Below are 121896 nucleotides of genomic sequence, written 5' to 3'. Positions count from 1 at the left end.
CTGGACAAAAAGGACAAAACCATCAAGCCTGGCAAACCACCGTGTGTGTAAAACATTCACTCCGGTGACAGAAGAAAAACCTGGGGTTCTCGCTGGGACTCAGATGCAGCAGGGACCTTAACCTCAGCCTTGCAGGTGACTTAGTGGCTACCAAAAGGCAGATCACAAGGCTTTTTGGGATTACCCAACTTTGAAGGTATCTGATGATCCAAGCAAAATAACCCCCAAAGCCTTCAGCAGGACAGTGAGATATTATTGCACTGTGATTAGCACTCAGCGTGGGAAGCCTGATGTGAAGTTCCCAGTCCCCTCCAAGAGGAGTTACAAAAAGCATTATTTACTTAGTCACTTTTTTTTTTTTTTTTCCCCTCAGATTGAACAATCTCAGTTATGCTTTGAATTAGAATGAAAATGTATTTGGAAACCTTGCATATTTTTTTTAAGAAAATTGAATTCTTGCTTTACAATCCACACTATGCAACAGACTTGATTTAAAATCCCCTTGAAAATGTGACCAGGAGCCTGGTCTCATCAAGTTCAGGGACAAAACTTGCACTGATTTCCACAAGGCTGGGATTTCTTCTTTGGCTGATAACTGCTTACTGATACCATGTAGCCCTGTATCTCTGCCTGGCAGATCAAATGTGAGCTGTGGAACTGATCCAACCAGCCACCCTTATTCACCTCTTTAAGAGCTGTTTTCCAGAATCCATATTGAGCAGTGCCGAACCAGGTTTCTTTATCAAAAATACAGGTTTTCACAGGAGAAATATGTGCTGTCACAGTTCAGCAAATGTATTTAATGCTAGGGTCTCTGTAATGTAAATACCAGATTTATTTTCTCATAACTTTTCAGAGATGTTCAGATCAATGCCATTGTATGACTGACAAATTTATGGCTTCCCTAGACTGATATTCTGCTTCCTCCTAGAAGTTCACGAGCTACCATTAAAACCTGAAAGCGTTCCTTTTTGTTTGTCTTTCTCTCCCCATTAGCAAGTGGAATAATTAGGCAGTTTCCAGAACTTATTTCAGTACCTACGATGTGTGTCAGATAATGCCTGAGCGTTTGAAATGCACAAACGTCTGTCTTGACAGCTGATGGCCCTCCATATGCTGTCACTGGAGGAACAACTTCCCCAGAACATGCAATATAACCAATACGCAATATGCAAAGGTAATAACAGCTCTAGAAAATTAGGAGTTGTGGCAGTTGCAGAAATAATCTGCTGTCGGACGCAGAGATATTATTGTTTGGACCCAGAAAGGCAGAACTTTTGTATCCATCCAAAGCCTATAGTAGACACCAAGAAAAACAGGATGTGCTCAGAGACCGTGGCCTTCAGCCAGGGGTTGATGAGGTACTGGGGGACTGTGGGCTCTTCTTGAGGAGCCTGCCAAAAGTAGCTGAGAAAAGTGAGCCTATTGTCAGGAGGCATAAATTCACATCTCCACTCAAAAGCCTTTGGAGTGTGTGATCGGAAGAAAAATCTGGAAGCCCCTGGTTTGGGTGATTCAGAAGCGAGGATCAGAGTTCAGAATCGGCGGCAAGGGGTGTGAGAGGTGATCAGTTTACCCCTGTCAGTGGTTAGGAAAATGAATGATGGATTTGATCCTAAGGACATTCATTTTGGTCTTCTCACTGTAGCCTGCTGAAGACCATTGGCACATTTGGGCTTGCAGTGACCAAGTCCCTTCCAGCACTACAGGAAGATCTGTTTGCGCTGGGAGTTCAGGGTTAATCTTTTTGTCAGATTATCAACCCAGTCTATTAAATTTATGCAGCGAAACAGCGCTTTATTGCAATATCTATAGCAAGTGTTGCGAAGAAGTAGTCTATTATGTGTTTTCAGATGTTTCATTTATGCGTTTTCAGATGTTTCATTTATGTGTTTTCAGATGTTTCGCTAAACAATAACCATTTAAGGCAATATGGTTATTCTGTTTAGCAAGAGGTCCAAGATTTTCATTAAAACCGTGTTATCAGTTCTCTACAGAGAGACCAGTGATGTGTCCCTAGAACAAGAAATTGTTTTGCCTTCTTCATTAGAGCGGCTTTGTGTATCAGCAAGGCGGTGGTGATTCAAAGCAGAGGAGTTTTCTGAGGCTGGCTTTCTTGCCGAAGCTGGAGGTTTCACAAAGCTCCGATGCTGCATGGGGTTATGTTTATAAGCAACTTCCCCTCACGCTGCATGTCTCATCCCTGACATGTGAGAGAACACACGGGGATCCTGGGAATATCTGTTGTGCTCAACGAGAGCTCAGCTGTACCGATTCAGTTGCAATAGAATAATGCAGAAATAAATATAGAAAAAAGAAAAATAGAAGAATAAAGACGAGGTTGTGGTGGTGGTGATGGGGTGCAGCGGGAGGAAGCCTCCTGACTAATCACCATACATTGGTTACCTGTGGGGCCAGTCACAAGCAAGTTTCCAAAAGTTTCAGGACTCCTTGTATTGAAAAATGTGGCAGGCAAGAGAAGACAGACCTCAGTCTCTTCTCGTGGCTGCTGCTGCTGGGTTTGAGGCTGGACCTCGGGCTCCTGGGGTGTGCAGCACTCCCTGCAGCGTGGCAGAGCCCTCTGAGGGCTCACCGGGGGCCTGGCTCTTCTGCAAAAACAAACTCTTGGACCTGTTTTTCTCAGCTCCTGCCTGATGTTTTTCGGGCTGCAAGGGGAGCAGCAGCACCTCTGCTTTGCAGCGGCCGGGGCCTTACTGCTATGGATGCACACCAGGACGGCCCAGGTCTGCTTGATGCCTCACCCTTTGCGGTGCAAAATCCCGGTTTCCTCCAGTTCCCAGTGCCTCTGGGGGAAACGCGCTCCTTGCCTCTCACCCCTCTGAGAGGCAAGCGGAGCGAGCCAGACGCATCCCGGTCGCCACAGGCGCCAAGGCGTCCTGCCCAACTTCTGCCCCCCAAAAAACCCACCGGCGGTTTCGGCACAGGGCAGAGGAGACACCGCCGGGTGCGGGATGAATTCAGCTTCCACAGGCGAAGCGGGGATTGCGGGGCGAGCCCGCTTGTGCCCTGACAGACCTCATTTTCCCCCTCAGTTCCCCCTGAGCACCCCCAAACACACACAGACACAGTCACACACACACACACACCACACACTCACACTCCCCCCTTCAGCACCACGGCGCTGCCTCAGCGCCTCTCCCTCGCCCCCTGCCCTCTCCCCCCTTCCCCTCGGGGGTCCTCCCCCTCTCCCCTTCCCCTCCCCAGCCCCCCGGCTCTCCCCTCTCCCATTCGGTGCACGCAAGCCCCGCCTGCCTCCGCCGTGCCGAGCCCAGCCTCCCTCCCTTCCCCTCCCCTCCTCCTCTCCCCTCCTTCCTCCCCTCTCTCCCTCCCTCCCTCCTTCCCTTCCCTTCCCCTCCTTCCCCTCCCCTCCCCGCGGCCGCCACAGGCTGGCTGGGCGCTCCCGATGCAGGCCGGCGGCGAGGCAGAAGATGGCTGACTCGCCGGGCCACCCGCCCGCGACCCCCGCCCGCCCGCCGCGCTCCCCCCGGGCTTCCTCCTCCTCCTCCTCCTCCTCTTCTTCCTCCACCTCCTCCTCCTCCTCCTCCTCCTCCTCTTGCTGCCGCCGCCACTGAGAGCCGCCCCCCCCCCTCCCCTTCTTTTCCCTTTTACACCCCCCCCCCCCCCCCCCAAAGCCCCTCCCGGCCCCCCCAGAGCACCAGCAGCCATTTCATCTCCGGCACCAAGTAGGCGCAAAAAATGGCAGAAATGGAGAAAGAAGGGAGACCGCCCGAAAATAAAAGGAGCAGGAAGCCGGCGCACCCGGTCAAGCGGGAGATCAACGAGGAGATGAAGGTAAAGGTGACCGGGATGGGGAAGGGGGAAAAGGAAAAGGAAAAGGGGGGTGCCCGGCCCCCTGCACCCCCCCCCCCCACCTCTCTCTCTGCTCTCCGCCGTGCATGGAAATGGAATAAGAAAGGATCTCTTGTCATTTTTTTTATTTTTTTATTTTTTTTTATTTTTTTTTCCGTAGGATGCACTGAATGTGTCTCAACTCCGCCTCCTGGGCTGAAAACAGAGACGAATTCACAGGCTGCAAATCCTGTTCATTGACCAGCTTTGATTTATTTATTTAAAAAAAAAAAAAACAACAACTCTCCCTCATTGGGCTTTTAAGCTCCTTGGGTGCCAGGCATCACCCCCCCTTTTTTTTTTTTTTCCTCCCCCCCCCACCCCATAACCATCCCCTCAGGTAGCGGGGGAAGCCCCTAAAGTTAGGAAAGAAGGGGCCCTCCCTTAAACCCCGCGTTTCTCCCCCTTTTTCAGTAGCCAGCTGCAACTGTGTAATTAAATTGTCAAAGTGAAACGCTGCGGGCTGAGCCGCGCATCTCCCGTGCACTTGGGCACGGAGACCCCCGTCCTCCCCTCCTGCCTCCTCCCCACCCGGCGGAGGGGAGCTGGAAGGTGGCAGCCCTAGGGTCTGGTTTTTGGCAGCCCGTTTTGGGGTCCCAGGGCTGTCCTGTTCACGAGGAAGCGCTGCCAACCCAGCTGTGCTCAGCGGCAGCGCTTGAGGCGGCCGCTCCAGATGTTAGGATGGCTGCGATTGCACTAAACCACATTTCGGGGTTTCTTTTATCAGGAGGTCACTGCTCCAGGCTTAACCTGTCCTATTATTATTTTATTTATTTTTTTTTTTTGGCGCCTGTTTTCCCATGCCTGTGCCACCTCTGTGTTTGTTTTGCGTCGCTGATTCCCCAAAGTTGGGAAAGGTGCATTGCGAGACTTGAGGCGAACTTGTTGTTCAATGCGCGTGTGAAGTGATTAAAGCAGCCTTAGCCTGGCTCCGGGATGAGGCTGCTGTCATTTAATCCGAATATGTCACTTATTAAAAGACTGGTCGTAAGGGGAGGTCTGCCTGGAAAACACCACACGGTCGCGTAGTGTGTATACTATATAGGCGAGTGTATCGACATGCATGATGGCTAGTGAAAATATCGTTGCTTTCCGGAGCGCCCATCTCCCCCTGTAAAATGAAGCAGGAATGCACCATCCCCTCCCCTTCCCCTCCTCTGCACACCACTGGTGTCGGAGCGGTGTCCTTTGCTGCTGGAGGCAGGCAGCCTTGCTCGTGCTGCCCGTGCGCCCGTGCTGGAGATGTGGACGGGAGTAGGAGCGGTGCTGCGAACAAAACAAGGCGCCGCTGCCCTGCGTGGCCGTGGCAGCTCTTTGGAAACAAACCGGGCGAGTTTCAAGCCCCGAGGAGCCTTGTTGTGCTTTGCGAGATGTGTGGCACAGCCTATTTTTGGGGCTCGGCACGGGCGCCGGGGAGCGAGAGTCGGTGCTGTCGTGGTCCTGCGTGGTGGTGAGGGCTGCGGAGGGCTGCAGCACGGGGCACTGGCCCCTCGGAACATGGCTTAATGCGATCTATACGGATTGCAGCTTTTAAGTTTCATAGGTTCTAGGATTACAAATTAGCTAATTTTAATCAAAACATGTGAAATGTTATCCTGGCTGGATATAAAGGCTGACTGTGCTGGATCCTCTGGGTTTGTTTTGTTTACTTTGGCTGCAGGCACACTCAGCGGTTTGGGAGATAGTTGTTCTTCTACAGTATAACAGATGTTTGTCTGAAAGGGTGAGGAAGAAACAAAAACAACATTGTGTGAAGGAGAAAAATTACACAATTTTAAACTAATGCTTTGGTATTAAGCACTGGCGTTAGCCTTCGTGTAGAGAATTTCTCTTTTTTAATCATTGGTAGCTGCTTAAGGCTACAGACCTCAAGATTTCAACCGAGTTAGTAATTAAAGGCAGATAGAAACAGCCTTTTGAACCAGTCGGGTCTCTGGTGGAGGGCGAGACAGCCGATGGCAGACCCCCCTGCAAAACGCAGGCCACCTTACAGTGTAAACGCTGCTATTATGCTGGGAGACGGCATTTTTAGTAGGACACTTGGCTGCTCTAATCCTAGAAGGAAAGGGGGGTGAGGGGGACAGTCGTACAGATTTCTGGCTCGTCGAGAAAGTTAAAATCCTGCACTTTCTATTTCCTGACGAGTTAAGATGTCTGGTTGCTTGTGGTAAACCCGAGGAATACAATAATGTAACAAATTGGTGGCATTGTGCAAAATGTGTGCAGCAAAATGACACAGGGAACACAATGTGCCCTTGTGTAGGTTCGTATCTGTAATGTTCAAACAGCCTGGCTGTTTCCCTTCATCTGAACTGCTTTCATCTGGACCAGTGTAAAATAAGCTCTGGTAAGTAATCACGGCAGAGCAGAAAGAAAGGAATGTATACAGCAATAGACAGCCTAAGCTGTAAAAACTGTAACCTGAGTATCAGCAGCAGATCAGATATCAAGGCTTTAAGGTAGGGGAAATGAAAGAGATGAAGGGGAGGAAAAGACGAGAGAGGGAATGGAAAAGTCAGCCTGGAAAGTGAAGGAGAAGTAGGAGGGCCCCCTCAGGGAAATTTGGCTCAGGGATTAGGGAATTTTATCATGGTGTACAGTGACCTACTCAGGTTTCAGCCCACGTTGGATCGAATTGCCTCCCTTTGCTAGCAGAAAGAAAAAGGGCTGGTGTAGATGTGATTTTTTTTTTTTTCCCTTCGGGTAATAAAAAGGCCATTGGTACAAGTGTCTATTTTAAGTACAGCAAATGCGAGGCGCTATGAATGAGCAATAAAATTACCTCATCACGGAGACTTCCCTCAAGATTTGCTGTTCGATATAGTCGGATATTTACTCAAGAAGTATCGCACAGCCCAACTGCTCGCGCGTGGTCTATGCCAGCAGTGGTGCCACCGCTCGCTTGGGACGCGGCCGGGCGTTCGTGGTGCTCGCTGCTGCCTTGTGCAAGAGATTGAGTTACATTTTTGTTATCACTACCCGAATGTACACGATGGTTATAAGAAATTTTAATTTGATACATTGTTGTGTGCGAAAAGTACATGACTCTGCACAGTTTTCTGATATTACGTTTCAATGAAAAATATATTCGGGGGAACTGGTTTTGTTTCTTTGTGACCTTCAGTCACAGCCTTTCTTTTTTTTTCTCATGTATTTTTTATTTAGTCCCCAGTCCTTCTTGGGATTATGCTTTCCACTCCCCCTGCCCAGAGGCAGCCTTGCTCATCCCACACTTTGGAAGGAGAGCAGAGTAGCTCTGAAATTCGGTTGTGTCATTCCTCACGTGCTGGTGAATACCAGGACGCCCAATAGACCCAAAGCCAGCAGAATCGGGGAAGCTGGCCCTATTTCAAAACTAAGGTATTTTTTTTATGGTTTGATTGGTGAAAGTGCTCGTGGAGGCTTTCACATCCCTCCCTGAACCTATTCCCGTGTTTCACTGTGCTACCAGGCAGCAGTGCTGCTCGAGGGCAGCGGCCGGGTGCTCCGAAATCCCATGAAAAGAGCTGGGGTCGACTGGAGATGTCGCAGCAAGTGGGTTGTACGGGAAGTTCCCCTGAACAAACAAGACAGTGCCTCCACATGTTCAGAGTCTCTTGTCAGCTGAAAAGCCGTCATTTCCCAGGGCTGCTCCGTGCGCCCAAGGAGTTTACCATCTATAAATATTCTCAATAACGAATCCGGATCTAAAATTGGGCTCCATTCCTGATGCCTAGAAGCTTAAGGCAGCCCCATCTGTTACAGTTTAATAGTAAACTCATCAGAAGATATTTCAGTTTAGCGGTCTAATATTCCCCGTTTGGCGTTGAAAAGCACTACTGTCAGGATTAGGAAAGCGGTGGGACAGGCACGGCCGCGCCGCGCTTGCTGCGAGCCAGAGAGCTGCGGACGCTAAAGAGATTTCAAGGAAACTCCTCCCTTCTCTCCTGAAAAGCGAAAAAACGCGCTCGCGAAAAGTGGAAAAGCAGACGGGCTGTATCGGCTGTGGTGTTTTGGGATCCCGGGGCGGGTTTTTCTGCAGAGCCCTCTGTGGGGCGGCTGTGGAGGGGAGATGCGCTGCTGGCCTACCTGTGAGGGCTTCCCCGCCCACCTGGTAGGGCACAGGGAATTAAAACACCCCAAAAACTGTCTTGTTGTTAGCACAGGGGTCTAACCATACCGTTCAACATGGCGACAGCATAAGCACGCAAAAAAAATACCACAGAGTGGAGGTTGCCCCGTGAGCGCGGGCACATTTTTATTCCCTCCGCGCGGTGAGGGCGGGGAGCGGATCTGTGGGGCTCCGCACCTGGCGGGGCTGTGCGTGCAGGGAAATGGAAGGGAGCCACCGCGCTTCCTCCGAAATCTGAAATAAACATTCGGCAGTAAAACCTAGAAGAAAATGAGTCTGACAGACTCGTTCCTCTGTGTGCTTCCTGCCTCTGCCTTTGCCAGGCCTGGGGCTGCGAGGCCAGGCCTTGCCCCCTGTGGATAGGGTTCGTGGAGAAGGAGAGGCAAGGGCTGCAGGGTGGAAAGAGAAGCAAGGGTCAGCTTCAGAGCCTATTAATTAGTGAAAATTTGGGAAAATGATGCATTGCGACGTAAAAAAATCGAGCCGTAGGTGTACTGTTACGACGAAACGAATGGTAAAGCGGAAACGAGCGTGATTATATTTTTACTGCCTCACATATAAGTCAGCCTCGCGAAGGAGAGAAACCACAGCCTGGCAAGTCAGTGCACTCTTCTTCATCTTTCCCGTGAATAGGAAGCAAATTCAAGTCAAAATAAGGAGTATAATGGTCGGTTAGCTAGCCTGGCTCTTCCAAAGGGGAGGGCATTTCTGCACGTACAAGAATGGAGAGCTCATACAGCTAAAACATGCAAATTACACATTGTCCCACGGGAGGGATAAGTGGTTTGGGACCTGGTAGGGGGCAGAAAGCGCTGTCGGTGAGGAAAGGGGCTTGGCGTGTGACCTCCTGGCAGGGTATTGTGAGGCTCAGTGCTGTCATTTTCCTGGGAAACCTGTGAATCTGGGCTCCCGGGTTCCAGCCGAGCAGTGTGGTGGCTGAGCAGGCATTTGGGGATGATAGGTGAGATTTTTCCTGGGATGCTGGTTGTTCATGGCATTTCAGCCCTCTGGCAGGGATGTAGAGCTGTGTTGGCAGTCTCCGTCCTGCAAACCCTCCATGTCCTTTCGGGGAGTGGGTCTGAGTTTGGGCTAGCTTGGTGCCTTTGCTGTCCTGGTCCTGCAGAAGCTTAGAATCACAGCTCCAGGCACATCCTGCATCCTGTCACCCATGCTTGTCTTCACGTCTCGTTCGGCCTGGGTTTGGCAAGTCCATCGGCTCTCACTTGAGCTGGTTCCTCTGTAGCATGCTTCATCACTGCTTCTTTCAACTCTCCTGCTCCAATGTCAGGTCCCACATTCTTGCTTTCCTCAAGCGCCGTGGTTACAATCATCACCCTTCCTTTCACCAAGCCTTTGAAGCTTGTACATCTTTCAATGAGCTTCAGCTCTGCAGGTGCAGGTTGTGTGTTGATCGTCTTGCTCCCTTTCCTTCACTTCACCAACACCTCAGCCTCCCCCCCCCCTGCATTCATACAGAGAAAAATTGTCTCGCCTCATTGTTTGTATTTTGATTATTGCCATCACACCACAATGGTCTTTACACAGCCCCCTCGTTATCGTATCTTGAATCTGCATAGGCTGGGCCTACCAGTGAAAAGGAAAGAAGAGAGAAAGTATGGAAACAGTGAAATGATGGTGGTCAGCTTCAGGGCAGGAGCCTCAATGAGCACTTGACCTGTGCGACCATCATCTAGATGTCAGACATCACTGTGGATGGGTATTTTAATCCGGAGTCTGAAGGAAGGTGATACTTTAGCTCCGTGGATGCTCGTTTATGCATGGGAGTCAGTGTGGAAAAAAAAATCCCACATTTCTCAGCTTTGACCATCAGCTTGTTAAGGATGCGATCATCTTCCTGGTTCTGTATGTACAGAGTGCTCTGTAATGGAGCCCCGGTGTTAGCCACCGAGAGAATAGTATTAAGAGTGATAACCATCATTGTAATAGGTAAGACAAACTATGAAGGAGAGTGGCTTAACTTTTTTTTTTTTTTTTAATTCAAGCATCCTTGTGGAGAAATCACTGTGTGAGAAAGATACTTACTACTGTTACCGCTGATATGTGACCTCATTATACTCTCATTGAAGTTAATAGCAAAGACCCTGCTAATTTCTTTATTTTGTACGAGTCAAGTCTCTATTATGACTAATTTCAAAATCAAATGTATTTTTTCTCATTATGACTGTTCATTTCTGTGCATCACTCAACATGAACAGTAAAATGAGCCTTGAAAGGTTCTAAAGCTTTGTGCCACCGCAAGCCCAACAATCACTGTGACGAGGCTCTGAAGAGGGACAGCAGCTTGTTGCAGGAAAGAATAAACATACACAGCCTTGCTTACATATTCCTTGACAAGTAATTAAAAATTACTCATTGCCGGAGTTGATCAACAGTGCAAATAAAACACAAAGCATCCGCAGGAGGCAAATTTAGAGCTACTCAGTTAATTGGGCTGCATGGAGTCTAAGTCAGGCAGCCTTTTGTCAATTGGCCTACACCTTGCTGGATTAATCTCCAGGGCTGCGTCTCCATAGCTGAAACATGGCAGAGCAAGGGAAGGTGGCGGAGCTTTCCTTTGGGACTTCATGGATCCCTTCTGCTCATTTTGGGTGGGCTGCGCTGGCCAGCTTTCACTTGCTGTCTCCGGGTTGTTTCAGTGCTGGATTCCCATGGGGTTATTGCTTTAGGATTTTTAGCACTGAGAGAGGAGAAGTCATCTCAAAAACAAAAATAAATAAACAAGAAACCCTTTTGAAAAAAAATCATGAATATTTCTAGTGTTATTTAAAACACTCACAGACCAGCAGCATTGACGTGAGAATTTAAATGTATGTTTTAGAAATGGGGATAGGTATTAGCCACGTTACACTGCAGTGTGCTCTTTGTTGCAAACTGCTCTGGTCTTATAGTTCAGACGTAGCAGGCTGGCATACCTGTAATGCTGAAACTGGGTGCAGGTGTGGAGCGGTGCGATGTTTGCTGGCAATTTGGGGCTGCAGAATGGAGCCTTCCAGCAGGAGGTCAAGTGAAAGGGGAAAAACCAGGGAACTTGATGCTCTTTGGGGTTATTGTTTTGGATTTCCTTTTCTTGGAAGGTGCATTTGTAGCACGGTGGCACAGGTGATACTCCTGGTAGAGTATAAATTGTCCATGTGTATTGCTTGTAGCTGCTTTACAAGGGTGACAGCAACCCCTCTGCAATCCCGTGTGATGAACGAGCTGGCAGCAGCATGGCTCGGATGTTCCGGGGCAGGGTGCCTGCTGCAGCTTGGGATTCAGAAGCAATTCGGATCTGATTAATTTTATTTCTTTATTTAAAGGACTCGAGGATCGCTGTGTTTCTATCATTAGGCTCACTCCCACTCAAAACCTAAGCTGGTGCTGTTGGTAGAGAAGATGTAGCAACCTGCGGGTTTGGCACATGGCATGTATTTTGGACGGGTGTCGTGTTCTGCTTTTTTCTCTGCTGATAGCTGGGCTCACAGGAAGATTGCTAGTCAGGATCGTTATTCGGCTGTCAGGATTTTACGGTAAAATCAAGTTTGGAATTTGTTTTAAAGTAATAATAAAAACACAGAGAGACCGAACTGAAAGACTTTGTTTGTGGCTCTTTCGTTTCATTTTTCATTTGTCATGTTACTTTAAACTGACCTTTGCAGTGACGATAATTCATTAGCCAGTTTCCCCCAGGAGTTTCCTAAACCCATAAGCTGTGCCTCCGTGGTACCATCCAGTTTCACAAAGCTTCATTGCCTGGCTGCAGGGTTCTTGACTTACTCCACTAAATCTCCTGGTCCGGTAATGAGCATTTTCCGCAGAAATATTTTTGACACATGACCTGGAGGACATGTTTTTTAGTGAAGTTTGAGAGTTATGACAGTCGCGTTCCGTATTTTGCATTTCCACACAAACATAAAACGCAAGCACGCTGCTGCTTGGAAATTGTTTTGAAAATAAAGATGGCAAAGCAGAAAAAGGGTTTTCTTAAACAAACGTAAGAGATTTTTATGTGAGATGCTGTGGTAAAATGCCTTCATGGTAAAGAGTTTTTAAGTGCCTTTAATATACAGGGGTTTATAACTCTGAGGAAAAATGTCTTTGCTGTGATTTTATTTCACTTGCTTCACGTGCATCTCTCCAGGAACTGTAATTGTGTCGGTGACCTACTCCAGCTGAAAAGGCTGTAGCGCAGTGAGATTGATTAACTGCTGCCTGAAAAAATCGTCGTTTTCTGTTACTCATATCTTACATTTCTGCTGCAGTCTTAAATATTTTATGGTAACACAGACACATTTTTGTGACGAATGTATGGTGAAGCATTTCTGACATTGAATGCCAGAGCAGAAAGGCATAAATAACTCTCCTTTTCATTTTCTTTAAATTACAGATGTATGAGCCTTTGTCATAATTACATGTGCCAGTCTGAGATTTAAACGCATTACACTTTATACACTTGACTTGTGAAATGCACATTAGTCTTTGAGGAGGTGGGACAAACCTGACACTTCCTCGTGTAGCAAAGATACCGTTCGATTTATGTAGTCCTCCCTTCATTCCAGATGGTTATTGATTACATAAATAAGTAGGTGATTTTTCTCTTTCAGAACTTCGCAGAAAACACTATGAATGAGCTCCTTGGCTGGTATGGTTATGATAAGGTTGAACTGAAAGATGGAGAAGATATTGAATTCAGGAACTACTCTGCAGATGGGGAAAGCCGCCAGCACATTTCTGTTCTCAAAGGTAATGAGATTTAATGTTTCTGTGTCCACGCAAAGAAGGATTAATACCTCAACCTGTCTGAGTTGGCGGGGACTAGGAAGCATGCTCCGCTGCTTGCTTTGTGGTTGATTTAAATAAAAATACCTGAGAGTGCCTCCTAGTAAGAGGAAGCCAATAGGGTACAGGGAAAATCACTTAACAAAATTGCTGTTGGTAGGCACTTAGTAACACATCTTCACAAATAATACCTTTTGTGAGTCAGCTGAAAGTCAAGTTCCTACGGTACCAATAAACTGCTCACCACTGGAAAAAGAGAGAGTGTTTTCATAGCGGTGTGGATTTAAGGAAACCCTTTTGCTTTCAAAACAAAGGCTTTTGGCTCAAGGCTTTCTAAAATCCCAAAAGGTTTCGAGCTGGGATATTCACTACTCATGCAAGAAACATCCTGAACATTCATAAAAGGCTCCTTGGCGATGTTTGTAATATGCCGTGTTCTGCGAGTACTTTACAAGTTCTCAAAGGGTGGAGGTTTTTTTTTTTTTGGGATACTGCTGGATCTTCACATGATGTGATACGAAATTACTTGCCGTGCAAATGATGGGATTCAGCCTGGTTTCTGAGCAGTTCACTTGCTGCCTTCTGACTGCTCAGCCCCAGCAGGTAGGTAGGGTCAGCAGGAAAAGGGGTATAGGACATTGCTGGATCTTGGCTTTTCCAGCAAGGATTTCGCAGAGGTGGGGTAGAGAGAGAAAACTGCAGAAGCTTTTAGGCTCTGGTGGCAAGCAGCAGCGTTGTACTCACTGAGTGTTACAGTGAGGACTGATACCAGAGAGACCAGCTCTGAAGAAGAAATGGCTAGCAAAAAAGTGGAAAAACTAGAGGTAAGGTGAACCAATAACTGTGTTAAAAATGAAAGTTTGCAGCTTGTTAGTTGTGTAGCAGTGACATTAGTGATCAATATTTATATTTCACTGAGAATGCACTATCGTTAAGCCACCTTTGAAGAAGCTTATTCCTCTGTAGTAATGGCATTCATTTATTTATGTTTTCCTAAACAGATCTTCTATTGAATGCTTTGTGGCTCCAGTCTATGCCTAATGAAATCTGTAACGTACTTTTTTTTCTATAGGCACATGATACAAATCATATGTTTTATGTACCAAACAAAGATGTCGAATACCTGTGCCAGGTAGAGATTTTTGATGTATGCAGTCTGTGGGAGAGAAAAAAGTGTGTTTCTTTTTCTGAGTGATGGGAGGAGAGAGAATGATAACAGTTAAGTCCTGCCCTATAGCTACCTGAGGTGCATTAGAGAAATTCCTACAAATGCAAATCCAGAAGTGCTTTGGGATTAAAGAATTAGAATCGTGACTGTCATCATTGCATGCACACTTTGCTCTGATTTCAATATTTTGTTCCTCTATTTAAATCCTTTCCGCTACTTACTACTCATTGTATTATTGAGATGAGAAGTAGGAATTCTTTTATTTTTCAGTTTATGCTTCTTGCACTGGTGAAGCCCCAGCATTCTGAGTGTGATCAAGGTGAAAACAGTGCATGTAAAGGGCAGGAATATGGAATCATTGATTAAATAAGACAGGCTAGAGAGATATACAACAAAATAATCCCACTTTTTTTTTAATATAGTTGTTTTTAGTTTGACTTTGATTTAAAGAAAGGGAACATTTTTGAAGAATAGTTGAAAGTATTCATTTGTTAAAGGGGAAAGTAACTGTATTTTTTGTGCACCCTTCTTGTATTAGGGTAAGTAATGTAATGAACAGGTTGGTGAAAGTATCAAAGCATCTAAGAATTATATTTGTCATACTGTACAATGTGTTCTTTGTGTTTTACAGAAAATTCTTTGCCAAAACCAAAATTACCCGAGGACAGTGTTATTTCACCGTACAATATAAACACAAGCTACCCAGGGCTTGCCACAGGAAATGGACTTTCAGACTCACCAGCAGGGTCAAAGGATCACGGGAATGTACCTATTATTGTCCCATTAATTCCGCCACCTTTCATAAAGCCACCAGCAGGTAAATCCTCACGAACGTTTAAAAATGATGCCTGTCATTGACACGTGTCCTGAGATTGCTAGGATGTGACTTGTCTGTAAGAGTGCTTTAATAACCGCTCACAGGGAACTTTAAGACAGGGTGGGGGAGTGGCTTTCTTTGTGAATATTCCTTAAAATTCTGCAAATTCAATGTCAACAGGCTCTTCTGCTGCTTGGGACACCCCGCAAGGTGGATTATACTCCTGCAGCACTTGAGCAACATTTGCTTTTAAAAAAAATGATATTGTTTTGATGAATAAAGCCTTTTAAGTAAATTAATGAAAGGTGATTAAATTAAAAATAGGCTCCAGGAGGGAAACAGTGAAAGAGACAAAGCCATCAAATCAATATCGTGTCTTTATATCAGGTTAACAAGCTCATCCTGGGAAAACTGTCTCCTGATTCTCATTGAAATCCCTGACCATCGTCTCCCGAGGGTTTAATGCGATCTTGACTCTACCCAGGAGACCACAGTGAAATGTTTTACATTTTCATTAGATTTGTATCAGGAGTGATTTCATAACATGCCATTCCTCGGAGTTTATGTGAAAAATGATTTATTCCACTCCGCGTGCTGCTTACCATAATCCGTGCGAGTAACTCATAGAGCTCCGCTAGGGTGATGAATTGCGGTGTTATTGTTTGCTGTCCTACACGGTGCGGTAACGGGTGCGTGTAGGTAGCAGCAGGCTCGGTCCCGCTTCTGCAGAAGTCCCTGCATGTCACCTGGGTGCTCGTGGGTGACCAAGGTGACCCGTGGTGCCTCCTGAAGATGTGAGCCTGCAGCATGCAGGGCGGCAGCCTGATTATAGAGTCCCCACCAGCCTCGAGGATGCTCCTGCAGAGGTAGAGCAGCTCGTAGGGCCAGGCCCCAGGGGTAGGTGGTCGCCTCTGCCCTTCACTGCACTTACTGAAGGTAACCATAAAATGCTGGTCGGTCCAACAGACGGTTTGCCCGTCGATAGCGGTGTGACAGATAGAGTGGCCCCTCCCAAATTATTTGTATGCCATTGAGTTTTTTCTCCAAAGAAGTATCCTAATATGCCATGAGTAATTTTCAGATGTTACCCAATATGCGCTCCGTGCCAAAGACTTTTCATCTATTTTATACGGTATTTGCTAATTACCAAAGCTATTTGGGCCCATTCCTGCAGCCCTTACACAGCTAAAGATCTCGGGCCATATGGGCTGGATCCTCAGCTGTTGTTGATTTGGCCCTAAAGCTTTAATCAAGGGCTTGTGTCGTCCCAAGCTATTTTCTCCTCCAATCTGAGTCATGAATGAATCCAGAATGCTGAATTTGTGGGACATGAACACAAGGCTATAACATGCATTGTGCAAACTGCCACAGCGACTGGATTTTTATGACATCAAACAAGCAGGAGGAGATGGAACGATGAAGTAGAAAAACAAATTACTGCAACAGTAGTTAAGTGGGCACAGGGGAACCTTGGCCAACTCCACTGCCTTCTGTTCTTTGCCCATCCACCTACTGCGTGTGGTCCTGCGTTCAGATGTTCCCGTAAAGGTAGTACACAGACAGGGCTTTTCATGAAGTATTTTCCACCTTTAGGTTTTTACTTCATTAGTTCATAATGAAAATCAATGTTGTACTCTCTTAAAGGATATGAAATGCACGATCTCTGCCTCCTCTGACTTTTATCGCGTGATCAGTAATGAGCACTAGATTACCATGACTTCTGAGCAAATGAACATATTTATCTCACCTTTGGCTCAGAGAGCAAAGTTTGGGAGGGCTGGAGAGGGAGGAGAACCACAACCTCCGTGGGATTTGCAATAGGCACACGTAGTAATTGCTGTGTTTTATCTTCGGGCGTAGGAGCCCTAGTCATGATCACCCCAAAGAGCCCACAGTGAAGCGCAAGGCAAGAAGCAACGGGTCAACACAAGTAGAAAAGGGAGTACAAAGGAGCCACGAGAGCCAGCGTGCGAGGCAGTGGTCTTGGCGCCGCACTTTGACACCGTTTTGTGGGCACTGCATCAAAGCAGAGAACTTCAGAGTGATGCAAAGCCAGGCAAGGGTAACTGGGGGGATGTTTTCTCGGAGCCCCTCTCAAGCGTGGGGGCAACCTGGGGAGCAGCACAAAGGTACTTACTTGATAGACGGGCAGAACTTTTGGATGTTGAATAGGGAAAAAGTCAACAAAGTTTAATTCTAGCTCAAAAGAGTCTGCCCACAAATGGAAATGGTATCTAAATCATGAACCTGAAGGACATGATGCTGTGGTCTACTGTTACCACACAAAGAATACGGGAAAAAATATTAAGACTTTAATTCGTGCTATATTGATCTTGAACTGAAGGGTCAGAACCCATAACGAAGTGTCAGAGAAACAGGCTGAGGCAGTCATTTGGACAGCAGAGCAATGGTCTGGAGAGGATATGCAGATCCAAGAAACAGCCACAAGGAGTTATTAGCTGAGTAATTCTTGCAGGTAAGATTCTGTAGAGGTGAGAGGGAGAAAAGAAAGAACAGAGCACTAGGGATGCTCACAGGAGCCTGAAGGGAGCAATGAGACAGATACTCTGTAAGGTGCACAAATGGAGCAATTGTAGAGGTAGAAAAAGCACAGGGCAAAGACATATCTTTCCAAGGAGGCAGGTATAATTCCTAATATCAGAGAGCTACCAGCTCAAGAAGGAGGAGGAAGGAGTACTGGTCATGAACTACGTCTAGGAAGCAGTCACTGAAGATTTCAGTAGATTAGGTCTTACCTGAGTGTGCTGAAAAACTTCAAACAGCCTCCTATCTACACTTGCATTTTAAATGAAGAGGCTAAAACTATGAATAGTTAACAAAATAACCCTTTTCCCTCTCGTTCTTATTTTATGATTTTTTTGTTGTTGTTGTTTTGAAAACCAGATCGTTTTGAGCAGTGTGAATACAATTCATCTCCAAGCTGTTCTGCTTTCTGTGTTAGTCAAATGAGAAATTAGGGAAAATTTGCTTATACGGTACCAGAAAACATTAGGCTCCCACCTGACCAAATACAAATGGCTAATGGCTCTGACAGAGGTGCTCTCTCCTTGCCGTACCCTACGATTACACCCAAAAAAGGCTGAGGTAAACACCTGGGCCCTGTGTGGTGCACGGGCCATCTACAGGCCTGAGGGATCTTCAGGCTTCGTCTCAAGTACAGCCCGTTGCAACAAGCTTCTGCCTGGTGTTAGACAATTCTTACTTTCTGCAAAGCAACCTGAAGAAAGTATTGTTTTCAAATTAAAAAAAACAACAACAACAAAAAAAAAAACATAGGAATGGCGAGGAACAGAAATGCAATAGCCAGGAATGATGTGGAAATAACAAAACCACCACAGCTGGGCAGGGGGTGTGATTGCAGTGTTCAGTACCAACCGTCCCAGTGTTTGTTCTGCAGCCATAAGCAGCAGAGAGGAAATCTGGGAGGGCGCCAGTGACTCTGCCCTTCCACTCAGACAAGCGTGGGCATCTGTTGCTGCATGGGATGCAGGATGGCTGAGATCTAGGCTTCTCAGTTTTAGAAGAATGCAGAAGAAGAATGCAAAAAGTTCTTTAAAGGCAGGCAAGAGCATGCTCCCTCCTTCCCCCGGCACCTGCTGCAGGCTGCAGTGTCTCCGTTTCCCTGATCCTCTGGAACTGCTCTGGAGCAGCATGCTGTAAATTGCATCAATATTTAAATCGTGTTGGAGGGCTCTAAAAGCATAAAAGATTTTTAAATGGCAGTTAGCAGGGCAGTAAAGCTGGATCCCACAATTATCTGTCTGAATTCACCAAGGAATTGGTTCCACGACTGCATTACCAAGAAAGCTGATTCCAGGCAGAACCCAGTGGCAGTTTCCCTTAAATAAAGACCACATTATCAGGCCTAATTAAGCCTATATATTGAGGTGACTTTCATTTTACTGCTCTCTGGATCCCGCTTCTGTATTTTCCAAATCTTATTCCAGTTGCTGAACAGTTTTACAATTCCTTTAACTGCGGCTTTAGCGCTGTGATAAAGGCTGCCACAACAAACCTCAGTCACTGCTCTTCGAATACTTGCTTTGGTTTGGGTTTGAAAAATCATCTAATTTACGCCGCTCGTAGGGTTATTAGTGCTTGTGTTTTAAAATGCCAATGGTTGCCCATCAGCCTGCTTCTTCTAGCCCGTTGTTGATGTCTTTTGCTCTCTGTGGAGGGCCGAGTGTTTCCCTTGTGCTAAAGAGAAAATCACAAAGTCCACATATGCCCTTTAATAGCATATATTAGAAACGCACAGGGAGTTCCCCCTCCATTAGCTGAAATAGGTGCTTTTTTCTTTGCATGTTTAAAACCTGCCTAAACGCCAGCTTTTATTTGTGGTGGGCATTCAGCTCTTGCTGAGCTACGCTTGAGAATACGCCTCAACACAGGCATGGTAAACATAGGCAAGGCTCAGCTCCCCCAAATGAGTTTTTGAAAAGAGCTGGGACACTTGACTTTCTTGGCAGAGCACTGAACTTGAGGAGCCTGGTCTTTAAAAGGAAACGCGCTATGGACCCCATGAGGTATTGCCGTGGCTGTGGCAGCAAGAGGCTTTCTGTTGTAAGCCCTGTTTTTTAATCTTCGTCTCAGAATTACGTTTTCCAAGGTACTTTTTGTACCTTGAGTGTGTCACACGCCCCGTCTATTTAGGGGAGCAGTGCTTGACAAAGGGTTCTGCAGAAATATGGCATGAGTTTGGTTTGTTCACTTTTTAAGTTGAATCGGATAAAGTTTTGGATATAAGAAAAAGTATGGAAATGGTGCTTCTGCCTTGCTTGGGCACATCTGCCTCAGGAACTGCTTTTAGGTTACAAAATCTGAACACGTGCTTCTTGGTTGTCTTCAGTGGAAAGCCAGAGTGCCAACCAGGTAACTCAGGATTAACCAGTATGAAATCCTGACTGGTTCCAGTGGGAACCAGAAAGGCTTGCTGTTGATGCTGCAAATGTCAAGTTAAGATCTCATGTCTTTAGGTCTTTTATCAGCTTTTCATTAGAAAGCATGAATGAGAAGAGCTATAAAATGTAAAGATGTGTGCTGGTGGATTGGGCGTAGTTCCCAGCACGGGGCTGAGGGGCTGTTCTGGTGGATTCCTTCAGCTTCCTCCCCCCCTAAAAACCTGGGATCCAAACTGCCAGCGTGAGGGGGTGGGATGCATGAAAGAGGAAACACAGGGTTAAAAATAAATAGATAAACAAACAAATAAGTGAGCAGTAGTGGTGAGGCCTGGCTGCTGATAGCTGTGGTGGCAGGAAACTCACATGCCAGGAAGAGTCGGGCCGTGGGGAGACACGCAGGAGGATGGGCTGCCAGGATATCTTCTGTATCAGGTCACAGCCCCAGCCCCAGCCAAGGCACAGGTTCCTTTCCAAGGCATGGACTCGCCTAGTCTGGAGGATGTACCCTTTGAGATCGCTGTCCCTGACCCTGCGTCCTCATCGTCCTCCTCCTGCTCAACATCACCGCCGCAGTACTGCAGGTGGGCACCTCCAGGAGTAATTTTTTCTTCTTGCCAGAACATTCAAGCGTTTCCTGTTGAATTTCTTGCAAGGAAATGTGGAAAGTAAGATTCTGGAGCACCTGCCCAGGGATCACCGTAATCTTCAGGATTAGAGCTGTGACTGCATTTAGTTTTGTCTGGATTCATGAAGCCAAAGTTGCAAATGCCTATCAGTGAGTTCAAAACAGCATTAGCAGAATGTTGCAGCCTTCAAGTTAGTAAACTGATTGGGGTTTAACTCCAGAACTGTAGGGATTTTAGGATCATCCTGCTAAGCACTGTAGGCCACGCTGGTTTGCCTAGATAAAGGGGCAGAGCTATACATGATGGATTTGCTCTATTGTGCTCGCTGCCTTCCTTCCCTTCTCCCCATCTCTCCGAATTACGGTTCCGTATAAGATCGATTAATCTAAACTGCTGCTTGTTGGTCTTAGAGGAACAATTTTCTGTAGCTCCCTCACACTGGTTTGAAAGGAAAAAAAAACAACCAACAAACCAAACATTCTGCTTAATTAAGACCTAAAGAGGCGGTGCAAACTTTTGATGATTAATTGGAGCATGCTTTAGAGTGATGCATATTTAGTTATTATAATGTGATAATTTTATCTTGTTATACAAACTGCTCCCTTTGGGAACATGATTTAACACTGCAAACGCACCGTGTTTATTGCATTGTTCATTATGAAAAATGCACGAGCAAAAAGCCACAAGGAGATGTATCTGAACAGTATCTGTGCAGGGGGTGCAGGGAGTACTTCTTCCACCTGTAGTGACACAACCCGGGGGCAGAGAAAACACGGTACTGGAACTCCCACAATAGCTCTTCCTATGAGGAGTGGCTGCAAATTCAGGTCTTGTGCTACGTGTGGAAGGAATACGCCTTCCTATTGCCTGATGCGGCTGCAGGAAGCAGCCGTGGGGATGTTCTGCTGAAAACTCAACATCATTATTCAGTGTTGCTGTGACAGCTCCCCGTGGTCTTGCCTGTAGGAGTACCCGTGCTGCCTCTCACAGGTGGGACAAAGCTGAGATCGTGCTCAGCTTCATCAGCAGAGCTGCTCCAGTGAGAGTGGACATGGGCATGCGGTCAGGATGAACTCATGTTACTCAAGAGGATATATTGGAGATACTCAAGAATAAATGAGTATCAGAACCATACAGAACGGTTTGGTGGGAAGGGACCTTAAAGCCCACCCAGTTCCAACCCCCTGCCATGGGCTGGGACACCTCCCACCCAACCAGGTTGCCCAGGGCCTTGTCCAACCAAAAGACTTCAGAAGAAAGGTTCAGGATGCGGTCTTGAAAGTGATTTTTAAAGATTTGGACTGAGGAAACCAAGGTCTGTGAAAAAGTGAGAGGAATCTTATCTTGAATGGAAATTTTGCATTACTGCTTTCGGATTATTCCAGTTTGTGTTTAGGAAGACTGCAATTAACGCACCACCCTTTGGCTTTCCTTATTTCGCACAATCTTAATGGATTTTTTGAAAGTTATTGCTCCCCACTGCTGCGGATTGTAGTGATAGAAATACATGGGCTATTAATTTTCTGTTAATGTTGCTGGGCTTAATACATTGTTTTGAAACATCCTGCAAGTATTTGCACAGCTTCTGCTCAGATATATGTAAATATTGTCAAGAAGGAAAGCACACTATCGGGTCTGGACCTTTATTGTCCCCAGCTGTCATCCACATACCCTGCTGCCCAAGCCATGGTGCCTGGCTCTGCACCTATCCCTAGGTAGCTTCTCTTAAAGCTAAAAGAGAGGAGTTGGTTTTAGAGCAAAGTCTCCTTCTCCCAGGGCTGCACGGATCCGTAGGGAATTAGATATTGGATATTCTCCTTTTTCACCTGCTGAATTCTGAATTGCATTATGAGGAGATGCGGTTGCATCAAAAATTAAGTTGGCCAAACCCACACCTGAGAGGGCAGATGTGACTTAGATGTGATGTATCAGCGTGCCCTTCCAGGGAAAGCATGCTGGGACCCCCCAGCGTGCAGGTAATTCTCTTGTAGCGGCGTTCCTGAGCCTTATAAATGGAAGAGGCATCTACTTTTATTATTACTGTTACTGTTAAAGGGACAATATTGCGTGTGACTATTTTTTCATGACTCGGGGAGAAGGGAGTGGAAGAGAGAAATAACTGAAGTTCTTCATATTTAGGCAGACTCCCTCCCTTCTGCCCTTCCTCCTTTCAAAATGATTTTGATTAATATCGACGATGCCTTCTGGATATCAGCTCTCTCTTCCTGGAGGTGCAGACAGTGGCTGGTGGTAATTTGTGGACCATTTTCTGCTGGTTTATTGACTTGTGTGTCCGCCCATGGACCACAAGTTAAGCGATGCTGAGCAAGGCATCATCCCTCCCCTCTCTTCTCCGCGCTGGGGTCTGTCTGAAAGGAAGCCTTGGGCAGAAGGAGGTGGATGAGCCCTACCAGCCTGCAAAACAGCATGCAGAGAAGCGTGTGACGTGGCTTCTCCGTGTGTGCAGTCGCTGCTGGGATGCTGTGCGACTGGAACGGGATGGTTGTGTGGTCTTGCTGATGGTCCATGGGAGGCAGAGTTAATCCGTGACCGTGGGCAGGAGCTGAGTGGTGGCTGAGGGTTTTCCCCTCTTCAGTCACACGTGAAAACTCCTGAGAAATCCCAGTGGCAGAGCTCTGCTTCTCCTTAAAACTCCGCCCAAGCCAAGCCAACCTGCTTCGAAAAGAGGTGCTCCAGCACCTGCTTTGCTGGTGAACTCTCTTTCAGCTCTGTAATTTTCCTTTTTCATTAATGACAGCTATTCTCACCGGTAATGAAGGCTGTTAGAAAGGTATCACTGCTAGATCTTCTATTTTCCCGAGACAAAATCCTTCCTGTCAGTAGGAAATACAGGTTGCTGTTCCCTGAACTGGGAGGCAGCCAGCTCTTCCCCTTCGGCTCGCAGGCTCTCCTCTTGTCCCGGTGCATTCAAAGGGGCAAGCTTGGTGTGTAAAGAATTGCATGGTTATGGTGCAAAACCAGCTAAATTGGGACAACTTTGTAAATGCTTGGTACTACAAACGGCTGGGGATGAAAATGGTAAGAGCTGCTGGGCTGGGTCCCCCCAGACTGCTCCCCCCCGAGTTCTGGCCAAATTGGTTTGATTTCCCTCGATATTCGGTGTATTAAAGCGTTTATAATATTGAGAAATCCCACTAAAGAGTAAATGATGAAATGCGTTAAGCACAAACCTGTGCTACAACCTAGCCTTAAATACGGCTCTAAGGGTAGACGGTCTGATTAAAACTAAAAGGTCATTATTTTTTTTTTAACATTGTACAATTTTATTTGTGGCTGTAAATCATAACACAATTTGTGGAAGGAAAAAAGTTATTAAACGGGCAATATTTATTCCGTTAAGGTGAATAAAATGCGGCACGTAGCCCTGAGTTATGACAGCTGGGGAAAGGAGCCAAATCACTCTGCTAAAAATTAGTTTGCCAATAATTTTACAGAACGATGACAGTGTAGCTTCGAAAACAAATCCTTTATAGGGAAATGGGATGGCTGCATGACAGACTCTCTGAGCCATGAATTCTCCACAGCTCATGGACTAAGAACTGCTTTAACAATTAGTCTTCGGGGACTTTTTTTTTCCCAGCAGTTAGACAATGGCTGCTGCCTGTAACCAAAAGGTCGTGCTGTACAATAGAGTGGACATCGGGACCGAAGAGTTTGGGGTTTTGAGTCAGAACGATTCCTGCTAACTCACTGCAGTCGTCTGCCCAGGAGGCTTAACTATTCCCTGCCCCTGTCTGCGAAGCTGGCTGAGAATGATGACTGCCCAAGGATGTCGCTGGGACTTCAGTAACAAGTCCAGCTGTGCATCTCAGGAGGCGTACACGTCCCATTCATAACGCACATTTGAGAAGAGCTTGCTGGGGGGGGGCTGAATTAAAATTGGGTTGATGAGCACGAAGACAGGGAAGTAGCCTGGCAGTGCTGCGTCTCCCTTCTTGCTCAAGTCCGGGTTTTGGTGGCTGCTGTGTTCCAGTGAAAGCTCCCGTTTTACACACTTGTCATTGTTGCGAAACAGCGCTGGAGTGGGGCGCTTCATTTGCCTTCTCATTTAACAGAGGGCTCTTGTTAGAGACCTGCTTTGGTGCAGTGCTGTCCAGGCGTGTTTGGTCACCAGCTTGCTGAGCAGAATATCCAGAGGGCTGTAAGCAATGAGAGCAGAGCAGCAGGATTTACTAAGCCTCTGTTCCCGGTTGCTTATTCAATAAAGACTTGTGCACTCTTACACATGCTGAAAAGCTCTCGAGACTTCCCGAGCTTTTCAGCAATGCACCGTTTTGAAGCTAATAATCTTTTCCAGCCCTCCTAGAAGCTCTGCCAGGCTGTTAAGCCTGCCTGGCACAGGTCACCTGTGGAAGGAGCTGGAAGTCGCAGGCAGGCACATTTCCACTCCCAAACACTGAGAGGTTAGAAATAAGATGAGCCGGCGCCGGTTGTATCTAAGAGTAAGTGTGCAGATGTCTGAGGAAGGTGTTTGCATCTCATGTAAACATTGTTCTTATATTTTTGTTGTAGAAGATGATGTGTCAAATGTACAAATAATGTGTGCCTGGTGCCAGAAAGTTGGAATCAAGCGCTATTCCCTGAGTATGGGAAGTGAAGTGAAATGCTTCTGCAGCGAGAAGTGCTTTGCAGCTTGCCGAAGAGCATATTTCAAGAGAAACAAGGTAAGAGAAATAAGGAAAGATGTAACCTGCATAGACATAGCTTTAATTGGGCCCAGCCCGCGTCTCATTTAGCATCTAATAGAAGCTCTTTTCTTTTGTTTTCTCTGTTTCACCCAGTCCCTCCACTTTCCATCCGTATTGTCTCTTGCACTGTCAGCCCTTTACTAACCTTGTTTCTTTCAGTTTCCTTCAGCTTGATGCTTGGGCTTTGTGAGAGGCAGTTGAGTTTAGATAATAATAAAAACCTAGGAGTCCCGATTTGGCCTCAGGATGCTTGCTGCACACACCCCACTAAGAGGAGGCACCGTGCAGTAGAGCAGGGGGTGGCTGCGTGTGACTGTGTCAGCTTTACCAGGTAGTGGAAGTTGTGTCACAAATTTCCATGGCAGTGGGATCGTGGCCAGCAGGTAAATGCTTTTAAGGCCTAAGTCTGGATCCCATCGTGACAGTGGACATCTTCCCACCGAGACTAGTGAGCTGTAGTTGCGTTCTTTTAAATGTACTGCAGCTAATATGTGATCATAGCTGCAAAATTCAGACCTTACACAGTTTTTGGTTTGGGGTAAGTGATGTTAGAACATCCAAAGTAGCACGAAAACCCCTCCTACTCCATTTAAATTTAACTTTGTCTAAAATTAGAATGTAATCCTAATATCGAATGCCTACAAAATTGCTGTAATCGCTGAAGTACAGTGCCTGAAAATGCCCTCTAGGCCACTTCAGCAGCTGTTTTTCTGCAGCAGTATGTGCGATATGTCATGTAAAGAAAAATAATGAAGGAGCGCTCCAGCATTTTTTTTTTTAGTTGTTGAAAAAGTAGCTGTGTCCTTCTGGTATTTACTAGTGCAAGAGGAGTCTTTGGACAGCTTTTGTTGTCTCAGAAATATTTTTTCTTCATAAAACCTTTTACATCTTGGTTTTCTGATTGATAACTGTTTTCCCTCATGCTACAAAACATTCAAGGCCTTTCAAGTTGCAACAAAATTCAGGTCTCCAAGTCTGGTATTTTAAATATGTGCTGATAACAAATAAACACACGGAGATCCTAGATTCAAGATGCACTGTTAGAGCAAATTACCCTCCTTCATAAATTTGGGTCACATCCTCCTGCCAAAAAAAAAAAAAAGTGCCTGAAGAATTAGGTTGCAAAGATCAGTAGAGTGGAATTTCGGTGGCAGTCTTGGAGAATCAAGCTCATAATGTCTACTGGAGCAGACAGGCAAGTCAGAGTCACGTGGAGGCCTCTGCCAGGAGTGGTGTTTACATCTTCTGCCTGGAAGTGTAGAGGAGGGAAGTACAGGCTCCTAGGATGCTCCTCACTGCAGAACGAGTTCCCATGTACTGTGTGTGTATGTGCACGCTTGCACACTTAGTAAACCTTGAGAAAGGTTTAATACCAGCTGATGGTGGATGCTCCTTAATCTATAACTTAGATCCTGGTATGGAAGGTTTAGATCCCTTGCTAATTAAAAATAAATGTTAACATAATGCATAGGCATACTTCAATGTTGAAGTAGTATGATTCAGTAACAGTTTATGGCCATGAATTTAATCAGTCAGGTAATTTGAAAAAGTTCCCTTTTACCTAACTTAGGATTTATTACCCATGTGCTTTGTTGGATGTCTCCTTGCCCTTGTATTATGAGAAAGGATGACTCAGATCATCTTATTTCCCCCGGTTCCCTTTTCTATACCTCTATTAACTGCTGGAAGCTAACCAGTTCTGGATATTTTCCTCATCTTTTCACCCAGAAAACTCTGTACCATTTATTATTTAGTATGTAGCTAAATAAAAATAGATGTTCCTAATCTTTTCATATGAAATTATATCCCAGTGAAATGCCCTATCCTTCACTAAAGAGGTCGCAAATTAAGAAAATGTCATATGAGAGGGCTTGACAAAACACGACAAGATAACATAAAGTCAGTATCATGTTGGTTGCTTCATTGGCTCTGCTTCAAAATAAGGCAGTGAGTCAGATTTTCTCCCTCTTTGCACCTGTGGGATCGGTAATTGCACAGAATCCAACCCAGCTGGGGAAACCTGGAGCTGCCCGTTGCACGTGTATTCGTGGCATGAAATGATCAGTGGGCAGAATATGTAGGAAATGCTGTCCTTAAATTAGGACAGGTATGGGAGAGCTCAGCAGCCCCTCGTGCTTCTGATTTTGCACTTCACCTGTTGGTAACAGAGCAGCGTGTTGAGGAACAGGATCGCAGGAGCAAGGTTGGGATAGTTTCGGGTTTACCCCCTGACCTTTAATGTGTGAGTACTGGTGCAGCAGCCTACCTGTCTTCTCCACGAGCCTAATGCTTATTTATGTGTTTGAGGAGTTCCCCTGCTCCACACTTTCTCATTTTTCAAACAGAGGAGTACAACAGTCACGTTTCACCTGCCTTATGTGTGTTTTAAACAGCGGACCTCTGCAACAATATAGGCTTGTGTTACATTAAATATGGACAGCTGCTGCGTTTCAGGGAGCTGATAGGACTTTGTGGTCACTTGGTTTAAGGCTTGAATTTCCTAATGGATCAGGCTGAGCGGTCTTCCCTTTCTCCCTCAGATGAGAAGTGCTGCAATAAGCACTTGCTTAAAACAATGGGGCTGTTTAAACAGTAAAAATTAAGTCATTTCTGATGTCTTGAAACGCCACTAAGTAACGCTGCAAATTCCACAGCCCTGAGTGCCAGTAGCTGGGCTCAGAATTGGGATTTTTGTCGCCACCTTAATAACGAAATCCTCTCCCATAGGCAGGGCAAGTGTGCACCCCCAGAGATTCCCAGCTGGGAGCTGTGCATCCCTCCCTCCGTGCCACTCGAGCTCCAGGCACCGTCTGGGTGCGTGGTCAGGGCGGATGGGGGGCTTCGTGGCCCAGGCTGGGAGCTTCTAAGGAGAAAGATTTGAGTGATTGGAAGTTGCTTTTCTCGTAAGAAATGCAAATTTTGCCCCGAGTATCCTGCAGTCATGACCATTTAAAATTAGCCGTGTTAGCAACCGAGCCTCCCAAGAACGGAAATATATATATTTTGCAATTATAATGGCTCTCCCCACAGACCGTAATTTTATATAAATTACTAGAAATAAATGAAGAAAAAATTGATTTTTCTTACCCCTTTAGGCAGAGAGTGAATTGTTTAGACTGTATCTGATTTAGAAGAAGCTTCTGAGTACCACCTCCCTCCCTCCCCCCCTCAACAAAAGTAATCCAAACCTAACTTCTTGTTTCTGCTTGGTGTGGTGTGCGTAGTCAAATACAGATCCTGAACCAGTGCACGATGATAACCTGTTGTGCATAATAATACCAATTAAAAGGAAGAGTTGCAGGAGAGGGAGCATTTCATACCAATGTTTGTAATTGAACAGATTTAAGACCGGGAGCCGTTCTGACGCTCTCTCCCTAAGAGATTTAGGTTTATAGGCCAAATAATATAAAGTTAAGCACCAAAGAGGCACATCAGGGCAAAAAGCATCAGACCACCAAGTTTCAGAGTATTAAATTTAAAGGGAACTATTGGATTCGTAATTGGATCCAGTGAGTTTGAAGCCTGAAAAGATTAATTTTGAAATTAAGTTTATTGAATCAATGGGTCAGAAAACAAATTTATTGTGACCAAATGGCCAAACCTAGCACAAGGACTGAATTCGTAGAGGTTATAGGCTCTGTTCACAGATACAATAAAGAATAATTTACTTGATTTGACTAAGATCTCAGAGAAGAAGTGGCTGCGAGGTTGTCAGCCAGTATTTTATCTTTGACCTTGGCCCTGCTGTGCAGTGCCTTACCACCAGGAAAAAAAGGTGATAAATGTTTGTGCTTACAGCGCAATCAAGTTTCATTCCTACAAACAAACAGAAAGGCGTAAATCAACGAGGGAAAGCAAATTACTGTTTAGCAGCACGAAAACATAAACGGTGAGGGGTCCGTTCCCCTGTAGGGGATGGGGATTTGTGGCACCCAGCTTGCTGCCCGCCGAGCAGGCTTGGGAAAGGAGCCCTTAGTGCAGACCATCTGCCCAGGCAGCATCTGGCTTTGCCCTCCCTGCTTCCCAACAGAGCAAGAGGTGCTCCCATTGCAGGGATGAAGACCCGGGCAGGGTGTGCTTTATGCTCTTCTATCCCATTGGTGTGGCAAGGGTGCAGGTGAGCAATCAAATGGGGCTGTAGGGAGTCACAGGCATTTCTTTAGTCCTCTGCTCCTTATGTTTTCAAAGTATATTTCAAGACAATAAACTGCACGCAGTGTCGTAAAGGCTTAGTACTCTTGCCTGAATAATTTTTTGGTTAATTAATATATAACAACATGTGATTAGTATGGATATGAATATCCAAACACATGCTGAAAACTGGGAGTAAACAGAAGCTCTCATTCCCCCAAATTATTGCTGAGGATCGTCAGAGAAAGTTCTCTTGATTTCGAGCTTAATTACGCAGCCTAACAGCAAAGAAGAAATATTCAACAATCTCCCTGCTCTGTCAGTGAGTAATGGCCAAAAGTGTTGCTCTCGTCTCTTTCTTAGGCACCTGCAAGATTTAATTTGTTAAATGATGATTGTTCACAAAAATTTTGAAAATTGCTTAAAGCAACTTCATTCGAGTAATACCCCTGACGAAAAAAAAAAGAAAAAAAGAAAGAAAAGCTTAGCTGTTACATCTTCCTTTAGACTCCTTTTCGATAATAAGCTCTGAAACACATGGGGCTCTGAACGGAAAACCCATTGCTCCTGGAGATTTACCTTGCATTAATTAGGTGTTGAGAAAGGTCAGCGCGGAGCAGGTGTCCTACCTGGTTTGCATACAGGTCTCTTTTGGTTTTACAGAGCAGCAGAGGAAGGAAACGTAACGAAGAGTTGACCAAGTTGCTCGCTCTGATGTGGGCTTCTGTAGGATGCGTGCACGTGGCTTTCTTTTGCTCGTGTCTGGGTGTGCACGCCTGCAGGTGCCAATATGCAGAGCTGCCACAGAAGCCAGTTAATAAGGTTTCTTGCTAAGGCTTGAAGGTGGAAGGGGAAAAGGATGACAAGCATCTCCACGGCTGTGATTGCTGTGGTAGGATATAAATGAGTGCTGATGAATGAATGCAGATGAGACGCTGAGTCTGCAGAGGAAATAGTGTAAGCGTGGGGCACGGTTGCAAACTTCTTTGAGGAACTATACAGGGAAGGGGGAGAAAGGAAAATATCCTCCCTCGGAGGATGTTGTAAAGTATGCAAAAGGGGAGAAGGCCGCAGATGGTGACCCAAAAATCTGGAGCAGGCCCTGAGATAAGCAGCAAATCCCAAGCCGTGAAAGGGATGGGTGGTGGTAGTCAGAAGGAGGAGTGTGCAGCGTGCTCCAGCTGTTATCAGCTGGCCTTTTTGCTTACTGGATACCGAAACCAGAAGGCTCGTAAAATTCCTTCCCTGAACCAGAGGAAGGTTTTTCCATGGTATGAAGAGGCGAGGAAGTCCCAAATTAACCTGCTGAGAACATCAGTCAGCGTATCTCACTGCTCACCCACACCAAAGCAAAATGCACGAGCGCTGCTAACGACGAAATGCATCAGCACCTGCCTGATGCCACCCGTGCCTTAATGAAGGGATCTGGCAAACCAGCGTGCTTGTCAGTTTGCAAACTCGATGGACGTTTTACTGTCCATCTGCTGCCATTTAATACCATAAATCTGAATCAAATTCCCATTGTCCGAATGGCTAGCAGGTATCCAACACAATTAAAAGGCGTGTTCCCTTTTAATTTCAACCACCACGTCCCATTACATCGCTCGTGTCGCAGGCTGGCTACTTGGGCTGTAACGAGATGAATGTGCTCGTTAGGACCCGAGAATCTGCTGCCTCGTGGACAGCAGGCGTTGGGTTCGGATGAATCGCCCGGCTGACGCGAGGGCTCCTCGCACCAATTCTGGACAGCTCCGGCGATTGCCTCTCTCCTCGGTGCCAGAAGCAGGCCCTGTTTACGTGCAGATGTTACAACAAAATGCCGCTAATTGCGTTAGGGCTCGACTGGAAATGCTTTTAAGGTTTCCGTACGCAGTTCAGACTAATGGCGTGGGTTTAAACAGGGAGATGTTGTGGCACATGGACGCTGGAGACGTGAAAGGAGTTTCTCTCTATGGGATATGTCCTCAGAGTGGCTGAGGAAGAAAGATTGCTGGTAGCTATTTTTCTGGAGATTACCAAAGTGTTTTACTGGAGTCTTAAATCACTTGGATGAATTTTTGGAAGGGAAAGAGAGATGCTAGGGGAAAAACAGACATTTTGCTTTGTTAAAAAGTTTGGCAAGGTAGGCTTCGTGATTTGTGTCCAGAACATTTTTATATCACCAGGGGATTTTTGATTAAAGAGTTCAGATGCACAACAATGATGCATTCAGAAAATGAGCAGATCCGATACACTTGGGCTCTAACTTTACCTCTGAATCCCTTTGGCTCTGATGTGCGTGAGCGAGACAGTCATGCAATAAAACACCACTCTCCCCTGCACTTGGTCCACGCTGTGTTAGATTAGCCCAAGCTGCCTTGACCCCGTATAAATTTCTGCACCTTCCAGCTTTGTTTTTACACAATCCATACAGAATGAGCATCGAAAACGGTTCTCGTTCTGGAGAAAACTTAGGGTAGGTCTCCAAAGTGAATCTAGTTTGCACAGATTATATTTGATGCCACTTTTCCCTTTTGCTGATGAACACATCAATCATTAATACTAATAAGAGCTGGGCAAATAATGAAATGCATGTTAAATAATGTGTTTGTTCAAAAATATCATGACATTTGAATAAATGATTGGCTTAATGCATCTGTTCACTTCCCAGTCAGCTCATTAACGTCGGGAAATATTGAAAAAGTAGCTCGAGTAATTTTTCACTCTCTATATATTTTTATTTAAAAAGCAAAATTAAGCAAATATGGTTTTCCAAAAATGTGTTTGGATTAGGAACGCTGTTGTGAATGACACCCCGCTGATCATACTCCCAAAAAGGATGCACGGAGTATTGCAATTAGCCACACAGTTTAACTAGGTGCAATTCTGTTGTTCCTGGTCCTTTCTCAGGGGCACGTGTCACTGTCGCAATTCTCTCCAGCATTAGCTAGTGGCTAACCCAGGGGAATGGTGATGTGTTGTAAGCTGCTGGTCTGTGTTTAGTTACTCTTGTGCTCTTCTGAAGCGGCAACTTCCCTCTCCATCATGCATAGGGTCACATTCAAGGATGAAACTGTGTCAGACCAAAGGAATAAATCACACCGCACGTCTTTTGTCCCCTTCCAGGTAGGAAAGCTTCATCCCTTTAGCTTGGTTTGCAAACACTTGCTGGTTTATGGGAAGATGGAAGGAGCCCGTACACATGTTAACCTTGAATTTGGCCTCATGAATCTCCATGAGGCTAGGAGAGGCCAACTGGATATGATTTAGAAGCTGCCGGAGGAACAGGGAAATCTACTACCGGGAATTGTTAGTTAAAGTCAGCTTCTTGCCATATATCAAGTGGTGCTCGATGTGCAAGTGTTAAACTTGCTGGCGGAGCTAGGTGGCTTTTGCAGGGCAGAAGTCTGAAAATGTCAAATATCTTTCCTGTAGAAAATCATTTCTGCAATAGTAAGAGACTGTTTGCTGGCCAGCTAAGTGCAATTACAGGCTGCTCTCTGTCAAAAACCCAAGCATTTATAACTCACCCATTTGAATTTAAATTGGGCTGAAAGTAAACATATGTTGCAAGTTGCCAGCCTGGATGCAATTTTGTAGCTCGAGTAAATGTACTCATCTGTTTAATAATTTTTAGAAGCAGTCATAAAGTATCTGCTGGGTTTGGGGGTGGGAGGGTTTCGTGCCTCTATGCGGCTTCAGATGGTTTTGGTTTATTTCATCTCCTGCCTAAGGAGCTGACGGCCAGGCTCTGCCTTCGTTGTACATAGGGGTGCTTGGGTCGGTGGTCCTGGTGGAGCTGCTCGGGTGGTGGCCAGGTTTTGGAGTGTCCTGGGCAGGTGGGAACGTGGGGATGTGGCTCCATCTCTGATGAGAGCTGCTGGAACTACGTACCAGCAAAGGCTTGGGTGGGAAGGGACCTCACAGCCCATCCCCTGTGCCATGGGCAGCGACATCTCTCACCATATCACGTTGCTCAAAGCCCCGTCTAGCCTGACTTTGAAAGCTTCCAGTCTGATAATATAAGTATTAAAAGATTAATCTAGGGATTTAAAAAGAAAAATGACGTTTAGATGTTTGTGAGGAGATGGGTTTGAATAATTTCATGGCTTGGTGGGAGTGGTCAGCTTCAACTGGCTGTCATCAGTTGGTTGATTTTTATGCCTGCATTTGTAGGAACAATTTACAAATATCAGTGTTTTGGTAAGGCAACTCTTACTGAGTTTTGTCTAATGCATAGGCAGTAAAACAGCAGGTGACTGCGCTCCTACCTGCAGTGCCACCGTACGGTGACTTCATCCTGAGGAGAAGAAGGAAGAGGAACTCTGGAGAAGGCCCTGAAATAACGAGGAAAAGGGTTAACCGAGAGAAAGTTTTTAAAAAAGGAAAAAGCAGCATTGAATCACTCAGGAGGCTATTTAAGAACACCATATTAGATGCACAGATGGTACGTATACCTCTGAGCAAGGAGAAAGTAGAAAGGGGAGAGTAAATCTGGCATAGTTCTGTGAAGAAGTGCAGAAGCTTAAAGGGACACTGTCAACTGAAAAAATCACACTTCGACTGGAAAATTTGTTACCTACTACTGTTGCAAACAACACCTATGATTACTGTAGCTGAGAGATGAGACAAAAAAACCCGCTCTGCTTTTCCGTGCGCTTACTTTGGGCTTGGGCCAAATTCCATCGGCGTCAGTGGGTGACTTCCCATCGATTTTCCTGAGCTTTGGATCAGGCCCTGTGCATATTTGACTGTACATTGTGTACAGGCCCGTTCGGTATTTTGCGTGCGGTCTGCTTGCGCATTGTTTCTGTGGTTTTTCACACAGCAAGAGAGGAAAAAACATTTTTTTCCACATTGGAAGCGTGGCTGTTAAACTATGGAAACGCCAGTGGGGTCCCAGGCACGCTTGCACCAGAAATACCAAATGTGTGACTTTTTTAAGGAAAAGCTCCTCCCTCAAAGAATCTAAAAAAACGAGCAGGTCAGTTCTAACAGGGAATTTACTGGAAAGACGTATATACACATCTCTGTAGATGGGGTAGAAAAAATATCTCTATTAAAATAAAGCAAACAGCCCCTTCTAAGTCCCCAGGTCCCGTAGGCCACCCAGCAGTGACTCCAGCCCCTTCTGAAAGAGCAGAACAGCAGAAAAGTGAAATTAATTTTCTGTGTCCACCTTCCCCACAGAGGATGATGGGGAAATTCCTGCTCCAAGGACACTTTTCGCAGGAAATCAGAGTGTGGCCTTAGAAGAGAAATTGAAGTCTCTTAGGAGGAAGTTACGGAGCAACTTCAGCAACTCGAGTGCAGTAAATCACCAGGACCAGATGGTACTCATCCGAGTGTTCCTAAGGAAATAAAAGTGTGAAGCAGCAGAGATATTGACAAGGATCTGCAATATATCATTAAAAGCAGCAACTGTTCCTGAAAATTTGGAAGTCATTTGTCTGGTGTTTTTAAAAAAAAAAAAAAAAAAGAGAGAGAAAGAAAGAAAGAAGGAAAGAAGGAAAAGAAAGAAAAAAAAAAAAGAGAATAAAGATAAAAAAGAGATAAGAAGGTTACTTTCTTCCTGAGCATCGGAAATGAAGCTGAGAGTTCCTAAATAATACTTATTTTAGTGGTGGAAAGGCAGAATAAGGTAACTTTCAGCTAGGCATGACCTGGCAGGTTGTAACCCTGTAAAGAACATTGTAAGTAGAGAAAGATATTTCGGTGAACATAGCTATTTGGCCTCCGGATCACGTTTGCTGGATAAGGTTGTTTATTTCCAATGCACGATTTGATGTCGATGGGTAGTTTGATGCGAGCAATGAATGCGTTTTGGCACAGCAGCATACCTCGGTCCGCGTCTCCACACGAGGTTGGACATTTCAACACGAGGCTGATTGCATAAACCGAGTAGTGCCAACGCAAAAATTACTTTATACTGCCGAGGAATGCCTTTGTATGCGTGACAAAAGTTTTTAATTCACTTTGCCACGGAAACATTAATTGTTTCTAGGAAAAATGTTGACTTTTTCAACAAAATGCAGATACTTCAACACACGAAACCCGCTTAACCAAATCCCCACTGCCTGCAGTTAAACCATACGGGCAAGAAACGACATGGGCGTGCAGAGGTTTTGCCAACCAAACACAGCGAGTGTGTACACACACGCACGCTAACTAGCCGAGGGAGGGAAATCAGAAGTTGTAATGGATTTGGAATTTAGTAAAGCCCTCGAAAGAGCATCTCATGAAATCTTACCCTCGGATTAATTCAGCTTGCTTCGGATGCGAATGCCGTCAAGCGGCCTGAGAACAGGCTCAAAGAGTAAAGCAAAGGGTGGTGATAAAGAGCGGCATATCAGGTTGTATGGATGGAGAGGTACTGCAGGGCCATGCGTTAGGTTGGTTTTCATGTTTCATTAATGATCTCCAGGACAGAAGGAGCAGCGTGTTCGCTAGCTCTGCAGACGGTACAGAGCTTGGAGGAGCTGCGGATACCAAAATAATTATCTGGAGGAATTAGAAATAATGACAAAAAGCAACTAAATTGCTTTTGCTTGGACAAAAGCAAGTCAATGTATCTAGGGAAAAGCCACAAAATAAATATCTTGGTGGAATGAGTAAAGCTGGACAAGAGGCTGGAGCTGAGGCTAATTAAAGGTAATAAATTGGACCGTGCAGATGTAGAGGTGGTTAAGTGGCCATGGCCGGGATCAGCAGTGTTAGGGCTGTGGGGCTAGCCACGGGGCTGGGACACGTGGATGGAGCCAGGAGCAGCAGGGCTCGGAGGGCAGAGTTAAGGAACGTGCTGTCCAAGATGGTTTGGGGAGCGGGAAGGTGCTCAGCCTGCAGAGAAGGCTGGGAAGAGCTTCATCATGCAGCTGTGGCCCGAAATCAGCAGCTTTGCTGGGTACAAATACCAGTCGTGATTTTGGCCCAGGAACTGTAATAGCTCCATTTACCTTTTACTTGATATGGAGAATCTGTGGATTTGCTGTAGTGTCGCCGGAAAAAAAAAATATTATTCTTGTTAACATGAAAATATTTTGTCTCACTTGCAGTCATCCTCAAATCTCTCATTAAAATCGGTAATGCAGTTATCTGTGCCACCACGCTGTTCTTCTGAGATGGTCTGAAAATTCCCGTGTTTCCTGATATTTACTCCTGATGCAGATATAGAAAGTACAGGAGACTTTTTATAAACAGATGAAAGCAGCGTGCGAGGTTGTGTTCAGGCTGTCACAGGAAGGGCTATTTTTAGAGAGGTCACGTAGAAGTGACTTTAATTCACTGCATCTGTACGTTTCAGTGTAAAATGTGATGTGCAGCTACCTTTGTTATGCTGAGCTTTTCCAGCAGACAGTGGAACACGTGGCATGGTTCGTGAGGTGCTTCCTAAAAGTGATTTCCTAAAGGCAGCTCATGGCAACAGTGGATCCAATGGGGTTATTTTGAGCTTTTTGTGCCTTCAGCCTTGAACTGAGGTTTGGCTATCTCAGTACAGATTGCAGAACTGAATGTGAGGCAGTGATCGCCAGAGTCCCAACAAAGGAGGTGCTTTGGGTGTGCTGATGTCAGGGGCTATGATTTCACCAATGCCAGCGGGGTGATGACTGAATCCAAAGATGCAAGGCAGCGGTGATGTTTCAACAAGAAAAATGAGGAACTAGGTATTTGTCTGTGTGCTTCATGGTCTACAACTAGTACTTTTTACTGATAAAGCTGGGTAAGATACTTTAAATTTAACCTAATTTATATTAAATAACATAAGGCCCAGGTGTGCCACACTTACTCAGGCTGGATACTTCATTCTCCGGTCGCCCAAGGCAGTGAGGTAATGCGCGTCTTTCCTCCTTCCCCGTTCTGCCTTCTTTCCTTGCTTTATTAAACTGAACCTTCTGAGCCTTTAGAGTGCAGCTGCCAAACTTTTCACCTCCCCCTGGCTATGTCTTGCTGTATTTCCTTACCTATTTCTGCATTTTCACCAGCGAGGTTAGGGTAAGGTACGCTAAGGTTGGCTCTTCCACGTTGTGTTCCCTATTTGCTGCATGTCTTGTATTGTCTTATGGATGTTAATTATTTTTTTTTGTTGTTGAAAGGTGCCATTGAGATTCTCTCTGTTTCTTTTTTTGTCTGTATGCTTAACAGGGTTTAAGTTACCACCCCATTAAACAGTCATTTCTTACGTGTGGTTGTGATTGCTGGAATGCAGGCTGCTCTTATTAATCAGCTTTCCATGCGCGCTCTTCCATTAATCATGCGAGGAGATGAGAGTGTGTAAGTTTGGGTCCAGCAGGATGACAGCTTCTTACTCATGGTGGCACAAAACTCAACACAAGGACTGAGGGAATGGCTTTTTACAAGCCATTTCCATCTTTGCCAGTTTTGAGCCTCGCTCTGTGCCACCCTGCAGGGCTCCGCGCTGTCTGTGACCCGTGTGGACGCAGGGAGTTGGTGAATAAAACATGAGGGGCAGGAGCAGCCAGAGCAAGCAGGTTTGTGTGTCATTTCTGCCGGGGTTCAGCAATGGATTTACCCTCAAACACAGCCACTGGTTGATGGTTTTGCTTCCTGGGGCCTCGTGCCATGCACGCAGGGCCCCGGAGCTGCTCCCCCTTTGTTCCCGCATCGCGTGTGCCCTGCTGTGGCCGTGCGCCTCCACGTAGCCCCGCAGGAAACCTGCCTTCACGCACCAGGGGCAGGAGGTCTTGCGTGTTCTCCGCACATCAGCGCGTTCCCAGGGGAAGCGTGCCTGCGGAGGAGCGGGGAGGACGGTACAGCTGTAAGCAGCCTGCTCGCAGCTAATCAGAGCCCCAGCAGGAGCACCCTCCGAGCACAGCTGCACAATTCCCCGTGCTCTCTAGAAGGCACTGCACCCTACGTGCAGTTTCCAAGCTACATTTAACACAATTGCCCATCAGCACTTAGGAAGCAGTTACCACAGAAACCCAGCAGAGACCAATTAGTCACATGATTAAATTAATTAAAATAACCCAGGGTATCTGCCATCTTGCTTCTTTCTGCTACACGTAGCGCATGACCCAGGCAGGGCTGTAATTGGGTGGCATTATTGTGCCTTTTAATCCCAGAATCGTCCTCGTACCGTGGTAGAGGTGGTCTTTGATTTCTCCTTTTCCTTCACCCTGCCTAAATCCCTTCCCAGAGATCCGCGAAGATGCATTATGCCTCTTGTGTGGATCTGTGCCGTTGCACAAAAACATTCTCCAGCCCCCTCGATAAGCCAAGTAGTGTCGAATTTACCAAACATCAGAGTTAACAACAGCGAGATTTGTTATGTTTGGGCTAAGAGGATTTGGAAACATTTTCAATTGCGCAGTTAAGACTTTTGGAGGTCTTTAATGACAGCTCTGACAATACTTGCCAGAGAGAGCTCTGTAGTGTGCATTAGCACTTGACCTGAGGATTGTAAAGCGCTACGGAGAGGCTGTATGTTGTGTCTTCATTCCCCAAGTAATTCTGCTATTACAGGGGGGCGCGTTTAAGTGGAACAAGCTGTCGCTGTTGTAACGCTGCTTCCTGGGAAAGACAGGCAGCCCGCTTGTTTCCTCGGCCGTTCCTAAAGCCTAGAAGCTCAGAACCGTAGTCTGACGGGGTAAATCACTCCTTTGTCCTTGGTCCTTTGGCTGGCCCGATAATGGCATCCCCCAGACATCCGTGTCATCTAGGGTTTCCTTCTCTTACAGCCGTGTCATACTCCTGCATGCACGCAAATCATCTTTACCTGAAGCCCCATAAAACACGGGACGTTGCAATTTCCATCTTGGCAGAGGTTTCCTGCTGACTGCTCCAGTTACCTCGATCCATGGCACCGATGGGGGGAAAAAAATAAATAAAAAAAATAATAATACTATTTCTGGCCACAGAGTAGAGAGCAGCTTGCCTCTCCGGAGCAGATTCCATACAAACAGACTTGACAAAATAGCATGCATAAATTACATGCCTCTGATGCATTAATTCGTGCCTAACAGAGCAAGTGGCAACAACGCCACATTTGCAACGGCTGAGGATAAGATGGAAGAAAGAAAGTCTGTGGGTCTTGTGTATAAATAATCAGCAGTTACAAAAATCGTGAGTATTAGGGAAAAAAGCGAGCAGGCTTTGTGCGTGCTATGTTGCTAAAGAACCATGCACAAACACATTTGCTAGGCTCAGTTGGCTCTGACCAGCCCTTTGGGAAGGATGTGCGTGCCTGGCAGTGCTGAGGCACGGCTGCACCAACCTGAGGTAGGGGCTCGTCATGAAACGAGGCCACCAGAGTCATGGTGACCAACAAACATCGCATCCACACATAAATTGCCAGGTGTACGTGAAAGTAGTGCTCGAAGTGCTTCCATTTTCCCTGTGCTTGATGTGTAAATTGTCATACGCTCCTGCAGCGTGTGCAGTACCTGCTAGAAATAGCCCCTCGCGTAAGGTTTGGTAATGCTATTTTTGCAGTAAGTGACAATAAGGGCACCGAAAAAGAAATTCTCCGTGGGATCACCCAGTTTTACAAAGCAGTAGTCCCATGGCAATTGGCTGAATGATGCTTTTATGGAACTGAAGTAAACTATTGGGAAATCTGCTCTGAAGATTTTCAATGCAGTGGCCACATGCTGTTGCTTCCAGAATTAAAAAATGTTCCATAAATGCACTCATAAAAAGGAGCACGGGAAGGATGCTTTCTGTTTCATATTTAAAGTACTTCATCAACAAACCTGCCTACTAAGTCCTGAAAGCTTTTATTCCTTTATAACCCAGAAGAAAAGCTTCCTTTTTTTTTTTTTCAGACTAGAGAAATGAAAAGTTTTGTCTGCTCTTTCTTGTCATGGTACATAAAATAAAGGTGTCTGAGAGCAAAGGACAGACCCTTTGGTAACAGGCAAAGTGATGGCAAAATTTTAGGTAGATGTTGGAAGCTTCCAGTGTAAATAGGAGGGGAAGGGGGTTGCTTTGGTGTGTCCTTGGCATGGGTTTTGGGGTACGGGTGTCTAGTTTTTCCACAGGACAGGTCCCTTCAGCTGAGCAGTGTGAAGAATGGTGATGGAAATAAAGGGTCCCTCGCCCAGTTGTCTTGAGTTTTGTAAAGGAGAGAACAGTGACTAAAAGAGGTCAGTACCTACCCCTGTGCCCTGTTTGCCATGCGGGGAGTTGTGCCAGCCTTTCCCAAGGATGGAGCTGGAGCAGTCCCATGCTCAGGCCTCTCCTGTAGGGGTGCTTGGGGTGTTTGCAGTGACACTTGTGCAGTACGGTCACCGAGGTGCAGATTGGAGGTGGGGATTACAGAGAGAGAGGAGTGCCGGGGTGTGAAGAACATCACGTTTCAGTTGTGGAGGTCTCGGGCAGTGGGAGGTTTCCAAAGGACTTCAGCGGGATTCCAGGCTTCCTTCCTGAGAAGGTGAATAAATTAGATCTGCCCTCCTTGGAATATAAAAAGGGAGGGTGTAAAAGGAAGCTTGATGAAGTGCAAGCAATTCTAAAATAGCTATTGTGAATGAAGGTTAGAAATGCACAGCGTATTACGTGCCAGAGCAAATGAAAGCAAATCAAGACAGCAGAAGAAATGCAGTGGAATACTTGGTGCTAACGGCAGCGGCAGAAACGACGCGTAAGGAGCAAGGATTCGCAAGGATTTGATTTCTGTAGGTGTTGTGAGCACCTCATCAATCAGGATCTGTGATGGGGCTCAGCTTGACGGCCGTGCCTGGGGAAGGCAGGGCACCTCTGGCTCGCTCCTGGTCAGGCTGAAGGCAAGAGGGAGCCCAAGCCGAGTGGCAGGAAAGCAGTCAGTGTTTGGCTGACGTGATTTGAAGCAGTAGGAATGGATAAAGCATGTACTTCTGAATCATTTATGTGCGACATTTTTGAGTGGTGGAGGACATGTAGGAGAGTCTTCAGGCCTGGGTAAATAATCTGATGCAAGACATGGGGAGGAGCGCAGTGCCCGTGGGAAGAAACACAGTGCCCTCGCGGAGTCAGGGAGGAGGCAACGCAGGTGAGAGGACAATTCGGTGGGGTTCTGTTCTTCAAGAAGTCCCTCCTGCCAGTTCACAAAGCTGGGGGTCCCACAGCAGCCTGATATCCAGAATTTTGTCCATTCCTAATCTCTCCACTGCTTTGTATGCCCAAAATGGCTCTAACGTAGAAGCAGTTAGGGCAGAAATAACCTCCTGGAGGCCGTCCGGGCATTTCCCTACATTGCAGCAGGGCTTGCTTAATTTAATCCTAGTCTATGCTTATGGCAGTCTTAGACAAAGGCATATAATAAATAAATAACCTGAGAGACTGCAAGGAGGTACTCTCTCTTTTGATGTATTTCAAAAGCTTTCCTCCTGTCATTCCTGAAGTCCATACAGTTTATCAGAGTAAGGAGAAGCTCACAATGATATTTGTGTACAGTACGAACCGTGTAGGCAATAGAGCCGAATTCTGGTCATTCTCGTCAGTTTATCTCAAGCGATTTTAACAGATTAACTATTTTGGAGCAGCTGTACTCACAAGTGGATCATTGCTGTAGGCATGGACCTGCTGGTATGAAGGATGTTGCTGATATTCCTGATTAGAAAGGGTGTATGTCTCTCTGCCAGACATCCAACTCGGAGGGAGGGGAGCATTTCCCAGTGCGTGGGGATAAAAGAAGAGAGGTAGGGGTGATTCCAGATCAGGCAGATGCAGGTTGTCCTGACACCGAGGCAATTTGGATGGGACCCAGATTCCAAAACCATATCCTATATGGCTTGGGTCATCGTTCGGGATTGATGCGAGCTGGATGGGACTCATTTGGCTGTTGCTCGTTTCTCCAAAATTCCTTTGTCCGAAGGCTCAGCACTTTCTCCTTTCTCAGCAACATTTCCATTAGTCTCGATTTCCTCGGCCTGTCCTCTGCCTCCTACCACCAGCTTCTGCGTACTCACGGGGCTCTTCCCATGCGTGGTACCTGCTCTTTGGGTCTGCCCTCACGGGTCCTGCAGAACCCGCTGCTAACTGGGAACTCTGCAAGGAATCAGAAAAAAACCTTTATAAATTCCATATCCCTAAGAGCTCTCTGGGGTCTAAATCCTGACCCTTTCAAAAGCAAATCTCGGTTGGTTTCTTCAGCAGCAGGATTTTAGCCCAGGCATCCTTGTGGAGCAGATGCAGAGCCCCGGGTGCAGGTGGCTTTGCCTTGCCTTCTGTAGGACCAGGCGGTGATGCAGCAGGCCCGGTAAAGGAGCAGCTCTGCAGCTAGTGCCAGAGAAGATGCCGAGGACAGTAAGGAACAGTTGTCAGGAACTACCTGTGAGCTGGCTGCCTTCTCCGGAGAGCTCATTACCCTTCATCTTTCATTACCCCGGGTTATTTGCAGGTAGCACGTTCATTACCTTGGCCGTTCCCGCGTGCTCGTGCGTGGGTGCTGAGTTGGGCTCCTGGGGGCGCAGAGCCAGGCTTTTCTTCGCCTGTTTTCGTTTCACTGCAGCGAGCCGTGGGGCTGCAGCACGGGCACCTTAGGAGGAATTCACTCGGCACGGGAGACCGAGCGAAACGGGGAGTTTTGACTGGTCAAATGATGTGTCACGTTAAAGAGCCTTTTGTCTCCGTTCAGGCTTTCCGAAACAAGACAAATGATGATATTTTCCTGTTAATTTCTGTTAATTTCTTTCCTTAATGAGTTTCATTAAAATCAAAGCTTCCGGAAGACTGAGCCATGACAGCTGTCTAAAGACTGTTTCGTTTGCTATGGGCTGTTTGGGCTGAATGATTATTTCAGCTTTGTGAGGGTTATTTCTTTAAATAAGAACAATGATACTCTGTTTGCGAGGAGAAACGAGTGCTGCGAGGGATTCGGTATTGCCGCCTTGTAGCACTCAGGAATACCTGGGCAAAACACATCTCCCTCGGTCTGACACGTTTCTTAATGGTTTCGCTGACGGGTACAAAGGCAGCTCTTTCAGCTGGCGGGAGAGAGAGGGCTGAGGTTTTATTGGAGTAAATCAATTCTTCGAAAGAGAGAAGGGCTTCTTCTTTGCAATTGCCTTGCTGCGAATGCAACCCAGGAACGAAAAATCAAGTCTTTCCCTTCTGCCATACATCAAATATTGCTACAAGCTGCGTGCCCGATCCCTTGGTAGCAAAATGGCAAAATAACTCAATTCTTTTGCATTTCCCATACTGTAAAACCTGCATTTTGCAACTGTTGGAGTTAAAAAGACCCGGCTGACCCTTTTCTTTTGACACGGGAATTCGGAAGGCGAGGGGTGGGAAGATGGGATGCGTACAATAGCCCACTGCATCCGAGTCCGAACTGGACACTCACCACCTGTTTTGGCGAGCTGTTGCACTGAATTCCTCATCAGAGTTGCAGGAAACCCGGCTGGTTTGACAGAGCCCGTGTTCATGCCGTGGGGCTCAGATTTCAAGGCCCGAATGGCAGATTTTTTGTTTTGGGAAAGGGAGCATTTTCTGAGATTAAGGGACCCTCTCCGCTTCCTAAATCCCCGCTCCCTGTTTCTAACCCTGTACCCTTCTTGGGGCCGATTTTGTCACAGAGCTCCTGTGCGTTGGAGGACAGAGGCGAGCGACCTCTGCTTGAAATGAGGGTGCCCCAGAGATGGCACCTCCACAGCGGCTCTGCGTTGACCCAAACACATCTTGGCCCTTTCAGACGACTGGGGAGTGACTCGATGACTTCCCACCTCGGTTAGCATCAGCAGGGTAACAGCCAGGAAAGTCTGACACACAGGTTTTTATCGCCAGCGATAAAAGGGGCTCGGATGGGGTCAGGCGCTGCAGGTCTGTGAGCAGCGGGGAGCACCTGGAGGGAGCAGGAGGATGCCCCACGGCCCTGCCGAGCACCACGGTCATCAGCGCGGCTCTGGAAGGAGTGGAAATGTTTCCTTTTCGCTGGGATTTCCAGAAGCACGTGACGAAATTAAGCAACCAGTTTCCCCGAAGGAAAGCAAACAATGGGGTTTGTTTGCCTGACCCACGCCGCTTGCGCTGGGAGCCCGGGTGAGCTTGGGGGAGCGGGGTCGTGCTCGCCCTGGGCTCCAGCACTGGTTATAAATCCAGAACCCACATCGTAACTGCTCGCTGTAATGCCTTCATTACTGCTGGGACATGATGTTAATGGGAGATTTCTGCAAGAAATCATCCCCTCTTAAAACTTTCTGCTGGTGAAAAATGAATGTAAAAGATTTAGTTCTGGCCGCTGTGATTTTCTCCTCATGTTCATGTTTATGTGATCTTCCTTTTACTTCCTTTTTTTTTTTTTTTCCTTAAAAAAACAAACCAAAACAAGACGGCCACTTTTCAGTCTGCCCCTTGATAGGCACCCAGCGCTGAAAAAGCGTGCATTTATAAAAGTACACACACTGCCACTTTGCTAGTTTGGCCTAAGAACCCTGGATTTGGTCTCTGCTTGATCTCAAATGCTATCATTATAGAACCAGCCACATCCAAACACTTTCCCTAAGGGACGTGCTGTCCTTCCCATCAGCTGTTGGCTTGTTTTGCGCTGGGAGTTCAGGACCTGCCTCTCTGCCTTTGCTGTTTCACGAAGTTTCATGGCAGAGACTCGTTCCCAAACCAGGAGAGCTGTCTCAGATTTGCTTAGAGCACCCAGATTTGCTTAGAAAACCCTGAGGTGCAGGCTCTGCTCGGCTCCATGGCTAAAAGGAGCAGAAAAATTCCCTGCCTTTATGTCAGGGGCAGCCTATCTCTTGCATATCAGGCATGCAATAAAAGGTGTAGAGGAGCCGTGTGCTTTGTTATCACTGGAGGATCCCCTCAGAGGAGTGCTGAGGGTTTAGCCTCCTTCCAGAAGCAGTGGGTGTGTTTTCACATTGATCCGAAGTCCGTGCGTTCAGCCTGGGTGGGTGAACCCGAAACACAATTATTTTGAGTGTATGTTGTGCATGGATTTCTCGCTGTCTCTCCGTGATGTGAAAGCTCATAATTGAATGTAATCCATGAAAGATTTACCCTCCTGATCAGCTTTCTCGCAGGAAGTGATTTTAACTCATCAGATTCCAGCTGTTCCTTAAATCCACCCAGCCATCGAGCCCGTCCATTTTATTGTGAGTGTTGCACTTCTGTTCCCTGCTGAGCCCGAGACCTCGGGCCCCCTATTCTTCTGTTTTCCATACGAGTCAATCCACTGAATAACACAGGTCTTCCCTGGTGTGTGGGGAGATGAGCAAGGATGTGGAAAAAAATGGAAGCTGGTCTGATCTCGCTGATCCAACAAGGGTTGTTGAAAAAAAACCCTTTTCAGCTTTGTTCTTAAAATCCTTCTGCTTCCCGCAGTGACCCTTCTGCAGCAGCCAGCACTTAATGCCCAAGAGGGCTGAGAAAGGATTCAAAAAGAAAACAAAACCGCGTAGGCTTTTGTGAGCTCCCCAGGCGTTTGACCAGCCCCAGCTACATGTGGCAGCTCCACCCTCTCTCGAAGCAGCTCGGTTGTAGCTGTAGGATGTGGAGAGTTGCCTCGAGAGTTTCCAGTTGTTTCTCACAGACAGCGGAGCTGAAGCTAGAGGCTCACACCCAGCTACAGGTAGATGCTCACGGCAAGGCTTCGGTGTGTTTTCCTCCAAAACATCTGAAGGGAAATGCCATACTTTGGCACGGCCTCTAGGTTTTGCTTCTTTTCCATCACCACGCTCTCCTTTCCGTGGCTCTGTGCTGCATTACACCTGCTATCACCATGTGTGGCTGCCCCTAGCAAGAAACTGGGGACTCAGGGGGGTCTCCTGGAAACCACTGGGGCTGCTGATGGCTCTGAAGGACCTGTGTAGCGTAGCTATTAAAGCTGTAGCATCAAAGTTTGTTAACCGCATGTCCAAGGTTGGTATTTTCATTTTAAAACATACCCTAGTTTTAATAAAGAAAATGTTAAGGGTCCCGCTGAGTGTCTAGACAAAATCATTTCCTTAGGTCTGTAATTTCCCTTCCCGCTCCTGTGTTACAGGGAAAGTACCTGTGTAACTAGTAATGCTTCAGCAAGCTCCCACTCCAGTCGTGGTGTTTTCTAGGATGCTCCTTTGTCATTGTCTGAATTCCTCTGAGCAGCTCTGCATTCCTTAGTTGGGGAGGGAAAGTTTTAAACTTCTGCTGAAAGGCACCACGAGAGTGGTGACATTTCTGGCTAATTCGTGTGTCTCTGTGAGTATTGCCCAAGTTGCATTCCTTGATAACCATGCAGTCGAACCCAGAAATGCAGGAAAGGTAGAAGAAAGGAAAATTTGGAATCAGAATGAAATTGATCTCTCACAAATCGTACTCCTCATTATATTTGCAGGCTTATGTTCTGAGTTGTTGAGTTTCAAGAACACCAAACTCTTTCACAACACAAGTCAACGCCTGGAAAAATTGTTGTGGCGTGAACAGACACCCAGAAGGCCAGAGAAGCTGTGACCTCTTAGCTATCCAAGAGCTGTTTAATGAAAATCCTTTCCTAGAGCATGTCTAAGAAGCAAAGCTGCCCCATGTCGAGTGCCATCAGGAGGTTTGCGGGCGTGTGTTGCCCTTCCACCCCTTGGCCAACACGTAGTGTAACCAGGTGCACTGGCTGTGCATGTGAAACTCAACCCCTGTCCCTAAAAGCCTGGCACCACTTTCAGGAACTATTTATCTACCAGTTTCTGAAAGCAGAAACAATAAGCCCCAAGAGAAGCAGGAATGGCCCCAAACTCCAGCTGGAGTCAGCCTGGCAGCCCCTGCATCCCGCAGGCAAGGTTCGTGGCTCTGTCCGCTGAAGCCACCACCTCTGCACCAGTTTCTTGAAACTATCCAAGTGTGGGAGCTTTTGTGCCGTTGCTGCTAACAGCTGGCGACCGTGTCCCTGGGGAACGGTTCGCCCTCCGTGTGGTTTCGTGTGTAGTTTTGGCCAGGGAACAGTGTGGGGACTTGTTCTGCAAAGAAGCATTTTCTTTTGTTTATGTTTCAGAAATGTATTGAGAGTCTAGCATCCTGCATTGTGAGAAACAATGCACAGTTAATGGGGAGTTAATAGCCACATTTTTGGTAACGTAAAAATATCTGTGGTTTTTTTTTTTTGGTAACATAAAATATAGCAGCTTAAAAACGATCGTATGCGTGACAGCCACGTCTCCTTGCCCCTTGGCCATGCAGCAGGCAGGGGGGCAGCGATGGGGCTGGGGAAGAAGGACGTGGATGGGGGTGATGGCAGAGCCACGCGGTGTGCTCCCATGGGGTGAGGCAGAGAAGCTAAACTTAGCCAGGCCTTGGATTTCGTCCTGCCCTCATGGCAGGTCTGTAGGGTCCTGGTGGCTCCTCAGGGCGTGCTCGAGAGCATGATGCTGGCCACTGCTGGAGACAAACCCAGCCCAGAGGTCCTTAGATCTGACCCAGCGTGGCTGCTCTTCCTCAGATTGAAATAAAGAGTCCCCGTTTCAAGGTTGTAGAGGGGAAAAAAAGCCTACACAGACATCTGGCCCAACCAGAGTTCCCTACCATATGTCTCCACCACCTTCAGCCCCAAGAGCTGGGGGAGTAGGAGGCACAGGACTGAGCACAGCTTGAAGGCCACCGCGCTGGGCAAGGAAGAGAAGCTGCTTCTGCTTTTGGGCTCGTGCCCACAGCCTCCCCTCATCCCTCCCTAGCATCGGAGCTGCTGTCCTAGAGCACCACGGGCCCCAGGGCAGCGCCAGGCCGTGCCCTAAAGCTGGGGCTGACCCCCCCCTCCTCGACTGGAGCCGCTCGGCTTCTCACCACGCTGCCAGGAGTTGTCAGCTTTAACTCCGGCTTTTTTTTTGGCTCGTGTCGCAACCTAATAAGTTAGAGGCCAGCTTCTCCTGTCGATGTTTTTGCTGCACAGAAGGCTCCACATTTTGTAAGCTTTTACAGCACAGCTGTGCGCGGAGATAAAACAGAATGTGTATACAGTACGGCATGCATTCAGCTGATGCACTAGATTCTTCCCACCATATGTATGGAGTGGTGTGCATTTCACTCCGATACCTCACTGCCAAAACTGCCAGAAGCAAATAAACAAATGGCGGAAGAGAGACACCATATGACGCAGTGCCAGGCACATGACCGAGGCTTTCAGAAAGAGACCCCGGCTGCTTTGAAAGGATGTGTTACAGGCCAGGTTTTTTTCAGCCTCGCCTCTGCTGCGTGAAGTTTTCTGCCGCTGGACGCCGTGAAGCGTGCCAGTTGTTGGAGGACGTCGTAGATGGCCCCTTCCCGCAAAGCAGCTGATGTTTCAGCTCCTCGGTGCCAGTCATTCCCCGTCAGCTTTTACAAACGAGAGGAACAATGGGGCAGCACGAACGAGTCTAATTCGGGAAGGAACGCAACTGTAAAAAGACCTAACACATGCAATTAGGGTAATCAGATTAATATTAATAATAGCAACAATTCAACGATTCAGATATAAACAATGCAAGTGAGGCAAATAGTTGTTCCATCTCATTCCCCACATAAAAAAAAAAAAGTCACCAAGTTGCGTTTCACAGAATAGATGGTGAAGATGCCTGGAATAAACTGACATGCATGCTAATTACATGGTTAGACGTAATTAAATCATAATTCTGTTCCTGGAACTCACACCCTGAGTACCAAAAGGCAGCTCCTTGGCTTCTCTCCTTTCTGACCAGCTGAAGAAAAGCCAACGGTGGCCACTGCTGTGGTGCTCCTCTGCCAGTGGTGCCGGGCAGCACGGCCCCATGGTGCTGCCTGGTGGCCTGCAGGCTCCGTCTTGAACATCTGAGTCCAAACAGAGCTGAACATCTTTTGGGGAATATCTTGCTAGCCCTGGCCTTTGTCTAAGCTCAGCTTTGCCGGTGGGTGTGCACAGGCACGCAGGTGCTGGCTTCACTTCAAAGAAACTTGAGGCACAGACTGAAGCAAAGGTCAAGCCCTTTTTTGTGCTTTAACATACCCGATGGCTGGATGGAGGCAGGAGAATTGGGTCTTGGATTTTGACGGGGTCAGGTATGAAATAGAAAGTTATGTCATTTTTTTTTTTTTTCAGCTAGAAGCAATATTCAGTAGAGTATCAACGTGCTTAAAGTGTTTATTTAGAGCTGTTTCTTTTCTTGATGCTTCTCTACCTCCGTGCAGCGGTAGGAACAAGAGCATTGGTTTCCCCCAAGCCTTGCTGTCTCCTGCTGTAAGATATACCGTGTCCAAGATAAATGCCTCTACATCTCGGTTAAACAACAGGGACTTAGTGGAGCTGTACGTGGAGGATGAGAGGCCAAAGGCCGTATTTCTACAAGTTTCTCCAGGCTTTGCTTAGACATACGTGTCATTTCAACTCTGCCCTAAAATGAGATACATAATTCTCTGCGCTGGTGACAAAGGGTCAAGCTTTTGGCCTTACAGCCTGGGAGTAGAGGAACGCCAGGAGCACCTCACTCTCTGAGCATTGCAAAGCCACCTGGCTGCCTCAAAAACAGAGTTTGGATGGAAGATCTGGGGGCTGCTGTGATTTTGGCAGCTCCCAGGTGCACACAGGAATGCCCTAGCCCCATCTCTTTTCTTTTAAGAGGTAGGATAGCGTATTTATACATATATGTGTATTAACGATGCTCAGAGTTGAAAACAGAACCGCAGTCAGATAGGCACTAGGGCTTGAAGTAAACTTTGGGGAATGGAGAGCAGTGGATTCCTGTCAGCGCAGAAGCCTGGCCAAGGATCTACCCCCAGCTGTTCCCCGTGGAAGAAGGCAGCGAGGGGAACGGGGAAGGAAAAGGGATTTTTCAGCAGATTTCATCTTACTGTGACAGAAAGGAGAAAGCTCAGAATGGGACTGTGCAAATCCCAAGGCAAGCTGGGAAGATAAATTATAGTTGCTTGCCTGAAAAGGTCTGTGTGCTCTGAACTTATGGGCTTGAGCAGGCAGTTTCCTGGTTTTAGGCATGATATATGTTACTGGAGTCCCTCCGGGTGATGGAGGGGTTGCAATAGAAAATGGAAAACACAGGCAAGTTATTTAGAAATAACTTTTTTTTTGCCTATATTTGGAGCAAGCTGAGAGGTGTTTGAGTTATGTCCTGTTTGTCAGTAGGAGTGTAGCATCCTCTGTGCCCCTAACTTTAAAGAAAAGTGGAAATCCTGGAAAAGGAGGGGGCTTCCTGATTTGTCCTACATCCACCTGTCTTTGAAAGTGAAGCTTTGAGTAAAGGCCTCAGAAATGGTGGGGGGGAGAGATGTGCTGGACGTGGTGCTAGAGCCAAAGCCAGCGGGGGTGTCGCAGCCCCCGTCCCCGACCTCCAGCTGGGGTGTCTGGAAGCATAATGGATGCTCCTCACCACCAGCCAGGTTTTGCCTTTGTCCTGCTCCTGACTGTCACTATCCCGCCCTTTATTGCAGCCATTCATCACCAGGAGAAAGGCTGGGAGATGATATTAAGGTTGGAGGAGATGCCATTTGTATCACAGCTTCCCCTCCTTTCTTTTCACCCTCTCCTTGCCCGTTCTCCTGCACATGCTCCATTCCTGCTCGGTTTTGCCCCCCTCAGCAGACTGCTCACCCCTTCACCCAGCTCACAGCTGATTGCCTTAATAAATATTACAGCCCCTCCGTTTTTGTGTGTGAATGGCCCAAGTGGCACGTCACTCGTGGCCGAAGCAGGGGGAGATTTCTGTGTTCACACTTCAAAAGGCCACAACAAATCCAGAAATAGGTTCCTGCCTGCCTGGCATCGATCACAGCATCGCGTTTGTCATCGTGGAGCAGTTTACAGATGCCGCCGATTCCAGGGGAAGCCTTGCCCACCAGATCCGGTCGTTGTTTTGCCTTCCCCGCCTTTATTCAAAGCGCAGCGCTGTTTATACGCCACAAAGATGGGAATTAGGAAAAAGGGTTCGTGCAGGATGTGCCAGCTGCTGAAGTCTTATTGTTATCTTCTGTATCGATCAAGCCCCTGGTCTCTTAATTGGATATTGACTGTTGGGAGGCAAATCAGGCAAGCTGTCGGAGAGGGGAGGGATGGGGCGCGGGGTTTATCTTAATGGTATGTTGATCATTGCTAGTCTATAAAAGCCAGTGGGAGAGGAGTTCATTAAACCAGCCTGCAATTGCTTTAAAAAAAATAAAATAATATGCTCAGAGTCAAGATGATTAATCATATCTGTGATAGCACAATCAGAGAAAATCCACATTGTTGCTCGGGTATTTACAACGCCGGGGCTCGAAATACGCAGATGCAATGAAACAAATTCATTAGGGACAGCGATTTGTTTGGTCTGTGAGCCTTAGCTAACCGTAACCAACAGTCAAGGATTTTTATTTTATTATTTTTTTCCCCCCTGTGTTGTGTTTGGTTTTTCTGCCTCCCTGCATCTCTGGCAGGCTGATTGGAAATGCGTGCCTGCCCTGCGCCAGAGCCTCTCCTCTCCCCTGCGCTGGGGAATCCTGGTAGGAACGGCAGCGGTGCAGAGCAATACTTGAGCTACCTGACAGGGAACCTCACAAAAAGCTCTGGAAAATGCCTTTACCCCATCAATTGTGATAAGGGAGGCACACGAAGAGGGAGGGAAAGCTCGTCGGGAGCGATCGGCTACGCCGGCGTGAGCTGCCCATTACCAAAATGGAATCTGCTGGGAAGGCTGTAGTATATTTTAATTTCTTTCCCGGCTATATTTTAGGCTGTGTATTGAATAAGTTGCAATAACTGTCAGGCAGAGTCCATTAGTGTCTCCGAATCGGGCCTGCCATGAATCAGAGGGGAGATTAGCAGGGTAGGCTCACTTTTATGAAGGTCCCACGCAGCTGTGACTTGTCGAAGAAGCGTTCAAAGGGGCAATAAACAAAGTTTATTTCGAATTATCTCAGTGTGATGCGTTCGCTATCATATTTACTCTTTGACAATTCGGAACGGGTTATTAAAAATTTACGAGGCGGGCAGAGGTTTGTGGGCTTTGAAAAACGAGCGCTGGCCACCGCCACCTGAACACACCTCGTACATCACCAGGAGGGTGGCGCGGTCCCAGGGAAGCCAGGAAAAGCTGCAGAAGCTGCCTGCTTGGTGCTTATCCAGGAGAGAGGAAGGAAAAAGGTGCCTAAGTCTGGAACGTGAGGGGAAGAGGAGGCTTCACGGGGAGTTTGAGAGCGGAGGGGCAGCTCCCGGCTGGAGTCTGGGCCGCCTTCACCTGCTGGTGGGCCCCAGGCGCTGAGCTGCTCGCTCCTTCCACCCCTCATGGAGCAGATTTTCCTTCCATTGCTCTTTCAGGATACACCGAAACTAAAATCCATCATCAATTTTGGCCAAGTGTTTTCTAAATGATAGAAGAAGGGGCTATAAGCGTACAGCCCTGCAAGCTGCATGAGAAGAAAATCCCAATATTTTCCCAGCAGGGTGAGGAGTCCAGCAGGAAATCAGGGTTCTGCTGCACAGGATACAAAACAAAACTGGGGGAGAAAAAGGTGTATTGAATCCAGAAAGCTGAACCTTTCTTTTTTTTTTTCTTTTTGGTGCAAGTTTTGAGTGTCTCTTAAACACAGTAGGATGAAAGTTATGAGTTTAGCAGGCACCGGGGTAGCGCTGTTATTAGTATTTCCTTTTGTTTCCCTTATAATATTACCTACATTATAATAGAATTTGCAGCTTGCATTTTAAATACAAACTGTGGATAATTTTGTACCACGAAATTGAGTGAAAAATGTAATACGTAAAGCTGTACCATTCTGAGGCACAGCCCTTGGAGGAAAAGCATTATTTAAAGGAAGAAAAGATCCATAAATAACTATTTATCAGATTTGCAGGCACATTTGTTCAGAGTTTTTGGTGTGCTTCAGTTATGCAAGAAAATGAACGTGACATTCTTCAGTTGCTTTGACAAGGATAATTTCAGAAACACTGCCCTATCATTCCACAAATTGGCACCTTCTCCTTCTTTGTCGTAATGCATTTTTCTGGGGCAGCTTTCCTCAGCAAAACCGCCTGTTTCCCAGGAGTTTTCACACCTGTTCAGAAAGGGACAACGAGGAGGAGTGGGATGGATTTAGGTAGGAGAGCAGCTTCGACCTGGCGACCATCTATTTTTCAAGTCAGAGAGCATTTCTTGTGTCAGCACGGTGGAGGAGGCTGCAGGGTGTTCGGAGTGATGCAATTTCTCCCGTTTTAATCACACGAGCCAGATCCCTGCCTCCCTCAGCCATTTCCACACCGAACCTTTTCCTAGATGCGTGGATTTAAAAGGCCTTTCTAACCCAGTCTGCAGTCAGTGCTGGTGTGTCCAGACTTTGCATTTGCTTTTGGTAGAAATTCAGTGGCAACTAAAATTTGAGCAAAGGTTGGAGTCTGGGTCCAGGTTCAGCACCGTCCGTCATGGACATACCACAGGAAAGCCTCAGCAGCTCTTTCCAAGAGACAGGCTGACCAAAGGGTCCCATTTCTTGTTGAGGAAGCCTTCAAGGAGTTGAACCCCAGGCTCTGTTCTTTGCAGGGCCATCTCCCTTCCTCCTCTGTGCTCATGCAGCTTCGCTTGCTTTGCAGGGGACTCCAGCCTGGTGCAGTTTGTGCCGTAATGTATGGGAGCCAGGAGCAGCCGGGTGCCAGGGAGAGCTTTCGAGGGAGGCTTTGGGCAGATCCCAGCAGCAAAACAGCACAGAGCTGCCTGCAGGCTCCCAGTCCTGATGCTGATGCTGCTCCTCTCGCCTCTGCTCGCTGGTGTCTCCCTCCAGGGTAGGCGAGACCTCGGCTCCCGGCTTAAATAGCGGCGCTGAGGCTGTGGGAGAGGAGCAGCGAAAGAAGCTAGCCAAAGCCCTCCTGGTTTCCTTCCGTGCACTTAATAAAGAAGTTACAAGAGGGCACGTTCCCAATTTCTTTTTAACTTTGTAGATCACCTCCAGCAGACAGATTGTCTCGTGGACCACTTCCCCTCCCCTTGGCGATCAGATGACATTCCTGCGGTGGCTACAGCAGTTGCTTACATGGAAAAATAACATTAGGAAAGTATTTAATGTATTTTTAGCTGTCTTTAAATGCATTTTAGCAGCTGGAAACAAGGGGAGCTAGTACCACATGACCTGCAGGCTCTCCAGAGACCACCGCCGAGTGCTCAGAGAGCAGGGAGCCCCCGGGCTGGGGAGCAGTGAGTAGTGTGGGCACCCCTTGCCTGGGCAAAGAAATCACAGCCGTAGGGGTTAGGGGGCAGAGAGCAAGCTAATGGTCTCTGCTCACTCCAAAGCTCTGCGATTCGGGAAAATCCCAAAGTCCTTGCAAGGAGCAAACCTCCTGTAGAAAATTAAAAGGGGCTTCCCCAAGGGAAGGACTCGCTCCCTGCAGTGTCCTCTCCACGGTGTGCTCCTGGCCAGGCTCCGCTCCTGACCCTGGGCTCCCACCAAGCCCCAGGCTAGTCCAGAGCGAGTATGTTAACATTTCTGGAAAGAAAATGCTCAACAGATGGAAGCTGAGTACTATTTTTACCGTTGCTGGTGCAGCGAATGCAGGGACCATGTCAATTGATTATGTGGGACAGCAGCAGCCCACGGGAACTAGAATTTCAAGGATTAGGGTCTCCCCGAGGATTGCTGCGGCTTGCAGCGAGATGTCTTTGGAGGAGGAGGAATTCCTCGCCCCTCTGGCTAGAGGGATAACCTCTGTGGGGGAAAAAAAACAGGCTTTCTGCCCCCATCTGAGGGGGCAGCCTCCCAGGACAAGTATTAGGGGCGATGTGAACTTCCTCCGCTCATCGCAACGGGATGCAAGCCTTGCAGGAGCTGTCTGCACTTCGGTAGCAGCGGTGTTTTGACTTTCCCAGCTTTTTTTGTCCTCCCGGAGATGCTCAGCTAATACGTCTGGGGGTGACTGTCACATGATTCACCCGTTTTAAAGGACATTTCGGGAAATTAGGTGGCAATTTTATACTGAGTAAGCAGCCTAATATTCTGTCGCTCTGCATTACTCAATCGGCCGTCGCTGCAAGAAATTAGATGTTAGGTGGTTTCGGTTAAGTGGCATTAAACTTCTTGTGGACCGAGCAGTAGGTTTCATGGCAAAAGCGTTGTCCCGTTTTAATGAAAGCTTCGCATTAACAAGTTCCATCTTGATAAATTATTCTGTTCAGCCTGCCTTGTGACTTACGCTCTCTGAAGATCCTGCCCTTAATATTAAAATGCAAGCACAGATTTCCTCTCCCAGTACTAAGGCTGCGTGAAAAGCCACTGAAGCTAAGAAATCCCCTGTCTGGATCAAGATAATTTTTCTCTGAGAAGGAGAAACAAATATCCATGCTGAAATTGAAGCCCTGTGGAGAGGAGGAAATTCTGCTGTAGATTGTTCTTCCTCCTTCTTGTTAAAAAAAGAAATCTCGACTTAATATATAGTCTGTTTCCAAACTACAGGCATCTTTCACAAATATAGGCTGCTTGGCTTAGGAACAGATAGCACAGTTTGTGTAGCCAAAGATAGTTGTCATGATGCACTTATTAATGAGTACACATATCTCTGAACATCAAATGCTGTGCTATTTTCAGAGAGGTCCTTTCAGATCGCTCTTTCTGTTCTTTTTCAAATTATTTTTCCTTACCCTTCCTGCCATCTTCCTTCAAAGCTCGGGGGCAGGAAACAGCAAGGGAAGGGACCTGGGAGAGGAGATGTGCTCATCCATCCTGTTTCCCCAAGTCAGGATCTACGCCGTGCATGTCATTCCTGACAGATGTTCGCCTAATCTGCTCTTAAAAACCTCCCGTGATGGGCCTTTGACAGCCTCCTTAGGCAATCTACTCCGGAGCTTTGCTGTACCTATCATTAAGAAGGGTTTCCTGATATCTAACCTGCAATTAAAGGCCGTGATTTCCTGTGCTACCCGTCATCACGCTGACCCTGCAGTCAAGCCAGCTCCACCAAGGCAGCTGTAGATCTTCCCTGCCATCAGCACGCCCTGGGTAACGTGCCAGAAGTCCCCGGCGTGGCGGTGGCCAGGTTTCCCTCTCGGATCCTACCCAGCTGGCCAGCTCAGGCTATCAAAGGGAGAGACCTGAAGTCCCAGGAGAGGTGCTGCCACAGAAAAGTTGCAGCAGATTTCTGCTGATAAAACTTCGAGTGCTCACCGTGGGCTCCCAGGGCTCAGAATAAGTCCTAAAACCTTTTTTCTCCTGGAACAAAACATGCTCTGAGAGCAGTCGTACCATACATTGCATACATGCAATCAATTGCAGGTAGCACTTTGGGCGTGCGATTTTTGATGAGAGCATTTCTGTAACAATTGAGGAGTTGAAAAGCACTTAAAAAATCACAGAGATGACAGGTTAGGCTTGCATTTTTTCCCCCCAGTTGCTTCCTTTTAAACCAAATACGTCCCACGGCGGTGGGGCCTGCTGCAGAAGCTGTAGGTGCCGGTGTGCAGGGGGGCTGAGGCAGGTGCTTGCTGGCGTGCAGCAGTGATTGAGGGCAAGCCAGTAGAGATACAGGCATATCGCAATATTGCAATGACAAGATAAACTCCGAGCCACTCATAACACGCTTCCAACAGCGCTGAACGTTGTAAGAGTCTTTCCTCCTACAAATTATTTACAACGGGAAGATGGTGGTGATGAATTCCTATAAGGCAACAGGGGAAATAATTCTGACGGCTGAGGACAGGTATTCTTTACCACGGAAAGGAGCTAGCTGAGTATACGTTTGCTGCCTGAGTAAATGATGATGGCAGTATGCAGCTAAACTGGTTTTAAGACGAGGAAATTTTGGTGGCATCCAGAGTTAAATGACACGAGGGTGGGTAAGCAGGGAGCGCGCTGCTGTCAGCAGAGGTGCTAGCCTTTGTTTAACCAGCAATTTTGGCAAGCGGGTCAAGGTCAGCGGGGCTTTGTCTCTGTATTTTGACACGTGCACCGCAAACACCCCGATATCCATTTCATGTTGTGAGGTGCCTGCGCTGACACCGTGCCCCCGGGACAGGCTGCAACGTGCGGCCCGGCACGTCTACCGCAGTGCCAAGGTAGGATTTTGGGAGCCTGGGGACACCGACAGCATCCCTGCCCCACATAGGGTCCCACCTGTCCCCTGTCACCTGGCCACGTGCAGGTTTTGCTTCTTTCACAAGCATTTTTGTGGGGCTGGCAGCTACCTTTCTGTCTGCGCAAGGCATTGCGGAGCCGCTCGTCCCCCCGTTGAGTTGTAGGGTGCTTGGAGGGGCTTCATAGAGCTTGCCATGTTCCTTCGCTCAGGAGAAAAAAAGGACAAAGTTTGGTTGCAAAATGAGCTTTTTTATTATTTTTTATTATCATTTTTCATGAAACACTTTTGGATTGGGTGTTCCACGCAGTACGGGAGGTGGCCTTATCACGTGGGAGAGGTCTCGGCTTCAGGCTAACAACCAGAAGAATACATTTCAGCCTTTGTCCATAGAAAAGGGATTTCAGGTGCTTGGGAACACTCTGCCTCTTCTTTGTGGTTCGAAGGCAGAAAATTCAAACATTTCCCACCCTGCAGCCACTGAGGCAGTGAAAGACAAAACCCACAAGCTGCTCTGATAGGCACATAACAAGCTGCCCGCTGCTTGTACGAACACACAGGTGTAGGTGCCACTTGAAATACACTTTCGGAGAAGCTTGGCACTTTTAAAAATTGCATTATCTCCGGTGTGCAGAGTTTGGTAACCCCCCAGGACGGCCAAGCAGAGGCCCGAGGCACAGTTTGTGTTAGTCGATGAGGTCTAATGGCGTCGCGTGTTCCCCAACACCCCCCAGCGCCGCCAGCCCGCTGCTCCCCTTCCCCAGCCCTGCTCTAGAGGAGCCTCTCTGGAGGCAAACAAGCGCGAGGTGCAAAATATCTTCCACAAATGCCAACGCTAAAAACGTCCCCGCGCCGGGAGTGTGACACACGGCAAGAGGCGGCCGCGTGAGGCGGGGACGGGTCGGCAGCGCTGACGCCCCACGGCCTAGGTCCCCACACGTCACCCTCACCACAGGCCCTACCCGCTGCCCCCGCCATGTCCCCTCCTCGTCACCCCCTCTCCCAGCCCTCCGTCCTCCTCCCCCCCAGCTCGTCGGGGCTTATTTAAATAAGCAGGCTGGCAGGGAGCCAGGATCTCATCATTTTAATGCAGTGTAAAAAAGGGAACGCGCATAATTATATGCGAGCCATATGCGAGGGAGACAGCTCAGCTGCGAAATTTCGGGGAGGCTGCGAGAGGGAGAGAGCGAGCAGGCAGGGATCAGATGAGACGGAGCGGAACAGAGTGCAAGTGTCACCCAAATGAACAGTGTAATGAGCGCGCTGCCGACACTCCTCCTCTCACCCACGGCTCCCTTTCGCTTCAGCCCGAAACCAGAGAGCGCCGCAGACGAGGAGGCAAATGCCGTCTGCGAGCAGTGGTGCTAATGGGCTCCGTTAATGTCTCCATTTAAACTTCGGCTTTCTTAATTAACGGTGCAGCTCCAAATAAGCAGGAACTTTTCATGCATCTTCGTAATTAAATATTTTTACCGCCTCTGATTGAAGGATCGCTGCTCTTGCTAGATGATTGCTCCTTTCAGGACTTCGCTTAAGCACGGAGGGGGAGTCCATTGATCTCCACTAGTGTTACATGTAAACCATGAAGTATGAAAACTTATTTTTTTTTTTTGGCCTTGATGTTAAACTGAAAAATACATTCTCTAGGGATTGCTTACGCATGTCAAAAAGTTTGAACGAGTACGTATGTAATGTAATCCTGAAAAATGAAATGGAGTATATTGAAACCCTGAAGTTCCTCACGGTTTCCAGCTCACATATTTCATTTGGGGGTTGTCTTTTGTTGTTCTAATTATTACACTGCAATGCATTTGCATGTTCAACCTACGCTGGGTAAGAAAGCAGCACCTCAAGTTCTTGTATCTAAGAGGGGTACTGCATATTTAAGCAAACTCTTTAATAATGTTGTATTTGGGGATTCCCGTCTGTTTTAATGATCTGAGCTGTTATGCTTTTAGCTATTTTTTTTTCCTTCCATTATTTGTAAGTCCCTAAATAGGCCATTATATTTCCCTTCAGGCTAGAGATGAAGATGGACATGCTGAAAATTTTCCCCAGCAGCACTATGCTAAGGAAACTCCAAGACTTGCCTTCAAGAATAACTGCGAACTACTTGTAAGAATAACATACTTACAACAAGTCTAGATTGTTACTTTAGCACAGTGAAAACCGTTTTCTTTTTTTCTGAAAGGCTTTTGTTCATTATGACATACATTATGAAATATTACATTTTTTTTTCTTTTTTTTTTTCTTTTTTTTCTTTTTTTTTTTTCCTGTTTAGCGTTGTCATGCTAGTTCTGGTATCCGTGAACAATTTTAAGATCTCAAATTGCTTGAAAATCTCTTGTGTTTGATGACAGAACGTGAGCGGCCTTGTGGCCCTGCCTGGCTGGGCACGGTGCATGGGGTCGAGCTGGGTCGGGGGTGGCTGGGAGAGCCTCTGAGGACCCCCAGACCCCTGGAAACCCTCCGAGATCCCCCAGACCCTCCAGCCCCCTTGCCCCCATCCACCTCCCGGCTCTGCATCGCCTCAGGCGCCTGTGGCTGTGCAGGGCTGGCAGGCAGCGCTCCCGTAGGGCTCAGCTCTTCCTCCACCTCCCAGCCCTCTCCTCGCCTCTCCTCTGCTGCGGGGAAAGAGCGAAAGCCAGGAAAGCACTGACAGGGAGCCTGGAGTGTTTACGAGCCGAAGGAGAGCCGATATCAGCTGCGAAAGGATCTCTGTTCCAAGGCAGGGTTAATTCGCTGTTCATTTTAGCATTTGCAGCTAGGCAAGATTAAAAGCAAGCAGGAATGCCTATTATATTTCTATTAAATGAATCTGTTGGGACCTAATGTTCTTGATTAGCTTGCGAAAATGAGTGCTCCACGATGAGTTTTTCTGTTTACCTAAAGTAAACAGAGAATGAATTGCAATATATTTAAAAGAGATTCACGCACTGCGCTTGAAAATGGAGTCTTAGATGAAGCGGTAGGTCTCTCCCTCACACTCGCCTTTCTTCTTGGCCGCACCTAAGTAAAATGTGTCACTTGGCTAACTGGAAATATTTGCAGAGAACTGTAACGCTGGGTTAGATTTTGGAACAACCCACAGTGCCTTTTTTCTAATTTTAATGCTCGGGAGGGGGGTGGTGGTGGCAGAGCAAGCTGCGCTCCCACCGCACCGAAACCCATGCCTGCCTCCCCTGCAGCAAACATGGGACTAAACGCCAGCCTTGGCCCAGGGGGGATGTCCAGGGGAGCTGAGCCCCCAAGCTGGCGTGACCCAGCATGGGAAGCAGCTCCGAGATTACTGAACTTTGTGAGGGATGCCCAGACTCTGCCGTCCCTTTGAGACAAGCTTGGCACTTGTACTGGGGGACCATAGGCTGATGTACCCTCCAGAGCATCCCCGGTGCTGAGCCATCCCCCACTGGGTCGAGACAGAGTATTTAGAGCCAGATGTGTCACTCAGAAGGGTCAGTGGGTTCCCCGTGTAGTTCCCCAGACCAAAATGGATTTGAGCCTTACGACCCGATCTTGCTTCCTCTTGAATCCTTCGCGAAGTTCTGTTGGTTTCAGGGGCAGCAGGGTTGCGTCCTAAGGCGAGGACATGAGGCAAACACTAAAAGGGATTCCCCGCTGTAGTCACAATCACTGTGCCAAGCAAGTGGAGCGGTTTCTTCGAGGCCACGCTTAATTACTGTGCCCCAGCTCAGGCCAGGTCTGAGGAACCATCGCAGCCCACCACGTGCCCCTGAAGTCAGCAGGGCTCTCAGTGTTGCAGGAGTTCAGGGCTAGGGTCGTGAGACAACACAACGGCATGTATACAAAACAAGAAATGTATTATTTTGACTAAAAATCTGCTTTATCTTTAGTGCAAACTATCAAAGAACCAATTAACCCCCCTTGTACTGTTAAAATCAAGCATTCTTTCGGTGCCCAGTTAATTATTCCTCCATCAGTATGCATGTAAGTTGCTGCATTGTTATAGCGCTTCTGTGCCTGGCAAAAGCTCAAATCATCCAAGTTAGTCTTTCATGTGCTTTTTTGGACAAGTTTCAGTTCTTGTTTAAGGAAGTAATAAAAGCAATTTGTCATAGCTCTATTTTTCCTATGCGATTGGAAACAAAATTGGCAGGGATGGAACCTGTGCTCAATTCGCATGCGGGGGGGAAAAAAATAGACAAATGATGAGTATATACCTCTGCTGTCTTTAAAGGTGTATTTTAGGAATTTTCGGTGAATATACAATGCTGGGCTGTGATGTGGCTTTGGGGGGGGGATCTGGTGTTATTATTTGTTGAAGATGCTCCATGTTTCGCAGCGAGGTAGTGGTTTGCCTTCTGTATTTGCACTTTTTTGGAAACAATGCTATGTTAACATGTGCTTGAGAGTCAAATGAATTGCACAGGAACTGGTCAGTAAGACGGTGTCTTTCTCCTGAAGGCTCGTTGGTATTCCTGTGTTTTTACTAGCAGCTATCTCTTCGGGTGGGGAGAGGGAAAAAATACAAAGGAAAGGAGTGGGGACAGCTGCTTCCTCTAGAAAATATTTTTCTAGTGCTAATACCTTACCCAGGTGCTACCAGTGCAAGGCAGATGCTGACTTCTTGCTGTTGGAGGAGCGGATAGCTGAGATTTTGGAAGGAAAGAGAAACTGAAACTCATTCGTGCTTCGGAGAACCAGGAAATCCTTGGAGTTTTCTTAGTGCAGCCAAGAGCAAGTGCTGTGATAGCCTGTCAGGTGAGCTGGGAAGCCGAGGCTCAGAAGTGCTTTCTTTGCTTTAGGGTTCAGCTGCCATTTTCCAGCAGGGCTTGCTCCAGCGAGTGCGGGCTGGGGAGATGCTCGTGCTCCGGGGGCGCTGCCAGGAGGGATGCAGGGGCCGGGCGCTGCTGGCTCTGCACGCCAGGAGCCGAGCTACACGGGCTGCATGCTAATAGCCTGGGTCAGGGGCAGCAGCGAGAGCTTTAACTCCTCACGACTTGGAGGGATTTGAAAGCACAGCAGCCCGCACAATTGCAGGCCGTGTGTTTTCTTCATTGCTCATACCCCGGAGGAGGAGGTGCTTTGGGTAGAGAGGTGCTGCTCGGCCATGTGCTTTGTTTTGAGACAGAGAGAGATGAAATAGGAAGAAGAACGAGTTACAGTTTGGGCAAAATAACCCCCTGAGTGCTTACGGTGGTTGTGCGCATGAGGAGAAGCGGAGACAAATCAAGGTTTTGGTTGGCACAGAAAGCCATTGTGCGGTTATGGGATTAGGCGAGGGTGTTCACGCCCCGTGTTAAATCCAGATATGTCCTGTGTCACGCTGGGTGTTGTAGAGCACGGAAAGCAAAAGCGGATGAGATGCTCCAGTCATTGAGGACATAAAATTTCCCCTGTGAGCTTTTCAGCGGCTTTGAGGATCCCGTTTTCTGAAGGTTAGCTACCCGTGATAAATACTGGGAACTGCATAATACAAAATTTCTTTTTAAAGAGCCGGGCCAGCATGCTGTTCTGGCCAGCCAGCCACCCTACTGCCCTAGGCACTGCTTCAGGATTTTAATTTCTTATTCCACGAGTGGCTGGAAGCTTTCCTGTTAGGCTGGAAGCTTTCCTTTTAGGCCCATCTCTTCGCTTCCACGCGGCAGAGGCAGAATTTCGTCCTCTGGAAGCTGATTGTAAAAGAGCAGTGCAGGCCAGCGAGCAGTGGATGTGGGCAGAGAGATGGGATTAGCTGCGGAGAAAGGGCAGGCCAGGATGAAAAGGCCGCTGAAAAGACCGCAGCCCCAGCCCCAGCCAGCTGAAATTCCTCAGCCATTGCCTAGAGAAAGGGAAAATCCATCTGGCACCTACCCAGGTTAGTCAGGGTAGGAAGAGCCATGCTTGGGTGCCTTTTAACAAAAGTGGGAAAGAAAAAAAAAAAAAAAAACAGCGGCTCGTCCTTCCCCCCTCCTGGCTGCCCAGAATATGGAGTCAAGGTTTCGGAGCGGCGCGCTGCTGGGTGAGCGCAGGAGGGCCTGATGGGTTAAGGAAATGAAACGCCAGGTTGCTTTCCAGATCATTTGTTTATGGAGATGAGCCGAGCACCACCCACCACTCGGGGATTAGATGTAAAGCAAGCGAACAACAAAACAAAATATAAACACCCTGAAAAAAAGAAAAAATAATAATTTCCAGGCCCACACCCAGCCGCGACCCGTGGTTTTGCTGCAGTAAAAGCGTGGCCTTTTTCTCTCTGAAATCAAAAAGTGTGCTCCTAGCAGTTCTGCTCGGGGAGGATAAATTTGGGACTCCAGCGTGCGATGAGCTAGGAGATAGTCCTGGTGTTTGGAGGCATGTAAAAGACACAAAATGACACACGCTTATCCCCTCGCTTCCCCTGCCCCCCTTTTTGTTGCCCTAGCGGAGAGATGAGCAAGAGCAGAGCCCACCTGGGGTAGCTCTCCCTTCTGCTTTCAGGTTCAAGCCAGCAGAGGGAGAGGGAGAGCACCTCCTCGGCCTCAACTCCTCAGCCTCATCCAAGGCTGGGACACTGGGGCTTTCTGCCCACAGCCCCACAGCTCACAGGGCCCTGGGGACACCTCCAGCCTTCAAGGCACGTCCCCACTTGGGACATTTTCCAGCCAGGTGGCATTGTCACACAAGGATGTGACACTTGGCACTGGGTGAGCACGAGCTTGTCCGTCCTCAGCAGGAGGCAGCCTGCTAGTTTTTGACATTAGCATTATTATTATTTCAAAAAAAAAAAAAAAGAAGAAGAAGAAACACACATTTGTTAAAAAGGCAAATAATTAAAACCCCATTACGGCTCCAGTTCTGTCATCTTCCTTCCCAGAACCAGCACTAAATATTTTATTAATAAATGTGCAATTATTGGTGACCTCAGAATCGTTTCTCCACCCTTAATTTCTCCTCGCTGCAACGCTGTGTTTTATTGCTCTGTTTTTACTTTTCGCTTTACTCCTTGCTTTCCTCATTTGCTGTGTTCACTGAAGTTATAATTTTCGTATTAAGCATGTTCTCATTGAAAAACTGCTTTCTCAAAAATGATTTTAAAGGAACACCAATCTTTTTATTGGCTGGGAATTTAGACAATTAAGAAGTTAAGAAACTGTTAGCTGAAAATGCATTTTAGTAGGGTATTTTTTTTAATAATGATTGCAATAAATTTTAAGGTAAAAATGCTTGAAAAAAAAAAGTTAGCTCTCCCCCCACCCAAACCTCTATAAAACTGGAAAAAAAAAAAAACACGGGTTTGTATCTCTTGGAAAGAAAACAAGTTGTGAATCGGAGCCTTGCTTTATGGAACTGGCATTCAGAGCCGATTTAAATAAAATTCAGACAGTTTTTATAGAACGCTAAAGAATAAAGATTTGCCTTGTTCCAAAAGGAAGGGAAGTGCGGTGAAATAAAATTCATCGCGTTTCCTTCCACCTAAACTGGACATAAAGTTCCCACAGTCGCCCCCCGGAGCTGGATTATTTTCCTTTTGGGGTGTGTGCGGAAGGGGCAGACGGCTCCGCACAGGAGATGCCATGGGGCAGCCTGGGAGCCCTGCACACCTGGAGCACCAAAACCCCAAAACCAGCTCCTGGTCCTGGGCCTTGCTGCCTCAATCGCCAGGGGTTCAGTGAGAATGGGGTTTGTAAGGTCCGAGAAGATACCGTATGGGTTGGGGGAGCATCTGTGAAACCCTTAGGACCGTGCAGGGCTTCCAGGAGCGATGCCCCAGCAGGGCAGAGCAGCTTCACCCGGCTACCCAAAGGCACTCCGAGGAGAGCCTGTCCGCAAGGAGTGTCCCTCCTGTCATTTTCACATCTGTGACGTGTTGTGGTACGCCAGTGACATGTCTTCGCTGTGTCGCATTCAGGATGGGGGGAAAAAAATCCCCAAATATAAATCCTGCATTTTATTACAGAAGTTAATACCAATAATTACTTAAAATTTAATGAATTTCAGTTCGCACTTAATTGCTTTTGAGTAGTTCACTTAACTTATTAAAAAGAAGCAAGGACACACTCATTTAATGAGCAGCAGAAGCCTTGGCCTAGCATCTGCCTACATTCTCTTTTCAATTAATCAATTATAGTCCAATGGTGTGTAATTACACATTAAGAAAGTTATTGGATATCTCAGCATGGCTGTCCCAGGGGGCTCATGAATACACTAATATAACACACCTGTAATGACCTGTTCTCAGATCTGCAAATTGCTCCCATTTCTCTCTCTCTCTCTCTCATCGCTAAATGAAGATGAGAGCAATTACCATTAACTTTTTGAGTCACATCTAGTCAATGAGAGAGAGAAAAAAAAAAAAAGAAAAGAGCCCTACCAGCATTCGTAATAAATCTGCCTCTTGGTGCTGGGCGGGGGTGCCGTGGGTGGGAGGAAGAGGCAAAATGCGTCAGCTCACATCCAGGAATAATTCACCCGGCGTGCTGGGGCTCGGGGCAGACTCCAGAGCTGATCCCTATGCAGAGGCTCCAAGCCCGAGCCTAGCAACTAAGCCGTGTTGCTGTTGTGCCCGGGGTTTTTTTGCGAGCTCTCAAAAGAACAAAATTTACTATGTAGTGGCACAAAGGCTGCGCCCGGGCGAGGGGCTGCGCTCGCCGCCGCTCCCTTATTAATGCATAACAAATGAAAGGCAGGAGAGGCTCCGCATCTGCATAATGAAGCCTGACAGATTCGCAATTGGCGATCAAGTCGACTGAAGGGCCCAAAAACACGCCGTGGAAGCGAGCCTGTGATGGCTCCATAAGTAAAACCAGGGGTGATATCTGTCAGCGTTTTTTATCGATGTTGTCTCGCACAGCGTGATTTCGCTGCGCTGCTGTGGCTCTCTCCGAGAGGCGGTGTCTGCTTCCCTGCACGAAGCGTTCTTGTTCCTGCTTTCATTTCGAGCTGGGGATCTTTCAGGTGGGTGTAGATGCAGATTAACACACGGCAGTACCTCGAGCACAGCTGTTGCTGGCACACGGGGTCCGTTTTGCTGGTAGCGATCTGAATTCAGATCATTTCGTTGCTGCACGCCTGGCACCGCGCTGGTATCAGCGACTGCGGTGAAACCTTCATCGTGCTGGAGGCTACATCCCTTTTTAGGACGGTGGCCTTGCTGTAGGTGTCCCACAGGGTGTCACTGATATTCAGGTGGTCAGACGCGGCTCCCAGGTGCACTGATAGCTGAGGCAGGGGGTGTTTCACTCTGGTTCCCACCCGTGAGCCGTGTCTTCCCAGTCCCACAGCACCCTCTGGCTTAGGACACGCTGTGCTTCACGGCCCTACCTGTAGCAGCATCTCAGGGTTTGACAGTGGGGCCGAGCTCTCTGTTCAGGTCCCGCTGACAGTAGATGGAAGAAGGCAAACACCTCCGGAGCGTGATTTACTCCGAGCAATCAGTCACAGATCTAGGATTGGTTGCAGCACCTCTGGAGGTGCCTGCATCTGCCCATTACCCAGATAAATACTTTCCACGTGACGCCGACATTTTCAGCAGCTGTAATCACCAGTTGAGCGGGGTATTTCTGCATCTGTACAACTCCGAGCTCGCACACAGAGCCATGCAGTTCAAGCAGAGGACTCTCCTGCAGGCTTCAGGTTAGGTGCCTGCTAACTTTAGGTTGAGGTGTCTCCAGCTCTGGAACGAGGCTGCTGTTATTTAATTACCCGTACGTGCAATTGGAGCTGGAGATTAAAACGTTAGAAGTGCAAAGCGCTATCCATTATTTAAAGCTGTGTGGTACCCTGAGCAGCTAGCAGCAGCACCCTCGCTGTTTGCAGATAGGATCATTTATTACGGGCTGTTACCCGACATCACGGTGCAAAGCAGGCTCCCCGCTTTACCTCGAGGTGTCTAAAAACGCTTTGGCGGCGCAGGCAGCGCACAGGAGCTGAAGCAGGCAGCGTAGATCCCACAAAGTGATCAAACCGTGCGTGCGTACAGTGTTCTCAAATTCTGCTCGATGCACAGCTTTGTTTATACTCGGGACCCAAATTAAATTCTGTGCTTGGGTTCATTTTTCTTTCTTTTTTTTTTTTTTTTGATCTGTGCATGAACGATCAATTAAAAATGTTTTAAACAGGGAAGGGAACCCAATGATGTTACAGAGCTTTAATACACAGTGCAATATTCTGTTGCACGGGGTAGTTAAATACGGGTCCTAAAAAAGCTGTCAATTGGCTCTTAGGTTGTTTAGGTTGTGCGTCTGCTGGGGAGGAGGGTGGTATTTCATTCGGCAGCACCAATTCCTTGCTATTTGTATTCCCTGCAAGAGGCTGTAACTCTTTGCACGTCACGTTCCTAATTGAGCAATAAACTCTGCATTGTACTAATACTTTTTATTATGAGGAATAAACACGCTTCTCCGAGACAGGCAGAAAAATAATTGACCACCTGTGCCCGGTCCTGAACGAGCGTTGCTGCACATGCCACTGAAATTAATGTCAAGACGGGGAAACTGTCGTTTCCTGAGAGGTTTCTGGTTTTTTTCTTTCCACTATGGATCCATGATGTACCAGGGTAGATTCCCAACCCCCAGGGGAGTCACTGCCCCTCTCTGTGCCTGTTCCAGCAGCAGCTTCCCTTGTTAAATAGGGGGGCCAAATTCTGGTTTGAGCCTGGGATGCCTTTCCATCCAAGCCTTGCCATCCCACCAAGTCATAAGGGGTGAGGGCTGCTTGAAGCTGAGATATTAGAGAGCTAACGGGCTAAGGACAGAGGAAAGGTAAAGGCTTCTCTCGTCGGCTCTTCTCCACTTGCTGTTAATAAGCCTCAGCTCAGCCAGCAGGTATTTGGGAGGCAGCAGGCAGCAGTGCCCCAGATGTGCACGCACAGCTGGATGGCTCTGCCCGCCCGCTGTTGCAGGGACAGGCTTTGTGCAGGCTCTGGAAAACATCCCCAGCTTCCTCGTGTGCACATTTCGGTTCTTCTCCGAGCGACTGCAGGAGGCTGAGCTGCGCAAATGTTTTTTCTCCCCAGAGGGTTTGCGTGGTGCATTGCCACCGGGCGCTGCGCTGTCATCCTCCTCAGCCACCGTGCCCAGCTCATTTAATGAGGGATACATCGCTGATGTGTTTGCACAGGCCAGCAGCCCAGCTTTTTGTCTCTTTTTTATTTTTTTCCTCCAGCCACAAACCGGGGCTGAAAGCTGAGGCCTGGGTGAGTGCCCGCTGCCCAAAGGTCGCCCCAGATCAGCAGAGAAGGGAGATAACCGGAGGGCCTGGCTGGCTGCATGGCCCCCACATAAAGGGAAGAGAAGAGAAACCCAGGGAGAGAGGGAAAAAAGGGCACGGGCTTGTGGTGAGGACAGGGAAGTGACTTCAGGTCGCTGTGACGCCGTGCGGGTGCTGGATGCCTCCCCGAGCGCGGCATCCCCAGGAGGGGGAGGAAAACCCAACGGGGAGGGAGAGGGGGGGGTAGCAAACACCTCCTGCAGATGTGGCATCCGAAAAGCTCCCCAGCCAGCACGACTATTTTTAGCCAAAGTGCAAGCAGTGATAGATGCCACGGGGCTGCTGTCACTAAAATTTGTATTTGAACAAGTCAGCTTTGCAGAGTGAAACGAGCAAGCGCTGTCTCTCTGCTCGCTTGCCTGTGCAGAAGCCATCAGCTTTGCTCCTTAGCTCCTGCAGCTTCTCTCCTGCTTGCCGGGGCCTTGTGTCACCTCTGGCTTACACCAGCATTGAATTTGGCCAATTATCTTACCTAGGTGTCTCGTAGCTATCGAGGTCTTGAAAAGGTCAGCGGCAGAACGCGGCTGGGCAGCAGCCTTTTTGAAGCCGTCGGCCTGGAAGCTTCGCTTCTAGCATCATTAGAAAATAATTGCCTGTGAACGTCCAGGGATTTGAATCTACATGTGGAAGCTCTGGAAAGGAGGGCAGGAGGGTTTCAAACGTTATTGAAACAGCTGCTGCCAGCACCGCTGAGCACGGCTGCTGCCTCTCACCTGCCCCGCTGCCAGCATCTCGGCCCGTTTCTCCAGCCAAGTCCCCTCAGCTCTCTTTGTCTCTGCCCCGTGCTCGTGCGAGGGAGATATTTGCCCTTCTGAGGCTGATATGGAATCGTGATGATAAATTCCTCCTGCTTCATTTGCCCTCATCTCACTCCTTTTGCCCATGCCACTGCCAGCTGGGGTCAGATGCCTGCAGGACAAAGCCAGGACCTGTGAGAGTGCCGTCCCTGCCGAGCCGTGCTGATAGCACTTTATTTCTCAGATACCCTCCTTCCGAACCCCGGCGTCATTTAATTATTGTAATGTTGCAAATTGAGGTGCCCACACACCAATTCAATCTAGCTGTAATTATTCTGCGCGCGGTGCCAATGAGGCACGCACCGAAAGCGAGCGGCGCGCTTGTGAGCCGGCAGCTGATTTATGACGGGTCGCCTCACGCCCCTCCGCCCGCACCGCCTGAGCCAGGGGCAGAGAAACCAGCCCTTTGTGTGCGTGCAGCCCACAGAAACATTTCTTCGTAAAATCCAGCGGGGAGGAGGCTCGAGGTATTGCCTCCATCTCTGGGAGGGGAGGCAGGCGAGGTGTGGCACGTGTTGGCCCAGACAGCCGAGATCTGCAGGCTTGCATTTCAGCAGCTGGGGGCACGTTGTCTTCCCCCCACGTAATTACCACAGATTTTGATCTGTAGGTATCTCCTTTTCTCAGTCCTGGTCAGTCAGCCTTGCTTTTTGGGACGGGAGGCACCATGTCCTGTCTTGCTGTGCGGCTCGGTGCCCTCCTGCTCTCCCCGCCTGGGTAGGGCCCTTCCTCTAACACCGCGCCGCTCATTATCCCCGGCATTTCCAGGCTAATTGATAGGACATTTGGTTGATTTGCATAAGCCAGCCAGCACACAGAAGATGTCTCCACAATAAAGGAGGATGCCAAAATCAGGATTTATGTGAAAACATGAATTCTGGGGGTGGGGAGGAGAGGCATTTTTAAGAAGCACTGATCTCTAAACCAACACCTCTGATAGAAGTCCCAGAACCCTGTCTATGAGGCTCCCATATAATTGTCCACACTGGAGCTCGGGAGCAAACGGGAGAGTCATCATTACGGGACCCGGTGGCTGTCCTTGATTTATGCATTACTGTTTTGTTGTGTTTTGTTTTTTTTTTTTTTAAATAACTACAAAACAAGAGCACTGGGAGAAGTGTTTTAGTGCACCCTGCGAGGTGCCGGTGTGGGATTGCCACGGAGCAGAATGGCGACTGGCTTTCCTGCGATGATTTCCAGCACCGGGCTGCTTCACCTCCAGGTGCAGATGGTTTTTCCCCCTTCGTTGCAAAGACCGCCAGGGATTTGAAAGCGAAGCCGGTTTCTTGACTCTATCCCTAATACGTCTTCTGCCATTACGAGGCCTCTGAAGAGCACATTAAGTCCATATTTACCCCTGTGCAATCTAATTAACTTCCAGAATAACTGTGCAGGTGTAACTGAGATCTCAGTCTGAAGGCAGCTTTGCTCCATTTATTATAATTGAAGGAACTGTTTGGCCAGCAGCATTTCTATTAGGCGTAATTCTGTTTGAGACGGAAATAACTCCGTTGTGCTTTCGGACCGAGTCTGCAGGAATGCCAGCTAGAATTGCCTAAGTGAATGCACATCTATCTGCTTACTTATAAATAGGAGCCAACACGAGCTGGAAATCACGTGCGCGATAAGCGTGTAATCCTGATGCCGTTGCTGCAGAGCCATCTCCCAGGGCAGAGCTGGGGTTTCGGGAGCCCGTTTTCGGTGCCTCGTTGTGCCAAAGGCCTGAAGTACACAGAGGGAAATAACATACGTCCCATTAGCCTGAATGTCATGGGTATGTTCAAGAGGAACAACACACACATATATATATATTTTACTCTTTTCTAACTCAAATCACTTCTTGCTATTCTAAGGCGTTTGTTAGAAGCACATTTTGTCCTCTGGGGATTTGCAGCTTCTCTTGGTGTTGTGATTACTTGTGAATAACTGCTAGAAAGCCCCTTGCACGCGTGTCTGTGATGTGCAGCATCGAGCCGAATTGGATTATGACTGATCCCACGTATCCGAAGCTGCTGTATAGAAGAGGAAACATTTGTGGTGCTGTCAGACAAGCAAATCTTCCTTCTGCAACTTGACGCAAATTTGTTATGTGTACAGCTTCATGAAGTTCAATAGATGTAAATACAGATTAATTATTTAGAAAGGAATAGGAAGGAATGAGCTCCCAAACATGTCGTGCTTAATTATTTAAAACCTATAATGGAATTTCAGCCCTCGTGCATACCTCGGCTCTCTCGTTATGCTTGGACAAGTGCCTGAGGTTAACTGGCATGTCCCCACCTCCCAGCCCTCTCCCTTCCTATATGGCAGGGTGATAAATGTGCAGGGTGAATGTGAACAGCAGCCAATATTCCCAGTCACGTCGACTGGTAAATACTCTGCACTAAACTCTGTCTTCCTTTCCCCCATTAGTGTGTTGTGTCCTGCAATGAGCATTTCATATAGCAAGGTGTGTGCGAGGGTGCAGGTGTGCACACACACTGCAGAGGACCAAATCCTAAAGTCTGGGCTTGGGCAAAGCCCCTCGTGATGGTGTTGCACTTTGTTCACATGGTGGTGGTGGTTCAAGGGCCGCCCTGTGATGCTCTAAGCACTTGCAGGAAATCCTGATCCCCGTTTCAAACACCTCATGCTCTGAGTAGGCGAGCCAGGTAAGGGGAAGCCTTCTCCTCATTTTAAGAGGAGGACTAAAGATACAGAGTGAAGGTAAAGAACACACGAGCCTGTTAACTTGCCCGTTCTGTAATCAGTGGAGAGAAAGAGCCTGCCGGGACCAATTCAGAGGCTCCTCATTACGTGCCTACAGCCTGCCCCAGAGCTGGGCGATCAAAGGCAATGCCTCAAATTGGGCCATCCAGATGATTTCACTCCCTACCCTTCCCCCTGTGCAAAGTTACTCAGGGATTTTCTGTTTTCTGTTGGAGGGGCTGCTGTGGTGCAACACGAGGGGCATCAGTGGAAGAGGGCTGGGAAGCTTTCACACACAGTACTTCACCGTGTGTTCGGCTCTAGGCTGCAGTTTCAGGCCTGCGTAACTCCTCGTTTGTTAGTTTTAAGACTAAAATCCTGGAAAACAGTGGTTTAAGATAGCTAGTGGCCATAATAGTCATGGTAAAAAACCATTCTATATCTCTTTTTCTTTTTCTTTTTCTTTTTCTTTTTCTTTTTCTTTTTCTTTTTCTTTTTCTTTTTCTTTTTCTTTTTCTTTTTCTTTTTCTTTTTCTTTTTCTTTTTCTTTTTCTTTTTCTTTTTCTTTTTCTTTTTCTTTTTCTTTTTCCTTTTCTTTTTCCTTTCCCTCCTCTCCTCTCCTCTCCTCTCCTCTCCTCTCCTCTCCTCTCCTCTCCTCTCCTCTCCTCTCCTCTCCTCTCCTCTCCTCTCCTCTCCTCTCCTCTCCTCTCCTCTCCTCTCCTCTCCTCTCCTCTCCTCTCCTCTCCTCTCCTCTCCTCTCCTCTCCTCTCCTCTCCTCTCCTCTCCTCTCCTCTCCTCTCCTCTCCTCTCCTCTCCTCTCTCTCCCAGTCTGGAGGACATACATGCTGTTGCTTTCCCCACCTTTTCTTTTCCCTGCCCCTAATTTCAGCCATACCTGCTCCATGTGGCAGTGCATAGGAGCAAGTCTAGCAGTCTCTCAGTGGGAGCCTCTCTGAGCCTGTGACTTCGTGCTCAGAGAAGGGGAAGGGGAGCCGGGACCGCACCAGTGGGCTCGGGGTTTCAGCCAGGATCCGAGCTTCAGAGCAGGAGGAGCTGGAGGGATGCAGGATCTGTGTGCAAGGCAGAGTGATTGCACGTGCTTGGCATCATCTTCTCCAGACCCCGACTGCAGGGGAAGCAGGAAAATGAGTTCCACTCTTCATGCCCAATCTGCATGGATGGGACACGTCCCGGCCCCGCTCTGAAACCGATGTGAGAAACTTTCCCTTGATCCAGGCGCGTTTTGGATCTGGCCCAGGGTTGCTCTAATCAGATGTGGTTTCCAGAGAGGAGGCTGCTCTTCAAGCTGGGGTGCGGGCTGGTGCGTACCATCACCAACCAGTAATTCCCCATGCGTGAATCACAAGCAGTCAAATCTGGAACAGTTTTGACTCCCTTCAAAGCCTTGTAGACCGGCAAAGCTCCTCTTGGAAAGTTTTGATCTTTTTTTTCTCATCCATTTTTACTAACACTCAAGTCAATCTTTCCCTAATCAAGTCAATCTTTCCCTAACACTATTTTTCCAAGTTGGCAGCTGATGTAGTCCCTCAAGGATTTTATATGGTTGGGAAAGGTGGGGAAAAGTGTGCAGGGGGTCTGCCCCAGGTAGGTGGTGAGAGTTCTGCTGCAGCCCTCCCTGTGGTAATGTAAATTTTATAGCACATGGAGCAAGTGGCCCTGGCCTCTAGATGTTATTGCATGACAAAGATTACCGTGTAATAAAGTCTGAAGATCCCTGACCTAGATAGGCAGGTGGAAAATATATATATATACTCCACATATATATATTTGAAGGTATATATGTAGTGCAAAGCACCCAGAGACTTCTATCCTGTAAGCCTCTTGCTTGTCCAGGCATAAATCAGAAGAAACAACACTGTGAGGGTTACAGCACAGTGAAATGGCAGAGGTGAGAGGAAGAATTAGACCTAAAACTCTTCATTACAGGTAAATAAAGACTTCTCGAGGTTTCAGATTGCATTCCTACTTGCTATTCCTCAGACTAATGATATTTCAAATCTGGATTACAGTAATATTTTCTGGGCCCAGTAGTGTTACATTTAAGTCTGAGTGATTTAATGGGCGTTCAGTGGTGATTTCAGTCCAGGTGAAGTGGTACTGGCCTCCAGCAACGCCTTAGGCGAAAGCATCATGTGTTAGCAAAAAACATTAACCTGCCCCTCAAACCTCCTCATTATTACATTTATAGTCCTGTCAACCATCTTATGAGCCACTGGAAGCATAATGGAGGGGGTTTTATTGTTATTTTTATATTCTCTTGAATATTAAAAGGAAAATATATTGGAGAAAAAATACATATAAGATATTACTAGGTATAAATTCTAGACAGATGAGCCACATGGGTTGTTTTCCGTCTCACAATGTTACTTTGCTATATGACCAGAATAAAGTTTTGTTCAGAAAAATAGGGTGAACATGTTTATTCGGGCACTGAATAAGAAAGTGAATTAATTAGAAAATATAAATCTTCATCTGGCTTCTGAAGATGTCTGCAGACGTGGTAGCGGGAGGTTGTTAAGAGTGAAGATTTTGGTCATTTTCTAAGGGAGACACAAGGTTAGCAAAGCGCCCCTCTCCTCTTTTGCCTTCAAGTTTCCTGTGCTTAACAGCACCTGTGGTTCTCAAAGCAATTTGCTGGAAGCATTTGCAGTGTTCGTGGCTCGCAGTTGCCCTTCCTTTCTGTGGTTGCTGGTTGCTTCTTGCAGGGAGTGCTGGAAAGCGTGCAGGCTCCATTATTTCCTTCTTTTTTGCTGGCTGACATCTGCCCTGCAGAAAAAAACCTGCAGTGGTGTTCGGCTGTGTCCTGCAGCCCCTGGGTGGGAGCGTGGGGCTCCAGGGCTGTAGAGGAAAGGCATTTCCACTCTCTGAGAGAGAGGGAGATGGGGATGTCCTACTGCAACCTTCCCCTGCTGCCCCAAAGAGGTGGCAGGCATGAGACACTGTGAAGGAGCACTTACAGGCCCCTAAAGTGTTTTTTCCAGCCACTGGCTTTGTTTTCTTTCTTTTGGTTTCCTGAGCATTCAGCGCCGACAGTCCTTGTCCTCTCCTCAAGGTGTTCACAGCACTTCTCACTGCTCCTGCTTTGCAGGGCTCTTTGCAGCAGTTTGAGGAGGCGCTTTCCTGTCACCTTTAGGAAGAAGCAAAGCTCTCGCCGTGGCATGAGCAGCTCAAGGACCACAGAAAAGGAAAATCACCTTCTTTCCCTTCTTTCATCTTCTGCAGCCTATTAATTGCATTCAGGGCTTATGGCACTGCTGGCGTGATGGCCATAGCCATCAGTAGTGAAACAGCAGTGTGGATGTGCCCTGCAATCAGCTCCTCTATAGCATGTGTGTAAAAACCCCGCATTACAGATTTTAAGCTTTAAACACTATTCTTGTCCCATTCTGTGTTATTTCAGACAGGAAGGCTTCTGGGGAGAAGAACTTCCCTCTTGGCAAATCCCCCTTCACACTACATCCATTTTCCCTGAAGTTTTGCCCACCAGGCTGTGGGCTTCACCACTGCTTTCAGATCCAGAGTTCTTCCTGCGGTTTCAAAGCCTCAGACTGAAGCTGGAAACACAGAGCTCAGCTGTTTATAGGCAAAATCAAATATGTAGCCACTCTGATGAAACGAGAACCAACCTGGATTTCCACCGGGCATTAGCATAACTTAGACTCATTGCTTTTGGCCAGAAGCACTAAAAAGCCCTTCAAAACAAAGGAGTGCAAGTGAAAAGACTGTGTTTTAAATAACACAGGTGACAACCGCAATGATTCAAAGATGAAATCAGTTTATCATTAGCCATTAATTACCAAATAGCTCTATTTTCTCCTTATGCTTCACGTAGCTTAGAGTTTTGCATAATTAGAGTGAAAAATGGAGACGGGGTAGGTCTTGCATTTAAATGACAGAAATTCAATATTCGCTCCTCAAAAAGCTGCAGTAAAGGATTTCAGGTAGAAAAGTTGAGAGGGGTTACATCACCAAAAGGAAAAGCTAGCGAGCAGAAAAGGCTTAAAAAACTTGAAATTTGTTGCAGGACGGTTTTAAGTTGCAGGCGACTGCAGTGTTCTGTTTTGTAAACTGTTTTTGCACAAAGCTACAAACATTGTAAAAATCTGTTTCCATTCACACCTAGTATTGCTACGAGCTGTATTATAACCACATTCACAGTTAGAGCCTGCCTCAGGGTTCCTTCGCAGCAGGTTTCAGCTGGAATGACTTTTTTTTTTTATTTATTTTTTTATAATAATCATTCCATTCAAGTGGAACAATTGTAATGAAAAATTATCATGAGGCATCTTGGGCAGCAAAACCCCGACACAATAAACATGCCGAATGCTGTGCAATAAGCACGCTGCAAATGGTGATCGAGCCTGGATAACTGCTTAGAGCCACCGTGCTGGATGCCACCTATTATTTGAGAGTTGGTGACGAAAGAGCATTAATTCTCAGTAATGGTGGCTGAGGCATGAATTTTGGTTACAGCTGTCTTGAAAGTAGATGCTGTGAGCTGCTCCTGCCTCTTGGTGCAGTCTGCGGCCCTTCCTGTGGGCCAGCACATGGTGCTGGACATGCTGAGCTCTGCGTCCCCTCCCCAGACACTATGTTTTTCTCAGGAGGAAGCCCTCCTGAGGAAGCCCTGTGAAAAAAAAATAAAAAAAAGCACAACAGCATTATGAAAAGAAAAAAAAAAAGCCTTTCAGTTATGAATCTGAATTCCACTGTGCTGATTATTGCTAACCTCTTGAAGGAGTTTGTCTTTTGCTGTTGTCTCTGGGTGCAGCACACCCACCTCCTCCTCCTCACTCTGACCCTGCACATCTGAGCAGAGCGGCCGTGTCCTGCTGGAGATCTCCACATGCTCGGTTTCCCAGACGGCACAGCAGGGTGCCTAGCTTCTGCTTCTTAATATTCATCTTCTTTCAGAGTCAGAAAATGCTAAAAGGGAGCTCGGGCGCCTTGGAGCTGAGGCAAACACAGCTGAGGGTGCCCTCCTGCCCTCCCTCTGAGGGAATATCTCCGTGGGGCAGCCCCCAGGAGGTGCATGGGGTGGGGATGAAGTGTTGGGACAGACCTCTGGGTGGCTGCTGCTGTTTGCTGGAGTTGGTCCAACCCAGAGTTTCTCCCTGCGCACAGGTGTTGATCGCATCAGTGCTCAAAATAAGGCTCTTGGCCCAAAGCTTCCTCTCCATGCTTGGTCATGCAACAGGCTGCAGAGATGGAGCTCTGCACAAGATTTAGCACCACGGGTGGGATCTGTGGAGGGATTTGCTTAGAGATGACTATTGCCTTTTGGGTGGCTTGCTCTGAAGAGAAGCTTTGGTGGTGGAGAAAGGGAGCAAGGCTGGGAGGCAGCAGGAAGCCACATTGCCCAACAAGCTGGGGGCGCTGGTGAGGGTAGCTGAGGGAGGTTTTATACTCCTTCACCCTTTAAAGACAGTTAGGCACTTGGTGCTTCAGGACATTCAGGTCTGCTTTCTTTCTTTTAAACACACTGAGATTTTCCCCAGTGTCCTGCTGGCGGTGCTTCGCCACCTTGCCCTGCTGAAACTGGGTGGCAAGGCACTGTGGTGTCCGTGCCACAGCCTGGGTGATCTGGGCACAGGGGAGTGAGGCTGAGTTGTGTGGGAGTGTTGGTGGATATCCCAAGTGGATATTTGCTAGAAACCTCTCTAGCATTTCAAGCCATTTCCTACTATCTAGACTGCTGCCACATCCAGCCTTTGGCAGGCGTCAAAAACCTGACAGCCTGTGCTGCAAATATGTTTTAGCACACGTATTTCTTAATGAAATAGCGTCAGATATGAGATTATCATTCAGAGGCTGTTGGTGGATGGCACTAATGGATGAACTTTGCACCCGCATGTGACAGCTGCTTACAGCATTAATTACCCCGCGCCTGAAGGCCTAGGCCCAGCCCCGTGCAGCGCCACAGGGCGTCCATGTTGTGCCCGCGGGGTCGCCTCACGGCCAAGTCTCTGACAAAATAAAGATACGGATGCCAACGGGAACGGCTTTCATCCCCTCTTTGTGCTGGAGCAGTGTGAGCGTCACAGGATCCCTCGGTGTTCCCGTATCGGGCGCGAGTCGTGTTTCTGCTGATGCGGTGTCTTCCGAGCAGCCCCGCGGTGTAGGTTTGCTGGGCGTTTCGCAGGCAAGCGGATGAATGGTATCAAGTCATTGAGCTTATAAGTAGCGCACTGGCAAGCCGCCACCAAAATATAAATACATTAAACGTACTGAAGGAAATGTTCATTCTGTTGTTTAGCGCTGGACATGCCCCAGTGAGGTGAATTCAATCTTCCTGAGGGTTGTTGTGTTACGGCTGAGTGAGATAGGCACTTATCTCGTTACCGATCTTCCTGTCACTCAGTTTTTGTGCTTTGGCGCTTGTGGTTTGAGCCATGGGCTTGCCCCAGAGCAGTGCTGTGAGTATTTGCCAAGGGAGATGGAGGTGCTGTGGGGGTCTGGCACCGCCTTGCAAGGCCGGAGACTTCGTCTCTGACAGCTTCACGGCCCTATGTCCCTTGTCAGTCACAGCGCTAAGGGTCATACCTCCTTTTGGGTAGAAACGTACAAAATCGTTGCCTTTGTTAGGAAATGGCTGAAACTCGTCATCGCAGCGCGTATTTTCTCAGTCCCTTCGGAAATGCCCCAGCCTTGTGCCTGCTCCTACAGAGGCCAGTGGCCATCTCTAGCTGGCCGTGGTGTGAGCAGGATCTGGCGTTAAGCTCAAAGCTGGCTGACTGCGATAACGAGGGGTCTGGTCATCGCTTTCATGGGTGCTGGGGCAGACTTGATGGCCGTGATCCCGCAGCACCAACTCTCCTGGCCAACCTATGGCATCCGGGGAGCTGCTCCCACGTGGAAGCAGAGCCAAATCCTATGTGGCATTTGCAGCCCATCTGCGCCAGCTCAGTTCCCTCTTATTGCACGGTGAAGGGGAAAGGTAAGGCAGGAAAAAGGAAGCAAAAGGAATAGATGAACAGAGAGGCTCTGAGCTGCTTATGAAGAGTAATGATGCTTGGTACGGAATGCAAGTACTTAAAAAATAAGACATTTGCCGCGTATTTTATAGATAAAATGTTATTGTATTGAACTGAAGGATATATATGTTTCACCTATCACATCTGAACTAATCAGTGTAGGCTTTTAGAAGCAGCCTGTAATTACTCTGAGCACGTCATTAGTTAGATGTAAAATGAATGATATTACTCCATTTTATTACCTCTAGTGATATAGCCATTTGTATCATAAATTCATTGACCTCATCTTAAATGATCAATCCTGTAAGACAGACTTGATTCATTAATTCTTAAGTGACATTTTTTCTCCTCCAGTAATTTCCTCCTCGTGGCAGGGACTGTTTTTCTGTGTTTTAGTGTGGTATCCTAAGGTGTCCTATTGCCTGCATGAGACATGCACATTTTATACTCGTATCTTAAGTAATCTGCATAGACTGATTGCTCACATAACTAGACACAAAAGTAATGAAACACATAGATGCAGCAAATAGACATTTCTCACCAATTTTAACCCCAACACTTTGGGATGTTGCATAAAATCAATGAGATAATGATATTTGGCCCAGCCAGGATGTGCAGAGGACCAGAATTACTGCCTTTAATTTCTGTGGCTTTAATTAATTTTATCTAGTGATAAAATATACAGAAAGGTCTGTGATCAATATGTGAGGGAGGCAGGCAGACTTCAGGGCTTCTTGTACCGCAGTGAATTATTGAAAACAGGAGAAATCAGTAGAGAATTTCTAAGCAGGATTTCGAAATATTTTACCCAGGAAGAGAAAATATTTGTTTAGCTTCCAGTGACATAGGAGCCCACTTGAGATAAACAAATCAATACAGCAATAAAACATGAAAGTATTTCTGTGAATTTTTCAACTGATAACTAATAAAATTAAATGATTAGAAAATAATCCACAAGTGATTTTTTTTTTTGCTTTTCCTTTTGTTTTATTTTTTTCTTTCAGGCTGCTTAATTAAAGTCACCGAGGGGCTCTTCCTAGAAAGATATGAGGGCTGTTTCTACTCTTTCCTATTTATTGGTGCTTCTTTAGCACCGGGCATACAAGTTCAGAGCAGGTTTGCTTCCTTTGCCTGAATGGAAGGGCAAGCCTTGGCCTCGCCATGCCATGACTGCCCCCACCTTCAGGACCGCTCTCTTGGTGTCTCCCCTGCAAACAGGCACTGCTCTGATGGGTGCTGGGCTGGGGTGGGCTCCATCCTGACACAGCCTGCCCATGGAGACCCCCTGCTTTTTTACTCATCCCGTGCAGTAAGAGCCTGCCCTGTAGAAGCAGTGCAGTAGTTTACATCCCAATACCGTACATGCAAAATAGATAATGTTTTGTTACTGCAGTAGTGAGCTTTGGAGCAAAAATTTCTGTTAAGGTAAATCCAGCAGCGTTACTGAGATGAACGGCACCTTATTAATTCACGGCATAGACTCACAAATTCCCCTTTTGTCTGCTTGGGAAGGCTGTGGCAAGCCAGAAAATTTCAGGAGGTCAATTATAAGGTGTTTCCATCAGCTCATCCAGGGATGGGGCGGTGTTGATTTGCCGGGCGGGTGGCAAAATCCGTCGCCCTGCCAAATACCCGGGATGGTTCAGTGCCCACGGCCACGTCTTTGCGGCGAGGGGTTGCAAAGCCCCCGTGCTGGCTGTGCCAGCGCTGATCCCTGCTGCGGGAGCCGAGGGAGAGCTGGCGCCTCGCAAAACCCCCGTAAAACCTGGGCAGACTTTTAGCAGGCTACGTTGTATGGAGCAGCCACCACACCGGGTAACCCAAAGGTTGCGCAGGCAAAATCAGCAGTCTAATAGCCTGTCGGGGGGTGTGCGTGCGTGCGTGCGTACATATATATTAAAGATATATTGCTGAAAACTCAAAAATGTCACCACTGTTTATATTAAAGGAAAGCTGAGAGTTAAATGAGATGGGTAATCAGATGCCCGACATATGTTGTTTTGAATTGTTTATATGGCCGATCATTATTAAAATTAATTATCCTTTTAATGCAGTCTTTTCACAATCGTATTCCTTTTTTTTTTTTTTTTTTTTTCCTACAAAAGATAGTCATTTCAACACAAGCTAATCTTGGCTGTTTGGAAAAGGCAGAGCAAACAATACCGTGATGTATTCTGACATGGTCATGGGCTCAGTGTGCTGATAGAGAGCACCACAAATCTCTGTCAGTGGAGTATTTTGAGAGCTAATGTAAATGACAAAAATGGTTTTCTGTGTGTGTGCGTAAAATTCTGTCAAAAAAGTAAGGCACTGAAAAATCTGACATCTGTTTATCTGTTTATAGCTATGGCAAGATTACTCATATTAATTCTTGTTTAAAATGCCATATGAAGGAAAGGCATTTGTGCAAACAAGAGTCATATTTGAATTGTAGATCATGTCTTCACCATCTGTGAGAGCTGTTGGTGTTGCAAAATTAATGTGTTAATGAAATCACAATAATTTCTCTGAAGTAATGGATTCTGAAGCCTAGAATGACTATTTTTTGAACTTTGGTGTCTAGTGGTTTACAACTGGGAAAACCTTTCACGGCTTAATTAGTTCTGCAGCCTTACTTTAAAAAATAAAATAAAATAAAATAAAAAATTGGCTGTGCCTTTACCACACCAATAGTGATACAGAAAAGGATTAAATGGAAAGGAGAGAAACATGAAAAAATAAAAAATAAAGCCCGCAATGCAAACTTTTTGCTGTAGTATTTGAAAAGTTGCTAAATAGGCCCTTGCTTGCCAGGAAGTTTTACTCAAAGTGCCTGGTATACAAAAGTGGGCAAACAGCTCCGAAAATAATTCCAGCTTGCCGAAACATCACAAATTGGGGTTATTTGAACCTTACACAAATTTCCTGCCTGTTTCCAAGTTACTCTTGGAATAACGGGCAAGAAATGAACGGGTGACTGATACTTCTGCTTAGTGATGCCATTTTAAAACTCTGCACCTTTTCCAAGTCGCTGTTTAATTCTGTTAATACAGTACAACACAATACAAAATATCAGAGTGTGCAGAAATGATTTGCTTTCATTTCCAGCAACTTTCAGAGCCCTTTCCCAGTTATCGCACTCACCGTGTAATATTGCATCAGAGCAGGTAAAGGTGTGCTTAGATTACCCCCGAGGAGCAATCACAGCCATATTCAGATGGATTTTGTGTACATACATATGTATGCTATAACAGTTTATGCCAGCTGAGGCGTCTCCTCTGTGGTATAGCTATAATATATATAATGAACTGTATATGGTAGGATTGAGACCATGGTAGCATTCAATTCCCCAATATTTTTTGGGAAGAAAAAAAATAGTTTTCGGAAATGTAACTATTATTTTTCTGCTAGAAAAACAATGTCGTTAGAAAACAACTGAAAAAATGACTTTAAAAATAACACTATGAAGAGAAGATTGCTTTTCTTGCCTGATCTGATTTTATTACTGTGTTGTAGGTATGTGACTGGTGTAAGCACATAAGACACACAAAAGAGTATCTGGATTTTGGGGACGGGGAAAGAAGGCTTCAGTTCTGCAGTGCAAAATGTCTCAATCAGTACAAAATGGACATTTTCTACAAAGAGACACAGGCCAACCTTCCAGCTGGACTGTGCAGTACATTACATCCTCCAGTCGAAAATAAAGCAGAAGGCACTGGGGTACAGCTGCTGACTCCAGATTCTTGGAATATACCGCTAGCAGATGCTCGGAGAAAAGCCCCATCCCCGGCGTCTGCAGCTGGCCAAATTCAAGGTCCTGGACCATCAGCGTCTACCACTGCCTCTCCGTCTGACACTGCCAACTGCTCTGTCACTAAAATCCCCACGCCAGTTCCCAAACCTATTCCCATCAGCGAGAACCCAAACCTTCCCCCGGTCTCTGTCCAGCCCCCTGCTAGCATTGTGCCTCCCATCGGTGTCCCGCCTCGCAGCCCTCCCATGGTGATGACAAACCGTGGGCCGGTCCCTCTGCCCATATTCATGGAGCAGCAGATCATGCAGCAAATCCGGCCGCCCTTCATCCGCGGGCCGCCTCACCACGCCTCAAATCCCAACAGCCCTCTGTCGAATCCCATGATCCCGGGCATCGGTCCACCGCCGGGCGGGCCCCGAAATATGGGGCCCACCTCCAGCCCCATGCACAGGCCGATGCTCTCCCCTCACATCCACCCCCCTACAACCCCCACCATGCCCGGGAACCCGCCGGGCTTGCTGCCGCCCCCTCCTCCTGGAGCTCCCCTGCCCAGCCTCCCCTTTCCCCCCGTCAGCATGATGCCAAATGGTCCCATGCCCATGCCGCAGATGATGAACTTCGGGCTGCCATCCCTCGCCCCGCTGGTGCCACCCCCGACTCTACTAGTGCCATACCCCGTCATCGTCCCGTTGCCCGTCCCCATCCCCATCCCCATCCCCATCCCTCACATCAACGACTCCAAACCCCCCAATGGTTTCTCCAGCAACGGCGAGAGCTTCATCCCCAGCACCTCCAGCGAGACGCCGGGGGCGAAGCCAGCCAACAGCTCCTCGTCCCCCCGCGAGTCGAAGCAAGGATCGTCCAAATCCTCCGACTCCTCGCCGAGCTGCTCGGGCCAGTCCCTAAACCAAGCCCAAGTGCTGCAGGAGCACGGTAAAAACGAAGTCGTTGACTTGACGGTCAGACCGAGTAGCCCCGTGAACAGTAAATTCGGTTTCCCCAGCGTGCTGCAGGGCCCGCAGGACGGTGTGATAGACCTGACGGTCGGCCACCGCTCGCGGCTGCACAACGTGATCCACCGGGCTTTGCACGCCCAGGTGAAAGCCGAGCGCGAGCCCAGCAGCGTCGTCAACCTGGCTTTCGGGGGCTCGGACAAAAGGAACTGCAGCGACTGCAGGGACAACTGCAGCCCGGTGGACTCCAAACCGCTGCCGTGCGGCGAGGCGGCTCACTGCTGCCCCGGCCCCTTGGCCTCCGGCACGCCGGGCCTGGAAGCCGGAGCGGCGGTGTGCAACGTCATCGTCAACGGCACCAAGAGCACCGAGGGCTCCAAGAACACGGAGCCGCCCCCGGAGCCCAAAAAAAGCCAGCCCCCGGAGGAGCTGGCGGTGAGCGAGCTGGAGTCGGTGAAGGAGAACAACTGCGCCTCGAACTGCCACCTTGATGGGGACGCCGGCAAGAAGAGCGGGGAGGAGCCCCTGGCCGGGGGAGACAAGCAGGACCCGAACCTCAACAACCCGGCGGACGAGGACCACGCGTACGCTTTGCGGATGCTGCCCAAGGCAGGCTGCGTGATCCAGCCTGTGCCAAAACCAGCAGAAAAGACTGCCATCGCGCCGTGCATTATGTCAGCGCCACTTCTCAGCACAGGGCCAGAGGAGCTGGAGCCACCGCTGAAAAGGAGGTGCCTCCGAATTCGAAATCAGAATAAGTAAAGGTTTGTGTGACCCGCTGCCGCCTGCTGTGTGAGTACAATGGGTGTTTCCAGGTTGGAGGCCGAGCCCATGCGGATGTGGCCTTTGTGAAAGATACAGGTTCATCAGCACTCAGAAAACCCGTGGTATTTATGCTTTGATCCTGTTCTTTGTGCATTTGTAGTGCTCCATCCATCAGCAGCCTCCTCGCGTTGCTGCTCACAGGACGTTTTGTGGCGCTGCTGGCTGTGTGTGGCGTGCATCAAAGGCGGTGGTTTTCTGCCTAGGCTATGGCTTAGGTCCGGGCCATTAATCTGCTGACTTATTCCAGCTGAGTTGCGCAGCAGCTCAAGCCTTCATGATGATGATTGAAATTGCCCTGCGGCGCGGCGTAGAGCAGGATGCCCCAGCTGCTTAGCGCTAGCTCGGATCCAGTTGACTTACCAAATGGTCATCGCCAACCATCTCGCTTTGGTCTGCCTCCAGACCATGCCCTGGCTTCCAGCCGGGCTGTTCTCTCTCCGGGGGCGAGTCCCCTTCCCCGAGCTTCCCTGCTTTCGGTGTCAGAGCTTCAGGGCTGCCTGCTGCCAGACCTGCCCCGTGTGGCTCTGCTCCCTTACCTGAGGTGCTTGTCTTCGGCAAGCCTGCCCCTTTAGAAAAGCAGTTGAGGTTTCCCTCAGCCCCTTGGAGGGGGACAAATCCACCAACATGTGTGGCTTAACCAAGGGCGATGCCCCAGAGGCAGACCCTCATTTCCAGCCCGCTGAGTCCCCCTGCTACACCAGCGCCTTCATAAACTTGTGAGTTCAGCACGTGTCTGTTGCTTCAGACCTGTGAGCAAGAAACAAATGTGGCTGCGTTTGTTTCAATTCACAAGCACGGAGAGCTTCTTTCAGGGAAAGGGAAAATGGTGGGTGTTGCAAGAAATCTGTTCGGCAGCAAAATACTGACGTTGGGCCGGATGTGGCTTGGTGAGGCGCCAGATTTCATTACAATCCGTGCAATATTCTGTAGCCTCCAGCCGATCCCTGTCCCTGGTAGCACAAACAGCGGCTGCAGCAGTGCAATGTGAACGCTGCCGTGAGCAGCGTGGCGCCTCCAGCCGTAGGCTGTGCGTGCGGTGGGAGCTGGGATGCTGCAGTATCTCCCCGCTCCATCGGCGCAGACTAATTGCAGCATCAAAGGTACTGCAGTGTAGCCGGGGCTCCCTTTTTATTTGTTACCGTCGCGTTCCCTATGCTGGCTGCAGTGCCGGAAACGTTGCCCCTTTGATCAGGCGCAGCATTTATTTACTTTCTTCGGTGGAACAGAACCATTATTCTTTGCTGCAGGCATGTGCTGACACATTTAAAAGACACGTTTGTAAGAACAGAGGATGTCTGTAACTTTCTTGGACTAATAACCAACATATACAATAACTCAGACGTCGAATGAATATTTAAGGCCTTTACATTCGCTTAGGTGCTGATGGTAGGGATTTTCCTAAGCCCCTCCAGGTACAGATGGACTATATGCCCGTCTATTCGAGTATTTGGCTATTTCAGCAGCAAGACCTTTTCTGCAAACCCCAGCGTGCCACCTTTGGAGCTTGAAAAATTGTCTCTGCGTAAACGTACGTGCGCTTTTACCTAGGGGTAGTGATCTGATCTGGTGAGAAGCCCACTGCTTGCCTGCATCCCTTTTATTTAATTTTAGGACAGCCACGGTTAACACGTCCTTTGCCTTGCTCGGGTTCCCTGTAGCTGTGTTTTTTTTCAAGCTGATGCTAACAGGCTTGCACATTTGCGTGCTGCCTCTGTAGTTGAGGCCGGCTGCTTCTTAGCGTGCACTGCCTGCCATGTGCCCGCTGCTTGCCTGGACCACCCAGGCTGCAGTAATGCCATCTCGCTGAGGTCCTGGTCCCGGGAGGGCTTTATCGTCATCCAGAGCCAGAGTCTTTAAACCGAGAGCGAGCTCTGGCTTCACTGAGTTGTGTTTTTTTGCCTGTTGACACAATTATACATGACATCGGGGATGGCGTTTGACAGAGAGAGTGGGTAAACTGAACAGACTGCAATGAAAAGACAAGAGGGATGCTTTATCACCGAGGTTATTGTCCTCGGCTCGCTGTAGTCTCTAAATGTCAATAACTGCCACTTTGGTTATCCTCAGGAATAACCATTTTCCCATTCACTGACTTTTACATATTCCTTTGTCTCGGTGTAAGGATCGTCTTACAGGAGACTCCTCAGTTTGCCAGGCAAGATCCATCTGACCCCATACAGACATCGGTAAGGAAGGCGCAGCTGAGCTAATTGTCTGAACCCCCTTTAAAACCAGCCTAGAGAAGCAGGCACTTCAGAGACAGCTGAGCTCATCCTGAGTCGACAACAGAGACAGCCGAGATGAATTGTGCCCTAGGAGCGCCTGTTCCTCTCTGCTGTGAAGGAAACCGAGGGCTGCTGGCACAGACCTCCATGCCCCCATAGACACTGGAAGCTGAGAGAGCCAAGGCCCAGCCTAGGTGTCCGTCAGCGATACAGCTGCGGGCAACATCCCTCACCAGGCCCCCAACCTGACAGAAATGCTAATAAAACACACAGAGGGTAGGCTCTGCGCTACTCGTTGTGCTGACTCGGGGCCCTGGAGTTGTGCTTTGCACTGGCCGTGCTGAGCCGGGAGAAGAAAATGTCCGGAGAGTTTTCTTCTCTCCCGCTCCCCATCCCCCAGCTGGAAAGTCTGAACACATTGCCATAATGCGCAGCTTTTCCTGGATTTTATTTCCTGTCAAATTGTATGAAATGAAGGAAATTAGCCAAATATTTTTACGCTAGAGTTCTGGACAGACAGATTGAATTCGTGTAATGGCAACATGGACTCTCTAAAAAGGAATCAATGCAAGCATGACCCTTTTGGGCGAGTCGCCAAACTCCAGATTATTTAATGTACCAATTACTTGATTATTGGAAGTGCTAATCAGCAACATAATCCTCGATGTTAAAGTTTAGTCTCTCCATCAGGATGTGGACTGTCAAGCTGTTGTAGTTTGATGCAATTCAAAGAACCAGCAAAAGATGTCCCGGTGCCAAAGTCCTACTATGATAAAGCAATGAAGCAAGGAAGGCTGATCTGTTGGGTGCAGTTTTTTCAAATTTGTGCACCAAGGGTTTCTCAAATTAGTGTTCGTGTCGCCTACCCATGTGCTCTGTGTCCAGGCAGGATCAGTTTTAACCCCATAGTTTTGGTGGAGGGCAAGGTTTCTTTTGGACTCGATGATCTTGAGGTCTCTTCCAACATAGAAATTCTGTGATTCTGTGATTCTGTGATTCTTAAGCAAATAGCTGAAAATGCTAAGGACTGCTCGGCTTTAACATAATAGTTATGGTAAAATGGAAAATTAAATGGCACAGGCTAAACTCAAAACTAGCTTCTCTGTGTGTGTGTGTGTATTGACTAGTCCTGTGTTGGGGGCAGAGGGGTGAGGAAAGGAAGGAATTTTCCTGCTTGTGTAAGCACAATTTCTCCCAAAAGTAATAGAAATAGTAGGAGCATGGCCACCTACCGAGCCAACCCATATGTCCTGGGGTCAGCATCTGCTGAGTTATAGGCCCAAACTTCCAGCTGTCTAGTCCATACATTGTAGTCGTAAAAATGTACAACGAGCAGAATGCTCCAGTTTAGGGCAGAAATAATATATATCCCACTGTGAACTCCCCTACCCATAATGGTCCAGCACAAGATTTCCTGCTCTGGTCAGGATTCCTGAGGCAAGGGCCATAGCTATTAACCTCCCTTTCTGCCTTAAGAGTTTTTATAGCTCCCCAGTCACTGTAGCATCTATCTACCAGCATCACACCCTGCCCTCGTTGCTGACCAGAACAGAATTTGACCCTAAAGGTATGCTTGAAAACAGATTTTATATATTTACACACATTTTTGTGCCAGTCATCTTTGTTGACACACCACTATGGGCCAGAGCCTTAGCTAATTTTAACTGGATGTAGTTCCGCTGATGCTAAACTAATTAAAATCAACAGAGTAATCGGACTCATACGCTTAACACCTACTCTTCTGGTTCAGAAGTTTTCCTTCACCTGGCATCTTAGAAGCCTACAGAATTTTTCCATTTATTCTACGGGGGAAAGGAGAGACTGTTAATACCACAAAGCCTTAAACACATTTGCTTGGAACTGCAGCTTTGCCCTTGAGAGCTGCCTGGCTCTAGCAGGGTGAGCTTAGGTTTCAAAATTGCCTGGGTAGCTTCTCAGATATATTAAATCAGAAAAGGGTTTCCCAGAAAAAAAAAAAAAAAAAAAAAAAAAAGGAAAAAAGGCTTCTCAAAATGTTGAAGTATAAAATGACATGCTTGCAGAGCAGCTCTCAGCTCCCACATCTTGCTGACGGGGTGTGGGAGCGCTGACTTCCGTCTCAGTGGCAGTAAATAGCAGGCTTGTGGTACGGTGCTGTGGATCGCTGTGCATGCCTTGAAATCAAAGGAACAAGTGCTGATTTCTGATGGGTTTCTCCTGCTTTTCCATCAAACCTCCCAGGGTGAATATTTTAAATGTGAAATCTGATTCTTGATCCCGGTTTAGAAAATAGCCACACCTGGTCTGATTCACAAGGCGGTGAACGTTTAGGGCTCTTGGCAAATACAACACGGGGCCAGATCTTCAGCCAGCAGAGAAATGCCATAGCTCAATTAACAGACCCACAGGAGTGCAGAGGGCTCCTGGAGGCTGCAGCCGACCTGGTAGCTGCCAGGATCTGGGGCCATTGACTTCAGAGGTCACTGCAGTGCTTGCTTATTAGCATTGTCTTGTGACATGACAGCTGTTTGAACTGAATTAAGCAACTCATCCATGCCATTCTCTAAGTTGGTAAACATTACTATTGAAACAAGGAGACACTCATAATTGTCTGTCAGGCTTTAAAGACTGCCCAGGCACTTTAATACATATAAGCATAGAACAGAATCACACAATATTCCCAGTTGGAAGGGACCCACAAGGATCACTGAGTCCAACTCTTGTCTCCACACAAGACCACCCAAAAACCAGCCCATGTGTCTGAGAGCGCTGTCCAAACTGCCCTGGGGAGCCTGTCCCAGTGCCCGACCCCCTCTGGGCGCAGACCCTTTCCCTAACCCCCAGCCTGACCCTCCCCTGTCCCAGCTCCATGCCATTCCCTCGGGTCCTGTCGCTGTCCCCAGAGAGCAGAGCTCAGCGCCTGCCCCTCCGCTCCCCTCGTGAGGGAGCTGCAGGCCGCCATGAGGCCTCCCCTCAGCCTGCTCTGCTCAGGGCTGAGCACACCAAGGCACCTCAGCCGCTCTTCATAGGTCTTCCCCTCCAGGTTCTTCACCACTTTGTAGCCCGCCTTTGGACACTCTCAGAGAGTTTTATGTCCTTCTTATACTGTAGTGCCCAAACCAGCACACACACTTGAGGTGAGGCCGCACGAGCACAGAGCAGAGCAAGACCATCCCGTCCCTCGACCAGGTAGCAGTGCTGTACCAGGTTATGGGTGGCCCTCCTGGCTGCTAGGGCACACTGCTGGCTCATGTTCAAGTCCTGCTGACCAGAATCATCAGATCTCAAGTGCTAACATTCCTCTCATTTAAGTCAATGCAAAACAAATTTGGCAGGATTCAAAAGTGTGAGGTGTAAAATGGGCGTTGGGGGAGGCGCAGGCTTGCCATCAGTGTGTTCTTGTGCTGTTAGCTATCAAAGCCAGTGGTGTATGGAAAAATTATGAGGAAAAAAAGTACAATTCGTGGTTAAATATAGAGTATATAACAACAAAGATCACAGTAAGGATGGTGGTTGTGAAAGAGCGGGACGTAATCAAGCAGTGAGCAGTAGAGTTTAAGAAAAAAATATGAATTTCTGTTCAAAAAGCTATGGGAGAATCAAGAAAAGCAGAAGCACAGCTGCTTGAGCAAGAAATCAGGAGGAAATCAAGTTCATGCCAAGCAAGATTTTCTTAATCATTATTTATTTTCAGATTACTTGCTGAGTCCCTCCTTGTCTATTTTTTAGGTCTCCTATGGCAAAACAGGGAAGTTCAGCACATTGCTGGGTGTCTCCATCAATTGAGGCCTCACAGCTGAGCCTTACCTGAGCTGTGACCTTAACATGTTTACACTGTCTTGATAAGGAGCTGCATTTCACTCCGGGGACCAGAGGTTGTGTTTGGAAGTGTGTGCGATCATCTCATGAGAGATGTGAATCAAAGCAAACTCCAGCATTTTACAAAACCCTCACATACTCAGCATTTGCTTCTGCCATGAAATTAACAGCTAATTAAATGCCTGGGCTTGATCCTGTGAAGTATTTGGTGCACTCAGCTCTTGGTGCCCCTAATGAAAGCTGAAGGCTCTCAGCACGCTACAGAATGAGGTTCTGTCTCTGACTCATTTGCATGGCTTTACTTCCCCAGACACGATTCTGGTATTTGAAAAGAATGGGATTCCTGTACAACATGTGTCTCAATTTGTAACGATATCCTCCCTGCAGCTGGCTTGCTTTTCCAAGTGTTTCTGAAGCATTACTGTCTTCAATTTGAGCCAACCTCCAACAACAAATTATCTAGAGGCAAAGAGGCTGAGCTGCGCTCGCGGAGAGGACACCCCCAGCCTCTGCTGCACTCCCTCTTCCAGCCCTGGGTTTGGACTTCAGGCTGTGTAATGTAATCATCTCCTATGGAAGCACACACTTCCCTCCACCTCCTCCCCCTTGCACCCCCCAAAAAAATAAAAAAAAATTAAAAATTAGGGATTGGGTAGTGCAGAATAAAACAACTATCGAGTTGCGACCTCTCTGGAAAGATCTGCATCCCATCATCGGCCGATTGATATTTAAACCTATGGTTAGAGCAATTTTTAGCGATTCATTTGGAGGCCACGTGGTAAAATGCAGGACTTGGTGTCATTATGATCCGCTGCCTGCTTATGCTCCAAATATTTATAAGCTTTCGTGAACCACTTGCGCTGCCACTTATAAGTTTCTTATTCAAAGGGGGGAAAAAATTTAAAAAATACACTTTTCCACAGGAATTCTCCAATTGAGAGATGCTGGAAGGCTCGTGTAAAAGAAAAGATGAGGTCACTGCAGATTTGAATTCTGACCCTAACTTTCAAAGTACAATTAAAATGTCACTTCTGTTTTATTTGAAGCAGCTTACCAATTATTGCTGGACGAGTTACCTCGGTGGCGGAAATGTTTCTGTTCCCCTGGGGTTGAGGAGGAGGTGGGGAACAGGTAAAATCTGAAACACCGGTTGGGTCTGACACAGTTTGTTGGGTGGCCAGCAGTGCTGGGGACAGGAGATGCCCTGGGGAGCCTGGCACTGCACTGGGGTGGATGCCAGTTCTCATCCACTTGCTCCTGATGTGTTCTGGGCGAGTTTTTCCCCTTTCCTTCACAGTATAATCTGCCTGGTGTTTTGGGTGCCTGAGCACTCCCCTCTTGCCCTTGGGTGAGTCTGCACCTGCTCTTGCTTAGGCTGAAAAGAGTCAGGATGGGGCCATGAATATCAGGGGGAAACTGCAGCATGCATGCTGGGTGTTACAGCTCCCCACCCGGCCTCTCCTATGCCCAGCAGCTCTGCCACCCCGAGGACGGGCTGATGTTCCTGCACCCAGGTCCTGCTGCTGGTTGGCACTGAATTCTTGATTTCTCTTCCATCACCATGTCCCTGGTCCTGCCCCAGCGTGGCAGCCCTGACCCCACAGATATCCATGTCCTGGGTAGGTATGGTCAGAGGGGTCATTCATGGGAAACACTGATCGCTTCCTGGTAGGGGAGGCCAACACATTTCACTAAAATGATGCTTCTGAAAAAAAAAAAAGGCATTTCAGATGAAAACATCAGGTCCAGGTGTAAACCAGGTGAGGAGGACTCTCACAGAGAGGTATAGGGCTGTTGCTTGGCAAGACCATTCCTACCCTTCATCCTCCTACACGCTGCTACCCACAGTTAATCTTTTTTTTTTTCTTCTGGTTATTTATCTGGTTTTACTGGAGCGATCGGCTTGGATAAGAAAATTGAGAAGCACCTTAGAATAGCCAAAAGCCTGGTGGTTTGGACCCACGCACGGGAGGCTGCTGAAATTCAAGTTTAAGTTTCTATTCTGAGTTAGGCAAACTCAGAGACTTAAAGAAGGGTTATCACATCACTGTGGTTGCTTGTTTTCAGGAAAGGAGAGGAGAAAGTGTCTGGATTTGGTTTTCCTTCTTTTTTTTTAATAGTTTTTTCTTTTTAACTTTATATGAAGAAAATATTTACAGAGGTTCTGGGGAAATTGCTGCTATGAGCAGTAGAAAGTGGTGTAGGTGACTGGTATGGAAGGATGACGATGGCAAGGAAACCTGACGGCAGCACTGATGCTGAAACGTGGGGAATCGAGCCCAAATGTTCAGTTTAGCCCACCAAGACTGGTATCTTCCTCTACCCACCTTGGCTGGTTGGATAGAGAGGCTCTCCCCAGGTATGTTTTGGAGCATCTAAGGTAGCACCTGCTCTGGAGCACCTCTGGGTTTGGGAAGGAGGACAAGGACACCGGTGATGTGGAAACAGAAGGTGAAGATGCTGGAGGAGGAGCTCCTGGTGAGCTCTGTTTTACCTAGGAATACACAGACCTGATGGGGAGAGGTTGTGCCATTTTAAACTGCTAAGTTTAGGGAATCCTGATTCCAGTGGCTATGAAAAAGAGCTGTGTGCTTGCCCAGACCACGATTGCACTCCCGTTTTGGGGAAGGTTTGGAATGATTGTCACCAACGTGGCAGGGGGCCGGATTTCTGTCTCATCTCTCCTGAGTGCCACCAGCTGCCTCGTGAATTCGGGAGTGTGGAGCCGACATCTGCTGGGTCACTCTCAGGGTCTCTCCGCAGTGATGATTCCTTTGCTTCCTCTTTTTAAGATGTGTGTTTCATCTAGGCTGTGCAGTAGCATAAAAAAGACCCTGGAACTGGATTTCCTACATTTCCTTGCTACTTCACAAGGGCATGGTGACATCCATCCCTGTTCCTAATGTCACAGGCTAGTTTGAGGGTTCAATTTAACATTCTTCAAATGAATTTGGTGAGAGACGGTACTCAATGTGCCAGCAAGGGCCAAACGTAGACAACGTAGAGAAATTGCCCTGGAGGCTTTTCAAGGAGTAGGTGCCGGGAAGCAGGAGCCAGTACATAGCAGGCCTTCTGCTACCCCCAAAATCGAGGGATGGTGTGTAAGGAGTCAAGTTGTTCTTCCATTCGTGCTAGAGGCCTCCCCGGACTTCCCGACTTTTGCAATGTGGCGTTCCTTCAGTTAGTTCATGGAAAGATAAATCATCAGCTATTCAAAGGGGAAGGCTTTAATGAAGAAGCTTGAACTGCTTTAAGAATTGCTAAAAAAAAAAAAAAAAAAAAAAAGAATAAATTAGAGAACTATTACAAGTAACAGATGACTCCAGAGTGTTTCCAGGGCTGAGCTTGCTCCCATGCTGACTTTAGCTGCACTCTTGTGGTTTATTTTCAGAGCAGTTTCCCTGAGAAAATCATTGCAGCGCCTTTTCTCCAAGGCCATGCATGTCCCAGATGAACTAGGCCTCTTCTAGCACATCAACATTCATTGTCCGGGTGAATTAACTGCTGTGCTAAATGACGGAAACTCTGCCACACCAGCCCACATCAACGGCTGCCTCACCCCTCCCCACCCAGCCTCTATTTTTTTCCTGAACAATATGATGCGGGTCTGGAGACAGAAATGTTCAATGGAGCACAGAATGAGGGGGGGAGCACAAATGGAAAAAGACCTTGTGAGTGTACGTGTGTGTGTGCAAAGCTGTGTCAGTGGCATGGCCCTCTGAGAAGGTGGGACATGATGGAAGCGGCTCTCTGGCTGCTGTCACTGCCTGCAGGAGCGTGCTGCCAGCGTGGCCTTCCTACCTGTTCTCCTTCTGTCCTCTTTTCCATAAGGCCTTGTGGGGTTAGGCCTACACCTCTGACTTTTGGTGGTTTTCCATCCCCACAACACTCCTGCTTAGTGTGCAAAACCCAGTGTGTCCACCTCAGGACAACTCACATAAGCTCAACTCCATGCCTTTATAATTACCAAAAAATTGTCTTTTGTAGCTGACACAATCTCTCTATCTGATCAGCACTCTCTGCTGTGTGTTGGGTGCAAGTTCAACTGGGGTGAAGAGCATATGTTTCTCTCCTAAAAAGTAATTTGTTTTTGGGGGGGGGGAGAGATATAAATAGCTTATTTTATTGTGCTGGTCATGCACTCTGGTGTTGGCACGAGGTGTAAAGCATCTGACTGTGAAGTGGTGATGACTAGTATGTTCTCGTTTCTTTATAAAACTCTGCATGCGATGCCTGATATGGATTTTTGTTCTGTCACTTGATTGCCATGAAGATGCATTCATCGAACACAATGACTGTCACGTGAACCAATCAATAGGGAAGATGCTGCTCCAAGCTGCACTCTATCTGCAGGAGGGGAAGACAGACAGGCCTTAAAAAGCCAGCTGACTGCTCCAAGCAGAAAGCATCGAGGACTCAGGAACATCTTCATGCCCTCCTTCCCAAACCGCTTATCACTCTGCACTATGCCTTGCCATTTGAGACTGATTAGCGCGGGATGGAAATCTGTTTTCACTGATGCATGTTAAGAAAGGAACAGGCAAAATACCTGACGTGCAGAGTGAGGGTTCATAGAGAGGCTGCAAATTTTGTGTTCTCTGCTTCCCTTTTTAGTTAATCTCCGAGCACGATTTCAAGCCAAAAAGTGACAGAAAGCAGTGATGTGCTTTATGGGGAGTACTCAGGAAGTGGATACATCCCAATGCTCAGTCTAGTTCTTCTCCTCGGCACTCTCTGTGCACAGAGCTGCACATCCCTCTGGGCACAGTGCCCTAAAGCCCAAGTGTTATTCCTTAACCTAGATCTAGTGGTCTCCATGCTCTGGAAGTTTATGCTGGTCAACACAAAGTGCCTTCCAGCCTCTGCTTTGAGAAGGGAGGAGATTTGGCAGGGGAATACAGGCACAGTGATGAGAGGAGTCAGTGTGAAAGGGAGATCAGGGAGCAGACTGAGAAGGAAAATGTGACCCAGCACCAACATTTAGGCTGATAGTACTTGAGTTTCAGTCTGAGGCTTTAGGGAACAGCGGATCCCATCCAAGGTGACAGAGACCAAAGCAACCTTTGTAGAGAGAGAAGACAGTTCCTGCAAACAGTCTGCGTGGTCAAGTGACGAGGGAAGCAGGAGAAGAGGCCATGGCATGTTACCCAGTACCCCTAGATAAATCAAGCCATGAGGAATTTAAAACGACAGTGTTGTTGTTGTTAGCTCCGTTAGACTGATAAGATGATTTTTTTTTAAACATTATTCCAAAGATTTTCATGGTCTTGGCCTTTACCACTGGCAGTGCTTAGATTATTTTAGGGGAGCTATCAGGCAGCTTTCTGAAGGGCTCAAGTCCATGAAGTAGTGTTTGCTCCACTGTTGTTCACCCAGTCAAAGCACCAGCTGGCTTCACAAGGGGTTGTCTGAATAACTACTGGGGGATGTGTCTCCTTCATGTCCTAAATAAATGAGGACCAAGGAGATCATGGGGGCTTCAGACCAACCTCCCTCACCCCAGCTGGGTTTTGCTGTCTTGAGCATACGCCTTTCATCTTTGTTTAGTGTATGTAGCATGTACAGTACCTGTGGGGAATTAGCTCTGTTACTGGGAGATGGTATTTGCATGAGAATCACAGAATATCCTGGGTTGGAAGGGATCCACAAGGACCATTGAATCCTCCTCAGTGCTGTGCCCACTGCCCTGGGGAGCCTGTCCCAGTGCCCGAGCACCCTCTGGGTGCAGACCCTTTCCCTAACCCCCAGCCTGACCCTCCCCTGTCCCAGCTCCATGCCGTCCCCTCGGGTCCTGTCGCTGTCCCCAGAGAGCAGAGCTCAGCGCCTGCCCCTCCTCTCCCCTCGTGAGGGAGCTGCAGGCCGCCATGAGGCCTCCCCTCGGCCTGCTCTGCTCCGGGCTGAGCACACCAAGAAGGCAGAAGGGAAACCCCACTTGTTTTTTGGGGGGGCCTAGGTGAAATATCAGCCCAGCTCCCTGCCACTTGGACTGCACTACAGACAGCTTTAAAAGCACAGGAAGAATTGCAATAAGCTGCAGTTTTAGTGTTGAAGTGCTGTTTTCATCTGCCTTGAAAGCATTGGGAGAAACCTGGATTTCTGGGAGGCATGCAGGTCTAATGGCAAAACAAGTGAGCTGCAAGGCAGGCTCTGTTCCCCGTCCCATCGCCATCCCTGGTCCAAATGTGTTTTCCTCCTCCAAGTCCACTTCCCTACCTGTGCAGAGCAGACAGTGATACCTCCAGGTTCTGTAAAGCACAGTGAGATCTACTACATTACCGTGAGGTATTATTATTCACCCGTGATCTTGTAGGATGAAACGAGCTCTACAAAACCCAGAGAATGGACTATTATTATATCAATTTACAGCTTTTTATCGCAGGGATTTCTGCATCCTCCCTTCCAGCCACCTCACTGCGAGGGCAGCATCACATACCGATGGCCCTTGCAGCGAGAGGCAGAGCAAAGGTGGAAGCGGTGGGGCTGTGTGAGCTCAGGCAATGCCCATCCCACCTGTGATGAATCCCATCCCACTGGCACTGACCCTCTCTCCTCTTCTGCTTCACAGGAATGCTCACCGACAGGGTACCTTGCATGGAGAAAGGGAGCAGAGCAAACCACGTCACTCCACTGAATGACACCAGCTGGTCCGCTCACCATCCCCTCTGGCTAAAAGTCAAGCAAATAAAGCAGCTTCCCATCACGACGTCCCTCCGAGGAAGCCTCAGTCCCACGGGTGCCTTTGACCCAGAAGACAGCACATCATGGACCCACACGGTGTGCTCAGCATTCCTGCGACCACCCCCTCTTCTCCTCCAAGGAACGCTTTCTCCTCTTGGTTTCTTGCTGCGGGGATTTTTCACCCTGGTTTCAAAAACCACATGGACCAACATAGGTACTTTTTCCCTCCCTGACTTCAAAGTTCAGATATTTGAGACTGGACAGTGATATGGATTTTTTTTTTTTTTTTTTCGAAAAACTGCTGTGGTTTTGCTGCTACACTAAGAATCGTGATTTGCATTGTATGGTTTTGGACCTATTCAAGTTTTGATGGGGGAAAGGGGTAATACTGGAGTAGCAACGCTTCAGAGTCATCTCTGTCCTACCCATGATGCACTTTTAAATGAAGAGTTAGAATATTTTATTGGCTAATATACTTTCCTTGTTATTTTTACAAAGGCCACCTTTATCCTTTCTAATGCCATATTTTCAGTGTTACACTTTTATGGCTTTTAATTTTTGATTTGACAGATGTAAGAAGCAGCATGAATAGTTTATACTGTGGTTTTTCAGAGACTGAATGCCAAGAGAACTCAGTAAATGTTTATTCTTCTCAGCTTTCTCTTTAAATTCCCCTAAATAGCGCCCCATTTGGGAACAGAGCAAGAGTGTTGAACTAAAGACCAAAATTCCCTCAAGGTGTAAAATAATCTGAGGGGAATATTTGCTGGGCGTCACGAAAGACTTGGATGAAATTTCAACCCTGATGGTTTTCAGTGATCCAGGAAGGCAGTGAGACAATCTCTCCATATGCATAGCCCTTTCATGATAATTAGAATGGTATGGACAAACCAATGAAAACAAGGGTAAAGTGAGAAAGATCCCCCATGATTCTGTTTCACTGTTTGCTTTCTCCTGTCATGGTTAAGAGAAATGTGCAATTCGATCCTCAATCAGTGGGTGGAGGATAACAGGGTAGAATTTACTTGTGTGCACTTGTACAGTTGTAGCCAAGAGTCCAAAAGTACACTAGAGCATGTTATACTGGCACTGAATTGGTAAGAGAGTCGTGGAGTATCCCATTCTGACAAATACAAAAAAACAAAAACAAAAACAAAAACAAAACAAAAAAGAAACAAAACAAAACAAAAAAGCAACAAAAAAACTAAAAAAATCCACACAAAAAAGTACAAAAAAATAAAAAACTAAAAAAAAAAAATCAAAAAAAAAATCAGATCACCTTGTGATTCAGTGTAACTGTTTACTAACTCGAATAAAGCAATTGTTCACTCTCGAGTGTTCAGAGCACACCTTTTCTATAAGGCTGCTGCGGGGAAGTGAGGAGCAATTTGCAGGAGCAGTGTCTCTGATGGTTTCAGCGGTGCTGGGAGCAGGGGATCCAAGTCAGTTGAACCAGAGCCTTGTAGCGATGGTGCACTATGAGCACTATGTATATACTGTATTTCTATATTTTCCTTTGTACAGATTCACTTAAGTCAAGCTACTGTTTTACAGGTGCTCCTTATTTATTAGAGCTGTGAAAGCTTGGAAAACACACCGGGCGAGCAAGCTCGCTTTTTAAAAAAAAAAAAAAAAAAAAAAAAAAAGGGGGCAGGGGGGGAATCCAACAGCTCCTGAGTCTAGGGAGAGAGTTCAAAGAGGTACTGATGAAACATCTTCAAGAGAGCAAGAAACTGAAGCACCCTCAGTGTGCTCTGCTTTCCTTTTGGGCTTGCAACAATTTTCTCTCTCCCTGACTGGTGTCAGATTTATTAAAACAAAATAAATCTCCAAGAAAAAAAAATGCACTTAAATGTGCTGTTGTTTTATTATTATTTTTTTTTTTTTCTTTTTTTTTTTTGGTGCATGCAGTTATTCACTCCTCTACCTGCCTGGTCCCAGATCAAACAAAATTCACTCTGAAGTCTCAGAAACATATGTGGAAGTGTTCCTGGGGTCTGTGTCTATGTCCCTTCCACTTTTGCTCCTCTCTCATCATCTCTCGGCTTCTGCAATGTTCCAGGTGTGGGGAAAACAAACAAACAAACAAACAAATACCAAACACCAATGCACTTAGCAGTGCAGGGTTAGGCCCTGATCTTACAGAAGAGCCCCATACGGATGCTCTGGCTGCAGCTCTGCTCATTTCAGGGGGATTTGTGCAAATTTGCTCACACCCGTGCATATGGGGCCGGTGTATGGAGCGTGCTCCGTGTGCCTTTTGTAAGGAGGGAGGGTTTTTTATGCATCAGCTCCCCCTGAAATCAAGCCTAGGCTCTTCCAAGCACCAAACTCCTCCCAAATGCCCCCAAACTCTGCAACAGCAACGCATTTGCAGGCCCCGAGCTGCCTTGCAGAAGGCTGTTTGCTTCCCAGCTCTTGGCCGGCGCTGCTGATGGAGGAGGTTGAGATGTCCGGTGAGCTCCGTAACTTTCTGACTGATTTCATTACCCGCTCATGTAAGGAAAACAACAACAGCATAAGCACGCCTGCTTGGAAGGGCGTGCAGAGCAGAGCTTGTCTTCCTAGTAAACAGCTTGCTACATCTCTATTTATTCATCTGAACTTGGCTGTAAAATGAAGGCCGTGTGTATTGATTTTGCTTTTGTCAGTGGTCCAGAATTGTTAGCACACATTTTCACTCCTCTGAAAAACAACAGACTCTTTAGAGAAATCTTTCTCTCTCGTGAGCCGCTTTTTCCAGAAATGGAATCAGCTTGTCAAAAACCATAAAGGGGTAGAGAAAGCAACCTAGGCTGAAGCTGGCTGCGTGCATTTCATCTGATCGCAAACTTACCTGAGCTTTCCTGAGAATTCGCCTGCATTGTGCTTTTTGAACGACTTCCCCCAGAACCCAGAATCTGAACGCCTGACTCCGTTGAATCAGTTCATTGTTTGCTATTTTAAAAATATCTACAGCTGCGTATCTGTGGAGAAATCTCCAAGTACACATAAACCTTCAGCGAAATGCGGACCAAATGGTATGATACATTATGCAAAAGAAACCTGCTTTATTTTGTAGGCCAAATCCGTCCCTTGCATAATGCCAACAAAACGAGTGGAATTACACAAAGGATGTGAGAAGGTCCCTTGCAATTAACAGGAGCCCAGCAAAGGGATGCAGAACGCTGCTCACTCGCTGCTGACATTATTTATTGTGGACTAAGACATAATGATCGAGCCAAGCCTTTTCCTGGAGAACTCACCACCAAGGAGCCAAAGAAAATCCCAGTGCACGGGGAGATACACGGGAAGGTTCCTGCCTGCAGCAGGAACGGCTCCAGCTATTGCACACGTGCAGTTTGCAGGCACAGAGGCCGTGCTCGTGAGCAGAGGAGGCAGCTTTGCCTCAGGTCCCCAGCAGCCAGCCTTGTGTGCCTCCCCTCCTGCTGCTGGGCAGAGGGGGAGCGTGCTGCAAGCAAGCCGCCCCGGTCCTTCTGCTGGCACTGAATTCTTGCTGTCAGCAGGAGTCTTGCCCTTGCGATAAGAGGGGGTCTGCATGCTGCAAACACTGCATTAATTACCCCTGGTGTTGTCTTAGATGGGTTTGAGGGCTTCATTTTTTTTAATCTTTTTTTCCCGAGCTGCTACACACTTCAGTATGTGGTTAGCCCAATTCTGTGAATAAGAAGGTCCCATAAAAATGAAAGGATTTAATGCTTTTTCCGTGCTAAATGATGGAAATAAATTTGCTTTGTTCAAATAGGCACCCCATGCCAAATTCGCAAGGATGCTTGTCCAAGTCCGATATCCCATTCTGAGGCCCTTATTTGGACACCCAAATCAACACTCAGCCAAACACATGCACGAGGCATTTCAGTGCCATTTGGAGTGTCCATATATAGAACTGGATGCCCTAACTTCATTGCCTTTGTTTTAAAAATAGGCCTGGAATATGTAAAGGCATCATTTAATAACAACTATGACAAACACGCGGTGCTCAAACTCGGAGCAGATTCGCCCGTGCCGGTCAGCACAGGTTGCTTCCCCTGGAGCAGCTCTGGATTTAGAGGTTGGATTCAGAAAAGAGGCAGCCCTTGGGCTGCTCTGCTTTCCCCTCCCACCCCAACCTGGCTCTGTTTGGGATCTGGGAGGCCAGGAATGAGGAACTGGGGCAGCAGCCACACGCTGAGAGTCATGAAGGAGTCAGAAGCGGAGCTGAATCTGCTCCATACTGACTGCTCAGACGTCTCGAGCTTGATGTTTGCACCTCCGAGATGGGGGTCTCCAACACAGGGCTGCTCCTCAGCCTTTTTTTGGCCAAGTCAAGGCCTGTCAGGACTTCAGCCTCAGTGATACTGTGAGAAACTGGCCGAGCCACCAGGCAAAAAAGAGCACCTTAGGCTGCTGACTTTCTCTTTTCCTGAAGCCGTTCCCCGGTGTCTCTCCCTACCAGCTGGAGCAGGTGAGTGTCCCAGCCACTTCCCTGCTGCTCTCCCGAAACAGTTTTCCAAGAAAGGCATTGAGAGAGTCTCTCACCCATCCCCACGTCCCAGGCCAGGACTGATGAGCTATAATCTCTCCCAGCCTGCCCACCGGGACACGGGATGTAGCGTTTTGGGGGCAGTCGGGAGCATCCCTCTGTCTAGCTTATGGGTATCTCTGTAGGAACAAGCATAAGCCCTGGATGCTGGGGATTGCTGGCGGCTGCGTGCCTGCTGGAAAGCTCCGAGGGGATGATTTACGGCAGGGTCAGGTAGGGGAGCTGACACAAAAGGGTCGGCGAGGCCGGGTGCCAGGCCGCAGGCTGCTCGTCGGGCGGCATCCAGGGAGAGAAGGGGGAGCGTGAGTCGAATTCCTTAATAACGTGAATTAGAAAATCATTTCCTGTGTTAGGGGTTAGGAAAGAGAGTGAAGGACCCAGAGATCTTCCAAACAGAAAACAGCTTTTGTTAAGGCTTTTGGCCTAAGGAGTTTGGGGGGGGGTGGGGTGGGAAGGGAAAGTGCTGGCACATTTTTGGCTCGAAGCCTCAGACAACATATTTTTTATTCTAGTCTTTATTTTTCAAAATAAAACCATCGCAAGGCAGCGACAAAGAGGGGGGAAAGAGGATGGAATTAGGGGAATCGTACCCAAGTATTTCCCCCTTCTTTCTGTTCCTGCCATTGTTGCAGTGTCTCCTTTATCATATACAGTAGCTGGATTAACCCAAAAGGCTGGGAATGCAACACGATCCTTTTACACTTATTGATCCTTTCGTAGAGAGATTGTTTTCCTCAAAGTTCACCTTTTTTTCTTTTCTTTTTTTTTTTTTTAGCTTTTCAGTCTAACTGCTACACATTTTACCCTGCTTCTTTGTGAAATGCTAAATCCATCGGTAGGTTTTAGTTTTCCTGGTGTAACTTTTCAGAAATTGTATATCTGCATAGCAACCCCACTGCAGGCAGCTCGTGTCGCGGTGTCACATGTCAGGAAGATGAAAAGAACTCCAAATCTGAGCTGCTCCACAAACTTACGGCCCCCATTCTCAGGCATATATCTTCTGTACTTAATATAAGTGTCAGGAAGGCAATTTCCAGGCCAGAGAGGTGCGAAGTTTTATCTGGTAGATGACACAAAAAAAAAAAAAAAAAAAAAAAAAAAGGAAAATAATAAATAAAAAAAAGACACATGACCTCAGTTCAGCCTTGTGTGGACAATCAAATGAGAAACAAAGATTGTCTTTTTCCTCCCCTGCCCACTCCCCCCGGCCCCCACCTTCCCATGTCCCTGTTGTCTGCTTCCAAGTGCAACTTGAGCCTGGATCCCGAGCCCAGTGTCCAGATTAGAGATTGTTGACTCAGATTTAGTGGTGAAACCTGAGCCGGACCCTGCTGATGGCATAGCCTTGAAGGAGCAGGTTTACTCCAAGCCAAAAGAGAGATTACATGTCAGGCGAGAGCCTGCCTTTCCTTTATCACAAACTTCCTGATCTCCTTCTGTTTTAATAGCTCTCCCCCCTCGCCTCCCCCTGCCATGTGCCCACTTTCAATTTCTTCTATAGGGTGTCATAAATCAGGAAATTAACAAGTGTGTAGCTGCCCTTTGCCACAGGCAGAGACAATGAGCTTTCTGTGTTTTTAACCAGTGGGTAGCACTTAACATAATCAATGGAGAGCTACGTGCAGAAAGGATGAAAAATTGGGTCTTGGTCTGACCACTTACAGGGTATTTCTCATCACCCAGGCAAGCTGCTTTTATGAGAATATGACATGCCCTGGAAGCTTGCTCTCCATTTTGCAGGAGAGTCATTAAAAGAAATCATTACATGTTTTTTTTTGTTCCTTGGCACACACGCTGCTTTTCCTTGGCTTCTGATTTCATCCATCTTTCAGGCGCTTCGTGCCTTTAGTAATTTATGTGCAAGATTTTTCCAAACCTCCAAATGTTTTTCCATTTGGCAAACTGTGTCCTGAAGCCTCCACAGAATGTAACTGTAGAGTTTTCTTGTACTTCAAAACATGAGCCCTGTTAGCACAAAGATGCATCTAATACTTGTAATCCTGTGCGCAAAAGCCATAAATTCATAGAGGACAACAAAGATGTTGTTCCTTCTTCTCAGTCTTTACCTGCTTTGTTGCTGTAACCCTTTACTTTATACACAAAAGAAGAATTTGTCTACCAGCATTGTTGTTTTCTTTAACTATAGTTTTTGGAAGCTTTACGATACCATATGGAGAACTATTTTATTCTGCTGCTGGTGGCTTTCTCGATACTGGCTATAAATTAGATAATTTTCCTCGTGTCTGATAGCCTGCACTATCAGTCAGGCACATTTGCTCTCACAGGAAAATCCAGGAGAATTTGATAGAAGGTGATAACCTTTCCATCATACCCAACTTCATAGAAAATTTTATTCTCACTCTAAGACTTACAACGGTTGATTAAAAAAAATAATAACAACACAAGATTTTCACCCTCCATTAAGTTCATGGGCTGGCAGGCTGTTTTTTTACAGAAGTCTCCTCACCTTGCTTCTGTCCAGCCCCCCCTGGGTGTTTCTGAGAGGGACACACACCAGCGGGTATGCTGGCTGGGATCTTTTGAGGGTCCCAGGGGGACCAAGGGTCTGGGGAAGGCTGGCTGCATGGGTGCCCTGGAGGAGCTCTCCCAGCAGGACGGGCAGGGGCTCAGAAAGCTGTTTGGTCGATGTGAGTTGTGCTCCGGGCTGCTGCGGCTTTCTTCAGGAATGCAAACCCAAGGGGAGACTTCACTAAATGTTTTTTTATAATGCGGTCCAGTGAGTGACATCCCTGAAATGGCAGGGTTCATAACCACGAGAAAAGAGATCTGTCTTCTGCCGTCCACGCACTCGAGAAAATACCAGGCGCTGAGGATCAGCCACAGGGCCTTTTCTTGTATTTGTTTATTTTTGAAATCCCTGAGTAGTTTACAAGGTTGCACTACAAAACACTTCCATTTGTCGAATAATCCCAACTGGACGAAGTTCCTGAACAAAGAGTCTGTTTTGCCAGCAGAAATGGGTCCAGATCAGGCCCAGCGTATTATTTTCACTGAGTTGTGCTCCATCACTCCTTCTCGGCATGTACTGCCCTGCTTGCCCTGGAAATAAATGCTCAGTGAGACTATAGAATAACTGGAGGGATAAGTATCTTCTACAGTTGTTCACCCAACCGACTGCATCTAAACTGAATTTATATGGCAAGAACTGTGCATGTTTCACCGAAGAAAGGCCAGATCTCCTCTCAGCTAGCACAAATCCGTCGACTCTTTTGGAAAGAGTCATTCCTAGGCTGCTCTGGTATGGGAGGGAGGTGAATCAGAGCGGTGTCAGGGACTTTACTCTTAAAGGAACGAAGGTGAACACTGAGTGTTTGACAGCCCAGTCCTGCCTTCATTTACCTCTGTGTCAATCCACAGCAACGAGAGGGAAAGGTCGGTGGGATTGTTCTGCGATGGAGAACAGTCTTTTCTTTTACACATTTCCTTCCTCAGGCTGCCGAACTAGGGTGACATTTCTCCGAGATGCACATGACATCTGCATTAATAGCAGAAGACGTCACTGTGATCAAGGCTATTATGGTGAATTAATTGCTATTATATCACTTTAAAATAAACTATTCCCCGACTAAATCAAATTAAGGGTACTTTATCAGTGCAGGCATGAGGCACATTTTCTTCTCATAATTTACTTCCTCTTAAGTGACTCTAGATTTTTGTTTATCTTATTGGGTTGATAAAGTACCCTGCTCAATTGTCAACACACATTAAAAAATAATATCTAGCTGTCAAGGGAGAGTGTGCATGGGAAACACCAAGGACACTGGGATATCAAGCCGCAGCATTTTACTGTTTCTACGGCTCTTTTTTCTTCTTCTTCTTCTTTTTTTTTTTTTTTTTTTTTTTTTTTTTTCACCTAGTTTTTATTTTGGACTGGCTGAGAGCTTTCCCTGCTCTCCCAAACTCCTCCACATCGCATCCAGTTTGCTCTTCCAGAACTGATCGACTCCGTACAGCAGGTCACCACCCCTGCTGAAATCCGCCAACAAGCCGACCATAACCCCAGCAGATGTTTGCAGTTTATAGGCCAAACGAGAGCCCTGCAGACCAGCAAAATACCAGCACCACAGATGTGGAACCTGGCCACTCGACACGAGCAGCACAAAGCCCCATCCTGCCCAGCAGGGCTGGGACTTCCAGAGGAGCAGAAGGTCTGAGAGACTAATTAGCCTGCAGAGCCAACGCGCTGGCCTATGCTCCATCATTTTGATGTGTGCAAAGTCCTTTAATGAAACGCTGCATGAGCAAAATCTGATGAGGCCCCTCCACAGCTTCACCCCGCAGCCTGGCAGCCACCCGGCTGCATCGCGTCCCCTCCGCTGCCAGCCTGCCCCGCCAGGCTCTGCTGCTCGCTCCTGCGGTCTGCACAAAAAGCAGGGAGAAAGCCTGAAGCTGTAGATCTGGCCCCACCGAGATGTATTTTTATAAATTTTTTGGTCCGGGGCAGCCGCCGCCACATGCAGCCCGGCAGCCACAAGATGTCAGCCGCGGGCCGAGCCGGGCGGCGCCTCCCCGGGGTGCGAGGCCTCGGCCAGGCCGGCCCCGGGGGGCCCGCGGGTGGGACGCTGGATCTGTACAATTTAGGAGCAGAAATGCCACTACAAACCACTAGGACCAGTGCTGCTACGTTGTTCTGAAATCGCACTGTGTCAGGTGGCCCCCTTCAGCGAAGCTCCACCACCACTGTGGGGCTGCAGGCTTTCCACCCGCAGTGAGCAGGTGAATTTCTTGCTGGGCTGCTCAAACAGCACACATGATCTCCAAATAAATGATCTCACACCGAGGGCCCAGCGATCTGATCCCTCTCATTCCCGTGGGCAGCCCTCTAGTCTTCTGTTCTCCAGGCTGTGACTCCCTGCTGGGAAGCCAGCACGCGGGATCTGGCAGCTCCAGCAAGCCTGGAACCAGCGTGCTGGTGGACTTTGCTAAAACTACCCCGGTATTTTGTAAAAATGGAGCTGCTCTGTTGTAGAACAGCATGCATAATACTTAAAATAAGTCCCCTTTTATTGGTAGGAGACAGGAAACAACAGAATGATTTACTTATTCCTAAAGTATGTGCCTAACTCATGGAAATTTTTTTCCCCCTGCTATGTGTGGTTATTTATGATGTCTAGAGAGGAGCCAGGTCCCAAAGTAGTGTTCCTTGTTCCCTAGGTAAGGAGCAGGAAACAGATTTCGTAGCTGTTCTTTATGAACTCTAGAGTTCATTTCAGATTGACATGCAGCTCTGCTGTGAGTAAACCCGTGGCTGCCCCTTTGCAGGATTACGACCGGCTGAGCAGTGCCTCAGAAAATGCTTTGTCTGCGTTGGGAAATATCAGCCCTGGAAAACAGTACATTTCCAAGGAAGCAGTTCCAATCTGAGCTATATTACCCAATTTGAAGAATCCTTTGCATATGATGAAGATTTTTTGGATTATATCTGTTAGTCCCACATAATTTCGAGATGATTTCTCCATGGTTCTCCTTTTGTCTTAAGCTTGCAGACAAGAGGATGATAGCTGCTTCCCCTGTGTATGGCCTGTGACACCTCGAGAGCAGAGATGATGCTTTTGGCAGAGGAGGCCACATTGCAGTTAACAGTAAGGTTTCCAGGACTTTCCATTTATTTCCATTCATTTGACTCTGGGTCAGACTTCTGTGTCCATGCTTTTTACTCTGTTCTCTGAGGTATTTGTGCTTAAAGAAGGCCTCACTAATGAAGTTTCCTTGTCCCAAATAAAGAGCTACATGTCGATTTCCTGCAGAATATATATACCGTAGAAACCAAATAAATAACAACAAAAAATATGTATAAATATGCCTTCTTGTAGCATGTCCCGTGTCAGGCAGGACGTACAAAACACCACTAACTTAAACAAATAGAATAAACTTCATTTTAGGGTCAGAATTAACCTAAATTGAGTGTAGGAAACTTTCTTCTGATTAAGGGGAGAAACCCATCTGATCTTGCTCTGGGCACAACCATAAGGAAAATAGCATCATGACCATTTGCATGGTCACACAGGCAAAGGTCTGTGCATCTTTATATTTTCAAGGCAGGCTCTGTCCTATATCGAACACACCCTTCCTCGGCAGCTGTGAAATAGCTTCAGACAGGGCCAAGCTAACGAATTGTCTGCTAATGCCCCATCTGTGCTGATGACAGTTAGTAAAGGCACGGGTGACAAGGTAATTTTTAATAGGATGAACGATATGTCAGAATACTAATAGGGCACTAAAAGGAGTGGTTTCCAGGGGAGTCACCTCATTGCTCAAGTGAGAGAAGGGGACTATTCCCTCTGGCCCTTTCCTCAGAACTCCCAAGAAGTGTCACGTATAATGATCCAAATCCCACAACCTCTTTTGAACTGTGGCTTAATTGGGGAAAGTGCTTCAGAGCAAAAGAAGTCAATCCTACAAGCCACTGATCTTCCTGAACCTCACTAAGTTTAACTTAAGCCCTGCTGAGTTTGGTAAGACTTACTCAGCTTATTAATGGTTAATTACTTATTTTGCCTAAATAACCTCTACAGATGACAAAGCCCCTCAGGGACAGTCTGTCCAAACAGTAAGGAAAGGCAATTCTAGCTCCAAAGAGCTCGTTGGCACAGCGTAAGATAAATGTCATCCACTACATGTGGACTGGCAAAGGAATACTAGGAAGAAGTATGACTGTGCTGTTTTTGAGCTAGAGCTGCTCACCTGACCATAAATGTGGGAGAAATAAGTGGATAACAAAATGAGTAACAAAAATGATTGGAAGCATGAGCAGGCTTCCCTGCAAAGGGAGACGTGAAGGGGTGTAACTACAAAGAAGCACAAAACAATGGCAGAAAGAAATTAAAAATCAGTACAAGGGTTTTTTTTAGCATTGCATCTAAACCTGAAAAATCTATTGCCACAGGACTTTGGTGCCAGAGGAATTTTTAAAAGGGTGACACGTGTCTCCACCGGGAAGAACATTCAGAGTTATGTTTTCCAGAGCACTAGCCAGCTGTTAGCTGGTTGGGACTGGCAAAACATCTGGATATATTCGTGGTCTTTGCGCCTTCTGATGCTCCCAGTGAGTGACAGTCAGAAAGGTGTTATGGTTTGAAATGGGCTTGGAGGTTCTAGGCAATTCTTTGTGGGTAAGACAACCACTTGCATGAGACAAAACCAGAGCATTCAATCCTGTACCTATGTGGTATTAAGCCCTGAAGGTACTTACACTCATTTTTTGGCATTTTTGTGAGAGTCGTGGACCCTCAGTTTGGAGAAGTTAGAAAGTTTTACTGACAATATACCTGAAATACATTGGCAAAATGTGTCCTGGTCAGATTTCTTCCAAAGAAGAAACCTTAGCATCTTTTCTTTTGCAAGGGACCCCAACAAAATTAATGGAACTATTTACTGTTAAGGCTTGTTAATGTGAGAGCACGTTTGCTTTACAGAAAGCAGCTGCAAGAGTCTTCTTTTACCAGCCAGAGATTTATCTACCTAACAGAGATTTATTGCTCTGAAGCGAAGGTTGAAATGTGCATATCTGTATATCGCAGCAATTACAGTATGTGTCCTTTCAATTGCTTCATATATCTAGGCCAGTGAGTGGCCTGATACCTGTGTGTCAGGGAGATGTTGTGAACTGAACCTCTAAGGGCCTTTGTGCTCAGATGTAATGTTTTCCCAGGGACATGCCACCACTGATATACCTGTTTTCAATACTAGTGTCATCCAAATCATGGGTAGGTTTGCTAAACACTAACCAGTTATAATTTCATGAATGATAACTTTTATTATCATTTTAAATTTCCCTCTAATCTCTGCCAGCAGCTGCAGTTGCTTGTTCCTACCCCCTCCTGGAAGCTTCTAGCCATGAACTGGAATAGCTCTGCAAAGGTTGCTCTTGCTATTTGGTTCATCCTGGGAGAGTCAGGAATTTGTAGGAGGGAGGCTGAAATGCTAAGGGAAGGGGAATAGGCAGAAGCCTTGTGTCAGGCAGTTTCTGACTCAATAGAAACTTTCTCCACCAGTGGCAGATTTGCTGTTAGAAGATCCTTTACAGATTCCTTCCCATGCCTCAGTCACGCTGGATGCAAAGTCAACTGCTTGTGTAGCAATACTCTAGGTGTGGGGCCAGAAACCTGTGTTTGAGAGGAGAGGAGGAGAAACTCAAAAATGATCATTTTTTATTGCTCTTTCCCAAATCAATGAACAATTGCATTTCCGGAGCAAAATTAACAACTGAAAATCTGACTCAATCTGACTAAATCCTGATTGATAGTTACCAGAAAAAAATCTATGTATGTAGATATAGATCTGTACTCACCCGTTTATGGAGATGCAAGCGTTATACAGCTGTACATACTGTACATGCAGACAGAAAAATGTGAGATGCCAAGCAAGCTCAGGCCTCACTGTTGCCCAAGGGCAAAAGGACAGTTTTTCTTCCTGCTCTGCCTCTCATTGACAGGGTTTGGGACTGCGTGCATTGCTTCCAGGCCAGTGACAAGAGGGCATTTTGATAGCTAGCAGACCTGCTTTTTCTTTGCCCTCGGTGGTTGCCCCAAGGCTGTGGTGTTTGTGCAGATTTTTCTTTGCCTGCCCTGCAGCCCTTTTGGCCCACAAAGCTGGAACAAAATTTGATGTTCTGAAGGTGCTGAGACCAAAACTATGGGGTCACAGCTGCTCAGCCCTCATTCAGCTCAGCTTTCTTTTACCCCTCAGGCATCTTAAGGCTTATTACTCTTAGTGCTAGGAAGTCCAAGCTCATGACTGAGCTCTACAGGAGGGCAGTGCGGTGTGGGACACCCTATGGGCAGTGGTATGTGAGCATCATCCTGTCACTAAACTAATCCAAACCCACGAGGCCATGTAGTCCAGCACTGGCCTTGAAATCATACGCCCTGCCCTGTGGCTGCCTGGCTTTTGGCTGGCTCTGGATGCAGGCAGAGCAAAATCACCTTTGCTGCTCCATGTTTTGTGGTTGTACAGGCCCTGAGTGTGGCCAAATACTTTCAGAAAACAGTGGGTTTCCTGCAGTGGTCTCTGAAGACTGGTAATGGGGCCCTGTGCAATGTGTAGGTAGAGGAGAGATCCCACAAGAGGGAAGGATGGTCAGCATGTTCACGGGGCAGCTGCCTAAACCCATCACTTGAGTGCTGGCAACAGTCTTTCACCTCTCCGGCACCTTACAAGCAGGGATGCCTGATAATTCTCTTCAGAACCACAGCCCTGAGGTCTCTCATGAAATATGCACATTATGAGATAATTAGATACATTATAAGAAAGAAGATTTTAAAATCAAAGCAGATTTTGGCTCTTCATGTTGCAAACCAGCCAAACCTGTAGATGAACCCTTAACAGAAAGGGACATTGGTCATGTCAAGCAAACACAGAGCTTTTTGGGGCCAAGGGTGGACCAAGAGGCTCAGTCTTGGCCGTGGTGGCTGTGTCTGTGGCAGAGCCATGACAGGCCTTCCCGGGGCCTTCCCCGCTTGGCTGGGGACCTGCGTTTGGGGTCATGCTCTTGACCCTGCTGGTGCTGCCCTGCGAGGGAGGACAACCCGACAGGGTGACGGAGCGGGACGGGGTTATTTGTCTGGGCCTCTGGCCCTGCCGGGAGTCCAACAGCTTAGCACACGGCTTCTGTGTCTCCTGCCAGGCGAGGCTGAGTGTCCTTTCCATGGAAACTTGGCGGGTGACGGGGCAGCAGGTCCAGGGAAGCTGTCCAGAGCGGCGCTGCTGGTGCTCAGGGAACACCAGGCCAGGTCCTCTGCAAACCAGGAAGGCGGAGAGCTCTTGTCTTGGGCAAATCTTCACAGCCGGGCCGCTTCCCCGCCTAAGTTAAACTCTGGGGAGAAATAACCTTGTGATTTACACGTGTAGGCCCCATCCAGTGTGGTGCATGTAGGAGAAAACTCAACCCAGGCAGATTAGCACTGTGTCCATGAAGCAGCTGGGTGGCTGCAAGGAGGTGGACGCTGCCTCCCACCAGCCTGGAGCCACCAGTGATGGAGCTGGAGGCTGACACAGGTGTAGGAGGGTCACCAGTGTGCCCCATGTGGGGTCCTGGCGGGCTCAGTCCTCCGATAAATAGTGGGGAGGACGGGAAAGGCCCTCTTTGGGTTAATGTGTCCACCCCAGCCTTGCTTCAGGAAAGTTTTCATTAGGGCTGGAGTGTTAGTGACAGCCACAGCTGAGGCTGCCAAAGTGTTTCCATTATGTTATATCTCCCTGTTTTCACTCGCTCCTGGCTATCCAAAAGTTTCACCTAGCAGGCTGAAATTTTCCAGGCCGCCTCTCTACCCAAAGGTGAAGGGTTGTTTTTGGAAGGTTGGAGCAAAAAAAAAAAAAAAGAGGGAGAAAAAAAAAAAAAAAGGATTCAGCTCTTTTTGAAATGGCAGCATACAGGCAGAGGTGATAATTTAAGAAAGCAAAATTTAATAAAAGCAAACAGAGCTATTGCAACCTCAGAAATGAGTGACAATTTGCAATTTGGATGAATATGCAGTATTTTATTTTATTTTTTATTCTTTATTTGAACAGGTCCATCTGACTTGCACTTGGTCTTTTTTGCTGTGTCCTTTCCTTCAGCTCCAGGCATATTCTGCCAGTGCTGCCTGCCTGTGGCTCCCTCTGCCTGCTCCCTCAGCTCCTTCTCCATGGCTTCAGGCTTGGCGCTGGCTCTGTGACCTGAAACTCCTCACAGACACATAGCAGGCTCGGTGGTTCCTGTGATCAGCAACTTTGTGGTCAGTCTAGTGACCATTTTTGTCACCTGAGCATCGATCCCATGAGGTTTCAGGGACCTCTGTTGTGATGGGCCCTGTGGGGATGGGGTTGGAAATTGCAGTATTCTCCTTGTGCCAGCATCTATCCAGAACCGTACATGGTTTACAGACAGTAGGATATTATTTATTATGTTGCATGGCCATGTAGCATGAAACTCTAGGTAATAAATTTACAATCTAAAAATCAATTAACGTTAATAGAGTTTTTATTAGCACCAAGTGTAGGTGCTTTGATTATTCTGATAAGTGTGTAAAGCAGAGAAGTCTGACGCTAAATAATCTGTAGCAATTCATCACGCTCTTTAATTCAGTTTACTTCTTAAACTGGGGAATCTCTTCCCCGGATTGTTCATCTGAAGTTGCTCTGAGCTAAACAAGGGTCTCAGTTCTACATCCATGCAGTTATGTGGAGCGATACAGTTGGCTTACCATAAACCAGCTCAGATTTGAAATCCCACACTTCACAGTTCTCTGCAAAAGAAACAGCCAGTGATCTCATTAACATTTCCAGTAACCGCTAAAGGAAACCCGGAGTAATCCATTCACTCTAATGGATTTTTTTTTTTTCTTATATAACACATTGGCTTGGAGGTTTGCGTCCTGTTTCGGATCGTTTTTCTTTGGAGGAGATAGAAGACCCCTGCTGCTCGTAGCTATTGGTGATGCTTCTTGCACTCGGGCAGTAACGGGATATGGTTTTGGCTGTGAAGGATCCATTCTCAGTCCCTGCTGATGATTGGTGGTGGAGCCAACAAAAACACCTAAGTCAATAAAATCAAGACCGAGTCAAAATGCTTCAAATTGGATAATTAAAACACAGGAGATAGACGGTTTCACATGTGGAAACGGAAAATTGGGATATGGAAATTTAGAAAAGAAAAAGACTACAGCAAAACTATCCCCTTCCTGCCTCCCCCACACCCCCAGCCCACTGCGGTTTTGTTGTTTTCAGATGAGGACTTTCTCCCGGCTCACATCAGGCTTAGCTGACTATGTTAACTACTTAGGAGGAGATTTGTAAACGACCCGTTTCATAACAGCACTGAAAATTTTAAGATCCGACTTTATGTTCCTGGTCACTGCACAAGGCCCCAGAGCCCCTTAATTTGTGGGTCTATGAAGGAAGAGATCACCTGGAGCTTGCTGATAGGAAATGTTATGGGCTCATCTTAAATGTTATGCCCCTCCAGGGCGGATGAGCTCTATAAGCTGAAGGAGGTGCTCTATTTGAATTAAGATTCACAGCTCGAAGCCTCCCGAACTAAGAGCTAAAGCCTGCTTGTTCAAAACCTCAGAGGAGCTCGGTCCTTTCAAAAGACAACCTGGTGCCATGGTGGCGGGTCTTTTATTTGGCAGGTTGGTGGCTAGTTCACTTGCTGAAGTGTGGAATAAACCAGAATAAATCTTAGCCCCAGTGATTCAAATCTACATCTGTCAAGAGAAAGTTTAAAAAATCCCTGCCAGACCAGGCCCTGCAGACAAGAGAGGGCAGAAGGATACTTATTTTGTGGAGAAAGTTCTGAGGATCACAGTTTGGGACCTGTGTCCCTAATGCAGTAGTAGCTGTTCATGGCAATGGAGACATCAGTCATGACAAGGGCAAGGCTGGATCCCTCGCAGAGAGGGGGTTGTGTCAGCATGAGGACTCCGTAGGTAAAACTGGAAGGATCTCAGCATCTGTTCATCTCCTGCCTCTCTAGATAAGCAGGTAGCATCACTTCTCAGGGACCAGGTGCAGTGGAGGTCACTGGCCTGCCCTGAGGCTACACGCACCCTTTCATGCTGTACAGCCGCAGCAGAAAAGGAGTTCTCAGCTTTCTAGACCTGGAACTTGAACTTCATGCCTGTCAGCATGTCCCGGTTTGAGGGAGAAGTCTCTCAGCTGAGATCCTGTTTCCTAGACACAGATTGTGAAAGAAAGATCCACTTTGAAGGGATTTTCTTGTGGAAAATACAGAGGTGTAAGAGAAGAACCAAGCTGTTTATCTAGCTAGGGGGAGCGAGGGAGAGGAAAGTCGTGATTTCAACAATGTTAATGGCTAAGTGAAGGAAGGATACAGAGGTGCTAGCAAAAGAGGGAAAATATGTGCAGAAAATGTAGAAAGGAGAGCACGGCCAAAAAACACACAGTTCCACCCAAAAGGAAACTGTACATAGCTCTAAGACGTACTAGAGAAAGCAGAAGATGTGTTAACAGAAAAGAAAGTGGAGAAGAAAACACCAGACATCACCAGCCGGCATCATCTTGACTGAGAAACTCGCAGGCAAGCTCTTCAGTGCCAAGAAAACTCAGCACCGGGAATTCAGAAGGCGCTGTGGTAGCAGGCTCTGGCCCCCTGCTGCTGAGCCCTTCTCAACTTCTGACGGACGCCGCTTGCTGGCAAGGGCATGGCGGCACATGCAACGTGTTCGGTATTCTCCTGGGCTACATAAGCTTCTCCATCAAAATAACTGCTGTCTTTCAGCTTTTTCCCAGTGAGGGAATAAGCTTCCCTTGGACCGAAGCACGGTGTTTCCTGTCTGCTGCCTGCACGCCATTACACCATCTCTCCTTCCCCGGGGGACCGTGGCTCTGTCTGTGCTCCAGAAAGGGTCTGCCCCCCAGCCTTGGAGACAAACGGGCTGTCGGGTCCTGAGCACGACCTTGGTGGCACCAAGAAGGGAACCAACCATCAGTATCAATGCCAGGGGCTGCATGATTGCGCCCACCCATGCTCAGCGTGGAGGCTGAACAATTTGCTCCACAGCCAGGCCAACATGCACCAACATCAAGTGTTCATCCGTGGTTGCTGCTGCTAGTGTGTGTCTGCCTGTATGTGTGCACTCATTTCTATGCAGGTCTAAGAGAGCAGGGCAAAATTCTGCTCTCTCCGACAGCCAAATAAGTCTGGGGATGCTGATGAAGGTACTAGCAGGGTAGCAGGGCACAAAGGCAGCAGGCTTTCATATGAGGTGGTCAGGAGAGGTGAGATGAGGCTGCTGGGTCCCCACAAAGACCGTTTGGCACTGGAGGGAGGAGCTCTGCCTGCAGCAGCTGACTTTTGTATAGCTGTCTCTAGGAATGCAGATAAAGAACACTTCATACTGGGAAAAAAACAACTGTCTAGTTTGCTATTGGCACTTTTCACCTTCCATTTCTGAGCAACTGGCTGGACTCTGAATTCAGCTGTGTCTGGGATGAGGAAAGCAATTCCAAAGGGACTGGTAATCAAGGAGTCCCTGCAGCTTTCTAACCATAATAAAGCACATTCTTTTACTCTTCTTTGGACACTTACAGCAAAAATTCAGCTCTCTAGTCAGAGAGTTGAAATCTGGAATGTCTATTGCATCAGTGGAAGGAAGCCAGGCTTGCAGCAGTGTAAGCGAGTGAAAGATCTGGCAGACAATCAAGATGCAACATTATAATGAAACTTTGGGGTTGTTTCCTTTTTAATTTTGTCCTAAGCGGCTGGTCTATGTTCTGCTCTCACTTTTTTATCTGATGGCTGTCATGCAGCAGCAGTGTGCCTGAGATCAAGCTCAGCCCTCTAGGTTTCCATTCCCCTCCGAAATATAAATTGCAAGATGGCAATAAATACTGGAATAAAAAAGATATGTAATTTCAGTGACAGAGAAGTAAATTGATGCTGAATGTATATGACACTTTTTCAATTTTCCTCTTGTTTTTCCTGATAGCGTTTTGTGCTAAACATTACATTTGCAGATGCAAAATTTAAAGAACTCTTTATCTTCAGCACTGAGAAACATAACATGTAATTTGTGGCTTCAGCCAAGAGTGATGGCCTTATTAGTAATGGGAATTTACTGATTAACTGCTGTTAGCAAAACATCATCTTCAAGCCCGTTAGTCTGAAACTGGCAGCCGCTCTGTCGGCAGGAGCTTTTTTATTTCATCTCGGGGGAGTTCTGTAGAAATATTTCTCATTTAAACAGCTTTAGCCTTGGCCTTTCAATAATTTTTATGGTCTCAACTAATAGGTTAACAATTAGTTAAGAGCAACTATCAGCTTAATGTCAAGTCATTCACAGGGAAAAGTTCAAGGAGAGAAGTAACGGTATTTCAAAAGATGGTTTATTTTCGAACAAAGAGCTCCAATCTGTTGGAGGAGACAAGGATAAAAATGAACGCAGGAGAGAGGTTGAGAAATGGGAAAGAAAGGTATGGGGCCCATGGAAAGCCAGGAGAGGGTCTGCTGAGGAGCAGGGTGTGCTGGAGTGGCACCAAGGTGCCGGGGGTTATCTGCACTCCTGGCCCCCAGCCCCGCTTGGGGAGGCTGTCGCCGGCACGGCGGCAAGGGGGGGCGCGTGTTTGTCTGCAGCCTGGCAGGGCTTCGTGCCCTGCAGCATCTCCCAGCTTCTGATTTATCTCCGGGGTTTTGTCCCTGCCTCCCACCCACCCCATCCCTCAGACCCAGCTCTCCATCCCTGCTGAGGATGCCTCTTTCTCCTTCACGCTCTTTCGGCACTAACAGGGCATTGAGCGAGTGCACAAGGGATACGTCTGTTCTTCCTCTGAGCTTCTGTGCCAGATGTCACCGTGGTGCATAAACAGCTGGTAAGGAAAGTCCTGCTCAGCCGTCGGTGGCATGTGTGCCATCAAGATGGCATTGTCAGATAGATGTGTTCATTAGGACCAGTCTCATTGCCAGGGCATGAATGGGGGGATGCTTTTTTCTTCCCTCAACAGCTCTCATACAGACGGATCTTGGAATCATTTATGGGGTTGGAAAAGTGTGTATCGCTGCCTCCAAAGTAAATCCCTCCTAAATCTCTCTGATTCTTCTCATGGATGTGCAGAGTGAGTCAAGGGCATGGGAAGCCACTCCTGACTCTCAACAGCTTTTTCCAGCTTAATCACTCACCTTGCCTGGACATATTTCTGACCAGAAGTTTTCCTCAAAACACAGGCAAATGAAGAGCCTTCCTGGACACGTTCAGTGTACATGATGACAGGAGAGGTGGGCAGGCTTTTCTTGCAGAGACCCGAACAGGCTGAGATGCCCTTGGTACAGAGCAGCTCAATTTTGTCCCGTGGGGGCTACATAAAACCTGATCACCTCCCATATCTGGGCTTTTGGAGAGTAGGTTCCTGACAGAGGTGTGAGAGGTGGGCAGCTACATGAGCAAATGACTGACTGATCCTGTGCGGAGCATCCTCTCATATGGGGAAGGACAGTGAGGCTAATGCTGGCATCACACCGAGTGATTAGGGAGAGAAAAGAGCCTGTTATACATACATAGCAATTATAAAGTGCTTACAGATCTTTTGTTTCCTTTGGACTACAAGCTCAGGCACATGGTGTTTATATATGTGTGTATATGCACGTATGAGTATGTTTTAATATATACGTGTAGATATGTATTTTTTCATCCATTGCCTGAAGTGTAACTCCTATCCTGTGAGCTGGGCAGGGCAGGAATGCTGATGTCTTATTTCTCTGTGTGATTTTTAATGGAGCTGGGATGTGAGCCCCGGCTGGGAGCTTCAGAGAGAAGAGCAAAGGAAACTGCTGCACGGCCCATCTTACTCAGTGATCTTCCCAAAGTCCAGTCTACTCCATAGGCTTCTTACAATCAAAGGAAGAAGCTTTTTCCCTCCAATATTTATTACAGAGGGTGCCTGAGCTGCGAACCAAGAGGACTGAGCACTTTGCAGGCACATAAACCAACTCTGAAGTCGAATCGCTTCACCTTAGAAGCCAGGCTCTGAGTGACTTCAGACAGCTCCTGCTTATATCCAGTCTGAAGGAAACCTTCCTTCTGGCTTTAAAGTCTGGAGATAAAAGAGCAGTCTGGTGAAAAAAAGGCAAATTTCTCGTAGCCAGAAGAGCCCGAGTGTTGTTTAGGGCCACGAGGGAGGTGTGTGACCGAGGCCAGGCCTGATGGGGCCTAGCGCAGCAATCTGCTGTCCATCCATGTGGCACCATGGCAGGGGTGGGGACACTGTGGCCATGGGCAGGAGCTGGCCCAGGGCTTTGTGCTGGTATCTTTGAGGCCTTTTGCTGCTCATCACTGGGACATGTTCTTTCCTGCTCTTTCTCTTGTGCCCTGAATGGAGGCACAAGCGAGAAGCCCCAGCTGGGGATGAGCAGCAGCACCTACCTCACAAGGCTTCATCTTTGGTCTCAGCACAGAAAGGAACGGTGAAAGGAAAGACCACTTCAAAACATTTTTTGGAGTCTACCTTATATTCATAGTTCATAAAGAGGGGCCAGAAATCAAGGGGTGACCTGAACCCACTTTTCTTTGCTATAATTTCTTGGATACGTGCAGCTACCCTTTCAATAACGCTACTTTTTGCAGCTGATTTCTACCCGATTATGGAGAGCAATAAGAAGATAGGGCCCAAAGATTATTATCCAGTGGCCTATTCTCGCTTTCACTGACATGGATGGCAAATTGACTTCAAGGGAAACTTCATCATGCTGTAGTGTTGATAGCATCATAGAGGAAAGTGTAATTAAAGGGCAAAAAAGAGGGGAATCATTCACTGCAATGTATTTCTTGGATAGCTAGAGCTGACTCTACATAACAGGGAAAGCATTTCTTATTTTCTAGGGGAAGTTTTTTAATAGTAGTTGAGCTGAGATTTTTTTGGCTCTTTTTCAGGCTTTTTATTGAGACATTGCTAGAGTATTCCACTAGCTGCCAGTGTGTAAAGTGGGCAGATCAACCTTGAAATATTACGGTCTTGGGACAAATTTTGTTCTTGTTTTCTCCCCAGTGCAAATCCAGAATAACAGTAATGACTTCAGCTGAGCCACTTCAGTTTTATATCAGCATAAATGAGAGCAGGGTCTGCCCATGTAGATGCAGCCTGCGGGACTAGGCATCTGCCTGCGTGCTGCACCCTTGCTTCAAATTGACACCCTACCCTTAATTCAGCGGAGAACCAAAGGAACTGCTTGCCCTGCAAATGAGCACTGATGCTAATGTATCACAGTGGAGATTTATCAACAAGCTGACACCTCGGTAGCCATCTCTTATTTGCATAGCAGAGAAATGTGAATAAAAGATGTGAGATTAGCTCTGCACTGGCCAGGGTAGAAGGTAATTCTGGCATTAGCAGAGCTGCAGACTCAGCCACAGGGAATTTGGTAGGTAAAAATGCTTTGTGTGTCCATAAGCATGACACATGTGTAAAGACTGAGACCAGGCACTTATTTAAAAAATACAGTTTATTAGATAAAACATACATAGAACCAAGTAAATCCAAATCTTTATTAAAAATACAGAAATAATTTTGCAATACTAAAAGAAAGTACTGGCTTTTTCTATGAAACATAAATCTGAAAGTATGGGACATCCTTGCTTTATCATAGCCCGTCCCCCTCTAGTCTACATTCTTAAACATACTGCATCAAATTGTGAAACCCAAGCAAAAGTCTGTTGTACAAAATTAAGTATGTTAAGTCCAGTAATACTCAGTTTAATTACGATGCAAACAGTAGCATACAGCACACAGAACAGTCAATTTACAGCTATACATTAAAACATGCCTCTATATAGTGATGGAGAATCCACTGGAAGGAGTAAGTTACAAATAATTAAAAAAAAATGCCTGTAGAAATAATAGAAGAATCACAGTTTGACACTATGCTTGCAAAATGGTTGTGTATGTACTTAGACACTGAGTATGTTAAGGATGGATAAATTGGACCCACCGATACAGAACATGCTAACTCGACAGTTATCATTTTGTTTGGACGTGTGAATGTGTGTGACATGTACACACGGTGGGCAGGTGCATATCTGTGCACGTACATCAGACCTGCATGTACATACACATAGAAAGGCACACACCTCCACAGCTGAAGACAAATCACTTCAATAAAACCCTTTAAAGTGGGCTGAGAGTAATACTAATATGCTGCTTGTCAAAAACGTGCTGCTCTAGGGCTCCACACATTTTATTCTTGTGTTTTTCTTATCCATAAGCTCCACATTCATTTTACCTCAGCTCTCCATTGTTTGCATATTTGCAAAGTGAACACAGAGCTATTCAGTCTAATATAATGTTCACTGTTGGAGATTATTTATTAGGGGAGGTTTTAATAGCTGATAAATAGCAAAGTATTAAAGGGCTTGCTTTGCTTTTTAAGTAAGTAGAACTAAGGGGCAGATGTCTTTTCCCTGATTATTGTTAGCATCATATGGTAATCCTGGCACAATCAACAATATATCTTGTGTATCATCTTTAGTAACTGTTCTTGACTGAAAATGGAGAAGACTCACATTAGGAAAAGTCATAGGCATATAAGCTGTTTCTGTAATCCCCAATTATTTAGCTCCTCCTGACAATAATGGCAAAATAAATGAATGCTAGAATATTGTGCTAAGTAAAATGAATGGGTAGCAGAACGAGCATTAAGTGAAAGAATTACAAAGGCTTCACAGAATCAGAAATTACTTAGGCTCAGAAAAGCACGTCAAGTGGCCAACTTGGAGCAAAGCTCAAGACACACTGAGGTCAGTGATGTGCAGGTGTGTGCTTGGCATTAAACATCACTGAACTGCACAGCTGGACTGGGACCCCAAAGCATTCATCCGATAAGACGCTTTTTTTTGTTTCTCTCTCATTGAAAGAAAGCAAACCAAATCAGTACTAAGGCAAAAGTGTGTAAAATAGAGAAATCCTGACAGACTCTGGTGGGAATCGGCTGGCTTTATATTCGCGTGAGAGAAGCAGCAACCTGTGCAGGTTTACACAGCAGGACAGGAGCAAAACGCTCTGAGAAGGCGGACGGTACTGTGCTTTGCAGATGGGGCAGGAGGCACCATCAGTGGGCTGTGGACACAGACTTTTCTTTCCACTGGAGTCCCAGACAGCATCACTCATGTCATACAGCCCACAGGGCTGCCGTTAGCACAGTGATGCTGCTGGTGGGATAAACCCAGCTGCCTTTTGCCATCGGGAAGAGCTGGAGCCTGGTGGCACTGGTGTGGAGTAAAACCAGGCAGCATGATGAAACCACACGGAAGAATCCCAGCCACAGACTTCCAAAATAAATCTGCCTTATACAGACCTTACACTGAGCCACGGGACTAAGACCGCAGTCAACAGCATTCAAGCCCGTAATCTTATCACTACAGCACATTTTTATTAAAGAGGAAATCTCGCTATTTACATTCTCTTCTCATATACACACTGGCAGAGGAAGGAAGCCTGGTGAGCGAGTGCATGCCAGCTGATTTCTCTGCTTGGAGAGCAGTCACGGAGGAGAAGCCTGTGCCGCATGCTGGACGGGCTCCTGCTAGCTCCTGCGGGGTTTGGATGAGAGCAGTCACAAACGCATTTTTCGAATGATGTGAGGTGTGGAGACGTTGCCTGTGTCAGTATTAAGTGGTATGGACTGTAATAAGTTTGGGGGTGGCTGAATGCAAGGCAGTGTGTGTTTGATTATAAATAAATTGTTTGTATATTCAGGTTTTTTTTTTCTCCCTGGCATGAAGAAAATCAAACAGCTTTATGTATTTGCTTGATGTGCGATGCCCTTTTCTGAAGGTTGTACAGTCCCATGAAAGAGATGTCATTCGCCATTTGAGGAGGACAAGATTAGTGTAGAGCAGGTAGGTAAAAAAGTCCAAGATTGTAAAAATACCTGCAAGATGCCATGAAAGCAGCCCTGCTTATCCAGCTGCTGCAGAAACTGAGGCTTATCTAGCAAATTACAGATCATATTAAAAATCAAAGCTAACACACTTTG

At 47.2% G+C, this 121896-nt stretch overlaps 1 protein-coding gene and 1 long non-coding RNA gene across 4 annotated transcripts; one reads left to right on the top strand and one right to left on the bottom strand.

Moving 5' to 3' along the window:
* Positions 1-811: 811 nt before the first annotated feature.
* Positions 812-3164, bottom strand: LOC140002219 (uncharacterized). Its single transcript, XR_011808441.1, has 2 exons — positions 2407-3164; positions 812-2265 (listed from the first exon to the last, which is right to left on the bottom strand). It is a non-coding gene; the product is annotated as an uncharacterized lncRNA (long non-coding RNA).
* A 204-nt stretch (positions 3165-3368) lies between these two features.
* SOBP (sine oculis binding protein homolog) lies at positions 3369-98552 on the top strand. Of its 3 annotated transcripts, none has more exons than XM_038176184.2 (7): positions 3370-3813; positions 12586-12724; positions 14560-14745; positions 24827-24978; positions 59030-59125; positions 82176-84130; positions 96780-98552. In XM_038176184.2, the coding sequence occupies exons 1-6, from the start codon at positions 3718-3720 to the stop codon at positions 84126-84128; spliced, it is 2622 nt and encodes an 873-aa protein (XP_038032112.2). In that variant the 5' UTR covers positions 3370-3717; the 3' UTR covers positions 84129-84130; positions 96780-98552. The 3 variants fall into 3 exon arrangements, with proteins under 3 accessions (XP_071892235.1, XP_038032112.2, XP_071892236.1); XM_072036135.1 differs by lacking the exon at positions 3370-3813 and adding an exon at positions 11062-11511; XM_072036134.1 differs by lacking the exon at positions 59030-59125 and having other exon boundaries at positions 3369-3813.
* Positions 98553-121896: the final 23344 nt, after the last annotated feature.

This window comes from Anas platyrhynchos, chromosome 3 (genome assembly GCF_047663525.1).
Source record: "Anas platyrhynchos isolate ZD024472 breed Pekin duck chromosome 3, IASCAAS_PekinDuck_T2T, whole genome shotgun sequence".
Classification (NCBI taxonomy): Eukaryota; Metazoa; Chordata; class Aves; order Anseriformes; family Anatidae; genus Anas; species Anas platyrhynchos.
Note: the sequence above shows the minus strand (reverse complement) of the source record. Positions and strands in the feature narration are given on the sequence as shown.

Excerpts from the sequence above, each read along its gene's own strand:
- SOBP (XM_038176184.2), top strand. The coding sequence starts at position 3,718 with ATGGCAGAAATGGAGAAAGAAGGGAGACCGCCCGAAAATAAAAGGAGC. Across the intron at positions 12,725-14,559 it reads GCACATTTCTGTTCTCAAAG|AAAATTCTTTGCCAAAACCA; the intron begins GTAATGAGATTT and ends TGTGTTTTACAG. Across the intron at positions 14,746-24,826 it reads TTTCATAAAGCCACCAGCAG|AAGATGATGTGTCAAATGTA; the intron begins GTAAATCCTCAC and ends TTTTTGTTGTAG.